Here is a 144,179-nt window from a genome sequence, read left to right on the forward strand (position 1 = left end):
TGGAAGGGAATTTGTGGCTCCTCTCAGATTCCAGAACTTTCTGTCACCGAAATGTGAGGAAAACTTGTTTTTTTAGCCACTTTTTGAGGTTTGCAAAGGATTCTGGGTAACAGAACCTGGTCCGAGCCCTGCGAGTCACCCCTCCTTGGATTCCCCTAGGTCTCTAGTTTTCAGGAATGCACAGGTTTGGTAGGTTTCCCTAGGTGCCGGCTGAGCTAGAGGCCAAAATCTACAGGTAGGCACTTCTCAAAAAACACCTCTGTTTTCTTCCAAAAATGTGGATGTGTCCACGTTGCGCTTTGGGGCGTTTCCTGTCGCGGGCGCTAGGCCTACCCACACAAGTGAGGTATCATTTTTATCGGGAGACTTGGGGGAACGCCGGGTGGAAGGAAATTTGTGGCTCCTCTCAGATTCCAGAACTTTCTGTCACCGAAATGTGAGGAAAACTTGTTTTTTTAGCCACTTTTTGAGGTTTGCAAAGGATTCTGGGTAACAGAACCTGGTCCGAGCCCCGCGAGTCACCCCTCCTTGGATTCCCCTAGGTCTCTAGTTTTCAGAAATGCACAGGTTTGGTAGGTTTCCCTAGGTGCCGGCTGAGCTAGAGGCCAAAATCTACAGGTAGGCACTTCTCAAAAAACACCTCTGTTTTCTTCCAAAAATGTGGATGTGTCCACGTTGCGCTTTGGGGCGTTTCCTGTCGCGGGCGCTAGGCCTACCCACACAAGTGAGGTATCATTTTTATCGGGAGACTTGGGGGAACGCCGGGTGGAAGGAAATTTGTGGCTCCTCTCAGATTCCAGAACTTTCTGTCACCGAAATGTGAGGAAAACTTGTTTTTTTAGCCACTTTTTGAGGTTTGCAAAGGATTCTGGGTAACAGAACCTAGTCCGAGCCCCGCGAGTCACCCCTCCTTAGATTCCCCTAGGTCTCTAGTTTTCAGAAATGCACAGGTTTGGTAGGTTTCCCTAGGTGCCGGCTGAGCTAGAGGCCAAAATCTACAGGTAGGCACTTTGGAAAAAACAGCTGTGTTTTCTATAAAAAAAATAGGATGTGTCCATGTTGTGTTTTGGGGCATTTCCTGTCGCGGGCACTAGGCCTACCCACACAAGTGAGGTATCATTTTTATCGGGAGACTTGGGGGAACACAGAATAGCAAAACAAGTGTTATTGCCCCTTATCTTTCTCTACATTTTTTCCTTCCAAATATAAGAGTGTGTGTAAAAAAGACGTCTATTTGAGAAATGCCCTGCAATTCACATGCTAGTATGGGCACCTCGGAATTCAGCGATGTGCAAATAACCACTGCTCCTCAAAACCTTATCTTGATCCCATTTTGGAAATGCAAAGGTTTTCTTGATACCTCTTTTTCACTCTTCATATTTCAGCAAATGAATTGCTGTATACCCAGTATAGAATGAAAACCAACTGCAGGGTGCAGCTCATTTATTGGCTCTGGGTACCTAGGGTTCTTTATGAACCTACAAGCCCTTTATATCCCCGCAACCAGAAGAGTCCAGCAGACAAAATGGTATATTGCTTTCAGAAATCTGACATCGCAGGAAAAAGTTACAGAGTAAAACATAAAGAAAAATGGCTGTTGTTTTCAGCTCAATTTCAATATTTTTTTATTTCAGCTGTTATTTTCTGTAGGAAAACCTTGTAGGATCTACACAAATGACCCCTTGCTGAATTCAGAATTTTGTCTAGTTTTCAGAAATGTTTAGCTTTCCGGGATCCAGCATTGGTTTCACACCCATTCCTGTCACTAACTGGAAGGAGGCTGAAAGCACCAAAAATAGTAAAAATGGGGTATGTCCCAGTAAAATGCAAAATTTATGTTGAAAAAAGTGGTTTTCTGATTCAAGTCTGCCCGTTCCTGAAAGGTGGGAAGATGGTGATTTCATAACCAGAAACCCTTTGTTGATGGCATTTTCAGGGGAAAAAACACAAGCCTTCTTCGGCAGCCTTTTTTTCCAATTTTTTTGGAAAAAACAAAATTTTCACTGTATTTTGGCTATTTTCCTGGTCTCCTCCAGGGGAAACCACCAACTCTGGGTACCATTAGAATCCCTAGGATGTTGGAAAAAAAGGACGCAAATTTGGCGCGGTTAGCTTATGTGGACAAAAAGTTATGAAGCCCTAAGCGCGAACTACCCCAAATAGCCAAAAAAGGGCTCAGCACTGGGGGGAAAAGGCCCAGCAGCTAAGGGGTTAAGAATAAAAGAACATGTGGACTCACTAAGTTTTGAACCTGTGACAAAGAGGTCGAATACAAATCCCTGCAGTGGATGAATTAATCCCCTGAGCTACCAAACTCAGCTATAGATTCAGTCTATGCATCTTGATGTTTTAGCAGCCATTTTTTCATTTACCATTCCAATACCAAAGTTGCCAGTAGAACAAAGAAAATTAAGCTTCTAGGCCTTCAAGAAAAGAAAGGTAAATTGAAAGAAATGAAACTAGGAGGGAGAGTATCCACTGTGTGGTGGTGAGCAACATGGAGCTGTGGAGGAGCTAAGGGGGTTAAGAAAAAAAAACAAATGTGACAGGGAGGTGAGAGAGAAGCAATAGACGAGCTGGGAGGTGAGAGAGCTCAAGATAATTAAACAAAGGGTGCGGGCAGGATTGTGAGAGTGAAAGTGTCAGAAAAATGAGAGATCAAAAAAACACACGCACTTAAATGGAGCTCTGGGGGGGGTTTGAGGAATACAAAGTGGCATTAGGGGAAAGAGAAGAGGTTTCACTTTCTCTCAATGTCTCTTTGTAATGCACTCCTGCTGTACGATAGCAAGTGAAACCACAAACATGCAGCAGGAATGCGCACACTAGCACCAGGGACTTTTTTTGTGAGTAAGGAAACGACCCTTTGAGAAGGGTCATTTCCTATAATGGGGGCATATTTTTGGCCACTTTCTGCCCCCCCTGGGGACAGACCGTCAGTATTTGGAGGCACATCAACCCCCAGGGGAGCAGAAAAGCCACTAGAACCAGGGAAAAATATAGGTTTATGTTTGGGGGCAGCCCCTTGGGAAAGGGTCACCCCAATTGGGGGCATTTGTTCTATACTGTATGTACTTTTGGCCATTTTCTGTTCCCCTGCCCTGGGGGCAGATAGGCCATAGTTGGAGGTCCATCTGCCCCCAGGGGGCATAAGGGAAAATATAGGTTTATGTTTGGGGGTGACCGCTTAAGCAAGGTTTGCCCAATTGGGGACATTATTTTATATGTATTTTGGTTTTTTTTCTGCCCCCGGGGGCAGACCAGTCATAGTTGGGCGGCCCATCTGCCCCCAGGGTGGGCACAAAATCAATAGACACCAGGGAAAGTTTTTGTGTATGTGAACTGGATTTCGATTGGCAGTGGGTGGACTGGAGTTTGCGTGGTGGTGTTTGATAATGTTAACTTTTATTTCTTGTCATTATTGCATTTGTAATTGTAATGGTTCATTTCTCTTTTTTATTCTAGTGCAAAGCTTTTGATTTTCCGTTGTGATTTCTGCTTGTGGTTTCGGCACAGGTAGATCTGCAGTTTGTGTAGTTGCACGTGTTTGGTAAGAAAACATTTTGTCATACTGTTTACTCCAAAAGAGTATCATTCCCCTGCATGAATGTTTTTATGTTTTTATGTAAATGGTGTATGTTGGAAATGGCCCTTCTGCAGGGTTATCCCCAGACTTTTTGCCTTCCTCCTTCTCTTTTTCTGACCTAATTTTTGCTGGCTTTTAGACTCTGCGCACTTTATCACTGCTAACCAGTGTTAAAGTGCATATGCTCTCTCCCTTCAAACACGATAAACTTGGATCATACCTGATTGAGCTATTTAATTTATTTATAAGTCCCTAGTAATGTGCACTATATGTTACTAGGGCCTGTAGATTAAATGCTACTAGTGGGCCTGCAGCACTGGTTGTGCCACCCCCTTAAGTAGCCCCTTTACCTTGTCTCAGGCCTGCCATGGCAAGGCCTGTGTGTGCAGTTTCACTGTCACCTCGACTTGGCATTTAAAAGTACTTGCCAAGCCTAAACCTCCCCTTTCTCCACATATAAGTCACCTCTAATGTGTGCCCTAGCTAACCCCTAGAGCAGGGTGCTGTGTGGGTGAAAGGTAGGATATGTACCTATGTAGTTTACATGTCCTGGTAGTGTAAAACTCCTAAATTCGTTTTTGCACTACTGTGAGGCCTGCTCCCTTCATAGGCTAACATTGGGGCTGCCCTCATACAGTATTGAAGTGGTAGCTGCTGATCTGAAAGGAGTAGGAAGGTCATATTTAGTATGGCCAGAATGGTAATACCAAATCCTGCTGACTGGTGAAGTTGGATTTAATATTACTATTCTAGAAATGCCACTTTTAGAAAGTGAGCATTCCTTTGCACTTAAATCTTTCTGTGCCTTACAATCCACGTCTGGCTGGGCTTAGTTGACAGCTCCTTGTGCATTCACTCAGACACACCTCAAACACAGGGTACTCAGCCTCACTTGCATACATCTGCATTTTGAATGGGTCTTCCTGGGCTGGGATGGTGGAGGGCCTGCTCTCACACAAAGGACTGCCACACCCCCTACTGGGACCCTGGCAGACGGGATTGAACTGAAAGGGGACCTGGTGCACTTCTTAGCCACTCTTTGAAGTCTCCCCCACTTCAAAGGCACACTTGGGTATAAAACAGGGCATCTGCCCTACCTCATCAGACACTTGCTGGAGAAGAAACCTGAACCAGAACCTGCATCCTGCCAAGAAGAACTGCCTGGCTGCCTAAAGGACTCACCTGACTGCTTTCTACAAAGGACTGCTGCCCTGATGTTGCCCTGCTGCCTTGCTGAACTCTTTCCTTGCTGCTGAAGTGCTCTCCAAGGGCTTGGATAGAGCTTGCCTCCTGTTCCCTGAAGTCTCAGGACCAAAAAGACTTCTCTTTTTCATTTGGACGCCTTGTGCGCCGAAAGATTTGACGCACAGCTTGCTCTGTGGTGAAAAATTCACCGTGCGCCGATCCGGAAAGACGCCGCTCGACGTGACGCCTGTGGTGCGACCAGAACTTCGACGCACGGCCTCGCCTGGACAAACGCCACCCGACTCCAGAAAGGAAATCGACGCAACACCTGCCGTGAGGGAGAAGATTCCACACACAGCCCACCGGAACGACACACAGCCGGAAAACAAGCCTAGGATTCCGCGCACAGACCCCCGGACATCTGGTAATCCCGCGAATCACAGAAAGAGACTGTCCGCGCGCCGGAAAACGACGCCCGACTTCCCCGCGTGAAAAATAACGACGCAATTCCGTGCATGCAGGGGAGAAATTGACGCACACACCATTTTTCCACGTATCTCTTCTTCTGCGGCCCTTTGCGGAGATTTTCCACTTTAAACCAGGTACTTTGTGCTTGAAAGAGACTTTGTTTGCTTTTTAAAGACTTAAGACACTTTATATCACTTTTCAGTGATATCTCTACAATTTCACATTGCATCTTTATTCGTTTTGACCTGCAGTTATCCAGATAAATATTATATATTTTTCTAAACACTGTGTGGTGTATTTTTGTGGTGCTATATTGTGTTATTGTATGATTTATTGCACAAATACTTTACACATTGCCTTCTAAGTTAAGCCTGACTGCTCGTGCCGAGCTACAAGAGGGTGGGCACAGGATAATTTTGGATTGTGTGTGACTTACCCTGACTAGAGTGAGGGTTCTTGCTTGGACAGGGGGTAACCTGACTGCCAACCAAAAACCCCATTTCTAACAGTGTATTAGCACCGTAATTTAGCTTCTTCCTTGGATTTGTGCACAATATGTATTGTGTTGTCTTGTGAGTAATTTTCTTTTGTTGATCCTTTCTAGTGGGATATCTTTGGTGCTTGCTGTGTCTGTGCAGAATAGGTGTTGGTGAGCCCAGCTGTCTTTGGCAAGTGAGTGGCATTGTTTTTTTAGTATATAGGTCTTTGTGATAAAGCCACACTTTGTTTAATATTTATTTTACACAGTGTTGGTTGTTGTTGACTTATTTGTCAAGTTACTTTAGTAAGGATTATAGCTATCTGTAAGATGACCTCTCAGCAGGTGTTGTGATGCTTTTTGAATCTTCCACTGACCATGATTATGAGACTGACTCTACCTGTAGGCAGAGGAGGAAGTGAAATATTCTGGCAGTGAAATTTCTGTCCGAGAGGAATCATCTGATGATGAAGCCACTCTCAGTGTGGAGGAAGTGCCTGATTTAGAGGGGGACACTGATGTGTTGAAAGGGCAGCAAGAGGTACTGAATTGCAGCCTGGGGCTGAAAGGCTTCCCATTGGAAGAGCTGAACTCTGAGTTGCCACTAACATTGCTTGTCTTCACTGGTGTCACAGGGTGTAGAGTAAATACTGAAAACATTTTGCCTCTAAATTTCTTTCAGTTGTTTATAGGCGCTGTATTTTCAGATGAGAATGTTGAACAGATTGATTTTTATGCTGAACAGGATTTGAGGGACAACAGTGCCAGACTAAGGCCCCACTCTAGAACTACCCGGTGGAGTCCCACAAACCTGGATGAGCTGAAATGTTTTTGGGGTTTTACTTTTTTGGATGGGCTTCATAAGGATGCCACCACTGTCTTCTTATTGGCCTACTAGTCCCTTGATGGCAATGGCTATATTTCCTGCAACCATGACTTGTGATCGGTGTTTGCTTCTGCTTTGGATGGTTTATCTTGTTATTAATGTTTTAGTGTTGCCACAAATTCACCCTGGTTGTGACTATCTTTTTAAGATTCGTCCTGTCCTGGATCAATTTGTAAATTGTTTTTCAGAGATCTATGTTCCAGGGAAATAAATAGCTGTAGATGAGTCTTTGGTTCTAATTAAGGGCCGTTTGGTTTTCAGGCAGTGCATTCCTAGCAAGAGGGCACCTTATGGAATTAAGATGTATATGCTGTCTGAGAGTAGGACTGGATATGTCTATAATTTCAGGGTGTACACTGGTAGGGATTCCAGTATTGACCACCATGGTTGTCTGTCCACTTTTGAAGTGAGTGAGAAGATTGTGTGGGAACTTGGTAGAGGACTTCCTAACACAGGTCACTATTTATATGTAGAATACTTCTACACTGGTGTGTAATTGTTCCGGGAATTAGTCAAAGTGGGCACTGTTGCTTGTGGCACAATCCGCTCTATCTGTAAAGGTTACCGAAGAGAGCTTGTTCATAAAATAAAACGTAAGAGGGGACAGTGCAGTTCTTTGTGTAGTGATGAAATTCTAGCTGTGAAATTTGTAGACAGAGGAGATGTGAACATGCTGACTATCATCCATGATGAAAGTACGTCATCTCTGACTATTTGAGGTCAGGTTGCTGAAGCGCGCAAACCTGTGTGCATTCTAGACTATAATAGGCACATGGGTGGTGTTGCTAGAGTAGATCAGGGGTTGGAACCTTACACTGCTGTTCGTGAGACTTATATTTGGTATAAGAACTTGGTTACCCATTTTTTCCACTTAGCAACCTTTAATGTTTTTGTTGTATTCAAGGATTGTTCTCCAGAGTCAAAGATGACATTTGTTCAGTTTCAGCAGTCTTTCATAGGTGGCCTTGATGTAGTGGAACAGGCAAGTATTCCTAGAGTTGGATTGGTGAAGGATGTAGCTAGATTGAAAGATTGCCAATTTGCTGATCACATTCCTCCCACGCCCAATAAAGACTTTCCTAGTAGGAGATGTAGAGTCTGTATGAGAAGAGGTGTGCAGAAGGAGAGACGTATGTACTGCCCTGACTGTCCTTCTTAGCCTGGGATGTGTGTGCCTGCCTGTTTCAAGATGTACCACACATGAGTGTTAAAGTGAACTGCCTGTTCTGATTGTTTTATATTTTATTCAGCTTCACGGTTGGCATTAGTTGCATCTATCTAGTTAGAGCTTTTGTATTTGTAATTTTGTGTTTACTTCTAATTAGTTTGTGTTTTCTTTTTTGGTAAAATAATGTTTTGGTGGTGTGCATGGACTTGCGCTTGGCTGGTGGTGTGCATGGACTGGTGCTTGGCTGGTGGTGTGTGTGCACTGGCGCCTAACTGGTGGTGTGTGTGGACTGGTGCTTGGCTGGCAGTGTATGTGGACTGCCACTTGACTGGCTGTGTGCGTGGACTGGCGCTCGGCTGGCGGTGTGCGTGGACTGGCGCTTGGCTGGAGGTATGTGAGAACCTGAGCTTGGCTGGCAGTGTGTGTGAGCTGGTGCATGGCTGGCAGTGTGTGAGTAGTGACTTGCTGCTGGTCACTACACAACTGCTAGCCAAACCCCAGTCCACAAACATCATCCAGTGTGATTGCTGTGTCAGGCATGTGGGTGTATGAAAGTGATTGACCCTTGAATGGTGCTGTCTGTTGATGTGAGCATTGTAATGTGCTGGGCCCGTGAATGGTCTTGTGTATGTCACGTATGAAAGGTGTGTGAATGGATTGTAAAGTGGTTGGTGCCTTGAGGTGGCTTTACAGCTCACCAGCTGTGAGTCAGTGGTTCACTTTTTTGACCTATCAATTATTAACAGTGCATTTCATTTTTGTGAAATCTCTTGTTATTAGAATTTTATATATTGGACCATCACTCACCCTCCTGCCAAATCCAACCAGTACATATGGATAGCAGTGAAGAGAGTGAGAAGAGAAAGCTCGCTCACCTTCCCAAATTACTATCAACAACCACAAAAAGCGAGCACGCTAACAAGTCTTTTACTTTTGTAATGTCCCAAACACTCAAATTATGAAAATCACTGCTTTTAACCTTTGCCCAAAGTTACCGTGATTAAAAACATGCCATTTTTGTGGGTAACCACAAGACAATTCGATTACACTTCTCCTCTCAGGTAGAAATTCAACTCAAGAAACAAAAACGCTCTGTTGTGATCAGGCGTTGAAGCACACCCCTGACATGCTAGTGTCTTGGGTTGGACCCCAATGATGAAGCATACCACTAATTAGGTTTTGGTGGGTGAGGGATCTTTTTTACAAAACCTAAGGGTGTTTTTTTTCACAATTTGAGTATTTGGGACATCACAGAAGATAGAGTGCTGGCTTCTTGTGTAGGGATAATCTGCCAACTCTAGATATGTTTAAAAACTAGACACACAGGGGAGTACAGGGTGGTGTTCCTCTCATGGATCCCAACACGGTTTCGTACCCACAATGCCCTGTAAAGCTCAAACTGTGACTAAAACCACATATTTCCCTGCATTTCTGTGCCATATTCTTCCAGAAACAGAAATAAACCAGAAATGTCCTACCATCCAGCGTTGCCCTGGGTCTCCCGATAAAATTATACACCTGACTTATGTGGGTGGGCCAAGTGGCTGCACAGGGAAGTGCCAAAAACTTGTAGAGATTGAGGGGGCACCAAAGTTCATCAGTGCAGTTTTTTTCATACATTTTTAGGCCGATTCTGCTTTGGGCACCCACACAAGTAAGGTATAATTTTTATTGGGAGACTGAGAGAAATGCTGGGTGGTAGGAAAAGTGTGCTGGTGCGGTGATCCCACACGGAAATGTGAGGAAAATATGATATTTTAGCAATATTAAAGGTTTGCAGGGGATTCTGGGTAAGAAAACATTGGGGAATCCATCCAAGCCACACCTCCCTGAACTGACCCGGGTGTCTAGTTTTCAGAAATGTCTGGGTTTGGTAGGTTTCCCTAAATGGCCACTGAGCCAGTGACCAAAAATGCAGGTCCCCCACTTGCAAAAACAGGTTGCTTTGTGATAGATAATTTTGATGTGTATACATTGTGTTTGGGCCCTTCACGGTCAGGGACACTTGGCCCACCCACACAAGTGAGGTAGCATTTATATCAGGAGACCTGGGGGAAAGCAGGATGGTGAGAAATTTGTAGTTCTCCTCAGGTCCAGAACTTTGCATCACAGACGTTTGAGGAAACTGTGTTTTTTTAGACGAATTTTGAGGTTTTTAAAGGATTCTGAGTAACATGACCTGGTGAGAGCCCCACAAGTCATCCCATCCTGGTTTCCCCTAAGTGTCTAGTTTTCCAAATGTACCGGTTTGCTAGGTTTTTTAGGTGCCGGCTGACGTAAAGCCCAAAATCCACAGCTAGGCTGGGACGTTTCCTGTCACGGGCACTAAGCCTACCCACAAAAGAATAGCAGAACAAGTGTTATTACCAATTACCTGTCTCTGAATTCGCACCTTCCAAATGTAAGGCTGCAAGTTAAAAAGAAGTCATTTTGAGAAATGCTCTCTTATTCACATTCTAGTATAGGTACTCACAGATTCAGAAATGTGCAAATAACCATTGCTTCTAAACTCTATATCTTGTGCCCATTTACGAAATACATAGGTTTAATTGATACTGATTTTTCACTTCTTATATTTTACAAAATGAATTGCTGTATATTCAGTGCACAAAGAAAACCCATTGCAAGGTGTAGCTCAGTTATTGGCTCTGGGTAGCTTGGTTTCCTGGAGAACCTACAAACCCAAATACCTCTAACCAGAAGGGTCCAGCAGATGTAACGCTGTGTTGCTTTTGAAAATCTACCATAGTTAGAAGAAGTTACAGATGAAAACATAGGCAGAAAGGGCTGTTTTTTCAACTCAATTTCAATATTTTTTAATTTCAACTGTTACTTTCTATAGGAAAATCTTGAAGGATCTAAACAAATGACCCCTTTCTGAATTGAGACATTTGTCTTCTTTTCAGAAATAAACAGCTTTCCAGGATCCACTATTGTTTTTACACACATTTATGTCACTAACTGGAAGGCGGTTGAAAGCAGAATAAAATAAAAAAATGGGTTATGTCCCAGTAAAATGCCAAAACTGTGTTGAAAATGTGTTTTTCTGATTCTAGTCTACCTGTTCCTCAAAGCTGGGAAGATAGTGCTTTTAGTGCCACAAACCCTTCATTGATGCCATTTGCAGGGGAAAAACAGATGCTTTCTTGTGCAGCACTTTTTCCTGTTTTTCCCAAAAGCCCCAAACTTTTAGCTGCATTTTAGCTAATTTCTTGGTCCTCACCTGGGAAATCCAGAAACTCTGGGTACCTTTAGAATACCCAGGATGTTGGAAAAAAGGACACAAAGGTGGCATGGAAGCTTATGTGGTCAAAAAATTATAGGGGCCTAAGCGTGAACTACGCCAAAGAGCCAAAGATAGGCTTAGCATGGGGGGGAAGGGAGAAAGGCTTAGCAGCGAAGGGGTTAAAGATTTTTTTTTTTTAAATAGTTCCCTGAACATAAGCAAGCAATGGAAGATCACTAATCAATCACAAGAATGGTAAGGAAGCTTCAGGTGAGGGACAAACACAAGAAAAAGAAGAAAAGCAATTGAACAAGAAGCCAGTCAATGAGATTAACAGTAAAGTCACCGATTATAAGATATGGGCTGACCCAAAGCACCACAGTATTAGTGCATGCATTGAACACTAGGGCCCATATTTATACTCTGTTTGCACCAGATTTGCGTCATTTTTGTTACACAAATTCGGCGCAAAGCTAACACAATTTTTCTACTTTGACGCTAGACCCGTCTAACGTCAAAATATCCCAGTGTGCGTCATTTTCTGGATGTGTGAAACCGCCTTACATCAACGAGATGCAAGGTAGGCATTCCCGTCTAAAAAATGACTTAAACACTGTGCGCCATATTTATCCAACCGCGCAAAAATGGCACACAGCTGGGAGGCGGAGCCGGAAAATTACTCAAATCCCTATTTGCGCCAAAATTGAACGCCTGGGTCAGGGCAGGCGTTAAAATGGGGCAAACACACCAGTACTTAAGGAAAACGCACAGAAGCAACATCAGAGCACAAAAAGGAAGACATGGAGGTGCTATTCATCCAGCATGCACAAAGACGGAGAGCACAGGAGCAACAGCAGCAGTTTCCACCACACCAACAGGGACCCCAAAGGCAACGCAGAAGGCAGGAGAGGATATTCAGGACCAGGACACCCCTTCAGGGCCTCAGGGAACATGACATCATCCAAAGGTACAGACTAAACTGGCAAGCCATACATCAGCTGCTGCGCCACATTGAGCCACAGTTGGCACCCCGCTTGCAGCCACCCCACATCATTCCACCAGAGACCATACTGTTAGCTGTCCTGCACATGTTGGGAAGTGGCTTTTCTCAAACCACTGGTGCCCTGGTTGCCGGGATCTCATAGCCCTCATTCCCTGCCTTCCTTCCCAAGGTACTTGATGCCATCATCTCCCTCACACCCCGCCACATCAGCTTCCCCAACACACAGCAGAAGCAACAGGAGACCAAACAGGGGTTCTATCAAATCAATGGCTTCCCGCACATGCTTGGTGACATTGACTGCACACATGTACGGATTGTGCCACGTGCTGCAACCAAGCATCTATACCGCAACAGGAAGGACACACAGTCCATCAATGTGCAGGCCATTGTGGATCAGCATGGATTGATCACCAACATCGTGGCAAAGTATCCTGGGAGTGTACATGATTCATTCATCTTCCGCCACTGCACCATCAATCAGCACTTACACGATGGACGATATGGCAATGGCCTACTTGTCGGTAAGTATAGAAACCTAGGAATTTACACACAGCACAGCAACTCTGTAGGACACACAACACATACACCACTACATTGACACGTGGCCAGGAAGACACTGAGGTTGTGACACTGGTAGTCATGTTTGATATCCTGACCCAATGGGATACACATCTATGGACAAATGACAGATGCAAATAACAAGAGATGCCACTCCAGAGCCACACAGGACCAATTTAAAACCACACAGTGACAATGAAATGGCCTTAACTGGCAGTACAACTTGGAAGATGAATCTTCCAATATCACATCAATAACACTCAATCACACACCCTTCCAAGCAATACGTACTGTGTAAGGGGTGTGTAATGTGTTTTGCTGCAGGTCAAACACCATGAGACACATTGCATGATGATGCTGACTCTAATGAAGGTGACATGGAATCATCGAGGCAGTACCAACATCTCCCATCACTCCTGGGGTGACATTGCCCGCTAGCAATAAGGAAGTGGACCGTGCTATGAAAACATGTGGATGTGACACTAATGCAAAGTGCATACTACAATACATATGGATTGAGACAATTCCTCATATACATAACAGATGGACAGGCACATGGACCTTCTAACACTAAAACCTTCACCCCCACAACCAAGTTAGCCAGCTTACCTGGAGCAAGTTCAATAGTGTAGGTACATGTTTGCACATGAGTCAACTCGGTGAGGGCACAAAAATAGGTTTGCCTAGAACTTGTCACACACGGGATAATTGTGAATTGCCAATTGTGAACACTTCAGTGCTGTCAACTTATGGAGATGTGTTGTACATTGTCACCTAGCCAAATCATAGAGCTGGACTGTTGCATTTCACATTCAATTACATATGTCTAATTGGATGGGATGTTCAGCCCATATAGTGCAACCGTGTTACCACCACAGTGGAATCGATTGTGTGTGTGGAAGTATCATGTCACCTCCAGTGAAGGCACACGGACACCTCTTTCACATTACATAATGCATGGGAGATACACACTGAACATCAAGTTTCAAAATACACCACTGATATAAGGTCAATCATCCAAACACCAGTTTTGATAGTTAAACAACCCAATGCAGAAAGAACATCACAGAAGCCTAGGATCCCACACAATACCACAAACACTGAAGAGTTACAGACGACACAAGATAACAACTGCCATGCAAAGTGATAATCAAGGTGCAACCAACAGCCAAATACTTACCCTCATTTTCTCTTTCAGCTGATCAGGGTTACAGGATCCAGCCATGGATCATGACCCCATTTGCCTACCCAAGCACAGCAGCAGAGCATGCCTATAATGAGGCACATCGTAGGACACGCACCATAGTTGAGAGGACTTTTGGCATCCTGAAGTCCAGATTCAGGTGCCTGGACATCACCGGAGGCATCCTCCTATATTCACCTGAAATGATCTGCAAGATCATTTTGACCTGTGCCATCCTGCACAACATTTGTGTGAGGAGGAACATTCCCCTCTATAAACCAGATCCACAAATGCCTGAAGAGGAGGAAGAGGAGGACGCTGTCTGTGAAAATGAGGGGGAACATCCAAACACTGCTGCAGGATTGCGTCGCAGACAACACATCATACTAAACTTCTTCTAACTATAGTCACCATCACCACTTTGTTATCAAATGTCATTAAACACCTAACTTCATCACTCAATCATGCTCTGGGTAATTTTTAATGCATCACATGATCCCTAGGAATCATAATCACAGTTTAGCCTCATGGCGCATTGCAGAAATACAGATTAGGATACTGAAAAAGCCACATCACATTTGATGGGTATGAATGTATAGCCAACATCACACACAATGTAAATGACATATATCCTGTCTATTTCACATGTGAAGGGCAATATCAGAGGACCACAGCTATGAGACACATCCATGTTGCCAACATGGTCCATAGCAGCAAATGACACACAACTAAGACACGATCAGTCATAAGAAAAAAAAGTGTCTCATACATGAGGCAGTGGATGTGCTATTGCATTGGTAACAAGAATGTATGACCAGACCCTTGACAGCAGTAAGTGTGACAGCAGCTATCTCTGCAAGGAGCATGTGTGACAAGAAGTCCATCTAAGCTGAAAATGGATAGCACGAGTGCCCCAGGTATGATAAGCATTGCTCACAAGACATGCCCTGCGCAGTCCATCCCAGGTAATAAGTACTGCCACTGCAATATTTTAAGTCTCTCCCCACCCTTCTGTAGTGGGGCCTGTAAATGGACTATCTGTACCCTGAGAATCTTCATCTACACACACCCAGACTCCCATTCTGACTCCTGTGTGCTTCCCACTTCAGTATGGCATGCCATAGTCACAGTTCATCAGTCTGCATGGACTTCAGGTCAAATAATGCACTGCCTGGTAGTCGGTAAGACCTGTAATCAGCTGTCCATTGCTTCCCATGTGAAAGGTCCACTTGGCCCTTCGAACTTGATTCTCTACTCTAGGACTTGTGAGAGACTAGAGCTGCACACACCTGTGAGCACTACCATGCAGAGCAGCCATTTGAACCTGCCCTGCCCTTGCTGCTGCCTGGAACTGCTTAGAAATTGCCATTTTCAGAATTTCCTTGTTGTGCATTGGCGTACAAATCACTTGTGTACCAGAGCCCTTGGGGGATTGTGTAACGTTTCAGACCACAGCACAAACTGTTTTTAGTTCCCAAAGTGTTGTACCAGTTTTTCCCAGTCAGAGTCTGCTCACTGTGTATTTGCCTGGTTCATGTTTTTTCCTGAGAGAGCCTGCATCCTGTTTGCCAGACTGGTTCCTGTCTTTGCGTGAACCATAGGAGTTCCCTGTGGCTACATTTGTCTCATAGTTACTTTCCATGCCCTCTCTTTCCTCATGGGGTATTGTGTTTGGTAGGTCTACAATGAATCCTCAAATAGATAGTATGGTTTAATAATTTTACTCATCGTAATCAATTCTGGGACATGTATACAAATGGCCTAATCCAGCCCCCATCCCTTGCCTGGTTTTGCCTGTATTCATTATTGCCAAACAGTGATAGTGTGCTATGGCTGAATGCATGGATTTGGTATGGTGCCTCCAGCACAACAAACAAGGCTTAAAAATGTGTATGTGAGGACAAAACATGTTTGTACCCTGACGGTCCAGACACAGATTCACTTCTGCTGACACCTTTTAATGGTGCTTGCGTGGTGACTAGCTGTGAGATTAATTAGCACAGAGGCACAGATGTTCCCTGTTGCAGTGAGAATTTTAAAGACCATCCTGTGTACACATGTGGTGATAAAAGCTGCCTGTTACCTATTACTCATCCATAATGTTTTTGAGCAAACCAAGGTTGCCCTGTAGTCAGCCTTATCAAAGTTCCGCAGAGCCATAGCTGGACTATCACCATGTGTGTCGTCTGTTGATCTTTGGCTTTATGTAAAATCTGCTTTGAAGGATACTCTGTCAATTGAGGGAATGGCTCCACAGACTCATGACTAGACCTGTACGACTATGACAACATGGAGGCCAATACTGACACAGGGTATACATGGCCACACACTTGAACTGGACACCTTTGTGCAATGAACCACTGGAAATATGTGAACACATGCAGCGTGGTCTGCTGGTCCTCCACAGCCACAGGAGAAACATAGGTCATGTACCTGACTCAAACTGTGGTGTACCAAAAAAATTTGGATTGGATTTGAGACTCTGTGTCACGAACACTGTACCTACCTAGCATGTTCAAATGCCTGACTCATGAGTAATATACACACAAGTGACCATGAAGTAGTATCCAACATTTCATTAAATGTGATGTGTTACATTTCTGACATTGCCATTATCAACCGTCCTCTATCTATCCTGTGTATAGTTTGTCATGGGAGATGTTTTGTCCCCAAAGTCAGGGAAGTTCACACAGCATAAGATGCAACAGATATAACAAACACATCTCATGACTGATGTACCTCAATGACAGGCATCTGATGGTAGTACACAATTACAACACATTCATACATGCACATTATGCAAAACACTTCTTGTGACGTTCACACAGAGGCACAACAACAATTGAAATAGCCAATTTTACAGACATAAACACACAGGCCATGAGTCTATTTGTTTAGTTGCGTAGCCTTGCTATCCTCTATTGATGCAACACCTGCTCCAACTAGGAAATACCAATGTTATTCCAAAAGTTTGTGTTGCTGTTGCGTCAGTTAAGAAAGCTAATCCGGCACAACAACATGAGTATTATGGTCCGCAGTAGTGTGGTCTGCCACATGTGCCCAAACACTAGAACACACACAGCAGGTCATAACATCCTATCTTTGTATAGTTATAGCCTTCATGTATGTTAAAAAAAGAACAATGACACAAACACAGTTATAGACAGATTTGTTGATGCAAAAAGGTAAAAAAAGACGCATATGCATTAAAAAATGACGCTCACATCCATAATACATCGATTGGTCCCTAGTGTTAATTCCAACACTGCTTCCCATGAAATCGGTTATCCATTAAAAATGTATTGATCCTTGAATGCGGGGGAATTTTTAAGCATATGTGTCAAAAAATATTGACGCAAAGCCCCCAAGCATCATAAAATTTCACGCATTATATTTAACAAAACGCACTGCATTTGAGACAGGAAGTGATGTAATAGGATATCCTGTTTACAGAAATTTAACAGTGGGTGTACTTTCACTTTCACTTTGCAGTCTGTGATTCTTCTAGACTGTGTGGCTGTGTATAGAGTTGTGTCTGTGAATATTGTGCTTTTGTCTCCTGTGTGCTATCGCCATTGTCATCTGTGGTTTTTGTAATTGTCTGTGTAAATCAGTGTAAGTGTGTTTTTGTAATTTTTTTAGATTAGATTTGTCTTTGTACTGTTGAGAGTGTGTTAGTGGGTATTGTTAATTGGGGTATTGTTGGGCTGTTTGTGGGTTCTTTAAGTTTCCTTTGCATACCTCCTTTCCCTGTTTTTCCCTCTTTACCCTTTCCTAACCTATTTTTTTGGAGATGTTGGGTAGGCAATATCTGGGGAGAATGGGTGAGGAGGAGCTGGGGGCCTTTGTTTGGCTGGTGTTCCACTTCCTCCCCCTGATGCTGGAGGCTGGTGGCAGGGTGAAACAGGGGTATCACATGGAGGTTAGGAGGCTCAGGTGGGCAAAGAAGCTGTTCCACCTAAAATGACTGTTCAACAGCCAGCGCAACGACCACCAACTGAAACATCGCTGGGCTGACCTGGTGGCCCGAGAGCAGGACCTGCTGGACCACCTGGGTGTGGTGATTGGTGGCCCTGTTGGTGAGTACAAATTAGACTAATGTGTACAGTTAAATGCTCAGTAGTGACAGTAGCAGAATTTGTGACATGCTGCATGCAATGGTTGTGGACATGTGGAATGCAAGTTGAACAAACAGTGGCCCTGATTTATATTATTTGTGCTATGCATTACTGTCATTTGTTGACACAAAATCTTCACAAACTTACAAAAGACAACTTTATCTTGTAACTTAGTGCTGCTGATGGTAATGCGCCACAAACAACAGGATTATTCAGGGCCTGTGAGTGTACCAGGAATGAGATGTATTTCACATGCTAATGCAAGTAACCAATGTAGTCCCCACATTTTTTAATACATGTCTGCACAGTATTCATGGCCATACGTACAAAGATCTACCTAACCTCTGGTAATATCTTAGGCTGATATTTTGACTTGGTTTGTGCAGCATTTAAATAAATTATAGATGCCAATGTAATGAACACTTGATAATATGTCAATATTTGTGGCTACTTTCCATAGTTGTAGCTTAAACCAATGAAGCAAATGCTACACATAAAAAAAAGAACGTCTGGCCCTAAGTTCATTGTTTCTCTGTTTTTACGTCTGGACAGATAATCTTTCACATGGCCAAACGTAATTGTGCCCGGATTCTACCAGATTGCAGTAGCAGTAAACAGGTTAATCTTGTGGCTTTTTGGAGTAGGCGTAGAAATCCTATCATTGAGCAGCATGGCCCAACAACATTTGTGCCTTGGGCACAATTGCTGGTACAGAGCTGGTGCATTTGCAAACTGTCACTTTATAGCCAAACAATTTTATAAAGTTAATGGGTCATCATGGGATCCCTGAACTTTGTGAATGCATGGTCACAAATTATTTATTTGCATGGTGTTGTGCAAGGGACCACTGACTGCTTCCATCATATATTTAAAGTGACAAAATAGTTTGCTAGTTTACATTTGGTACACCCCTGCTGATCTAGTGTAGCATGTATACGATTGTTAACTTCTCAGTATGAACGTCATCACAGACATGGTGGTATGCTAAGATCAGCAGGCCAGCATTCCTGTGAGTGCCGCCATTCCCAAGGTGCTTACAAATAGAGACCTACCTCATCAAGATTGCAGAAGTAGGACATTTGCTAAACCATGTTTCAATTAGCGGACAGTGTCATTTCGGTTGTATAACCACAGATCACCCAACTTTGCAAATGTAAGCGAATGAATGTGGCAAACTGTGATCTACAATACCTGATATAGGTACACAGGGCCCAGAGGAACACATTTCAGATGCAATGACTACACCTGTGCCCATGCATTCTGTCACGGATGATCAAATTAGACACTGTCAGCATATATTTTGTTGTTGTTTTGATTTAGATAAATTGCCAATCCATGTTTAGCTTAACATTCTTATCAAGTAACACACAGGATCCCTGCCATCATGGTGTCATCGGGGCAACATACGGCTCTGGGTACACTGCCAATGTGGGATATGTAACCTACATACAACACAGGCACACATATAATGGACCATTGAAAGCACAATAATTCCTGAACAAAACTCAACCCACATGTGCATCACACAGTAACTCATTGTCTATTGATGCACAAGCCACAATACCTGAGTCACTGGTATTACAGTGCACCAGGAATGTGGCTTTGCATGTCTCTCATAATAACAAATGATGAAATGGAGTACCCTCTAGAAATAATTCAGCACAAAATTGAGTAATCATGTTTGGCCCCACATGATTGTTAGGGTCAGTGCATGTATGCATATGTGTGTCTATCACTCACTGGAGTGACAGTGTCAATGCATGTTTGTATGACTATGGCTGTTGGCGTGTCTACATGCCTGATGTGCTGCTCTATCATATAAAATGTCACACACAGTAATTTGTAGATCCACGTTTTGAACAGGGAGCAGACATTGAGCACATTTCACCCTTCCATGTTTTACAGGTGGACCCGCCCCATATACAATTGGTGAAGTGGCTCGATTTGCAGACGTATCCAGTAAGTGTTGATATGTTTGTCCTGTGTTGTGTTTGCAGCTGTTGTGTGATTGACTCCTGTGTGTTGGACTCATTGCAATGTATGATGTGCTGGCACATGATCTGATATGTGACTTGACTGGAGGTGGACATTTTGTTCCATGTTTGAGTTGGACATTCTGTGGCAGAGAGTCATATATTGGGAGTCAAGTGCTGCGCTATAGGCATGGGCAGGTGAACATGGTGATTTTTTGCTACATGTATGCCAATGATTAATTTGGAGGTGGCCAGTTTCATGATTTAGTCAGCAAGTCATACCCTGATTCACACAGACCAGTGATGCTGAAGTCTTACCCACAGACTTGAGCATCCCTGTTAACTAATGAACATGTAGGACTGTATGTTTGACTTCCTAGCAGCATCTAGCTCCACATGTTGTGCTCCATTTGTGTGGCAGTTGAATGAAATGTCATAGGCGTGCATGCAGGCCAAGGCCAAATGGGTGCTTGCATCAATGTGCTTGTTCTTGGAAAGGTATCAGTGAGATCGAATGATGTTGACAATTGTCTGCAATTAGAAAAATAAATGTGGATGTGATTGTCCAATGTTTGAGTCAATCCTAGTTGGCAGTTCTCCTTCCTGTGGTGGACTGCCTAAACCCATGGACGGCTGTCCTTGATGTTTGAAAGTATGTGTTACATGTCGATCCCCCTGAGGCACAGGGTTAGGAAATATGTGTACCTAGATGTGAGGATCCCAGTGTAGAAGACAGACATGTAAATCAAACATTAATTTGTTCCAACCTACGATGCTCCCTCATGATTAGCAACTGCATACCGTCCAGGCAGTTCCATTTACAAATCACAGGTCTTGTGGGCCTTGATTGTCATCCAGAAGATAGTCATAAGTTGGCCTGAAACATGTGGAGTACTTGCAGCATTTGTTATGTGATTAATAGCAGTACAATGATGCACAGATCATTTATTTAGGTATACACCTTGTTGTGCATTGCTGTGCTGTTAGATAGTAGATGTGGAGGCTGCGTTGGCGTGTCATTCCTCAGGGACATTCTATAATCTGTACTGTGATTTGGACTGTATGTGCTATTTTTGAGGAAGTGTTAGAATATCGTCTGTAGGTGTGTCACACAATGATGTCACTAATGTTTGGCTTTCTCTATTTTGACAGCTGCCAGCATGAATGCCCATGAGATCAGGGAATTCCAGAGGCAGGCAATGCGTTACCGCCACATACTAGATGTGGAGGCTGGGTTCCACAATATGGCACGCCGTTATGCCATGAGAGAGCCACAGGGGTCTGGATGGCATTTGCCCAAGGGGGCCAGCCTTGCCCACAACAGCCACCACCACTACAGCTAAGACCACAGTCGCCAAAAGGATGACAGCCACTGTAGCAGGTCTCTCAACCTCATCTGCTCCAGGCCCACAAGCAGCACCTCTTGCACCTCCCCCTCCACCCACGGCACCGGCACCAGCAGTGGCATCAACAAGTGGAACACAAACAACCCCAGCTGCTGTGATAGACAATGTGGAATTTCAGACACTGAGACGTGACATGCAACGGATGTTGTGCAGGATGGACAGGCTGCAGCAGGAGGTGTCCTGCAATAGCAGGAGACTGCGTGGTATTAAGAAGATCCTGCGGAGGGCCAATATGTGACTTTTGGATCCTCACCCATGATTCCCTCCCCTCCTTTCCTGGTTCTTATCTTTAGTGGGTTTAGGGGGCTTAGTGTCAGGTTAGATTAGGCTGTCAGTTTAGTTAGTAAGTGGGTTGGGGGGTGGAGGGGCTATATTATTACATGTTTTTGTTTGTGGGTGGGTGGGTGGGGGATGATGTTGGGGTTTATGTGTATATAAAAAAAAATACAAAAACATTAAAACAATTATAAAATAAAATACCAACAAAATATATATTTGGTTAGTATAAGTTAGTGTGTGTTTAGGTTAGTATATGATGTCCTACATGATAAGCTGAGTGATGTTATAATCTTATATGTCTTGAAGGGAATGTTGGCTACATTGAGTTCCAGCTCATACATACCTTGAAGCTGACTTTTTCTGTCCTACACAGCATTATGCTGTTTGTTTTCATTTCACTTCATAAATAAGCCTAAGGAAGCACAGATGATGATAAAATCCAGACCCCAGTGCATAGTTATCAGCCCACATTCTTTCTACACTGTTGTATTGACATTCTTTGGCCATTGACATGTGACACACATCACTAATCTCCTACACAGTTGACATCACACAGAGAAAAAGTGGTTGTGTAAGTGCTATTTATTTTAAAGTGCTGTAATGCACTATTTACATAGTCCAGGATTGTGAGTCCATTAGTGTGATGCCTTCTATTGTGATGCAACACAAGTGCAATGGGACATGTCATTGGACATGCTGGGGTGAAGTGTCATGCAGTGCAGAGGAACATGAATTTCCAATGAGGTAGTGAGAGACAATTACAGAGCATAGTGTCAAGGTAAACAGTGTGCTGGAGAACAGTGCATGTGACCAACTGTAGCAAGACTGGCATGTTAACAAGCACAGGACCTAGGATATCAGTGCCCATGTGGCATGGACTGGTGCTACTGGGTACTCCTACGGCTGAAGGTGATCTGCTCAATGTCTTCATCTTCTGATGTGTGTGTCATCTCCTCTGCCCTTGGTGGTGGTGGGTTTGAAGAGGCAACACATACTTCAGTGTTTGAAGACGTGGAGTCAGAATTCCCGGTAGCTGCCAACTGTGGGGCTATTAAGGGCATTACTGCAGCAAGGAGGAGCTGCTGGTTCTTGAGTATAGCAGCTACATCACTGTGGTAGGCAGCCAGGTCAGCCCTGAAGGGGTCATGATTGCATTTGTGCACGCAGTGAAAGGTTTGGGATGCCAGGTGTTGTGGCACCTCCCTAACTGCTGTGGTGAATTCCCTTACACATTGTTGTAGTCCTTGCAGGAGGGATGGTAGCACTTGCATGGCTGCTGCCTGTTCTGCAGATTACATCATGCACGTGCGCATCCCCTCAAGGATGGCTGCCATATTTTGCATCCCCACCGCATCTCCTTGGCCGACTCCTGCTGTACTCCCACTACTGTCCTTTCAAAGGTGGTGCCAGTGTCCTCAGAGTCCTCAGCTGGGTTGGAGCTGGCAGGTTGTACTATTGGGGTGGTGGGTGGGTCCGCTGTGATGGCTTCTGTATCTGTACTCCTCCTTGTAACTGAAGGTGGGGTCTAGAGGGTTCCAAGGACATCTTGGAGGGTCTGCTGGCTAATGTTTGTCAGCTTGTCATCCATGTCATCCGGGATGTCCAGGACAGGCTTATCCCCAGGAAAGCCATCGTTCTCTGCGATGAGATATTGTACAATTAGTGTGTCTGTGTTGTGGCAGTTGCAATGTGGCGTTATTGACTTCCTATTAGTGGAACATTGTAATCTTGGTTTCTGTTCATTGTTCCTGTCATTAATATTAGCATTCTCCCAGGCCTATGCCCCACCTGCATGTCACATGTAGTGTGGGCAAGTTTGGGGAATTGTCTGTGTCAAATCCTCTAGGTGTAGGCTCTGTCCAAATTGTATGTTGCCACCTTCTTGTCCTACTCAACCCTCCGTCTACTTCCATTAGCATGGTGAGGCCTTGCAATAGCTGTGGGTGTTCTGATGCCACTTGCACAACACTTAACAATATGGAACTGACCCAGTCTCGAATATTTCACATACACCTATATGTTGCTGAGACCTAGCATATACTATGTATAGCATTGGCATGGCACGATACAGGTGAAAGCATTGGTAGTGTGTAATGTTGATGTTGGGGAATGTGTGCTACATTGAATTGCACTGATGGTCCTGGCAGTGTTCCGTTTGCTCTAATGACGGTGCAGGTGTGTTTAACTAGCTAGACACACATGTCCTCCCCCTCAATGCTGTTGTCTTAGCAGTATGACAGTTGGGATGTTGCAAGGTGGCATTGCAGCTATTGTAACACAGGCACGGGGTAGACCCTAAAATGTGCAGCATGGGTATGACATTACTGCTGTATACTTCATAATGTAAGTAACAATACCTGATGTTTATAGCGCCTATAGACATGAGCATTTGACAGGATTTGCACTTTGTTAGGAATTACAGGGGATTGATAACGTCGTCATCCTGAACCCTCTATTTTGGGTGTGTTTGATCAATGGGCACGTAACTGCCATTAGCTGCTTGACCTGCACACAAAGCACAGGTGGTACGGACAACTGTTGTCAATGGTAAATACCACTTGCGGATATGGTCTGAGACTGGAAATTGAGCCTTAGTTCATGTAGCGACAATACCAGCTGTCGTATGACAGCAGGCCAGTTTTATGTTGTACCATACCCTCCTGGACTGGGTTTGCCTTTCCAACATCCTTGGCATGTCAGAGTACCCCCATGCAAAGGTTGTTGGTGTAGTGTTGGGCTGTGCCCCTGGTTTCCCCTGCATAGCCCATGCATCTGTGCCGTGACCCTTTGACCTTTCCACTACCTGATTTTCATGGCTCACATGCATTGTGTAGTAGGTATGTCCCCCCGTTTACAGTTAACATTTAGGCAGTTTTGTCCCCCATGCAACTTACCCTGCATCTGTGTGGTTTCCCTGGTAGTCTGCTCTGTCCTGTCCTTGAATCCCTGTGACGATCTCCTCTGGGATGACGTCTGCCACCATCTCCTCCAGGTGGTCCAGGGCCTCCTTCGGTGCTGGACTCCCACTTCCAGTCTGCAGTGCTGCCTTCCTGTTCCTTGCCATCTTTTCCTTGGTCCTGCGCTTGCAATCATGCCAGCGTTTCTTGCACTCAGTGACTGTTCTCCGTACTTCTGCCACACTGTTTATCTTGTCCACAATTTGTTGCCAAATTGCCTCTCTCCTCCCAGTTGCAATTCTGAGGTGACAAACAGTTGATGCTGGTGTTCCGTCACCTCCTTCACCAGTATTTCCTGCTCCTCTGCACTGAACCGACACTTCCTTTTCTTCTTCTCCCTCTCCTGGGTCTTGTCTGGGTCCTCCTGGCTGGTTCCTGGTCGGCTGGAGTCTTCCTGGGGTCTCTCATGGCTTCTGGGATCCATTTTGGGGCTCGTTTTCACATTTTGCTGTGTTTGCGCCGCTTTTTGAAGCTATTGCGGGGAAAAATGACATGTATCCGGTTTGCAACGTCATTAACCGGATTAAAGTCATTTTCACTGCGTTAACGTCGTTTTTCTTTACAACGTGGCACAATGGTTTGAGTAAAAAAAATGACTCAAACACGTGGTTTGCGCCACGGAGCATCAAAGTATAAATTTGACGTCCGGGTGGCGCAAAGAAATGGCGTTAGCCGGAGTTAAACTTTTTGACGCAAAACTGCATCGGCTCAGTTTTGTGTCAAAAAGTATAAATATGAACCTATAAGTTTTGCAGCAAGAGCTAAAGCTGTCTCTAGCTGAGAGCTAAAATTGACTGTGCTGCTGAACCTCACAAATCCAGTGCTTCACTTTTCAAGGTAATAGGTATTTTGAGTTTGATAATAGGGCATTCAAAATATGAATACAATTAAATAATGGGATGGCTGATTTTAGAATTTTTAATGCAGAGAGAAAGAGAAGAAATACTAGTAAATCCAACTAAATCAGATGCATATGCATAATTATTAATGTAATATTAACTTTAACTTATAACTGTAAAATGCTTGTCAACATGGCAGGGGCTACAAACACTAGTGTGGATTGTTATTGTTTTTAAATTGGAATTTGCTTTTAGTCTTATATTCTTCATCAAAGAAACTTGATTTTAAAGTAAATTGCTTGAGAAATGTGAATTTAGGTACCTGGATAATCTCTTTAAACACATCTATCTTTGGTAGCTCAAAGTGATTATTTTTGTTTGCATTTATTTTGTTGTTATTTTGGCTACCAAGTTTTAAAATTCTGAATGAGTGAAGGAATGTTTGTCTGACAACAATCTATGTACAATGGTAATGCTATTTTTGTTGTATTTTCTATGGATAGTATATATATGGGTGAGTAGACTGGGACCTGATTTCAAATGCTCCATTCCTCAGCCAACTATTACTTCTTTCAAGCATAACTAGGCCCTCTTGTGTATCTTTGTTGTTCAAAAGTACAAATAATTCTTTAAAGGATGCTAGGTTAAGATTTTGTGAGAAATTGGCTTGTTGGTTAATTGGGGTATGTGCTCTTGTTAGGTAACAGCCACAATCTCCTGTACAGGGTGACCCACAAAAAGTCACTAAATTAATCTGTGCTTACACCTGGGTAGCTTGGTACAAAAAACAGTCAGGCTTAACATAAAGGCAATGTGTAAAGTATTTTCTTGTTAAAGTATTTATGCAACACACCCCAAGAAACATCCCCCAGAAATTTAGACAAATAAAGTTAATTTTAATAATTGATTTGACACCACAATGACAAAAATTGAATCAATAGAACTGGAGTTATGAACTTTACATTTTTTTTGTAAAAACTAGGGCCAAAAAGATCAAAGTGCCATCTGCAGACATCCAGCTGCAAGTGATCCAGGGCAAAGTAAAAAACATATGTCCCAGTGCGATGGAGCACGGTTCGCATACAAAAATGGATTGGGGCAGGTCATCGCTTACCATTGGACATAGAAATATTTCGTAGAAATAAGATAAAGTTCATGTGCTGCAGGTGGTGTCCGAGGAGGGAGTGTCATCTTCGGGAGCATTGGGGTGAAGCCACAGTGAAGATTTCTACATTTGAACTTTTTTGGAAGTCAAAAATCTCCAGCAGGATGAGGAAAAGGGCTGTAGACATTTCCTTGAGGCCAAATACCATTTGGCAAAGGACCACTGTAAAGGATTTGGTGCTGCAGAGAAGAATATAGCAGTATAAGCTGGGAAGTTAATCTGACTGCTGATGCACCTCTGGGGATAGGCCGGCATGTTAGAACCAATCTCCTTCGGGCTCACAGGGAAGTTTCTGCCCAAAAACTTTCCAAGTCCTCAATTTTGGGTTTTTCCCATCCGGGTTCCTTTAGCACCCAAGCCAAGGGTCCAGTACTGCTGGGACACCACGTAGGGGTTCAGGGCTCTCCCAGGCTGGGTACATATGTGGGTTGTAGATGGTAGGAGCTTTTGGGGTCCCTGTGGCTCTGAACAGGAAGTCAGCAAACTAGCTCTTAGAGTCACTCTGGTAGTCCTGGGTTCAGGTGAAGATGCAGGGCTCAACAGCAAGGCTGGCCTTTGAGAGTTGAAGACAAGCTCCAGGGAGCAAAGCAGTCATTCCAGGTACAGCAAAGCAGTTTTGAAGAATGCATAGCAGGTCACAACAACAAGCAGTCCTCTGAGAGTCCTTCCGCAGGTACAGGAGAGAACTGAAGACTGGATCGGTCCTATTATTTTTCCACCCTGGAGCCCTTCCTCTGGAAGGTGGGAGAAGTTTCTAGAAAAGTTCTTTGAAGTTCATGGAATTTACTGATTCCCTATCCCTGGCTCCAAGCTGGCTGCAGATACAATTTGGAGGTGGCAAGCCTTCTGTATAAAGGCAGAGCACAGCCTATTCAGTTGCAAGTTTGACTGTGTCCAGCTCCACCTCAACCCCCTAACCAACAACCCTGCCAGCAGATGGTCCATTCAGGAACACCTAATGCCTCTATCATGTGACTCTCTCTCTAGGCGGAATTCACAAAGTATAACAGTAGTCACATCCAGTCATGTTACCCAGGGGAGGCGTCGGGAACAAAATGGCTAAGGGCAGGAACATGCCAACAAAAAGCGGCATTTTCTAAATTATTTAAAATCCGACTTTATCATTAAAAAGCATTTTTAATTACAATTTGATAGGTACTAAACATGAAAAAGAATGCCACAGTGATCAGACTAAATGAATGGAGTTGACACCCTCACTCAGACAATATTGCAGGTAGAGAGGTTCGGATATAGAAAATGGTTTGCTTCACAGGGCGATTCACTTCTCTGCAGCTGTAAATTGAGAATGGTTAAATCTTTCAGAAACTTGAAGACTGCACCTTCCAGAGTCTCCAAAAATAAATTAAGGTCAACTAGCTATCCCAAATTCTATGTTTCTAATGCCAAAGTGGTCATCTCATGTACCAGGAGGAAAATGCTTGAAAAAGGTGCACTGGACAGGTGGTAAATAAGGATAAGGTTATTATGACACCCTTATAAACATGGACTAGCTAGTGCATCAGAAAAACTAATAATTGGGCGTAGGGGGTCAAAACCATTAATGATTTGTGATGGCTCAAAACAATTCACACCCAACAGTGAGATAACTACCTTTCTACTGTTTTGAAACCTAGTACTAGTTCATTGATGAAAGGAGAACTATCTTCGGTTTTCATAAGAATCAAGAGATCTAACTTAAATTGAGCAAAAAGGTCACAAATCTGATGTTGATGTTTTTAGGTATCTCTAACAATACATAGCATGACCCTGAGATACTTGCTGTTGTGTAGAAGTGGGGGATGACTCTAAACAAAAGAACAGAATAATGGAGACTTTCTGCTTTTGGAGTATGTATATTCTCAGGCAGTATAGTAATCTATGTGGGAAAGACTGGTAGATAAGACCTATAGGGGGTGATTCTAACATTGGCGGGCGGCGGAGGCCGCCCGCCAATGTTCCCCCTCCAAAATACCGCTCCGCGGTCAAAAGACCGCTGAGGGTATTTTGGGATTTGCCCTGGGCTGGCGGGCGGCCGCCAAATGGCCGCCCGCCAGCCCAGGGCAAATCGACCTTCCCACGAGGACGCCGGCTCCGAATGGAGCCGGCGTAGTGGGAAGGTGCGACGGGTGCAGTTGCACCCGTCGCGTATTTCAGTGTCTGCTTTGCAGACACTGAAATACTTTGCGGGGCCCTCTTACGGGGGCCCCTGCAGTGCCCATGCCATCGGCATGAGCACTGCAGGGGCCCCCAGGGGCCCCGCGGCACCCCCTACCGCCATCCTGTTCCTGGCGGGAGACCCGCCAGGAACAGGATGGCGTTAGGGGGTGTCAGAATCCCCATGGCTGCGGAGCGCGCTCCGCAGCCATGGAGGATTCTGTAGGGCAGTGGTAAACCGGCGGGAGACCGCCGGTTTACCCTTTCTGGCCGCGGCTGAACCGCCGCGGTCAGAATGCCCTTGGGAGCACCGCCAGCCTGTTGGCGGTGCTCCCGTGGTCGGTGACCCTGGCGGTCACCGGCCGCCAGGGTCAGAATGACCCCCATATTTCATGTAACCGGTTTTAGTTGTGCACAGAGGGTGAATGGGCAGTGACCAGCGGCTGGCAGAGTCTGAGTGCAGATCGATGGAGATTGGCTTGTCTTTGTGGCTGTGGTGTAAATAGATTTATATTGCATCAGGCTGCCCTGTCCCCTAAAACAGTTCACTTGCAGATGCTGATAACACAAGCACTAAAGAAAGCAGCGAGTAGCATCAAGAACAGCAATGGATGGTGGAAATTGGAAGTGCCATGAATGGGAAAAAACCTGGCACCCTGAGGTATGCATTTGTCTGCAAAATTGAACAATGTTTACTTACTAGGCATAGCAACTCCACTACCAAGAGACCTTTGGAGCCAGGACCTTCATTACACAGGGGTACCTGTTGCAAATACTAAATATTGGTATTTTCTTAAGAAATACAACAAATTAACATTCTAGGTACAGTTAATCAGCTGCATTGAATGTTCAATGTCTATACCAATTTTTGTGAAAGAATAATGTTCACATTTTCCATGAGCTTCCATTGTTAGCATCACAGTGAGTGTAGTATTCCCATCACTTTTAAAATCCCACCCATATATTAATTGCTCTACTTTCCTTGCACATCAATTCTCTTGCTTGCTTAGTATGAATCTGATAGCCTGAGAAGGATATAACGACCAGTGAAAAGGACCATCGTCAGCCTATAAACTTGTTTTAATGCTGGCTTTTTACAAGTCTAATTTTTGTTTTTGTGCAATGAATATGTAAGCTATGTCATGCAAAGGATGTGGACACTGTGAGGCATTTTATGACCTGGGTGGAGTCAGAGGCCCAAGGTGAAGCCAACCCCCCTACTCCACCCTGCTTATTAACTACCTGGGAATGCACTTCCTCATAAAATGTGGGTGAAATTGTTTGTTAGATGGTGTTTTTTATAGTATTATTTGGGTGAAGGGTACATCAAGCATGAGTGTTGGCTTTGATGTTTTGGTGCCAGTGCTCTGCCGTTTTTGGCCTAAAGCATTGCAGTGAATGCTTGGGATTCAGGGTCATAAACGAAGTATAAAGAAGAAACTGTGATAACATATTTTAGTCACAGCATACATCTAAATGTAGGCACTGTGGTTAGTTCTAAGGTGATTTCACAATGTTAAATTTCCAGATTCTATGATGTGATATTTAGGAGAAAATTATTTTCTCTCTCATGATTTTCTCATGAATGTTATGGCATGTCTCCAGCCACTAAAATGTGGACACCATTACTATAGCTTCACAAATATGGTCATCACCAAGGTAAGAAAAAAGTCTGATGTGCTGAGCATAGCATGTGCTTCCAGCAGCAGTCTGTGAGTTGATTTTCTAGTGTACTATTGTAGCTTCACCACAGAGCTCTAATGAAAAACTAGTGTGCTAATATTCAATATTGTTAGCAAAATTGATCCCATGTTACTGGAATAGGAGCTGCTGAATTTAGAGCTTTAGCTATAGAGGAGCCAAAATTAAATGAGCATTCAGGAGTTGATACAGATATGAAACTTGCTGAGAGAAAGTAAGGGCTATTTGTAAGTATACATATATATATGTATTTTTATGTATGTATGTGTTTTTGTATACATGAAAGTAGTAAATAAGAGTGATCCCAACCGTCCAGCATCATTTTTCTGCATCTGTTTCCCCATTCTATCCATCCTTTCTGCTGCTTAATACCGCCTTAGTTTTGGATAGTAACATTTTGGTAGATACAGAATGGAATATATTATTAGATTGCTGGAAGCTATTTGCAGATAGTTCTCTTAAGAGTGATAACTTTGTGCTCTTCTGGATAGTGAGGCCCTTTGAATAAATTGATGCTTCAACATATCATTTTTCTTTTCACTTCTCCCACTTTCTTTTACTAAGTGTTTATTATCTTTGGAGGTAGATCATAGGGTAAGAATGTGTAGTGATCTGTAGGTTAATGGATCAATGAGCCATATCTCAGGTACTTGCTTTGAATCTTCTGGGTAGATATAAACTAGCTAGAAGCTAATCAAAATACATCATTTGATAGTGTACAACTGTTTGATTTATAATTTGTTTACCACTTCTTGTAGGAATTTCAAGTGCAGGTAGTAGTAGTAGTAGTAGAAGTAGATGTTAAATTGAAAGATGATTTTTATGTCTATTACTAAACAATCTTTATGGTAAAAGTTTTATTTCAGGTGACATAATTTAGATGATGCTTTCCATATATTTCCTTCCAGACATCCTTGTTGATTTTGTGGTCCCTCTAAGGAAGGGTAAATTGATTATACTAATAACCTCTACAGAGGCCTCTCAGAAAAACCAAGGAGAATGTGTAAAGACAGAAGCATGGTCTCTTAACTAGCCAGACCTTAAAAAGAGAAACATGGCACACTGTAGGCTAAGCAATTGTTTCGACTCTCCTTGAAAGCCAGAATGAAACTCAACAAGTTCTGCTTAATATACATGGAGCAGACTAACAATGACCCCATCCCCCATCTAGTACAACAAAATCTTACCCAGGACAAAATGTGATACAACAGATACAATCCCCCCAACCTGTAACATGAAGGTCTGGAAAGTTACCTTTTCCACGACCTTCAAATCCAAGTGGAGAATGATCATGGGAAGCTTTTTTAAACACTGTATAGTTTCTATTTTAAGGATAAACACCATAACATTGCACGGAAATATCCTTCCTCCTAACAGTTCTCAACATAGAATACAACAGTAACAAATGCCAATGCATGAAACAGTGGTAAGTGCTGTTATATACTTCCACACTATCAGCTTATATCAGGCAAAGAAGAAATGCAGATGTGAGCATGTGACATCTCAAGCTGTGAGATGTGACATCTCAGACTTTATTACATGAGGATCCAAGAGCCTGGAATTCTCTCCCTCTGCCTGGTTAGGATCTTTTTCTCAACCGCCAAACACCACTCAACACATGTTGGCAAATACACACACAAAACACACACAAGGATCCTCACTATGCAATATCTCATAATCATACAAAGTATGCTGGTGTGGGTAAGGGGGAATCAAGAGGTCAAAATTATCTCTAGGGATTTTCACACAAACCTCAGTTTTTTTGTTTGCTTAGGAATACATTTGTTCCTGGGCTACTTTTGTAGGTTGGGTTCAGGAATTGATTTGGGTACCATGATGGGAAAATAGTCTGTAAATAAAGGCGTGGCTGGTGAGAAGGGAGCTGTACTTATTACAGACACATTAGGGGTAAACAAATAACTAAATCAGGAAAAAATGCCTGCACGTGAGTCATGAACTGGAAAGAATATGATTGGCGATGGCAGGTAATGTGGCATGTGGGATGGCAGAGAATGCCTTTCTTCATTTTTTGAACCTAAAACTTGATTTACTCTGTAGCTTCTTCTTAAGCTTGTATGGTAGCATCTAGAAGCTAGCCTAAGGAGGCTATAGATCATTAATTGTTTCATTCATCACATTCAAGAATAACAACACAGACCACTCTAGAAATACAGATCCAAAAGACATCCCTGTAACACATGTGGTCTCTATATGTGTGTCAAGAGTTTTTAAGGTATGTTCTTTCAATGATAAAATCTGAAAACTCAGCTCAACTATGTGTCTCAGATAAGCATTTAAAGATAAGATTTTAAAGAATAGCACAGAATGCCCCACAGTGCCTTAAAACTCGCAGGGTTACTGTGACATTTATCCAAGGAGAACATTGCAGATCTATCACATCATCCAAACTCTCAAATGTTTTTTGGCACAACCCAAAGAAAACAACCTTTAATTCTTTGTTGGGCAATGCTGCCATACTACAATTTTGATCAAAGGCAGCAGATTATTTTAGAATCATTGGTTAATAGTAGTATTTATTGGATATACATAATTTAATAACTGCCTTTCACTTCATTTTATGCCTATGAATTTATTTGTTTACTCGTGACTTATGTCTGTTGTTTAATTTAGGGTTCAAAAGTATGATGTGACATTTGGGGAAAAAAATACACACAAGTACGCCAGCACTTGAAGAGAGAATAGCAAAGATTTCCACGGCCACCATGTACTTCCCCTTTGTGCTAAGGTACGCTGGGAGGAAGGATACCCAGACACTGAGGAAGATCATCATGCTGAAAGTGATCCATTTGGTCTCATTGAATTGATCAGGCAGTTTCCTTGCCTTAAACGCCACAACAAAACTGAGACATGCCAGAAGGCTCAGGAATCCCAGCATGCAATAGAATGTGGTCTCAGAGTTCTCGTTACATTGCAACAATATCTTATCAACAGAGTCCTTCATATTAAATTCCAGGAAAGGGGGTGCGATCAGTAACCATGCTACACATAGTGTCACCTGTATGAATAAGCAAATGAAGATTACTGAAGAAGGAATTTTCACTGGCAGCCACCTCCTGTACCAACTGTTTGGCTCCCTGGCTTTGAAAGCAAGGACAACAATTGTAGTTTTGGCAAGAATGCAAGACACACAAAGTGAAAAAACAATGCCAAAAACCATTTGGCGAAGAATGCAATTCCTCCTTTCGGGTCTTCCAATGAAAAGAAATGAGCAGAGGAAACAGAGGATGAGGGAAACGAGAATGAGGTAGCTGAGGGTTCGATTGTTGGCTCGGACTATTGGAGTCTCTTTGTGCCTGAGAAATACACTGAGCACTGAGGCTGTGACCAGAGCTAAGACCATGGCAATGGCAGCTAATCCTGTACCTAGTGTCTCATCAAACCTGAGATATTCCAGATGTTTTTTAATGCATTCATCTTGCTGAGGATTGGACCAGCAATCTTCTGGGCACTTGAAACAGTTCTTTAAGCCTGCCAAATAATTGATAAAGCAATAATTCAAAAAACATAAATACAGTTAGTACAGTCAAACATTTTTATAAATGGTTTCTATCTAGTTGCTTGGCAATCTTGATAATCTTCAGGGAATCAACCTGTACAGTAATTAGTATTGATTAACAGTATAAATCATTTTACTGTCAAAGCCCTTGCTCCACTGCCTCATCAAGCACCTCACACTGCCATTCCCAAAACTCACACCAGAACTACACTATAAAAACACTCAGATAGCATCATCACAATGCATAGATCTAACTCATACACATCCTACTAACTACTACACACCATCTAACTACCAAACACACTCTCTGTCTCATGCTAATCAATGCATGATATGCAAAATCTCATGCTCCAGACATTGCAGACCTCACCATCTATCACAACCTTGATGCACTCTTCATCACTGAAACATGGCTCAACCCACATCCTTGTACACCAAAGACATCATTATCCCCATAGGCTACAGGTTCCAGCAGACAGACTGGGCTCGTAAGAAGGCAAGGGGCCTTGTTGCCACTTATAAATACTTCTGGTGCTGCACAAAAGGCAACCAAGCAGCACTCAACTCCATGGAACTTCTCACATACCACTTCCCACTCTCTCCAACTCAGTATGCCAACTCTTCAACCTGGTGTACAGGATTGTTAAACAAGCAAGGAATTCATAGATAAAATCACAGAACTCATGACAGTCTCATCCATTTAACATGCAGGCACCTACACCTTTGGGAACTTCAACCTCCAAGAAAACTCAAGCAAGAAAAAAGAGACACCATCCTCCACCTCAATTATGCACTTGATATGGTACAGAATTTCACCCAATCAACACACTCCAAAGGCCATTTCCTGTAACTCATTTCTCAACATCCTCAACTTTCTAATGGAAGGCTGCATCAACTCAAAAGAGAAAAACAAACCTTCATATTCTTCAAAGTCGTTTCCATATACAACCTAAAGCCTTAACTCATCTCTCACCCTTTCACCCCTGTGGCTGATGCCAATGCCTTTCTAAATAACTTCAAAACATTTTTGGAAACGTTAACCACTATGCTCCAATCAAAATATGAACCATTCACAGGAACCAAAGTTTGAGTAAAAGAGAAAATAACAATGCCAGATAAGGCAGAATGATGAAGAGAAAAGCAAAAAGAAAAAGGAAATAGGAGAACAACAACATTAAAATCAACAACAAATGAACATAAATTATATCAATAAACAATAGGACATATTACATTTGAGGCACTTGATAGTTAACCATGTACCAAATAATGAGTGAAAGGATAAATGTTATATTTTTAAAACAAATGATTTTTAATACCAGGTAAGTGAGCTGATAAAAAGATTGTATTCTTGTGTATGTTTTATGGAGCCTCATTTTACATAGCAGACTCTTCAAAAAATCTATTTACCGTCGATAAACAACCATTAATTCGTGCCCTACACCATTTTTTACTCTGTTAACCCATTGTACAAGGTCATAGTAATCAATAGTTTAACCCAAATATGTCATGTTTTGAGATAATTCAAATAAAACTTCCATGTACATACTGTCCATTTACAAACATTATTATCACATCATAACTTAAAATAGCAGGGTGGGAAAAGTGCCCCTTTAAGTTATTTGGAGAAATAATTTTTCCTTATTTCAGGGTATGTATTTCATGCTTACCTGATGGATAACAAAAGTCCATGATTCAGGAATCAATAGTATCCTGCATTCAATTTATTAATTACAGTTTTGTCTGTGGTGCCTATTTGCTTCTTTTAATCTACAGAAAGTGAACTTCAATGAATTATGTGTGTTACTTTCTAAAGAATGAATGATAACCATTCTAGGGCTGAGCAAAGATTCTCAAACTGTGCTCACAAATAAGAGTGGTAACCTCAGAGAACCCATTCCATATTTCGTTCTTCAATTAGATCTATAAACAGTGATGAGCAGGAGAAATTTGTTTTACTTACCTATTTGTGAAAAGGTTTCTGAACTCTACTTGGACACAACAGATTTAAATTCTGAATGTTGACCTCACCAATTTTGTGATCGGCATGCATGATGCAGTTATTGAGCAGCAAACATGCTTTGTTTAAAGTGTTCATTTTTATACTTGACACCTTTTTGGATGCACCACAAGCATGTTTAAATGCATGGCAGGAGAATCTGTAACACACACCAAGGCTGTGATTACGACCCTGGAGGTCATCAGACCGCCAGGGCTGAGGTCAGACCGCCGCCAAAGCAGCGGTCCGGCCTCCACATTATGACCCTGGCAGAGCCGCCATGATCCAACCGCCAGCACTGCCAAGTTGCCCCCAGTCGACAGCCTGACGGTGCCGACTGCCTTAATCCACCAGGGCAGCACTGCAATTACTACTCCCCTCTCCGCCGGCTTTTGCATGGTGGTTCCACTGTCATGCAAATGCTGGCGGTCGCAAATTGCCGGGGGCCCCATAGGGGCCCCTGCACTGCCCATGCACTTGTCATGGGCAGTGCAGGGGCTCCCATGGACAGCGCTGTCCGGCTTTTCACTGCCTGAAAAGCGTGACTGGTGCTGTTGCACCTGACGCACTGCAACATTGCCGCCGGCTCGATGACGAGCCAGCATCAATGTTGTGGTGTATTTCACGCTGGCCCAGCTGGAAACTCTTAATAGGGCCAGCGGGCAGAAGACCGGACTGGCGGTCTTCTGTCCTAAAGAGTTTGCTGGGCGACCTCCAATGCCCGCCAAACTCAAAATGAGGCCTCAACCAAATGTCTATAGTGAAAGCTAACTAGTGCTGACTGAGAGTGATCCTCTGTAGCACTGGAATCTAAGCACATCTAGGCACTATGATAGAATCCAACTGTAAATACGTTTAAGTACCCTAATAAGACAGAGACTGATCAAATCAAATCAAATCAAATCATTAACATTTATAAAGCGCGCTACTCACCCGTGCGGGTCTCAAGGCGCTAGGGGAAAGAGGGGGTTACTGCTGCTCGAAAAGCCAGGTTTTTAGGAGTCTCCGGAAAGCGGAGTGGTCCTGGGTGGTCCTGAGGCTGGTGGGGAGGGAGTTCCAGGTCTTGGCCGCCAGGAAGGAGAAAGATCTCCCACCCGCCGTGGAGCGGCGGATGCGAGGGACGGCAGCGAGAGCGAGGCCAGAGGAACGGAGGAGGCGGGTGGGGACGTAGAAGCTGAGGCGTCGGTTGAGGTATTCCGGTCCCTTGTTGTGGAGGTCTTTGTGTGCGTGGGTGAGAAGTCGAAAGGTGATCCTTTTGCTGACTGGGAGCCAATGCAGGTGTCTCAGGTGTGCGGAGATGTGGCTGTTGCGGGGTACGTCGAGGATGAGGTGGGCCGAGGCATTTTGAATGCGTTGCAGGCGATTTTGGAGTTTGGCTGTGGTCCCAGCGTAGAGGGTGTTGCCGTAGTCCAGGCGGCTCGTGACGAGGGCGTGGGTCACGGTTTTTCTAGTGTCGGCGGGGATCCAGCAGAAGATCTTGTGGAGCATGCGGAGGATGAGGAAGCAGGCGGAGGACACGGTGTTGACTTGCTTGGTCATGGTGAGAAGAGGGTCCAAGATGAAGCCGAGGTTGCGGGCGTGGTCTGTGGGGGTCGGTGCGGTGCCGAGGACCGTGGGCCACCAGGAGTCGTCCCAGGCGGACGGGGTGTTGCCGAGGATGAGGACTTCAGTTTTTTCAGAGTTCAGCTTTAGGCGGCTGAGCCTCATCCAATCTGCGACGTCCTTCATACCCTCTTGTAGGTTGGTCTTGGCGCTGGCGGAGTCCTTGGTGAGGGAGAGTATAAGTTGGGTGTCGTCGGCGTAGGAGGTGATGGTGATGTCCTGCTTGCGTACGATGTTGGCGAGGGGGCTCATGTAGACATTGAAGAGTGTCGGGCTGAGTGATGAGCCTTGAGGTACGCCGCAGATGATCTCGGTGGGTTCTGAGCGAAACGGAGGGAGGTAAACTCTTTGGGAACGGTTTGAGAGGAAGGAGGCGATCCAGTCCAGGGCCTGGCCTTGGATCCCGGTGGAGCGGAGGCGGGTGATTAGGGTGTGGTGACAGACGGTGTCGAAGGCAGCCGAGAGGTCGAGGAGAATGAGGGCGACTGTTTCACCGTTGTCCATCAGGGATCTGATGTCGTCTGTGACTGAGATGAGGGCGGTTTCCGTGCTGTGGTTGGTTCGGAATCCGGTTTGTGATGGGTCGAGCAGGTTGTTGTTTTCCAGGAAGGTGGTCAGCTGTTTGTTGACGGTCTTCTCTATTACCTTGGCTGGGAAAGGCAGGAGAGAGATGGGGCGGAAGTTTTTCAGGTCGCTCGGGTCAGCCGTAGGTTTCTTTAGTAGGGTGTTGACTTCGGCGTGTTTCCAGCATTTGGGGAAGGTAGCAGAAGAAAAAGAAGAGTTGATGACGGCCTGGAGGTGCGGGCGATGATGTCGTCGGCCTTGTTAAAGATGAAGTGAGGGCAGGGGTCCGAAGGGGCTCCGGAGTGGATAGAGTTCATGGTGGATTTGGTTTCTTCAGTGTTGATGTGGGTCCAGTTGTTGAGGGTGAAGGCCGGGGGTGCGAGTTCGGTGGTGTTAGGTTGGGTCTGGTGTCCGAAGCTGTCGTGGAGGTCGCTGATCTTGCGATGGAAGAAGGTGGTGAGGGATTCGCACAAATCCTGTGAGGGCGTGACGGCGTTGGCGTTGGGGTTGGAGAACTCCTTGACGATGCTGAAGAGTTCTCTGCTGTTGTGGCTGTTTTTGTCCAGTCTGTCGGTGAAAAAGTTCCTTTTAGCTGCGCGGATCAGGTGGTGGTGTTCGCGGGTAGCGTTCTTGAGGGCGGTCATGTTGTCAGCGGTGTGGTCCTTGCGCCAGGCCTTCTCGAGGGCGCGACAGGTTTTCTTTGATTCTTTGAGGGTGTCAGAGAACCAGAGAGGTTTTTTTGGTGTTGGTCTGTCGATGCGTGCGTTTGAGGGGAGCAAGGTTGTCTGCGCAGTTGGAGATCCAGTTTGTGAGGCTGAGGGCTGCGTCGTTGGGGTCGGTGGTGAGGGTGGGTTGGTTGGCGGCGAGTGCGGAGAAGAGTTGCTCTTCAGGGATCTTGTTCCACTGTCGACAAGGGATGGGTTGAGTGCGGAGGTGGCGGGTCTCGCGTCGGAATGTGAAGTGGAAACAGCTGTGGTCGGTCCAGTGTAGAGCGGAGGTGTGGCTGAAGAAGATGTGTTTGCTGGCGGAGTAGATAGGGTCGAGCGTGTGTCCGGCGATGTGTGTGGCGGTGTTCACCAGTTGTTTGAGGCCGAGGTTGGCGAGGTTGTCGAGCAGGGTGGTGGTGTTGGGGTTGTTGTTTTGTTCCAGATGAAAGTTGAGGTCGCCTAGGAGGATGTAGTCCGGTGAGGCGAGGGCGTGCGGGGAGATGAAGTCGGCGATGGTGTCGCTGAAAGGGGCGCGCGGTCCGGGAGGACGGTAGATGAGGGATCCTCGACTGATGAATTTTTTTTAAAGGTAATCCCTATATTTGTTTTATTTATTTATTGGCATTTTCAGTTTTGGAACTTCATACATCAGCAAAATAGCAGGAGACATTGATTAATAATAGATATTCTTGGCAAAAAGAAATGAAACACATATATAAAATTAATGATCAAAGTGTAGTTAATATTTTCATGGTGACTATGGATTTAAACCTTAAAGGTACAGTTGGTGTGCCACAACATATCCCTTACACCAAATGTCTCCTCTAAAATGGTATGTGATTTATAATAGATACCATGCATGTGGAATTGGGCTATCCCAAACTACATTTTTGAGTTTGAATACAGTTTATGATAAGTGCAATCCAGCACAATGAAACCAAATTAGGATCATTAATTTATTTAAAAAATCAAATATCTTGAATTGTAAAGAAGTTATTGTCATGATGATTCAAATATAAAATCTCAAATATTTGTGACCAAGCTATGGTGCACAGCCCGATACCGCAAAATTGTAAAGGAACTACAATGCTATCGTAACAGATTTGTAAATTAATTATATGATTTTTCAAAAGATATATAATTTATCATTGAGATTGAATCCATGTAAGTAGATTTAAGTTTACAATGCCAAAACTCTGTTTTTCTTAGATGTTGTTCCCTATTCCCACTATGCCTGTCTTTTGTGACTATGAATCTTAGATTGCAAATTTTGTTCCTACAGTTTGTGTCCTGAATGTGCAAAGATGTGGGATATCAATTATTCATTTTTTAAATCTCTCAAAGGCTACTTTCATCTCTTTTTAACATCCCTGTTAGTTGACCCAGCATAAATCTTTTAACAAGCACATGTGGTGACATACAGAATAAGTAGTATTGTATTTCAAGAATCCAAATATGGGCTTTTTATGCTACCTTTTTGCATCCCAGAAAGTTCACTGTTTGTCCATTGTGTGTGGGCAACATATACAATTGTCACATTTGAAGAATCCATTAGAACAGTGTTCTTTAAATCAATTTTGGAATATCCTAAGGTATCTCTAGGACATAGGATATGTTTCATATTGGTTCTGCATTTGAAAATCATGGCTGGTTTCTGCATTAAATGATTTGTGAAAGATGTAAGAGATGTTTTAAAGTATATTATTTATATTTGTCTATTTTCTTAAGAGACGTAAGTTGTTAATCTTACTTTATCAGATTTCCACACCTTATTTTTAACATTGAGACCATACATTAAAAGACTTCTTGATTTGATATTGATAGCATCTTTTCCATAATCTGTGACAGAGTTGCCTAATCTATGAGCCCACAGAAACTCTCCATATGAGATGTTACTTATTTGGTGCCTTGAGTGAGCTGATGCTGAATGCAAAGTGGTTTCAATAAAATCTGCTTTTGATTTTATTATTCCCTATTACAATCTCACAATCCAAAAGATGACAATAGAACAACTGATTTCTAGATTAAGTTCACATTATTTTGATTAACTCTCTTGTGAAATTTAAGTGTTGCAATCTTTTTTTTATATTATAGAAACAGTCATTAATAAAAGCGAACCAGAGTAGAAGGTTAACTTCAAAATCTTGTAAGTCAGGCAACAGATTTGTTCCCTTTTAAAACACTACCTAATAAGCAAAGCATACGAAGGAGCACATCTGGAACCCATCACAGTTCCCCTGACTTGCTCCAACAAAACATTTTCATACACAAAATATCTATCATTAAAACTAATTGTGGCAGTTCAATATGAATTTCGCTATGGAATAGTAAATTAGCTTGTATCATGTTTAAAAACTTTCATACAATCAAAACCTAATTATGTCCTATAAACGAATATAATGATTTCACATCCATGTTTTCTCATAACATATTATTTTACCACTGGATGTCATAGCTGGATCTGGAAATGTCTGTGGTATCATTAGTGTATGCCATTAGTGTATGAGGGCAGACATTTGACGAAAAGTTCTATAAAATATCACTCAACTCAAATGCTCTTTCTGTGATTAAATCATTCCCATAAACCATAGGTCATGCTGGTGGGTGACCAAAAGTTTAGTGAATTCCTGTAGGAAATAAATCACAGGAAGTTTGGCATATAATACTTTAACATGGCAATATTCATTCTCACCCAAGACCCTCAAATCTTGCTATTTAATAAGAATCTCTCCAAGTTTCCTTTCACAAGATTAGAAGTCAAATGCTTATCTATAACAAGTGGGATACTGGGCCTCATTCCGACCCTGGCGGTCCTTGACCGCCAGGGCCGGGGTCGGCGGGAGCACCGCCAACAGGCTGGCGGTGCTCCTAAGGGCATTCTGACCGCGGCGGTTTGGCCGCGGTCAGACACGGAAAACCGGCGGTCTCCCGCCGGTTTTCCGCTGCCCTGAGGAATCCCCCATGGCGGGGCAGCTTGCTGCTCCGCCATGGGGGATTCCGACCCCCTCACCGCCATCCTGTTCCTGGTGGTTTTGACCGCCAGGAACAGGATGGCAGTGAGGGGTGTCGTGGGGCCCCTGGGGGCCCCTGCAGTGCCCATGCCAAAGGCATGGGCACTGCAGGGGCCCCCGTAAGAGGGCCCCACTGAGAATTTCAGTGTCTGCATAACAGACACTGAAATTCGCGACGGGTGCTACTGCACCCGTTGCACACTTCCCACTCCGCCGGCTCCATTCGGGGGCCGGCTTCCTTGTGGGAAGGGGTTTCCCGCTGGGCTGGCGGGCGGCCTTCTGGCGGTCGCCCGCCAGCCCAGCGGGAAACACAGAATAACCACGGCAGTCTTCTGACCGCGCAGCGGTATTCTGGCGGCTCCCGCCGGCACCGCGGTTACTGTGGCCGACGGGAGTCGGAATGACCCCCAATATGTTAATTCCATGGATCTAACCTGTAATTGTAATATTTTAAAATTACAACTGCACCACCTTTATCTGCAACCCAGGGTGACAATGTTAAGATATTCATTGACAGTTTTAGTCACATTGCATGCTCTTTGGTGACATTTAAGTAACTATTGTCAAAACATAAAGAATCTAAGGGGGTCATTCCGACTCCCGCCGGCCGCGGTAACCGCGGTGCCGGCGGGAGCCGCCAGAATACCGCTGCGCGGTCAGAAGACTGCCGCGGTTATTCTGTGTTTCCCGCTGGGCTGGCGGGCGACCGCCAGAAGGCCGCCCGCCAGCCCAGAGGGAAACCCCTTCCCACGAGGAAGCCGGCTCCGAATGGAGCCGGCAGAGTGGGAAGTGTGCGACGGGTGCAGTAGCACCCGTCGCGAATTTCAGTGTCTGCTATGCAGACACTGAAATTCTCAGTGGGGCCCTCTTACGGGGACCCCTGCAGTGCCCATGCCATTGGCATGGGCACTGCAGGGGCCCCCAGGGGCCCCACAACACCCCTCACCGCCATCCTGTTCCTGGCGGTCAAAACCGTCAGGAACAGGATGGCGGTGAGGGGGTCGGAATCCCCCATGGCGGCGCAGCAAGCTGCGCCGCCATGGGGGATTCCTCAGGGCAGCGGAAAACCGGCGGGAGACCGCCGGTTTTCCGTGTCTGATCGCGGCCAAACCGCCGCGGTCAGATTGCCCTTAGGAGCACCGCCAGTGTGTTGGCGGTGCTCCCGCCGACCCCGGCCCTGGCGGTCAAGGACCGCCAGGGTCGTAATGAGGCCCTAAATCTTTTAGAATACAACTCTGAAAAATGTCAATAGCATTTTCATTGGGCAATTTTGAAAAGAACCTAAATCTAGGCTTTAAACCTCTCTCAGCTCCATGAGCAAATTCAATATTTAACCTGCTAGCAATAACCTCAAATGTCATTTTCTCAGTGTCTTCTAATGAGGAAGTGACTTGGGCTTCAACTACAAACAAACACAAATGATGGACAGTATACGGAACCAACCAAACATTCACCCCCAGTCACAGATCTGGGTTTAATCCATCAATTCTTTTGTTCATCATGCCACCCCAGTTTGGACCCAGCCATATGCAAATCAGTCTTGACCCTGTTCCCCATGGGCATCAACTAGAGCTTGAATGGTTACTGTGAATGTCTCCAAAGGTAAAGGGTCATATAATTTTGATGTAGGAGTAATCTAAAAAACCCAATTTTGAGTACATAACAAACTGCATATGATAATCATACGCTAAAAAAGTTAATATGATCAGACGATACAAAATGCAGACCTTTATTTAGAAGATCAACTTTCATGTTAGTCATGATTCTGCTTCAAGGGTTATAAAGTATAGTTAATTATTTTTCTGATCTTCTTGATTCTGAGATCTTGTCTTCATTCTTCCTCCGTTGCTCTTACTTTCTCGCTTGTTTTTTTCTGATATCTTCTCTGCTTTCTCTGGTTGTATTTTTCTATTGGTCTTAAGTTTGATATAAGTTTCCTTCTAGTTTTCAAATTCTTCTGAAAATGAAAGCTTGCTAATACAGGGAGAGAAGCTTGTTGATGGTGCATTTTCACTTGCTACATTACTTAATGAGGTGCGCTTGGTGATTACATGATCTGTAGTTTTAATGGAAGGACTTTGATTTGCTCCTTATTTCTCATATTGTTTTTAGTATATATGTATATTCATCCAGATTAATAGTCTCTGGCATCCTTTAGATCTCTTTTGGAAATTGATTTAAAATGTTATCAAACCTGTCTAAACTTTTCTTGGTTAACACGTCACAATCCAGATCATCAATTTGCTTCTTTATCTGATTAATTTCACCCTGAAAATTTTAAATAATAGATTCTGCAGAAATCTAATTAAAAAAAGGAGGCCTCTTGAAATCTATTGAAACATTTTCTCCCAGTATTCAAAGGGAAATAAATTAATTCTTAAACCAGCAGGGCCATTTTCTTTTCAAGGTACTGGTTTTGAACTTTCTTATATCTGTAGTCTTTCAATTTTAATAAGTTTAATGAAAAGTTGTTTAAAACTTTTTTAATTATGATTGCTATTGGGATTGACTTCCAGCATATTTATTCTCGAAAAGAATAAATCTTCCAATAATTCATGTTTACTGAGATTTTTTTACACTTTTCATATAAGACAGAAACAAGATCACTGTGTCAAAAGCTTTTATTATTTAATCTATTTGGAGGAAAAACCCAGATAAGGACCTGCTAAAGAGTCTCATGAATATAGAGCCCCTTCCAGCTTCTACCAATCAAAACATTTAAAGACAGATTGGAGGTTTCCGACCAATTCCATAGTAAAGATAACATTTCTTTATTATTTTATCAATTCATAAAATAGTTGGTCCAGGGATAAATCACAATCACAAGCCTTCACAGTCTCCCCTCCTATGTAGCCAACTAACACCATTTTGTTCAAGTGGACACCTTAAGGCCTTTTTTCTGCCCCAGGTATTCAGTGCATCAAACACTTCTTACACCTTATCCATACATGAAGATGAAATACCAACTTAATGCTTAATACAAACAGAGTTGCTGCTGTTTACAAAGAACAATGAGCAACAACTAGTAGAAATCTGGCTCACCTCACTCCCATCATGATGGAACTCTTGTGCAATATTTGTGCAATTTCCTTTCATGTAATTAGTCTAAATGATCAGGAAATGACGTGAAACTATGCATAATTATGAGGAATGCAGGTCTATCGCCTCACCCGTTATCTTGAGCAGGCTGAGCAGCATGCATCCTCCCGTCAGTGATAGCTATATACTTGCTATCCATGCCCTACCTTCTGGACGTATTGACCACTAACGATGTCTGCCAACAAAGAGCCAAAAAACAGCAATCACTCCTTTCTGTCCCTATAATGTCTTTTCTTATCTGAGTAGAAAACGAGATGTCTGCTACCTCTCCCAATCAACCCAATGCCTTGCCTAAAACAGGGTTTTCTAAAGGGCCTTCTTAATGCTAGTGTTGGGTGGCCCACTGCAAACAGGGAAGACATGATGCAAAAATTAAGTTTCTTCTGATTCCTATTTCTGAAGAATGCTGGTGAAGCAGACACAGGATTCTCATACTGAATCAGAGGCACCTATGCTAAAAAAAACAAAGTGTGAGTGGAAAATCCAAGACAGAGATCACTATGATGGAGTAACAACTATAAACACAGTGTTCATTTATACATTAAAGTAAGCACAATGAAGCCCTCAAGTCTCAGGATTCCAGATAAGATCAATCCATTAGAAACAGTGTGACATAGATTGTGGTGGAAAAACCCAGTACACACTATCGATCCTTGAGCTACTATTGTATGTTAATCCCTGCACTATGATTTTCCTTCTTGCCTGAGTAGAATGCAGAAGGGGTGCCCTGGGCAAATTTGTTATTTTTTTATAACCTCTTCTACAGAAACAAGTGGCGTAGCTTTAACCACATCCACCCCACCACGTGTGAGATCTGTTGATGGTGGAAATTAACAGTACAACAGATTGCACAACATGAGGAAAGAGGGATGTGTGTTTCATAAATGGATGGGTAGGGGAAATTAGGGAAAGGTGAGAAATAGGCAAGCACAACATTTATCAAGTACATGATTAGCATGTGATGTCACATCTATCATGGAAGTAGGATGACAGTTCAATTACCAAATTCAAACTGTTTTTTTTAGCAGCCTCCATACTCCCAAGTTAACTATTTGTTACCTAGGCTGGAAAAATGCAAAATAGGGAGGATTCACCCCACTCAAAATATTCTCTACAAAAGAAAAATGATACTTCATACAAGCGTAGTTGCATTCTTCTGAAATTGCCCATCTTGGGTGCTGGTCGGACTAAATACCGAAGCAGGAGCACCATAAAGGTTCCTTGGATAAGAGGAGGCCTGTGGAATGCAAGAAGAAAATAACAATGTCACTGTCAGAGGAAGGCACATAAACTGGTGTAGTGGTGGACCATTAATTAAGAGCCAATCTTATATCGATCCCAGAGTCCAGACAAACAACTATGTGCATGTACCCAGCTAATTAGTGATTACCCAAACATTGAAAACATTTTTCTGTGTTCATAGTGTGTCAAACAAGAGTTTGACACTTGAGCCACTAGTCTACACTTTCGTAATCGACACACCTTTCTCCAGCACAGAGGGGTAGGCCTCGTTGTGTTTCCCATAGCAGTAGATAGGCATTGGTCCTTTTCCTGGCTGTTGTTAATAGTACTTTAAAATGTAATTAAAAAAGAAATCACTGATTGAACAAGAAATTAAAAGAAATTGAGTATTAGTCTAAGAAAACTGATTAGTCTAAAAATAACTGAGAGAGGATGGATTTCAGTTAATGAAAGAACAATCAAGGATTGCTTGACTCATTGTACTCTCCTCCTTTCTGACTTCATATATCATAGTCTCAAGAGGGACCAGTATTGGGATCAGGCACTCCACCAGCCCCACTTGTCCACCTTCTTCATCATGGCTATGGCAGTTGCACCCCCCATCTGCTCTGAATTACATAAGCATTGGTAGACATACACTGCTTAAACAGACTTTGCAGAATGTAGTAAGTTGAGCTCCAAAATGTTGTTAACTCCTGTATGAGGGCTTTTACAGGTACTTTATTAGTGCACTGAATGATTCTCATCTACTTCCTGGCTTTAAGCAAGTGAATAAAATGAGTGTGAATTCTTTGACAGGTGACCACTATGTTGCTGACGTCTTCTTTTTTGAGGAAGTCCTTCACAATTTGGCTTAAGCAATGCCCTAAACACATGACTTTGAAGTACCCTCCATTAGACATGGCTTTGACCATAGTATTGCCACTGTCAGAGGCAACAAATTCAATACTGGGACATCTGGGTTGAAGCCTTTGTGGAATTCAGTAATAAATATGTCCAAGATGTTGGCAGCTGTATTTGATTTCTCCATGACGAACAACGCAAATGCAAATGCTGCCGAGTGCCCTAAAAGCATTATCAGTAGTGAGACTAGCAATTAGCCATAGCTTTGCTCCTTTGAACGAGGTACAATGTGCAGGGATGCACATGTAATCTACTACTTGACAACTGGTCCAACTGTCTGTCATGAGGTTGAGGGACTGAAGAGCGCTCTCCTTCATAGACTCATCGTCCAATTGCAGCACATAATGGTGTAGCGGTAGCACAGAAATAGAGGTAACCCTCCCTTGTGAGCAGAGGGTCTCAACAGAAACTCCTCTCCTTCCATGAAAGAAAAAGGGGGAGGTCAAGTGCTAACGTTTTCGCCAGCTTTCCACTGAAGAAACTTCTTGTGGATTCTGTGGTATGATGATGCCTTGTTGAACATAACCTTGATAGTTGGTTGTTTTGACTGTTTTCATTGTGATACCTCCATTACTAATGGCTTACGGGGAGCATGTAGGGTACCTGGGTGCTTTGGACTGCCTGTATCCTTCTGTCCCTTGTGCTTGTCGGAGGTTGCACACTACTTGAAGCAGTTGCAGGGCTGTTTCATGAGAGGCTGCCATCTTCTTCTTCCACACCAGCAACTCCTTCTATCAGTTAAACTTCTCTGTCACCACCAGCAGTTATGTTTTTGAGGTGCTTTGTCCACACAATTGCATGATGAGCCTTCAGATGGGACAGTTGGCCCACGGTGCACGGTGCAGAATTGCCTGATGAGCTTTCAGATTGGTCAAATTGCCCAATTGCACTAATGTCCACCTGACTTACCACAAGAAACTTTTTTTGCAAATAGAGCCATCTGTGATGTGCTCTGGATGTGACTGAGCCTAAAGAAGTCTGAAACTGTGAAGAAAAGATTTATTTTGCTACAAAAACCTGCAGAATTTGTTGAGATGGAGCAAGGCATTTATGTTGACCTTTCTGTATAGCAGGCTGTGACCACAGTCGTTTATGGGGGTCTGGAAAAGATAGAAGCAGACAGTGTTGGTGGAACTACATAGCTAAGAGCAGGTTGAATTGGGGTTGAGTTGTCATTCTTCTAGGTCACACTCCACACTAGCAATCATGGGGTCAATATCACCTTCCTCACTCCAAGGCTTTTGAGACCCTTCCTTCCCCTCATCTCTCCTGGCGGTCTATCTTGGGTTCCAATCCATTGCCAGATAACAGGACAAGGGGCCTGGAGAAGATGGAAGGAGTGCCCTTCATTTTGTGAAGCTGATGTGCCCGGTGGAAAGGCAGTCACAATAACATCTTTCTCAGCAATAAGCTCCACTTCCTGCTGTGTCCTGTTGTTGCCTTTTCTTGTGGTGATTCGGCTTGCTGCTGGTTCATTTTGATTTCAGACTCACTGTTCTCCATGACTGCAGTGCTGAGAGACATGAGCTTTGGTGTTGGTGGTGGTGCTGTAGATCTAGTGGTGATCCTCCCTAGCCTTTTTCTGCCCAGAGGAGCGTGCAACAGGTAAGTGTAAGTTCTGAAAAATTGAGAGGGCTTGATGCCAGAGGTGGCACTGGCAAGATACTTCTTCTTCTGACAGACAACTTTCTTGGCAGAAACTTTCTTCTTTGGGGCCATCTTCTTTACTTAGCACAAGCATTAGCACCTTAACATGGGACACGGATGTCACTGCCAGCTAATTTGCATCCTTCACTCCATCTCAGTATTGTGAGTGACGTGGTGTCATGTCTTGTGCACCAACAGGCAATAGAAATGAAGCAGGAAGGCAGTGAGGCTTGGGTAATCTAGCCAATGTAATACAAGTTATCATCCACATCATCGTCGCAGAAGCTTAACAGTAGTGTACCCATGCATAAACTAACTACTTTGTCTAGATCACACAAGAAAAGCTCACTAGGTGCCCCTCCTGGGCCCAAGGGAATGAGGGCCAAAAGGGAGGCTATGGAAGGTAAATACATGAATTACATAATTGCTGGTGTTAACCACACCAAATGCCAATGGGGACCCCATAGAAAGCATGTTGGCAAGCAAAACAGTTAAATAATGCCTTGTATCCCTCCAGGACCCATGGGGACCATGTGGGAGTCATGGGCCAGGCACAAATTGGATAAATGAATTAAAGAGTTGTTGGCATCCCCAAAGAGCCCATAGGGACCATATGGGAGAGCAGGTGTGGGCAGTCAAAAATTGAATACATGAATCAGAAATAAATGTGTACTATCCACAGCCATAAGCACAAATAAATATATCAGGAACAAAAGCATAAACAAAATTTTCACTGGCTTCTTCTATACTTTTTCCTTGAAAATGGCTTAAATAAAGTAGAAAGTAGAATAAAGTGTTTGAAAGAAACACTGACTGCACAAAACCGTGGTAGCTAGCTAATCCACCACTTGGCCAGTGAAGAAAGAAACACTCTCACACACATACAGGCACATTGGCTCCAGAGAATGGCTACCATAGCATAACTAGCAAAGAAGGAGGCATGGCAAACAAAGAAGAAATGGCAGCCTAAGACAAAACAAACATGCTGGCTACGCAAAATGGCCAATCCTTTACTTGTAAAATTTCAGGGAAAGCACTGTATAGATATATTACTTACCTAAAATGTGTCTGGCCCAACACCACACATGCAATAGCCCTTAACCTCCCACCGGGGAATCATCAAGTTAGAAAAGAATATTAAATAATCCATAAAAAATCCCCAACAAGAAACAGGCCAATGCAGCAGCAATTACCCCTCTAGATTAGTTTGAACTGTTGGAGAAAACATTAAAACACAATATCAATAATGTCACACGTGCAAACTCACTAAAGATGGTAGGCAAGTACAAGAGGAAGAAGGTAGTGGATAACAAAGCAACATGTCGGGATACATGTGCCTGGACTCCAGTAGCCACCCAATCTCAGCCATCAACAGGCACATGCAGGCAAAAAGTAACCTACCTTTTGCTTTTATTATAAGGCCATCACAAGCCCCTAAAGTGATAAGAAAAATACATAGCAAAGAAGAAAAGAGTGAAACATCTGTGCAAAATTAACAAAAAGCACAAGGAAATGGAGAAACATTATTTATAAATGTTGGCCTTCACCTTTCCAAAAATGTGCAAATGGTATCCCTTAATTCTAGAAGGGCCCATACTCCTAATGTCATGCCATTTTGCAACAAATAAACAACCAGCCACCCACCCACCTAAAAAAAAACAAAATAAGAACAATGGTGCCTGCTGTCCCTAAAGCAACAAACTGTTTACAAATTGAATTGAACTTCCCTGGTTTTGCACAAAACGTAAAACTTCCAAGGGTGTGGATGCAGCATAGATTGCAGACAAAAAGAGAATTATGTTTTCCTTCCAAAATCCAAATGCAGAATGACCAAGGGCTGAACAAAGCAGAGGGAGGAGTTTTCAGGACAGGGAAAAAAAACTTGCTATTGTATGCACAGTAGCCTCCCATCTCTAGAGCAATTTTTTCCTGTTAAAAAAAGAAAGAAAATGTGTTTATGTCCAAACCATTACCCGGTCAGTTAATTTGGGTAAAAAGTCTGTTGAAAATGTAATTTGGAGTTGATTTTCCGGTCGTTCATATTACTGTCACTTGAGTCTGAATTGTAGTTTCATGCACAAAAATTAAGAAAATGGTCAGTTTGGGTAAGAAAAATGAATCTGAAACGTTTGTTGACCATCCGAGAACTGTAGCTCACCCTAGGGAGAAGCCTCTCCTGTTCATGCCAATAGTGTTGTCTTCATGCATCTTGCAATAAGATATTTTCCTAAAAGAATTTTTGCTACAAGAAGTGGTGTAATGGCATAATCTCAGTAATTACGCCTAAATTTCATTACTCAAAATTACCAAAATTACCAAAATATGGCAATTACCATTGGGTAATTAAAAGTTTATCCAGGCCTGTTCAAACCAAGCTGCATCATCTACAAAACCATCATGATCAGCATCCTTGGTACCCTCGCCTGCTTTGCTGACAAGCTCAAGATTGCCTATAGCTTCTCAGCAGACCATCAGCCAGGAGACCATCAGATTAGTGACATGGAACAGCAAAAAAGAAAAAAAGTAAAGCAACAGGCCTTTCTTATCTAAGTACTCAGGATCTGAAATAATATCCCTGCATGTTTCAGGACTGCCCCAACCCTTTTACAAATTAGTCAGGAGCTAGAGAAATACATCTGAAAACAACACTATCGGGGTCATTATGACCCTGGCGGAAGGCGGAGAAGCGGCGGTAAGACCACCAAGAGGCTGGCAGTCTTTCCTCAGTGTATTATGACCATGGCGGTTACCGCCAGGGTCATCCGCCGCTTCTCCGTTCCGCCCGCCAGGGCGGAGACGACCGCTGGGCCGGAGACCAGGGTCTCCAGCCCGGCGGTCGTCACTATACCACTGGCGTATTTTGACCCGGCTTACCGCCGTGGATTTCCTGCGGTTGGAACCGCCATGAAATCCATGGCGGGAAGCACTATCAGTGCCAGGGAATTCCTTCCCTGGCACTGATAGGGGTCTCCCCCACCCCCACCCGACTCCCTCCCCTACACCCCCCACCACCCATGCCACCCCCCAAAGGTGGCAGGGCCCCCCTCCCCACCCCGACCCCCAACATCACAGAACTCACACACACCCGACACGCAGGCAGGCACCACCAACACACACATCAACATACATGCCTACATCCACACACACAGTCAGACACGCACACCCACATACAAACATACACGTACACATCCATAAGGACATACCCACAGACATACACGCACTTGTTCCCAATACACGCAACACCCCCGCAAGCATACACGCACTCACACACACCCTCTACATACACACACGCACACCCCCATGCAAGCACACCCCCATGCACGCACACAACACACAACAACCCCCTCCCTTAACGGACGATCGACTTACCTGTTTCGTCGATCCTCCGGGAGGGGATGGGAGCCATGGGGGCTGCTCCGCCGACACCACACAGCCAACAGAACACCGCCACGCCGAATCACAGGACTTGATTCGGTGGGCGGTGCTCTGTTGGCGTGGCAGTGAAGGTGGAGCAACCTCCACTTCCCCGCCGCCCGCCAGTATGGCTGTTGGCGGCTCTCCGTCGGAAAAAGGACGGAGAGCAGCCAACAGTCATAATACGCCGAGCGGCAAACCGTCACTACTGGCGGTCTTCCGCACGGCGGTCCCTCGGCGATCTTGTGAAAAGACCGCTAAGGTTGTAATGACCCCCTATTTCATGACTGTTAGAAATGGGTCTTTGGTTGGCAGTCAGGTTACCCCCCCCCTCCAAGCAAGGACCCTCACCCTTGTCAGGGCAAAGAAGAAACACACCTGGTTAACCCCTGCTCTCCCCCTTGGTAGCTTGGCACGAGGAGAAAGGTTTAACAGAAGCAGAGTGTAAAGTACTTGTACCAACACATCAGGTAATACAGTGAAAACACTACAAAAAACTGTTTAGAAAAATAGGTAATATTTATCTAAATCCAACAAGACCAATATGACAAAAATCCAACATACACAAGTGAAGATATGAATTTTCAAAAGATTAAGGGGGTCATTCCAACCCTGGTAGTCGGTGTTAAAGCGGCGGCTAACCCGCCAACAGGCTGGCGGTGTAAAAAATGGAATTCTGACCCTGGCAGAAACCGCCAACAGAGACCGCCACTTTAACACTCCGACCGCCACGGCGGGACAAACAAACAGCGCGGCGGTCACCGCCAACAGGCAGGCGGGAGACAATGTACCGCCCACCCTATCACAACCCACCAATCCGCCACCTTTTCCGGGGCGGTAGCCCCGCCGATAAAAACACGGCGGAAACAGACATTTCAAACGGAAAACGCTCACCTCCATACACCCCACGATGAATCTGGACAGCATGGAACCCGAACTACACATCCTACCAGCCATTGTCTTCCTGCTCCTCTACCAGGAGCACGAACGCCGGCGCAGAAGACTACAGTGAGTACTGCACCTACGACACAGGGGAGGGGGGAGGAGAAAATATTACGGCCACACATACGCTACACACCCACCACCACCCTCACCCACTACAACACACACATCAATGCATAGCAATACATCACTGTTACAACCCCCAAACCCCCCGGAAGAATGCAAAGACAAAATTAAATGATCATAAACAGTCGAATATATTGTATTATCGGCATATTTAAATATCACACATTTAAAACTAATATATACATAAATATTAAAAGTCCGATAATTTTGGCTGTCATTGTCCGTGGACCACTGGGCCCAAATCACATGGGCAAGGCCCACACAGGATACCTGACACCAACGGAGAGAACACTGCAGGGGCATCAGATAGAAAAACTACAGGCACCTCAGGGGGAAGGGAAGGGGGTGCACCTCAGCCACATGAGTACACAACGCCAGATCCACGAGGGGCCTCCATGGCCACTGTCCCATCCTGGGGAGTGCAAAGCCACAGTCTCTCAAGTCCATACAGTGGGTGGCTTGCCCACTGTACCATCCTGGGGAGTGCAAAGCCACAGTCTCTCAAGTCCATACAGTGGGTGGCTTGCCCACTGTACCATCCTGGGGAGTGCAAAGCCACAGTCTTTCAAGTCTCTACAGTGGGTGGTTTGCCCACTGTACCATCCTGGGGAGTGCAAAGCCACAGTCTCTCAAGTCCATACAGTGGGTGGTTTGCCCACTGTACCATCCTGGGGAGTGCAAAGCCACAGTCTCTCAAGTCCATACAGTGGGTGGCTTGCCCACTGTACCATCCTGGGGAGTGCAAAGCCACAGTCTCTCAAGTGGATGACAGTGTCCACTGGTTCTGGAGGGGGACTGGTGCCCAGAGTGCTTCGTGCAGCCCTGCCCGACACAGATGCGGCACTGCCCCTTCCGCCAATGGGCCAGAGGTGCTTGAGATGAAGGGCCCAGTGCAGCGGTGCTTGAGATGAAGGGCCCAGCGCAGCGGTGCTTGAGATGAAGGGCCCAGTGCAGCGGTGCTTGAGACGGCGGTGCCCAGCAGAGCGGTGCTTGAGATAAAGGGCCCAGCGGAGTGGTGCTTGAGAGGAAGGGCCCAGTGCAGCGGTGCTTGAGATGAAGGGCCCAGCGCAGCGGGGCTTGAGATGAAGGGCCCAGTGCAGCAGTGCTTGAGACGGCGGTGCCCAGCGGAGCGGTGCTTGAGAGGACGGTGCCCAGCGGAGCGGTGCTTGAGACGGCGGTGCCCAGCGGAGCGGTGCTTGAGATGAAGGGCCCAGCGGAGCGGTGCTTGAGATGAAGGGCCCAGCGGAGCGGTGCTTGAGATGAAGGGCCCAGTGCAGCGGTGCTTGAGATGAAGGGCCCAGTGCAGCGGTGCTTGAGACGGGGGTGCCCAGCGGAGCGGTGCTTGAGAGGGTGGTGCCCAGCGGAGCGGTGCTTGAGACGGCGGTGCCCAGCGGAGCGGTGCTTGAGATGAAGGGCCCAGCGGAGCGGTGCTTGAGATGAAGGGCCCAGTGCAGCGGTGCTTGAGATGAAGGGCCCAGCGCAGCGGTGCTTGAGATGAAGGGCCCAGTGCAGCGGTGCTTGAGACGGCGGTGCCCAGCGGAGCGGTGCTTGAGATGAAGGGCCCAGTGGAGCGGTGCTTGAGATGAAGGGCCCAGTGCAGCGGTGCCTGAGACGGCGGTGCCCAGCGGAGCGGTGCTTGAGATGAAGGGCCCAGTTCAGCGATGCTTGAGATGAAGGGCCCAGCGGAGCGGTGCTTGAGATGAAGGGCCCAGTGCAGCGGTGCCTGAGACGGCGGTGCCCAGCGGAGCGGTGCTTGAGATGAAGGGCCCAGTTCAGCGATGCTTGAGATGAAGGGCCCAGCGGAGCGGTGCTTGAGATGAAGGGCCCAGTTCAGCGGTGCTTGAGATGAAGGGCCCAGCGCAGCGGTGCTTGAGATGAAGGGCCTAGTTCAGCAGTGCTTGCCTTGGCGGTCCTTGCCCTGTTCAGCGGTCCTTGCCCTGTTCAGCGGTGCTTGCCTTGGCGGTGCTTGCCCAGTTCAGCGGTGCTTGCCTTGGCGGTCCTTGCCCTGTTCAGCGGTCCTTGCCCTGTTCAGCGGTGCTTGCCTTGGCGGTCCTTGCCCTGTTCAGCGGTGCTTGAGTTGGCGGTCCTTGCCCTGTTCAGCGGTCCTTGCCCTGTTCAGCGGTGCTTGCCTTGGCGGTGCTTGCCCAGTTCAGCGGTGCTTGCCTTGGCGGTCCTTGCCCTGTTCAGCGGTGCTTGCCTTGGCGGTGCTTGCCCAGTTCAGCGGTGCTTGCCTTGGCGGTCCTTGTCCTGTTCAGCGGTCCTTGCCCTGTTCAGCGGTGCTTGCCTTGGCGGTCCTTGCCCAGTTCAGCGGTGCTTGCCTTGGCGGTCCTTGCCCTGTTCAGCGGTCCTTGCCCTGTTCAGCGGTGCTTGCCTTGGCGGTCCTTGCCCTGTTCAGCGGTGCTTGAGTTGGCGGTCCTTGCCCTGTTCAGCGGTGCTTGCCTTGGCGGTCATTGCCCTGTTCAGCGGTCCTTGCCCTGTTCAGCGGTGCTAGAGTTGGCGCTCCTTCATTGCCCAGCTGGGCTGTGGCTGGCGCTCCTTCATTGCCCAGCTGGGCTGTGGCTGGCGCTCCTTCATTGCCCAGCTGGGCTGTGGCTGGCGGGGCCCTCCTGGGCAGCTGGGCTGTGGCTGGCGGGGCCCTTCTGGGCAGCTGGGATGGGGCTGGTGGGGCCCTCCTGGGCAGCTGGACTGCTGCCGGACTTGTCGGGCGTGCTGCCCTTCCCACCCTTCCCTGGTCGTCTGTGGCCCTTTCCCACCTTTGGCGGTGTGCCAGGTGGCACCCCAATTCCAGGCGGAGCCAGGGTAGGGATTTTGGTCCCTGGTGTCCTTGGCTTCTCGCGCCGGGCACTGGTGATCTTTGGGTGTTTTTCCGGGGGTGGGCTGGCCGTGCCTTGGCTCCTACCAGAACTAGTTGCCCTTGAGGGTGGGGGACTCCACAGTCCTTGAACAACAGTCCTGATAGGTCCTGGTTTGGTGGTGGCTGAGGTGCTGATTGCAGTCTTATTCGATGGACGGGGTGGGGGAGTTGTTGGAAAGAGGTCAAGTTTGGAAAGGAAAATCAATTTGGAAAGAGAGGGACGGCTAGGTGTAGTGGGTATGGGAGTGGAGGAAGAGGATGTGGTTGTAGGAGTGTGAAGTCTGGTGTCTTTGGGTGCCGGTGCTTGGGCTGGAGGCTGTCGTGAGGTGGATGGCTGTTGGGTGGGTGGCTGCCTGCGTTTGTGTGGTTTGGAAGAGGGGGTGACAAACACACTGGGAGAGGACACAGGGGACGTGTAAATGGTAGTGGGGGTGGTGACTGCACGTGTGCGGAGTGTTTTGGTGGGTGTGCTGGTGATGGATATAGTGGCTGAAGATGTTGTGCATGCAAGTGTGAGTGGAGACGTCACAGGGAGGGAGGAGCCAACTCAGTGGAGGCAGTGGGTGTTGGTGTGTCTGCATGTGGATGTTGCTTGTGTGAATGCTTGTGTGAAGTGCGGTGCTTATGTCTGGATGAGCTTCCCTTGGGTGTTGAGGTGTGTGCAGGCTGGTCTGTAGGTGTGTCTGGGATAGGCAGAGGTACAGGGGATTGGGTCTGGGTGGAGGAAGTTGGAGGGGGTAGGCTAGAGACAGGGACAATTGCTGCCGTCAGTGCTGAGGCCAGAGCGTTGAACGATCGCTGATGGGCAGCCTGACCCGAATGAATGCCCTCCAGGTATGCATTACTCCGGTGCACCTCCCTTTCTACATCCTGGATGGCATTCAAAAGGGTAGACTGCCCAACAATGATGGTCCTCAGGAGGTCAATGACCTCCTCACTGAGGGCAGCAGGGGTGACAGGGGCAGGGCCTGAGGTGCCTGTGGCGAAGGAGATGCCCCCCTTCCTGGTTGAGCGGGTACGGGGCAAACGCTGAGGGGCTGCTGGGAGGGCGGTGCTGGTGCGCTGGGTGCTCCCTTCAGAGGACGAGTCACTGCCACTGACATCAGCACGAGTCCCCGCTGTGGAGCTCCCCTCGCCCTCCGTCTCACTGGTGAACTCCGAGTCAGTTGCATGGCCCACCATGGCCATGTGAGATGCAGCTCCCTCGTGCTCCGATGCCACTTCTCCTCTGCCTGATGATGCTAATGCACACATGAACAGGAAGACCACAAAAAAGGGGGGGGGAGAACTAAAGACATGTTGAGTGCATCGATTACCGCTACCGTTGGCGGAGAGGACAGACACAGAAGCCCCCTGCACTACGCTGCGCACTTGGGGTCCACTACGCAATTCGAGGGACATGGCCTACAAGCCTATGGACGACGACTGCACACATAGATGACACAGGGCCATGAATAGCTGTACTTGGCACCCTACAGAGGTGGGGGGCGGGGGCACAGGGCCATGCCTTACGGAGGGGCCTAGCCTACAGAAATCGCCCTGGCCTAGAGATATCCACAGCCCACCTCCCCCAACCAGAAACCTCCACTGCGCGCAAAGTCACCAGAATGAGAGTGTACTCACCCCCTTGTGTCTGCTGTGATGTCCTCACGCGCCCATCCAAATCGGGGTAGGCCACCGCCAGGATCCGGGACATCAGGGGGGTCAATTGACGACTGGCACCCCGCCTACGTTGGGAGGCCATCCCCAGGAGAGCCTCCGCCGTCTTCCTGCTCCCTGCGTCGGATGTCTTCCCACCTCTTCCGGCAGTGGGTGCCCCGTCTGTTGTGGACCCCCAGGGTCCGGACGTCCTTGGCGATGGCACGCCAAATAGCGATTTTCTGGTGGGCGCTGACCTATGTGACATGTACAGGGGGAGAAAAAAAATCATCACCTTCTGCATGCTTGATGTGAGTGGCCCCCCATCCCCACCCTTGCTATGTGGCACATGCTCTCATCTGTCGTCTGATGCATGCCTCAATCGCTCCCCTCCCCACCATCTTTCATCCACCCGACTCAACCCAGGCATTGCCCACAAAGCATGCTCCCAGTGTACTTACCGGTTGGTCTGGAGGACCGTAGAGTAGCGCATACTGGGGGAGGACCCCATCCACGAGTTGCTCCAATTCTTCAGAAGTGAAGGCAGGGGCCCTTTCCCCAGTCGCAGCAGCCATTGTCTCTTCCAGACCGAGGTCACAGCAGCACTTGCAGTGTAGGTCCTCTCCTGTGGAAGATCAGGTATCTAGTGATTAAGTAGATAGAAAATGGCGGTCACACCCGCGGCGGTGCGTACCGCAGCGGTGCGTACCGCGACCGCCGGCGCACATCGTCATTGGCTCGTGTAACCCATAGGATTCTATGTTAACCAATGCGGCTTTGCGCCGCGGTCTTCGACCGCCTACCGCCACGGTGTGCCACGCCAGCGCATTGACCTCACATCCCATTGTCACACTTCACAGGTCAGGCAGCCGCCATTTCAAGGGCCCACATGGCTTAATTTCTACTGCGTCACACATACCTAGGCCTTTCCTCAACACTCATACAAACCATTCAATGCATACTGAATCGTGTTGTGTGCAGGCTGTGGGAACGTACCTGTTGGTTGATTGACTCTGTGCTCGCTGTTGTCCTTCCTAGGCACCGTCCGCTGGGCAATGCGAGGAGATGGAGGAATCTTCCCGTGTACAGACCGCTGGTGGACCTGTCGACAATGGAGGAAAGACATGTCATACTGACATACAGGCTTGACCGAACCACTATACATGAACTGTGTGCCCAGATGGAGGCAGACCTGATGTCACCCATCCGCCAACCCACAGGGATCCCCCCTCTAGTGCAGGTGCTGTCAGTGATCCATTTCTTAGCAAGTGGGTCATTTCAAACAACAGTGGCCATATCATCAGGGATGTCTCAACCTATGTTTTCCAAGGTGTTGTCCAGAGTGTTGTCTGCCCTGCTGAAACACATGAGGAGCTACATCATTTTCCCTGAGGTGGGGGATTTGCCTACAGTGAAGGGTGATTTCTATGCCCTTGGATATATCCCCAACATCATAGGTGCCATTGATGGGATACATATGGCTTTGGTACCCCCCAGCAGGAGTGAACAGGTGTACAGGAACAGGAAAAGTTATCATTCGATGAATGTACAGATGGTTTGTTTGGCTGACTAGTACATCTCCCATGTTAATGCCAAGTTCCCTGGGTCAGTGCATGACGCCTACATCCTGCGGAATAGCAGCATCCCGTTTGTGATGGGTCAACTCCAGAGGCACCGGGTGTGGCTATTAGGGGACTCTGGTTACCCCAACCTGTCCTGGCTACTGACCCCAGTGAGGAATCCCAGGACCAGGGCAGAGGAACGCTACAATGAGGCCCATGGGCGGACTAGGAGGGTGATCGAGCGAACCTTTGGCCTCCTGAAGGCCAGGTTCAGGTGCCTCCATATGACAGGTGGATCCCTAATGTACTCACCAAAGAAGGTGTGCCAGATCATTGTGGCCTGCTGTATGCTTCACAACCTGGCTTTGCGCCGCCAGGTGCCTTTTCTGCAGGAGGATGGTCCAGATGGTGGTGTTGTAGCAGCTGTGGAGCCTGTGGAGAGTGAAGAAGAGGAAGCCGGAGAGGATGACATAGACAACAGGAACACAGTAATAGAGCAATATTTTCAGTGACACACAGGTAAGAGTACACACCGGCATATTACATTTACTTAAAGACTCCTACCTCTCTTCTGTCTGACTTTTTCCCCCAGTGTATGGTAACTGTGTTGTGACTTTCCCTTCCGTTTTCAGAGCTGTGGGCCCCACTGCGTGACATCTGCTTTGTTACCCCATGGACTACAGCTGAGTGACAGCGGTTTGTTGGCATCACAATGTGAATAACAATTTTGGCACTGTCATGTCTAATACATTTGTTAAAATCACAGACAGACTCCAGATTGTTTATGTGCAATAAGTGTGTTTATTCAAGTGCTCTAATTTGGATGGGTGGTTGCAAATTGGTGGGGGGTGATGGTGGAGGATTGTCCATGGCAGAGTCCAGACTATTAAGGTTCACAGGTGCATTGTCCAAATGCCTGTGGGAAGTGGAGCAGGAGCAGTTTAAGGTTGGACAGGGTGACAATGTGGGACAGTGGGATGACAATCAGGGCGGTATCCTTTGCTGGCGGGGGTCTTGACATGTTACTCTGGCTTCTTCCTGGATCTCAGGGCCCGCTTGCGGGGTGGTTCTCCTTCTGCAGGGGGTGGGGTTCTGGTGGCCTGTTGGTCTTCTGTCGGGGCCTCCTGTCCACTAGCGCCGGCAGAGGTGGTAGCCTGTTCTTGGTCCATGCTAGTGTCAGGGGCCCTTTGAGGTGCCACAGTGGTCCGCAATGTTGAGATTAACTCATTCAGGGCCACTACGATGGTACCCATGGCGGTACTGATGTTTCTCAGTTCCTCCCTGAATCCCATATACTGGTGTTCCTGCAGAAGCTGGATTTCCTGAAACCTAGCCAGGACCGTCGCCATCGTCTCCTGGGAGCGGTGGTATGCTCCCATGATGGAGGAGAGGGCCTCGTGGAGAGTGGGTTCCCTTGGCCTGTCCCCCCCCGTCGCACAGCTGCCCTCCCAGTTCCCCTGTTTCCTTGGGCCTCCGTCCCCTGGACCGTGTGCCCACTACCACTGCCCCCAGGTCCCTGTTGTTGTTGGGGTGGTGGGTTACCCTGGGTTCCCTGTAGTGGTGGACACACCGCTGATTGACGTGTCCTGGGGACAGAGGTATGGGCCCGCTGGGTGGGTGCTGTGCTGGTGTTCCCAGAGTGGGGAAGGTCTGCTGTGGCCTGTGCCTGTCTGAGGGGAACCTACTGTCCCGAGGTCCCCGATGGACCGGGCTGGTCATCTAGATCCAGGGAGACAGAGCTGCTGTCATCACTGTGGGCCTCTTCTGGGGGTGGAGGGGACATTTGTGGACCCTCCTGCGCGGTGACCTGGCGTTCGGGTCCTGCAGGGGTATAAAAGTATGGTTATTGCTTCTATGTGTGCCAATGGCGTGCAATGGGTGGGTGCCCGTGTACCCCAGTGCTGGCATTCCTTTGTGGGGGATGTTGTGACGGTATTTGGGGGGGGGTGATGGGTATGTGCATTGGGCATGCCTTGGTGATGGGTGTCCATGCTTTGGGGCCACATGCAGGGCTAAGTGTTGGGATGGGTGGGTTGTGATGGTGAGACATTTGCAAGGGGTAGTTGTGATGGGGGTAAGGGTGAGGGTGGGGGGTATGAGTTGGCATGCAGGTGGGGTGGGGGGGATGAAGTAGTGAAGATGAGACTTACCAGAGTCCATTCCTCCACCGACTCCTGCGAGGCCCTCAGGATGCAGGATGTTCAAGACTTGCTCCTCCCATGTTGTAAACTCTGGGGGAGGAGGTGGGGGTCCGCCGCCAGTCCGCTGTACCGCGATGTTGTGCCTTGATACCATGGAACGCACCTTCCCCCGTAGGTCGTTCCACCGCTTCCTGATGTCGTCCCTATTTCTCGGGTGCTGTCCCACAGCGTTGACCCTGTCCACTATTCTGCTCCATAGCTCCATCTTCCTGGCAATGGTGGTGTGCTGCACCTGTGTCCCGAACAGCTGGGGCTCTACTCGTAGGATTTCCTCCACCATGACCCTGAGTTCAGCATCTGAGAACCTGGGGTGTCTTTGAGGTGCCATGGGGTGGTGTGGATGATGTGTGGGGTGGAGTGTGTAGTGATAGGTGGGGTGCTATTTAGTGGTGTGTTGTGTGAGGTGCGTGGAAGTTCTGCGGGTATTGGTATTGTGTGCCTGTGGATGCTTGGTAGTTGACTGTGGTGTCTCTCTCTCTCGCCTTCTCTCAGAATTTCTGGTCGTAGGAGTTTGTGGGTGATGTGGGTGTGTGTTTTATATTGTATTGGGTGTGTGGGAGTGCTGTGTGTATGTGTATCAGGTGTGTGTATTTCGAATAGTCCAATGTGGTTGTGTTTTGTACGAGTATGTGTATTTCGACCGCGGCGGTGTGTACCGCCAATAGAAACCGGGGTTGAAAGACCGCCGCGTGGATTCGTGGGTCGTAATGGCATGGGCGTATTTCTGTTGGCGTGACGGTGGAGGTTTGGTCATCGCCAGTTTATCGCTGACCTTTGGTGTGGCGGACTTTTGTGGATGTCGGAAGTCTTACTCCATAGAAAATAATGGAAATGTTGTGGTTACACAAAGTACCTGGTTTGCGTCAAAAATAAGTCGCATGTGCGAGCGTGCGTCGAAAAAGTCAGCAATGCATCGATTCCTTCCTCGAAAGTGAGGCCGTGTGTTGTTTCTTCTCTGGTCGGGTAGACAATGCGTTGTTTTTCTCCCTTGCAAGAGAGCGATGAATCGATTTCCAGACAGGGCATCTCTATTCCATGCAGGTTCACAATGACTTTGACGCCCAGTGACGATGCATGTGAAATCTGGATGCATGTGTTGAAAAACCACGCTGCATGGGGCTTTCATCATTATCAGCAGCCGCAAATGGGTGTTGCATCGTTTCTCCAGCTGCGATGCGTTAATCTCCCAGCTGCGATGCAGGTGGAGCGTTGATTATAATTGCAAAGCGGGTGGCCCTTAGTTTATCAGCCGTGTTGCAGGTGGTGCAGCAAAAATTACCACGCACAGTGTTCTGTGCGTGGATTTCAGTCTTGGTTCCAGGGTCTGGATGGGGCACCGCTTGGCAGGGCAGGAGTCTCAGCAGAGAGTCCAGGTGCTGGCAGAGGAAGTCTTTCATGGCCCTGATACTTCAAAACAGGAGGCAAGCTCAATCCAAGCCCTTGGAGATTCTTCACAAGCAGGAATATACCACAAAGTCCAGTTTTTGTACCCTTTCACAGGCAGAAGCAGCAACTGCAGGGTAACCCAACAAAGCACAATCAAAGGCAGGGGAAGCACTTCTCCTCAGCTCTTCATCTCTTCTCCTTGGAAGAGGTTCCTCTTGAATCCAAAAGTGATCTTGAAGAAATCTAAAGTCTGGTTTTTTTTCCACTACTTATACCCCTTTCTGCCTTTGAAGTAGGGAAACATTAAAGGAAAGTCTCTGTTGTTTACAGGATCCTGCCTTGGCCAGGCCGGGCCCCAGTCACCCACCAGGGGGTTGGAGACTGCATTGTGTGAGGGCAGCACAGCTCATTCCGGTGTAAGTGATCACTCCTCCATTCACTCTAGCCCAGATGGCTCATCAGGATATGCAGGCTACACCCCAGCTCCCTTTGTGTCACTGTCTAGATGAAATTCACAAACAGCCCAACTGTCAGTCTGACCCGGACAGGGAATCCACAAACAGGCAGAGTCACAGAATGGTTTAAGCAAGTAAATGCCCACTTTCTAAAAGTGGCATTCTCAAACTAACAATCTAAAAAACAACTTCACTAAAAGATGTATTTTTAAATTGTGAGTTCAGAGACCCCAAACTGCACATTTCTATCAACTTTCAAAGGGAAACTGCACTTTACGTATATTTAAAGGCAGCCTCCATGTTAAGCTGTGAGAGAGATAGGCCTTGCAACAGTGAAAAGCAAATTTGGCAGTATTTCACTGTTAGGACATGTAGAACACATCAGTACATGTCCCACCGTTAACATACACTGCACCCTGCCCATGGGGCTACCTAGGGCCTACCTTAGGGGTGCCTTACATATATGAAAAGGGAAGGTGTAGGCCTGGAAAGTGGGTACACTTGCCATGTCTTATTGGCAGTTTAACACTGTACACACAGACAATATAGTGGCAGGTCTGAGCCATGTTGTCAGGGTTACTAATGTGGGTGGCACAATCAGTGCTGCAGGCCCACTAGTAGCATTTGATTTACAGGCCCTGGGCACATGTAGTGCACTTTACTAGGGAGTTACCAGTAAATCAAATATGCCAATCATGGATAAGCCAATTTACACATATGTTTTACAGAGGAGCACTTGCACTTTAGCACTGGTTAACAGCGGTAACGTGTCCAGAGTATCAAAAACAGCAAAAACAGAGTCCAGCACACATCAACAACCAGGAAAGCAGAGGCAAAAAGTTAGGGGAGACCACACCAAGGATGCCAGGTCCAACACATGTCCCCTCCAGCTGAAAGTGGATAGAACTACCCAATCTCATGGGAGTTCTCTTCATTAAGGTGGAAGAATCTGGACAGACCCTCAGCATTGGTGTGTTCTGTTCCAGGGCAGTGTTCTACTGTAAAGTCCATTCCCTGTGGGGAAATGGACCACCTCAACAGTTTTGGATTCTCACCGCTCCTCTGCATTAACCATCTGAGGGTCCCGTGGTTGGTCTGAACCCGGAAGTGAGTCCCAAACAAGTAGGGTCCTAGCTTCCTCAGCACCCAGACTTCTGCAAAAGTTTCACGGGCAATTGCACTCCATCTAGCTTCCCTGGGAAGTAAGCTCCTACTAATGAAGTCTACAGGCTGGTCTAGGCCCTTTTCATTTAGCTGTGACAACACTGCTCCCACACCTTGCTCTGAAGCATCAGTCTGCACGACAAATTCTTTAGAGAAGTCAGGTGCCTTCAACATGGTTGCGGTGCACATGACGGCCTTCAGGGCATCAAAAGCTGTCTGGCAAGCCTCTGTCCAGATCACTTTCTTTGGCTACTTCTTGGAAGTTAACTTAGTCAAGGGAGCAACGATAGTGCCAAACCCCTTGGCAAACCTCCTATAGTAGCCTGTGAGGCCTAAAAAGGCTCTTGCCTCAGTCTGGGTCTTGGGGGTTTCCGAAGCCAGAATGGCATCAATCTTTGGTTGTAGGGGGGCCACCTGGCCACTTCCCTCCTGGTGTCCCAAATACACCAGAGAACCCTGCCCTATTTGGCACTTGTTTGCCCTAATAGTGAGGCCTGTCTTCTGCAGGGCCTCCAACACTTTGCAGAGATGCTGCAAGTGTTCCTCCCAAGTGGAGCTGAACACAACAATATCGTCCAGGTAGGCTGCACTGAAATCATCCAGTCCACCTAACACCTGGTTAACCAGCCTCTGAAAGGTGGCAGGGGCATTTTACATCCCAAAGGACATCACCCTAAATTGGTAGTACCCATCTGGGGTGGAAAATGCAGACTTCTCCTTAACCCACTCAGTCTGAGCAATCTGCCAATATCCAGAAGTCAGATCAAATGTACTTAGATATTTGGCAGCTCCTAACCAGTCAATGAGCTCATCAGCTCAGGGGATGGGGTGCGTGTCAGTCTTAGTGACCGCACTGAGTCCTCGGTTATCCACATAGAACCTGAGTTCTGGATTGGCACCAGGAGGAGCAGCTTTTGGGTCCAAGACCACAGGGTTGGCCTAAGGGTCACTTGAAATCTCAGTAACCCTTCAAGCTAACATCTTGGACACCTCATCCTTGATGTTAGCCCTAACCTTGTCAGTCACTCTGTAAACCTCATGTTTAACAGGAGGACTGTCCTCAGTGTCCACATCATGTGTACACAAATGGGTGACTCCTCGGATCAAGGAAAATAGAAAGGCAAACTATCCCATCACTTCCCGACAGTCCCTCTGTTGCTCTGGGGTCTGTGAGGGTAGAGAGGTTCACACCTTCCACAGACCCATCTTTCTCTTTGGCAGACAGGAGGTCAGGAAGAGACTCACGCTCTTCCTCCACCCCATCATCTGTTGCTAGGGACATTGTCATCTCTGTCCTCTCAAAATGAGGCTTGAGGTGGTTCACATGTAGGACCCTCAAAGGGCTCCTGGGAGTCCGCAAGTTCACCAGATAGGTGGCATCACTCTTGCGCTCCACTACCTCAAATGGCCCAGTGCACTTATCCTGGAGAGCCCCAGGCTCCATTGGAACCATTACCCACACTTTCTGACCAGGCTGAAACTCAACCACAGTATCATTCTGGTCATATCAGCACTTCATATCTTCCTGGGTTGCTTCCAGGTTCTCTTGGGTGAGCTTCCTGAAGCGGGCTTCCTGGTTTCCAAAAGCCAGCATGTAACTGACTACATCCTTGGGGGGGGCTTACTGGAGGCTTTCTCCAAGCCTTCCCTAACCAGACTCAAAGGTCCCCTGACAGGGTGGCCATATAGTAACACAAAGGGCCTAATTCCAAAAGCCTTTTGAGGCACCTCCCTGTAGGTGACCGGCAGGCATGGCAAGAGCATGTCCCACTTACACCTCTAAGGCTCGGACAGGCCCATAATCATGCCCTTAAAGGTATGGTTAAATCTCTCAACCAGACCGTTACTTTGGGAGTGGTAAGGAGTGGTGGACTTATATGTCACCACACACTCCTTCCACACAGACTTCATATATGTTGATATGAAGTTGGTACCCCTATCAGATATCACCTCCTTGGGGAGCCTCATGCGGGTAAAACTCCCCATCAATTCACGTCCCACCACAGGGGAGGTGAATGACCTCAAAGGAATAGCTTGTGGGTAGGGGGAGGCATAGTCCACCAAACCCAGGATAAACCTGTTGCCCATGTCTGTCTTGGGATCCTGAGGCCCCACAATGTCAATACCAACCCTTTCCAAGGGGGTGCTGACCTCACAAAAAGGTTAGAGGGGAGCCTTACATTACCTCCAACTCTTGCCACTTGCCTGACAAGACCTACAGTGTGCATCTGAGTTCCTGCACATTTGTAGATAGTAAACGTGGGTGACAAAGCCTTTCAAAGGTCTTATCCTGCCCTATGTCTAGCTAAAGGCACATCATGAGCCAGACCCAGTAGGAAGGTTCTGAAGCACAGGGGTACCACCAAAACACGGGCTGACCTAGGCTCTGCAACCTTAGGCTCACTATATAGGAGGCCATCCTCCCAATAATTCAGATGTGACCTAGACTCCCTGCTAGACGCTTGGTCTGCAGCCTGCTGCCACAAACCTTCCAGAGTAAGGCATGTTTTCTCTGCCTCTCAGAATGCTTCCCTGGTGGGTCCCACTTCCTGCTGCCACTGAGTCAGCTCAGGGACCTCACCCAGTTCAGTCACCTGTTCCCCTGTATGCTCCAGAGTGTCCCCCACAGGTTCAGCCTCTTCCTGGACCTTGGGAACTTTTGGGGCCAGTTTCCCACACACCTTGTCCTTCGCCCTTCTGGCAGACACCTAGGCCTCTATTTCAGGCTCCAGGGTCTACTGATCACCCTGACAGCCTGCCATCGACAGGGTGGACACACCCACACACCCAGGCAGACCCAACATCTCCAAGTGAGACATGCGTTCCACCTCCTTCCAAGGGGAATCCTCCAGGTCACTGCCAGGCAGACAATCAACAGGCATGGTTGGACTCACAGCTACTCTCAAGGCACCTCAGACACCCCCCCTCATTCAAAGGGAACTTGCGCCACTCTGCACAGGCGCTCTGAGTTGTCTACCACAACTACTTGGTGAAGTATGTGGAGATCTATCTGCTCTTCAGACACCAGGTGACTTCTCACAGTAGTCACACTGGCTCCTGTGTCTCTCAGAGCCTCCACCCTCTGTCCATTGATGGTCACCAATTGTTTGTACTTTTTAGTGTTCTCAGATACAATGGTCCTCTGGACCATCTCACTGTCCCCTAGTTAGACAAAGGTAATCTCCACTGGCTCCCACCCACTTGGAACCAACTCCTCCCCAATCGCTACACTGGCCAAACACTGTGACTGAGCACCAGTGGGTACCTGTGTCCACTTGGGACATTTGGGATCCCCCTCACGTGAACCCTCCGAGGCATAGCCACCGGTGATTGTGTAAATGTTTAATTTGACCCAGATAGCAATTGTTTTAACATATTTTAAACATATTTTAACTTTTAGTTAAGATGTACTGTTTTAATCTGCCACCCTCGGTCGGTGTTCAGATGCTGGCGGTGGTGGGTGGGGGGGTTTACTTACCTTTTCTACTCATTTTGGAGGGGCTTGAGACCACGTTCAGACTGATCAGGCCGGTCTGTTAGGCTCTGCTCAGCGATCTTCAGGGAAGGATTGGGCTTGTCGGTCTCGGTGTGCTGAGGCGGTGGCCATTTTCACACCCTTTCAGAGGCAAATTTTAAGACGCCATCTTGGGAGGTCAGCGGGCTAGCCTCTGAACCTCCTGAAATACTCAAACATATAAAACCTGTCATGCTGCGGCCGCGAGGTGGGCGAGTGCAGCAGGTGCGCCAAAGGCAAGTCAGTCTGTGCCCGTCCGGGCCCAACCGGTCCTGGGTGCCAGTAACTCTGGACTTTTTGATACTGGGAGAATAACTTATGAGGCTGAGTTCCTACGCTCCCTTAGACCTGAGATTAGCACTGAAAGTAATGGGCAAATGGATGCCCGGGACACTTCAGGACCGTTTTTGAGGGCCTTCAGACCCCCGCAGAATTCACGATTGTTAAACCAACCCTCAGGCAGTCTATTTCTCATGGCAAATTGTAGGTCATTAGCTGTGCATAAACTGGATATTCACCTCTTATTGAATGAATTGAAACCTATAGCCCTGTTCCTAATGGAAACATGGCTCCATGAGGGCTCAGAGCCAGACATCATTGTGGCCCTACCCAAAGAATATTCCATTTTAAGACAAGATAGAGTCTCCGGGAAAGGGGGGCGGGATTGCTATCATTGTCAGGGATCCAGTGCAGGTTACTACACGTCCCCTTAAACTAGCTGACTGTGAGAGCATGTACTTTTCTTTTTCTCTAAATCCCCAAAACAGTTTTTCAGGGGCCTTATTGTATCGCACTCCCTGGACAACACAACACTTTCTTCAATCACTATTGGAGCAGGTGGCCGTCTTAACTTGCAAAAAGCCTAATTTTACAATCCTTGGTGATTTTAACATTTATGCAGAGGATCAGGACAATGCCTCCACCAAGAGACTGATCTCTGATATGGAGGCCCTAGGCCTTACTCAATGAACCAAGGGCCCGACTCTTATGAAAGGTCATACCATTCACCTAGTTTTCAGTAACATAACAGAGCTAACGGTTTTGCCCCCTACCCCCTTGGACTGGTCTGACCATTTTTAAATCTTTTTCTCACTTCCTTTTCAAGGAATGGAAAAACCCTCCCAAACCACCACGCAAACCTATAGACGCTGGCAGATGCTTAAGGTCAAAGAAGGGATAGATATTTTAAGAAATTCCATTCCTACATTGGATGGAAACATGGCTTCATCTTTAAAATTAAAATTATTTAACAACTCGATTAGTAACAGTCTAGATATAATGATTCCATTTACGTCCAGGCCAAGGGGTCACGGAAAAAAAAGTGCCCCTTGGTTCTCCAATCGCCTGAGTACAAAAAAGAGGGAATGTAGGCAGCTTGAGCGAAAATGGAGGAAAACCTATGATAATTCCTCGAAAGAGGAATACTGGAAGGCGATTAGAAGGTTTCATGCCGAAATTAAAATAGCTCAAAGTACTTACTATGCAGAGAAAATTTAACAGAGCTTTAACCTTCCTAAGGAAATCTTTCTCATTTGAAAAGACTTTACTACCCCCCAGGCACACATCAAAGCCATAGAAGGCTCTCAAGAGCATAGTAATGATTTAGCCTTGCAGCCTCCGCCGCTCCCATGGCATAGACTAGTGGCTCAATGGCCCAGCAAGGTTTACTCAGATTCCCCCCCTCTCCTCTGAAACCGTGCTATCAGTAACGACCGCGCTCAAGTCTGGGTCCCTTTTAAACCTGGCTCCACTGTCAATTTTAGGACTAACGGTAGGCACGGTTCCTTCACAATGGAAACATGCAATTGTAAAACCATTGCTTAAAAAGCCCAGTCTCGACCCTGTCTCACTTAACAACTATAGACCCATCTTCATGCTTCCAGCCCTTGTTAATATACTGGAAAAACACGTCAACACTCATCTTTCAAGTTTCCTAGAGGACAACAACATCCTACATCCCTCTCAGATGGGCTTCAGACTGTTACATAGTACAGAATCTGCGTTGATTGCAGTCACCGAAGAAGCAAGGAAACGTATGGATCAGGGCATGGTATCAGCAATAGTGCTATTAGATCTTAGTGCCGCATTTGAAACGGTCGACCACCGGACTTTACTTCAAAGATTGAGGGAAAGCGGTGTTCCAGGAAATGCTTTACGCTGGTTCTCCTCATACTTAGATGCACGTTCATTTCAAGTGCTGGACCAATCCTTTTACTCCAGCTGTTTTAAGAGCAGCTGGAGAGTGCCCAAGGCTCCTCTTTGAGCCCTACGCTATTTAATATGTACATGAGTCCATTGGCTAAAGTAGTGGAACCCTTTGGTCTCTCTTTAGTGTCTTACGCCGATGACACTCAGGTTGTTGTTTCCTTTTCCACCGACCAGAACTCCCTCAATTCTCTACTTACTCCTTGCCTTCAGGCGACATCTAAGGGGATGTTAGATTCTAAACTGAAGCTGAACGGAGAGAAGTCAGAGGTTATTTTTTTGGATCCCCAGACCAATCCAAACCTTACCTCCCCTTCTCGACGGCTATTATGAGATCTACCCGCGCCCAATACAAACATCAAGGCCCGTATTTATACTTTTTGACGCTAAACTGCGCTAACGCAGTTTAGCGTCAAAAAGTTTAGCGCTGGCTAACGCCATTCTGAAGCGCCATGCGGGCGCCGTATTTATTGAATGGCGTTAGCCGGCGCTAGCAGACCGGCGCTGCCTGGTGTGCGTGGAAAATAAACCACGTACACCAGGCAGCGCCGGCGTTGGGGAAAATGGCGTTAGGGCGTCTTAAAAATGGTGCAAGTCAGGTTGACGCTAAAAAATCGCCTACACCCGATTTGCGCCATTTTTAACGACGCCCAGACGCCATTTACATGACTCCTGTCTTAGTAAAGACAGGAGTCATGCCCCCTTGCCCAATGGCCATGCCCAGGGGACTTATGTCCCCTGGGCATGGTCATTGGGCATTGAGGCATGTAGGGGGGCACAAATCAGGCCCCCCTATGCCAAAAAAAAATATTAAAAAAATAAATAATTATACTTACCTGAACTTACCTGAATGTCCCTGGGATGGGTCCCTCCATCCTTGGGTGTCCTCCTGGGGTGGGCAAGGGTGGCAGGGGGGGTCCCTGGGGGCATGGGAGGGCAGCTGTGGGCTCATTTTGAGCCCACAGGTCCCTTAACGCCTGCCCTGACCCAGGCGTTAAAAAGAGGCGCAAATGCGGGGTTTTTTGCCCCGCCTACTCCCGGGCGTGATTTTTGCCCGGGAGTATAAATACGACGCATTTGTGTTGCAGTCATTTTTGTGGACGGGAACGCCTACCTTGCATCTCATTAACGCAAGGATGGCGTTCACGCAAAAAAACGACGCTCTTTCCTCATACTTTGGCGCTAGACGCGTCTAACGCCAAAGTATAAATATGGCGTTAGTTTTGCGCCGAATTTGCGTAGAAAAAAACGACGCTAATTCGGCGCAAACGGAGTATAAATATGCCCCCAAGAGTCTAGGTGTATGGCTAGATCCGGGGCTGACCATGGAGCATCAGGCAAAAATTATATCCTCCTCGTGCTTTGGCATACTCAGACATCTCAGGAAAATTCTTAAAATACTCCCGTTCATCGCAAAAAGGATTACTATACAGGATGTAATAATATCGCAATTGGACTATGGGAACGCTTTGTTTCTTTGAGCACCGAAATATGTGGTGAAAAAATTGCAGGTGGTTTAGAATGCTGCCTCCCACCTCCTCTTTAAAATACCAAGCCATGAATCAGCCAGCTCAGCTCTGTTCTCTTTGCATTGGCTCCCCATGGAGCAAAGGATAACATTTAAATCTCTATGCTGCAGTCATAAAGCCCTACAAGGCAAAGGCCCGCCTTTTTTTAAAAACCTTAGCCTCTTTCCATGTCCCTACAAGACATCTTAGATCATCCTCTGCTGCCCTTGCATCCATTCCCCAAATCAAAAAAGCTAAATGGTGAGAAAAATCGTTTTCCTATCTTGGGGCCAAACTGTGGAACTCATTACCACTGAATCTATGCCAAACTAGTCAAGAACTTCCATTTCGGAAGCTTTTGAAAACTTGGCAGTTTTAGTTACCGGTCCGTAAGGTTGTGCCTTTGAGGATTTCTATGTAGCGCTGGGAGGCCTTTGGGTAGCTATGCGCTATATAAATGTTCATAAGATAACATGACCCACCTGGTAGATGCATAACACTTGCAGGGATACCCTTCTACAGGTTTCCCTTTAGATAAAAAAGGGCTTCTTTTCAACTGGGGGCTGGGAATCCTTACCCTGGGAATTTGGTTGGGGCATTTTAGAGATCTACCCCTGTTTACCCTTAGCCCCCCCGCTTTCTTCTGAGAGGGACCCTGCCCACCTTTTGTGTGGTCTTCCCCATACCTCCTTTGGACCCTGGTGCTCTCCCAACGGTCCACTTTCTGCGCACTCTTCCAGGGGTCAGTCAGCTTGCTGTCAATCAGGTGCTGACTCAGCTCTGGAAATAGGACTATACAGGTGCTCCCAAGCAATCAAGTTGTAAAGCCCCTCATAAGTTGTTACCTTACTGCCATTCACTGAACCACCCAGTGACCTGCAAAAAGAGTCTACACACTCCAACCGAATTTGGGAATCCTTCTTCTTATTGGACCTAAACTTTTCCTGTACTGCTCAGGAGTGAGAGCATATCTTGTGAGTAGGGCTTCCTTCATAATAGAGTATGTGAGTCACTGAGAATCCCCTAAGGATGTCAGAGTGTCCCTCCCCTCTACATCAAGTGCTTCCACAGACCGGCCCCCAATGTGCTTCAGGGACAATGTTCATGTGGAGAGCTGACTTATACCCCTTAAACAACTGATAGATGTCATCCTCCCTCTTGTAATCCTTTACTAACTACTTTGGAATGTGTACCATCCTCTCTACTAGACTGGCTCCTCTAATCTAGTTCCCTCAAACTAAGCTCATGAGCCAGAAGCATTTTCTTCTCTTCAATGGCCAGCCTCCTCTCCTCCATTTTCATTTTGAGCTTCTCTAATTCCAACTGTTGAACCCTCTCTGCCTGTCTGTCCTGCAACTCTTCAGGAGTCAGAACCTTGGATGACACACTGCTGGCTGCCCTGGAGGCCCTCCCCCAGGCAGAACAGGTCCATCCACTACCACATTATGAATACTATGCACCTCCTCACCATCATCCTCCTCCTCTGTGTGACCTCCAGCCTCCTTGACTCCCACCCAGGTCCTCAATGCTTTTTGAAGCTCCTGATCCGGCAGGCAAGATCCTTACAAAACTGCTTCAGTTGACTAAATGTATAATGCTCCAGCTTCTCCAATTCAAAAACAGCTCCAGCTGGTGCATCCCCAGATTGAGACATGTTGGTAAGATTCACTCAAAAATGCAAAGTTCCAAAAAGAACAGAGATTTCCCAAGAGAGGTTCAAAAATCACAAAACTATGGAAACAGAAGAAGTCCAAAAAGAGAAGAAGGAAAAACAAGTAGTATGTCCTCACGTAATGATTTGCACTAAAAAGAGTAGTGTACACTTAATCACTGTATGTCAAGTACAAATACAAGTCCAGTCCTCACCGCTGTTCACCAATGTTAGAAATGGGGTCTTTAGTTGGCAGTCAGGTTACCCCCTGCCCAAGCAAGGACCCTCACTCTAGTCGGGGCAAAGGAGAAACACACCAGGTTAACCCCCGCTCACCCTCTTGATAGCTTGGCACGAGCAGAAAGGCTTAACTCAGAAGCAATGTGTAAGGTATTTGTGCCAACACACAGAGTAATACAGTGAAAACACTACAAATGGACATCACACCAGTTTAGAAAAATAGGTAATATTTATCTAAATAAAAAAAAAAAAAAAAAAAATGTCAAAAATCCAACATACACAAGTCAAGATGTGAATTTTCAAATGAATAAGGCCCTCATTACAACCCTGGCTGTTGTTGTAAAAGTGGCGGTAATACCGCCAACAGGCTGGTGGTAATTACTGCCAAATTATGATCATGGCAGTGAGAACTCCCATAGACAGCCACTTTACCACACCGACCGCCAGGGCAGAAACAACAGCCACCACTGCAGTAGCCGCCTACAGCCAGGCGTAAGTCAATGTCCCGCCCACCATATTACAACAACACAACCTGCCACCTTTTCCGGGGCGGTACCAACGACATCAAAAGGCTGGTGGAAACACTGCACAGAAGGGAAAAGACTCCCTATTGGAGACACAGGGAACAACCACGCCTCCATGGAGCCCGAGCTGCATGTCTTCCCCATTCTCTTCTACGTGCTGCTCCACCACGAACACCAACAATGGCGAAGACGACGACGGTGAGTACAGCCACCTAGCACACAAGGGAGGGGGGAGGAAAAAGAGAGTGACACACACATGCAACGCACACCCCGAACCCCCAACACCATACTCACAATCAGCTGCAGTAATAAAATATATTTACCCCGTACCTCGGATGAATAATGCAAGGACAACAGGAATTTACTAGAGTGAGAGTAATAAGATCAACACAATATAAATTAAAAATATGCAATGTAACAGATATATACAATTGTACAGTTCAAGGGACACTGCCCAGTCCTCAGTGTGCGTGGGCCACAGGGCCACAGGCCAAGGCCTCACTTGTCATCTGCATCAACACGGAGAGAACACTGCAGGGGCTTCAGTTGGAAAATAGGCAGGCACCTCAGGGGATGGGGACCGGGGACACCTCAGCCGGGATATGAAAGAAGACCACTGGTTCTGGAGGGGGCAACATGCCCTGTGCTTGGTCCTGGGGAGTGCAAGGCCACAGTCTCTCAAGTGGGTGACTTGCCCACATGCTCTGGAGGGCATGCCCTGTGCTTGGTCCTGGGGAGTGCAAGGCCACAGTCTCTCAAGTGGATGACTTGCCCACATGCTCTGGAGGGGGCAACATGCCCATTGCCCTGTCGTGGGGAGTGCAAGGCCACAGTCTCTCAAGTGGGTGACTTGCCCACTGGTTCTGGAGAGGGCATCGTGCCCTGTGCTCTTGATCCTGGGGAGGCCGGGGTTGGTGGGTGTCTTACCCACTGGTTCTGGAGGGGGCATCGTTCCCTCTACTCTTGATCCTGGGGAGGTTGGGATTGGTGGGTGTCTTACCCACTGGTTCTGGAGGGGACATCATGCCCTGTACTCTTGATCCTGGGGAGTGCAAGGTCACAGTCTCTCAGGTGGGTGTCATAACCACTGGATTTGCAGGGGGCAGCCCGCACAGCAGCCTATGGAGGCAGGATTACATACCGTCCGCCAGCGGTGACAGCTGCTCAGTGGTGGTGCTGCTGCTGGTGGGGGGATGTTCCAGCCCATCCCCTGCAGCCTCGGATTGCTGCCCACTGGTGGTGGTGGTGCTGCTGCTGCTGGTGGGAGGAAGCTCCAGCCTATCCCCTGCAGCCTTGGATGGGTGCCCACTGGTGGTGGTGGTGGTGGTGCTGCTGCTGGTGGGGGGAAGCTCCAGCCCATCCATCTGAGTTCCTGACCTAGGCCCCTTGCCCTTCCTGCCTGCTGGTGCTGGCTCCTTGGTCTTCTTGGCAGCAGCTGGGACAGGCTCCTTGGGCTTATTGGCAGAAGCTGGGGCAGGCTCCTTGGGCTTCTTGGCAGCAGCTGGGGCAGGCTCCTTTGTCTTCTTGGCCGCAGCTGGGGCAGGCTCTTTGGTCTTCTTGGCAACAGCTGGGGCAGGCCCCTTGGGCTTCCTGGCAGCAGCTGGTTCAGGCTCCTTACCCTTGAGGCTGCCTGGTGGAGGCTCCTTCACCTTCAGGACATATGCCCAGGATCCTTTCCCACCACGAGTTGGGGTGGTGACTACTGGGCCCGTGGACTGGGTGGCTGAGGTACTTGGCTGGGTTTTTGCCACCCTGGCCAGACGTCCTGGATGGGGGTTGGGAGGGGTAGGGCAGAGGTCAATGGTGAATAGCAAAAGCTTTTTAGAGACATTGGGGTGGGAAGAGGGGGAAGGAGTGGGGGAAGAGGGAGTGGTTGTAGGAGGTGTCTGTCTACTGAGTTTGGGTGCAGGTGCATGGGCAGGATGCTGTTGTGAGGTGGATGGCTGTTGGGTGTCTGAGTGCTTGCGTTTGTGTCCTCTGGGGGGGGCGACAGACATAGTGGGAGAGGGCACAGGGGACGTGTGCATGGCTGTTGTGGAGGTGTCTGCCAGTGTGGTGTGTCTTCTGCTGGATGTGGTGGTGGCGCTGGTAGTGGATGATGGTGTAGTGCATGCAGGTGTAGACGGAACTGGGAGGGGAGTTGGAGGAGGAGGAGAAGGGGAACACAGTGGAAATTGTGGATGTTGGTATGTTGCATCTGGATGGTGTTGTGTGAGTGCCTGTGGGATGATGTGTGGTGTTTGTGTTTGCCTGTGCCACTCTTGTGTGTTGTCTTGCACGCATGCTCCTCTGCCTATGTGGTTGGGGTTGCGGGGAATGGGATTGGGAAGAGGAGGTTGGAGGGGAGAGGGCGGAAACAGGGACAATGGCTGCCATTAGAGAGGAGGCCAGAGCCTCGATTGATCTCTGTTGGGCCACCAAGCAAGTGTGAATGCCCTCCAGGAATGCATTAGTCTGTTGCATCTGGGCTGCCAGCCCCTGGATGGCATTCACAATGGTTGACTGCCCTACAGAGATGGATCTCAGGAGGTCAATAGCCTCCTCAGTCAGGGCAGCAGGCCTCACTGGGGCAGGGCCTGAGGTGCCTGGGGCGAAGGAGATACCCACCCTCCTGGGTGAGCGGGCACGGGCCACTCGCTGAGGGGCTGCTGGGAGGGCGGTGCTGGTATGGGGTGGCGGCAGTACCTGTAGCTGGGGTGGTCACAGAGGTGTCGGCCACCACCACAGCTTCCATCGGAGGAAGTATCTGTGTCCGAAACTGTCCTCTCCAGTCTCCACCGTGGTGCTCCTCTCGCCCTCCGTCCCACTGGTGCCCTCACCATCGGTGGACTCTGCCTCCTGGGTCCTGTGGGATGCAGCTCACTCCGTCGCCAGTGCCTCTGCTCTTCCACCATATGATGCTAATGCACATAAGGACGGGGTGACAAAACAAAAAGGGGGGAAGAGACAAAAAATACACTTGGTCAATGGCTGCACCAACACCACCGTTGGCATACACAGCACACTCACACACAGGGTACAGGTCTACGCACTATGCATTGCACTACCAGTGATATTGCTAGCCACCAAGGCATGGAGAAGGCACACACTGGCTAATCCAGCACACCTAGAACCCACGCAACCTTGACCAACAGAGGATTCCTACGAACTAGGTAGCAGGATTATCCCTTCTGGACCCTTGCCACCAGGGGACCTATGCTGCAATGTCAGGCCTGGCCTAGGGGAACCCACTGACACACATTCCCCACCCGGATACCACCTTACCATGCGTAGGTTGTAATGATGGGCACTGTACTCACCCCCTTGTGGCTGAGGATGAGGAGGCAGAGGATGAGGATGAGGACAACAGAACAGCAGTGATACAACATATTTCCAATGAAACACAGGTAAGATAGTGTTACTTCACATTTCATGGTCATTATTTTGAAATTCTTTGGCACTGGCATGCTGTTATTTCCTACTTCTATGCCCACTTACTGTACCCTTTGGAAATTCATTTTACAGATGTTGGTGCCCCACTATAGCTCCTGGTGTGATCACTGCAGCCAACTACAGGTCTTTCTTATGTGCTTATTTACTGTACAGTTGAATTGCAATGTCTGTACCTGGTTAAACGAATATGTACTTAAAAGATTTTACATACTCCATACTTGTATTTTTTCAAAGGGTGTTTATTGAAGTGGTGAGAAAAAGAGGGTCAAGTGCAATGGGATGGGGTGATGATGGAGGAAAGTCCAGGGTATTGTTCCAGTCTATTTGTAGCACAGATGCATTGTCCAAGGTGACATAGGAAGGGGGGCAGTGGCAGTTCAAGGTGGACAGGGTGACAGAGTGGGACACAAGGGTGACAATCAGGAGAGTCTCATTTCCTGGCGGGGGTCTTGGCAATAGTCTCCGGCTTCTGCCTGGATCATAGGGAACATTTGCGGGGTGGTTCTCCTTCTACAGGGGGAGGGGTGCTAGTGGCCTGTGAGTCCTGTGGCGGGGCCCCCTATCCACTAGTGGCAGAGGAGGTTGAAGGCAGTTCAGATGTCTGTCTAGTGGCAGGGGCCCGCTGTTGTGAGACTGCCTCCCTCATAATGTTGGCCATGTCTACCAGCACCCCTGCTAAGGAGACCAGGGTGGTGTTGATGACCTGCAAGTCCTCCATGATCCCCTGGTACTGTCCCTCCTGCAGCCGCCTGTTCTCCTGCACATTGTCTAGGATCTGGCCCATCGTGTCCTAGGAATGTTGGTAGACTCCCATGATCTCTGCTAGTGCCTCCTGGAGAGTCAGTTCCCTGGGCCTGTCCTCCCTCTGGTGCACAGCAGTCCTCCCAGTTTCCATGTTGTCCTGTGCCTCTGTCCCCTGAACCGTGTGCCCACTGCCACTGACCCCAGGTCCCTGATTGTCTTGGGTATGAGGTGTGCCCTGGGGTCCCTGTAGAGGTGGACACACTGCTGATTGACGTGTCCTGGGGACAGAGGTATGGGTACGCTGGATGGGTGCTGTGGTGGTGTTTCCAGATGGTGAGGCTCTGTGGTGGTATGTGACTGGACTTGGGTAACCAACTGTCCAGTGGTCCCTGATGGGCTAGGTTGGTCATCCAGATCCAGGCAACCAGAGTTGCTGTCATTACTGTGGGCCTCTTCAGTTGGGGGACTGGATATTGCTGGCACCCCCTCTTCGGTGACAGTGGATGGGATACCTGTGGGGATGTTAATGATGTGTTATTGTTTCTGTCTGTGACATATTGTGCATCAGTGGGTTGCCCTCTTTGCTTGTATTTGCCCTGGCAGCTTTAACTTGTGTAAGTTGGTATGTAGTGGGCTAGCTGATTCTCTCTAGTGTGCATGCTTTGGTGATAGGTGCCCATGCAGGGCTGTGAGTGATGTCCATGCATTAGTAGAGCATGCAGGGCTTGGCATTGGAATGAGTGAGATGTGATGGTGGGGTGTGTGGGAGTTGGTGGAGTGATGGGAGTGAGGGTGAGGGTGGGGTATGTGATGGCATGCAGGTAGGGGGTTGATAGTATCATAGAGTTGACTTACCAGAATCCAGCCCTCCTCCTACTCTGGCCAGGCCCTCAGGATGCATGATTGCCAAGACTTGCTCCTCCCATGCTGTTAGTTGTGGGGTAGGAGGTGGGGGTCCACTGCCAGTCCTCTGTACAGCGAGTTGGTGTCTTGTCTTGCTGCAATGGAACACACCCTCCCCCATAGGTCGTTCCACCTCTTCCTGATGTCGTCCCTTGTTCTTGGGTGCTGTCCCACGGCGTTGACCCTTCCACGATCCTCCACCATAGCTCCATCTTCCTAGCTATAGATATCTGCTGCACCTGTGCTCCAAATAGCTGAGGCTCTACCCTGATGATTTCCTCCACCATGACCCTTAGCTCCTCCTCTGAGAATCGGGGGTGTCTTTGTGGTGCTATGGGTGTTGAGTGAGGTGTGTAGGTGAGGGTGTGTAGGGTAATGTGTTGGGGTGGGGTGCGCGAGTGGTGTATAGGTGTGACTAGTGTGTGGCTCTGGTTGTGTCTGTGGTCTTGCTGTCTCTCTCTGGTGGCAATTGTTTGTAATGGTAAAGGGTTGTGGGTAATGTGTCTTATAGTGGTGTGAGTGGGTGAGTGTGGTGTGTGTATGGGTGTCAGGTGTGTGTTGTTTGAATTGTCCAATGTGGTGTTGTTTTGTTTGTGTGTGTGTATTTTGAGCGTGGCGGTATGTACCGCCAATGGTTTACCGCCATTGAATGTGTGCCGTGGTGATTCATGGGTCATAATGTGGTGGGCGTTGTTCTGTTGGCGAAACGGTGTGGGTTTGGATACCGCCAGTATCACACCCAGTATTAGGGGAGGCAATACAGAGAGAAAAATGAGGATCTTGGAATCAAAACTGATTATTAAACTCAGCACCCTAAGCCCTGGGGGTTTAAATTCAAGTGAGGAGATAAATGTGCATTTAGGTGAATTGAAGCTGCTGGACATGTGTATATAAATTTTTGTCATTCTAATTATATTTTATTTAATTTTGTGGTGTTTTTATATAATAAGTTTTCGAGATAGATGTGACAGTGTGGAAGGTGTTTTGATTAGTGGTAGGTCGTAAGAGACACATATTTGTACACATGTATAGGAATTGTTTTGAATATTAATATAGGGCTGTCAAGGTATATATGAATTATCTTTTGATATTTACAGCATTTAAAATATTTAAATATTTAATATTTAATATGGTGTCAGTTAAATGATTACAATCAATTAGGTCATGAAGAGTAACTATTGTGGATATTTTAGCAATAGAATGGTATTCAGTGCATATTATGTTTTCAAAAAATTGTTTTGGACTATTTTGGATATTAATAATATTTAATATTTAATATTTAGGGGGTCATTACGACCTTGGCGGAAGGCTACTGCCGCCCGCCAGGCGGTAACCGCCGTGCAGCCGCATCGCGCGGCCACCATTATGACATTCCCGCTGGGCTGGCGGGCGCAAACCAAGTTTGCGCCCGCCAGCCCAGCGGGGATGAGGCCGCAACATAGGAGCCGGCTCCTAATGGAGCCGGCGGTGTTGCGGCCGTGCGACGGTGTCCTGCTATTTGATGGAGTTTTGTTTTGACCAATGACTTTGTGTTTCACCACTGCGCATATTAGTTGCTCAATGTTCACCAGTAGCACATGGTATGTTTTGTTCAGTTGAGCCGCCTATTGGCTTTGACATGGCATTAGCCATTACTTTCTGTATTCAGTTTAGCCGTCTATGGGCTTTGACATTGCATTAGTCATTACATTCTGTATTGTGCCTATTGGCTTTGACATGGCATTAGCCATTGCTTTCTGTATTCAGTTTAGCCGCCTATGGGCTTTGACATTGCATTAGTCATTACATTCTGTATTCTGCCTATTGGCTTTGACATGCTGTATCCAGTCTAGCCGCCTATTGGCTTTGACATTGCATGCCTATTGACTTTGACATGATGTATTCAATTTAGCTGCCTATTGACTTTGACATGCTATTAGATATTCTGCCTATTGGCTTTGACATGATATCATATATTACATTTTGTATTCAGCTTAACTGCCTATTGGCTTTGACATGATATTATACATTACACTTTGTATTCAGCTCCGCTGCCTTTTGGCTTTGACATGATATTATACATTGCATTTTGTATTCAGCTCAGCTGCCTATGGGCTTTGACATGATATAAGACATTGTATTTTGTATTCAGCTTAGATGCCTATTGGCTTTGACATGACACTAGACATTGCATTTGATATTTAGGTTAGCTGCCTATTGCCTTTAACATGACATTGCATTTGATATTTAGGTTAGCTGCCCATTGCCTTTAACGTGGAGTTAGACATTGCAGTTGAGAATAGTTCTGTATTTTTCCAAGCTGTGTTTTTGCACCAGAGAACCAAGATGTTTTGCTCTCACAGTAGACTAGACCTGATAAGAGAGAGTACATGGGCGTTGTTTCTCTTCCCTTGAGCTTGGGAACAGGAGTAGTCTTGGAGACCTGGCCAGTCTCCAAAAGGCTTGCTCAGTTTCCCAGGTCTGAGAGGAGGGGGCACACCTTTGTAACGAATGTAACAGGCTGCAGAGAGTCAGATTCGAATCTGCCGGACCTCGTGCTGGAGCTTGGCGCCAGTTGCCAGCATCCCGTGTGGGTAGATGACACTCTTTCTCGCGGCTGACAGGGGTCCCCAGCTTGCAGACCTTAGAAAGATGTAGCTGTAAATAGTTCCTACACGGTGAAGTATTTGTTTTGCTTTGCATTCAATATCTTATAAATATAACCTGCTGTGTATATTGCAAACTGATATATTTTGTTTGATTAACGCGGACTTGAAAGCTACTAATTCGTCATTCATTCATAAACATTGTGGTTGGGGAAGAATAAAATAACAATAAAAGTCTTCTTTGACCTCAGAAGTGCATTTCTGTTGTGTTATGTTAGTGCTTAGAAACTAAATAAGAGGAAAGCACTACAATTGGTACCTGGAGTCGTGGGGTCGGTCATTAAGAGGTGATTAAAGGGGTTTGACGAGTTAGTAGATTTCTAAGTGCACACTTTAAAAGTGTAATTGTTTTTTGTTGTTTGGAGAATTACAGAAATTGTTTTCTGTTTGGAGAATCACAGTAGCACGGCAGACCATGTCTGAGAATACATGTGTTGATGAACTGCCTGATGGTGCTAAGAAAAACTGTGAATTGTTTTCTGTTTGGGGAATTACAGAAGAAAATGCATGTGTAGCTAAAAGGCCTGATAATGTTTTGAGAAATAATTCCCGTTGTATATATGTAGAAAACGTGTGTTTTGGAAGTAATGATGACAGAAAGGTCTGGATACCTTTATCTGCTTACAGAGAAATGCAGGAGAAATGTAGGAAGTTGGAACATGAAAATAGGAATTTACGTGAGCAAATTAGCCAGGATACAATAATTCAAAATAAGACGGAAAGTTATAAAAGGGCTGTTTTTGAAGAATCTTTCTTGTCCCATTCCAGTAATGAGGGGGTTAAGACAGCTCCGAGCTGCATTGAGTTTCCATGTGAGCCAGGGTTTTTGGCAGCCAAAGTGCATTCCTTAACTGATAACAGGGACGAGAGACCAGAATGTGATTTACGAGTATTTTAGAGCAAGACACCCCGAGTTTCATTAGCTTGTTTGATTTTTGGAAAAAGAATAGCCCTCATTTGAGAGAAATCCTAACACTTTTGTACATGGTCACTGTGAAAAATAATATGCAGCTGCGCGCTTGTGATTTGGCAAATGAAATAATGCAGACTTTAGGTTTCTGCGCAGTGCAAGAAGGAAATACTTATGTACATTTAAATCATGAACAAGGAAAGAAAATAGTGCCCCTAGCTAGAATCATACAATGGATCTGGTACTTGCAAGACAGGGCTAGAGTACCACAGATAAAAGAATTACCAATGAAATTGTGTGCACCATTTGAATTCGTGTCCACTGAAGATAAAAAGCATGTTTGTTTTACTAATGATTCATTGACTGAAATGTTATTTTCTGGCACAGTAGAAGGAACAGCGTTGTATAATGTGTGTCAGATTTTAAAGCAAGAGCTACGTGAGATGTGTCATTTTTATGCTGATTTTTGGTTCTTTGATAATGTTTTAGCCACATGGCTTGTACCTAACTGGTTCAATTACCTTGCTGATGTTAATGAGAAAAATGCAGAGAGAGAAGTGTTCACCCAGAATTCTGCCTTAGTGGGGATGGCTATGTGGGTGCCCCAGAAATGTGAAAAGGCCACTTACAGGTGGGCAGAGATGAGAGAGATGCCCATTCCCCTAGATTTGATAAAAACTGTGCAGCATGCACAAAAGCAATCTGTCATGCAAGCAGTCACAGAGCAGTTGGGGAGAGGAAAGTTACCAGGACAGAAATGGCAAAGTGATCAGGTTTTAGGGAGAGTGATTGCTGCAAATTACCAAGGAAAAATCGAAATTATGCTGATACCTAGAAAAGAATCTGATTTATTCATACAAATTGGAGACAGAATGGCCCAAATTGACAAAAGTGCAGTGAATGGAGGTTTGGTAAAGAATGAGTCTGCCCCAGCCCTTCTGACAGTGCAAGAAAAAGGAAGCTGTGGCGCAGCAGATAAAAACCTCAGTACTGATGTGTGGGCTGACGCCCCAAGTGACCCTCCAGAACCTGCAGAGAATATAACAAAGGGCCCCAAAAACGTCCTGCTGATTATAAAACAGGGAAAGAAAGAGGAAGGGTGCAGTTTAAATGAAAAATGTTATTTGCAAGAAAAGTCATACTTGTTTCTTTTGCAGATCCGACCACGTTTCGCCACTGTCCCTGAGTGTGCTGTGTGGTCCCCCTTCCGGTGTGTGCGTGTGGGGTCGGGGAAGGGACCGAATCCCCAACCTGAACCTGGCTGAGTAAAGTGCCAGCACCATGGATCCATTTTGCGCAAACTGCGCCTTCAGTTCAAGTTCAACTTGTTTGCTGTGTTTTTTTTTTTTGCCTCTCGTTTGGAACTCTGACTTTTGCTTACCTTCCAGAAAACCTTTCAGGTGGACCGTGCACCTTTACATGAGCAGAACTCATGCCACATCAAATTGCTAACACTGTTGAATTAGAGACTCATTCAGAGAAAAAAAAAAAATAATAAATAAAATTGCCCAGTCTTTTCTATGTAGATGTATCTGATGTGAAAGGTTATGAAATCAATGTGTTAATTCACTTCTATTGCTTTACAGGGATTGCTTTGATCATTGAAATTTGATTTGCTGATAATGTTTTTTTTGTGCTGATGTTTTTTTTGTTTTTTTGAAATATGAGATATGTGAAACAGAAATTCATTGGTCAAAGGGCGGAATGTCCTGCTATTTGATGGAGTTTTGTTTTGACCAATGACTTTGTGTTTCACCACTGCGCATATTAGTTGCTCAATGTTCACCAGTAGCACATGGTATGTTTTGTTCAGTTGAGCCGCCTATTGGCTTTGACATGGCATTAGCCATTACTTTCTGTATTCAGTTTAGCCGTCTATGGGCTTTGACATTGCATTAGTCATTACATTCTGTATTGTGCCTATTGGCTTTGACATGGCATTAGCCATTGCTTTCTGTATTCAGTTTAGCCGCCTATGGGCTTTGACATTGCATTAGTCATTACATTCTGTATTCTGCCTATTGGCTTTGACATGCTGTATCCAGTCTAGCCGCCTATTGGCTTTGACATTGCATGCCTATTGACTTTGACATGATGTATTCAATTTAGCTGCCTATTGACTTTGACATGCTATTAGATATTCTGCCTATTGGCTTTGACATGATATCATATATTACATTTTGTATTCAGCTTAACTGCCTATTGGCTTTGACATGATATTATACATTACACTTTGTATTCAGCTCCGCTGCCTTTTGGCTTTGACATGATATTATACATTGCATTTTGTATTCAGCTCAGCTGCCTATGGGCTTTGACATGATATAAGACATTGTATTTTGTATTCAGCTTAGATGCCTATTGGCTTTGACATGACACTAGACATTGCATTTGATATTTAGGTTAGCTGCCTATTGCCTTTAACATGACATTGCATTTGATATTTAGGTTAGCTGCCCATTGCCTTTAACGTGGAGTTAGACATTGCAGTTGAGAATAGTTCTGTATTTTTCCAAGCTGTGTTTTTGCACCAGAGAACCAAGATGTTTTGCTCTCACAGTAGACTAGACCTGATAAGAGAGAGTACATGGGCGTTGTTTCTCTTCCCTTGAGCTTGGGAACAGGAGTAGTCTTGGAGACCTGGCCAGTCTCCAAAAGGCTTGCTCAGTTTCCCAGGTCTGAGAGGAGGGGGCACACCTTTGTAACGAATGTAACAGGCTGCAGAGAGTCAGATTCGAATCTGCCGGACCTCGTGCTGGAGCTTGGCGCCAGTTGCCAGCATCCCGTGTGGGTAGATGACACTCTTTCTCGCGGCTGACAGGGGTCCCCAGCTTGCAGACCTTAGAAAGATGTAGCTGTAAATAGTTCCTACACGGTGAAGTATTTGTTTTGCTTTGCATTCAATATCTTATAAATATAACCTGCTGTGTATATTGCAAACTGATATATTTTGTTTGATTAACGCGGACTTGAAAGCTACTAATTCGTCATTCATTCATAAACATTGTGGTTGGGGAAGAATAAAATAACAATAAAAGTCTTCTTTGACCTCAGAAGTGCATTTCTGTTGTGTTATGTTAGTGCTTAGAAACTAAATAAGAGGAAAGCACTACAGACGGGTGCAGTTGCACCCGTCGCGCTTTTCACTGTCTGCTAAGCAGACAGTGAAAAGCTGTCCGGGGCCCTGTTAGGGGGCCCCTGCACTGCCCATGGGGCCCCAGGACACCCCTTACCGCCAGCCTCTTCCTGGCGGTGCAAACCGCCAGAAACAGCCTGGCGGTAGGGATGTCATAATCCCCAGGGCAGCGCTGCCCTGGCAGATTATCACTGCCGGGGCAAAAATGGCGGGAAACCGCCGGCCCCGGCGGTGCGACCGCGGCGCTACCGCCGCGGTCTTAATGAGGGCCTCCGTACCGCCAGCCTGTTGGTGGTACGGACGCTACATTACCCCTGGCGGTCTCCGACCGCCAGGGTCGTAATGACCACCTAAATATTTAATACTGTATATGCAAGAAATGTAGAAAACTGCTCTGGACCATTTGGGTGATTAACAATATTTAATGTGTTATATTTAATATTTTATATGCAATATATAAGTTATTTGAATTATTTTATAGAGATCTAATGAATTTATGTCTAAAGAGAGCAAATAATGTGGATAATTTTGTAATTGTAAGATCAACTTTGATGTAGCCTACGGGCTATTCCAGACATTCCAAGATGGTGCTGATATTTGCACACTGTGGGCTAGTGGGGTGTCCTGATAGTCCGTCTTTTATTTTTTGTCCTTATGTGTATGCTGGGTGTGGTATATAGTTGGTTTGTGAGACACTCTCAATTGTTACGTGATCAAGGCTACGGCTGAAACGCGTTTTCCTGGGAGGAAGCATTGGTGAATAAAAGTTTTTGGGACCTCCATTTGGTGTCCAGGAACTCTCTGCATGTAACAGGAGGATTATTGGCAATAATATGTGGATGGCTAGGTCCATGCCTGGACCGCTACTGAATTAGCAGCCTCGGATGTCTGGCAACATTGGTGTTTTAATATATATATATGCAAAGGAAGGAAGAAGCAGAAAACTCTGGGTAGTTTCCAAGTTTAGGTGCAAAGCAGATGCTGTATCGAGCACCCTATAACACCAGTGACACTCTGAATCTGCTAAGCTCATATGTCTGTTTTTCTAGCAAAATGTTTAAGCATAGGATTAGCATAGTGCTAGAAAGGGACAGAGCCTTTTGCCATTTCTCCAGACATTTGAGGTTAGCAGATTCAACATATATATATATATATATATATATATATATATATATATATATATATATATATATATATATATATATGTTAGTTGAACATATATATATATGGCTAGTTGAAGACTCTGGCTGAAATATGTCACCATGATAGCACTCCACACTTTGTGATTCATTAAATAAATGATTTTACATCCAATGACTTGGCAGTGCTGCCTGCTCTCTCTGCTGACTCAAGCTGCTTGCTTATCATTGGATGAGAATGTGTGGATGGCTTGTCATCCTATATATATATATTTTACCTAATGGTGGTCGCCACTAGGTAGTTATAGTTAGGACCTAGGGCCTGACTATGAGAGTCTGGTGGTAGGAAAACCCAACCACCAGACTTGCGGTGAGGAGACCGCCACGGTACTGGCGACCTCCCCACCTGGCCCATTACAAACTTTCCACTGGGCTGCCCGCTGGTCAGCCCACTGGAAACTGTGTGGCGGCATAGGACTCTGCTCCACATGGAGCCGAGTCTAATGCCGTCACAGAGGGAGGAAATCCAGCACCCTCAGAATGTGCACTGCCTGCAAAGCTCCCAGCACAACCTTACCACCAGCCTTTCCATGGCAGGGTCCCCACCATCGAAAGACTGGCAGTAAGGTGAGCTGTAATCATCCAGGCAGCGCTGAGTTCATTGCCGCTCTGGCTGAGTACAACTCAGACCGCCATCACCACCTCAGGAACAATGTTCCCAGCGAGAACGGCGGTCTCCTGGCGAGACTGCCCACCAGGGTCGTAATGTCAAGGTCGGTCCGCCACAGCTGTGGCCGTTTGACTGCCATTGCGATGATGCCCCTAGTTTCTATAGAAAACAATTTTTTTTACTTGTCTATATCTTTTGCACCCGTCGATGAATCTTCACGAAATTTTCCAAAAACATTAGACACTCACTTCAGCTGCTGTCTGGAAAGTTTTGAGATGATACATCAAGCAGGGGCCGGGAAAAAGGGGGATCCAAAAATGTGTTGTCCCCAATTAATTCTCATAATGTTTTTGAACACAGCTACAGTCCGAATCGTTTGAACTGGGCACCAGGTAACTACAACTCACGCCCTCACCATGTACCGCTAAGTTCTACAAATATTACAGCCTTCATGATAACTTCTACAACACCAGTAAAAATATCAATGAAACATTAGCAGTCAAATTATTAAAGAAAAAACTGTGAGGGGCGTGTGTTATTGTTACCTTAAAGCATGAGTTAGATTTACTTGAAATAAATCTAACTGTAACTGCTGAATTTCCAGGGTTTTGTATGAGTAAATTCAGAACCTTCCTATAACCTTTGTTTTCTTTAAGCTCCCACTGTGCACTGGCAAAGGCCATGTGTGCCTTGGGTTTGGCTGCATGTGGGCAGTTGGTTGCAGGGCCAGGCCTGCGGCCGTGCACAACATGAGGGTTGGGTGCATGCGGGCAGTTAACTGCAGGGCCTGATCACAATCTAAGCTTACGGCCATCCCACTGATGTGCACGGCTGAAGGCCGTGTGCACAGTGGTTTGATTAGCGTATGGTAATCAAATATTACTGTACACAAAATGTTTAAAAAATCATAGAAATTCATTAAATATAACAAAGGTCACAGTGACGTTATAGTTAGGAAGACATTTTAGACACACAAAATCATAGAAATTCAGCAGTTATAGTTATACTTATCTGAAGAAACTATAACTCATGCTGTAAAATAACTTTAGGCCACAAGTTATGGTTTTTTAACATAGATATAGCTAGGACCTAGTTTCCATAGAAAAAGCGTTTTCTGTTTTGCTAATAACTTTGGCACCGTTTGACGACTCCTCACAAAATGATCAAAATTAGTTTGTCACTCCAGCTGCTGTCTGGAAAGTTTTGCGATGATTTGTGAAGCTGGGGCCAAGAAATAGGTGGGGGTTTGAAATCGCCATTTCCCCATCCAATTTCCTATAGGGATTTTAGTCACAGTTACAGCCCCAACCGCTGAACGGGATTACACCAAATTTGGCAGAAAGATAGACCTTGTTCCAGAAAGAGTGCTTTTTGTAATTTGGTGTAAATCTGTTCAATAATTTTGGAGTTAGTAAAGAAGAAAGATAGAGATGCAGATCCACAGTGGCAGACCCGCAGATTCAGATGACAACAGCAATGCCGTAATTGGCTAGCCACAACTTGAGAGAAAAGTTACAGCTGACATTTTGGCAATCGAAGCACGGTTCCTGGGGAGGGGGAAAATAAAGTGTAAATACGGTATAAGGGGTCAGGATACAGGTATTGTGACCCCATGGGACTGATGCAGGGGTCTGTGAGGGACCACCTATGGGAAGAAATCGTGGCAAAACATTTTCTGGCACGTGCGAAGATCTGAAGATCCACCTCAGTGCTCAGCGCAACAGCCCTGTGAGAATCTGCAATTCCAGACTCCAATTGAAAAACATATACACCCACTCACAGACCTCTATAGCCATTCACACACCCACTCACACACCCACTCACAAGCATACCCACTCACAGACCCACACAGCCACTAACACACCCATTCACACATTCAAACACCCACGCATAGACTCACAAAACTACTACCACACCCACTCACAAACCCACTTACACACTTGCACAACCACTCACACACTCATACAGCCACTCACACACCCACATTGCAGTTAAGCTGATATTTAAAACAAACAGTTACACATATACTAAAATAATAAAGGCTACAGGGATGTTATAGTTCGGAAATAGCATTAAGAAACATAGAAACTCACTGAAAAAGCAAAGGTATCAGGTATATTGTAGTTGAGAAATAGAATTTTAAAAAGCTCGAAATTCACTGAACAAAACAAAGGTTACAGAGATGTTATATTTAGGTTCAGATTTTACACACACAGAACCATAGAAACTCACTAGTTATAGTTATTGTTCCTAGTTGAAGTGCTGGCAGCCAATCAGATATCGGCACGGGGACAGTTGGGTATGCGGAGGATCTGTGTGTTCCTGGATATCTATATTTGGTAAACTCGATACCTCCAAAACTACTGAAGGGAATTACACCAAATCACAAAAAGCATGCTTTCTGCATCAAGAGCTAGCTTTCTGCCAAATTTGGCGCAATTCCATTTAGCGGTTCGGGCTGTAGTCGTGTTAAAAAATTTGAAAAATCCCATTGACAGATCACCTCCAAACTTTCAAGGCAGCAGCTGAAGTGACCAAAGTCTAAGTTCTGAAAATGTCATGAACATTCATCAAACGGTGTAGGAAGGTAGCCTCTTTCTAGCCTTGTTACCCCCACTTTTGGCCTGTTTGTGAGTATATGTCAGGGTGTTTTCACTGTCTCACTGGGATCCTGCTAGCCAGGGCCCCAGCGCTCATAGTGGAAACCCTATGTTGTCAGTGTGTTTGATATGTGTCACTGGGATCCTGCTAGCCAGAACCCCAGTGCTCATAAGTTTGTGGCATATATGTGTTCCCTGTGTGGTGCCTAACTGTATCACTGAGGCTCTGCTAACCAGAACCTCAGTGTTTATGCTCTCTCTGCTTTTAAAATTGTCACTACAGGCTAGTGACTAATTGTACCAATTCTGATTGCCACACTGGAACACCCTTATAATTCCCTAGTATATGGTACCTAGGTACCCAGGGTATTGGGGGTCCAGGAGATCCCTATGGGCTGCAGCATTTCGTTTGCCACCCATAGGGAGCTTAGACAATTCTTACACAGGACTGCCACTGCAGCCTGAGTGAAATAACGTCCACGTTATTTCACAGCCATTTTACACTGTACTTAAGTAACTTATTAGTCACCTACTTGTCTAACCCTCACTTACTGAAGGTTAGGTGCAAAGTTACTAAGTGTGAGGGCACCCTGGCACTAGCCAAGGTGCCCCCACATTGTTCAGGGCAATTTCCCTGGACTTTGTGAGTGCGGGGAAACCATTACACGCGTGAACTACATATAGGTCAATACCTATGTGTATCTTCACAGTGGTAACTCCGAACATGGCCATATAACATGTCTAGGATCATGGAATTGTCACCCCAATACCATTCTGGTATTGGGGGTACAATCCCATGCATCTCCGGGGCTCCAGCATGGACCCCGGGTACTGCCAAACTAGCTCTCTGGGGTTTTCTCTGCAGCTACCGCTGCTGCCAACCCTCAGACAGGTTTCTGCCCCCCTGGGGCCTGGGCAGCCCAGTCCCAGGAAGACAGAACAAAGGATTTCCTCTGAGAGAGGGTGTTACACCCTCTCCCTTTGGAAATAGGTGTTAAGGGCCTGAGAGGAGTAGCCTCTCCTGGCCTCTGAAAATGCTTTGAAGGGCACAGATGGTGCCTTCCTTGCATAAACGAGTCTACACCGGTTTAGGGATCCCCCAGCCCCTGCTCTGGCGCAAAACTGGACAAAGGAAAGGGGAGTGAACACTCCCCTGTCCATCACCACCCCAGGGGTAGTGCCCAGAGCTCCTCCAGTGTGTCCCAGACCTCTGCCATCTTGAATGCAGAGGTGTGAGGGCACAATGGAGACCTCTGAGTGGCCAGTGCCAGCAGGTGACGTCAGAGACCCCTCCTGAGAGGCACTTACCTGGTTAGGTAGCCAATCCTCCTCTGAGGGCTATTTAGGGTCTCTCCTGTGGGTTTCTCACAAGATAACGAATGCATGAGCTCACCAGAGTTCCTCTGCCCTTCCCTATTCGACTTCTGCCAAGGATCGACCTCTGACTGCTCCAGGACGCCTGCCAAACCGCAACAAAGTAGCAAGAAGACTGCCAGCAACATTGTAGCGCCTCATCCTGCCGCCTTTCTCGACTGTTTCCTGGTGGTGCATGCTCTGTGGGCTGTCTGCCTTCACCCTGCACTGGAAGCCAAGAATAAATCTCCCGTGGGTTGATGGAATCTTCCCCCTGCCAACGCAGGCACCAAACTTCTGCATCACCGGTCCTCTCTAATCTTGACGAGCGTGGCCCCTGGAACACAGGAGCTGGATCCAAGTGACCCCGACAGTCCAGTGGTCCTTCTGTCCAAATTAGGTGGAGGTAAGTCCTTGCCTCCCCACGCCAGATAGTAATCCTGTGTACTGCATGAACTGCAGCTGCTAGGGCTTCTGTGCATTTTTGCAAGACTTCCTTCATGCACAGCGCAGCCCAGGTCCCCAGCACTCCGTCCTGCATTGCCCAACTCGCTGAGTTGGACTACGACTTCATGGGACCCTCTTTTGTTGTGCTGAGACGACCGCCGTGTTCAGATCTTCTGAATGCCTGTTCAGGTGCTTCTGTGGGTGCTGCCTGCTTTTTCATTGGCTCTCTTTTGCTGAGTGCCCCCTCTGTCTCCTCTTCCAAGGGGCGACCTCCTGGTCCTTCCTGGGCGCTGGCAGCACCCAAAACCTTCAACTACGACTCTTGCAGCTATCAAGGCTTGTTTGCAGTCTTTCTGCATGGAAACAACTCTACATCCTCCAGCACACCGTGGGACATCTTCTGACCAAAGGAGAAGTTCCTGGCACCTTCTGTTGTTGCAGAATCTTTGGCTTCTTCCACCCTGAGATAGCCCTTTTGCACCTTCATCCGGGGTTTAGTGGGCTTCTGCCCCCCCTGGACACTTGTGTGACTCTTGGACTTGGTCCCCTTCCTTTGCAGGTCCTCAGGTCCATGAATCCATCTTCAGTGTTTTGCTTTGCTTTGCAGTCAGTTGTTGTCTTTGCAGAATCCCCTATCTCGACTTTACTGTCTTTCTGTGGTAGTAGGGTAACTTTACTCCTACTTTTCAGGGTCTTGGGGTGGGGTATCTTGGACACCCTTAGTGTTTTCTTACACTCCCAGCGACCCTCTACACACTACACTAGGCCTGGGGTCCATTCGTGGTTCGCATTCCACTTTTGGAGTATATGGTTTGTGTTGCCCCTAGGCCTATTGTCTCCTAATGCATTCTATTGTGTTCTACAGTGTTTGCACTACTTTTCTAAGTGATTTACTTACCTGATTTTGGTCTGTGTGTATATTTTGTGTATTTTACTTACCTCCTAAGGGAGTATATCCTCTGAGATACTTTTGGCATACTGCCACTAAAATAAAGTACCTTTATTTTTAGTAACTCTGAGTATTGTGTTTCTTATGATATAGTGCTATATGATATGAGTGGTCTAGTAGGAGCTTTGCATGTCTCCTAGTTCAGCCTAAGCTGCTCTGCTATAGCTACCTCTATCAGCCTAAGTTGCTACAACACTACTAATCTACTAATAAAGGATAATTGGACCTGGCACAAGGTGTAAGTACCACTAGGTACCTACTATAGGCCAGCCTCCTACAAACGGCGAGAAAGTTATTGGCAAAACCAAAAACACTTTGTCTAAGGAAAAAATGGTCCTAACTATAACTACCTTGTGGGCATTGCCACTGGGTCATATATATATGTATGTTATAACTATACCTACCTAGTGGCGACTGCCACTTTTATATATATATAGTATATAGTCGCCACTAGGTAGGTATAGTTATAGTTAGGACCTAGTTTTTTTAGGAAAAGCTGTTTTTTTGCTTGTCTATTTCTTTGGTGCCACATGGTGAATCTTCACAAAATTTTCCCCAAACATTTGACAGTCACATGAGCTGCTGTATGGAATGTTTCAGGGAGATATATCAAGCTGGGGCTGAGATAAGGGGGTAAAATTTAGAGCGTTTTCAATGTTAATTCCCATAGGAAAAATTGAACAGCTGTAGTGCAAAAGACACTGGATGGAACCAAATTTGGCAGAAAGGTAGCTCTTGGCATAGAAAGAGCCCTCTCTGTTATTATGTGTAAATCTGATCAGTAGTTTTTGAGAAATTTAAGGAAATCCAAATTTGTATATTCAGGGACGTGAAGGATTTGCAACCCCTCCTGATATTGTGCTGAGATCTGATTGGCTGCCAACACTTCAACAAGGAAGCTGAAGCCGAGTCCCAGAAAAAAAGAATAAAAAATACAAAAGGGGCCAAGGTATGAATACCCTGACCCCGAGGTGAAGCAGCTGGCTTCCTTGTTGGCGCCTCTGTTGGAGGGTTTCTTGAGTGGGGCGAGAGTGTTGGTGCAGTCGTCGATTCAGCGCCTGAGGTTGCAGGCTGCGAGGTCGGGGTCGGTGGGTTCGGCGGGTGGGGTTCGGGAGAGGCCGGTGTTTAGCTGGTCTTCGGTGACTTTGCTCCAGCTGCGGCAAGGGATCTGTTGGGTGAGGTGGTGCGTTGTGGGTTTCCGGGAGGTGAAGTGGATGCAGTGATGATCGATCCAGGGGAGTTCGGTGGTGTGGCTGAAGGTGACGTGGGAGCTTGCGGAGAAAACGGGGTCCAGCGTGTGGCCGGCAGAGTGGGTTGGTGTTGTGACAAGCTGTCTGAGTCTGAGGTTGGCAAGGTTGTCGATCAGGGTGGTGGAGTTGGTGTCGTTGTTGTTCTCGAGGTGAATGTTCAGGTCTTCAAGGAGGATGCAGTCTGCGGAGGCCAGGGTGTGCCTGCTGACGAAGTCGGCGATGGAGTCGTTGAACTGAGGCCGTGGGGTCTGTAGATGAGAGTTCCTCTGAGGGTGATGTTGGGGGTCAGTGTGGATCTGGAAGTGCAGGTACTCTGGGGTGCTGAGGGTGTCCTCGGTGCAGGTTGTGACCCTGATGGTGTTCTTATGGACAATGGCGATTCAGCCTCCGACTCCGTTGGTGCAGTCCCTGCAGGTAATCTTGTAGCCGTCTGGAATGGCTATGGCGATGTCCAGGGCTGAGGAGGCATTCATCCAGGTCTCCGTCAGGAAGGCGATGTCCGGGGAGGAGGTGTCGAGCAGGTCCCAGAGTTTGATGGTGTGTTTGCGTGCGGAGCGAGTGTTCAGTAGGATGCATCGGAGGTGGTTGTGATCTTTCTCTGCGGGTGGTTTGGCGGTTCCGAGGCTGGTGAAGGTGCAGTCCCAGCAGGTGAAGGGTCCTTGGGTGTGCTTCGGGGCGACCAGAAAACAGGTGTGTGATCGTCTGGTGTTGACTGCGAAGAGGGTACCGTTGTCGTAGTGGTGTTGGTCGTCGTGGCGGTCGCGGGGACCAGGGGTCCTGGAGCTGGGCATGGTCCAGCTGTGGACGGACGCAGGCGGGCTTGCCTTAGGTGCGCCTTTGGCGCGCCAGCAGCGTGGCCATACAGCGTCCGTCGTATAAGGGGAGGTGGGAGGGAAGGGCAGCTGGGAGGTGGGAGCGGGGTGGCAAATGGGCGAGCAGGAGGGCGGGGCTGCAGGGACACAGCAGCGGGAAAAACAGGTGAGGAAGGCGGAGGAAACAGAAGGCAAAACTGGGCACAGAAAATAGTCAGGAGTGGAAAAAAGGAATATACAGCAATAGCAAATGAGAAGAAAACAGCCAGAACCATACAATACAGATGCAACGTAAGGCCTGCCACTGGCCACCAGGGATGAGGTGCAGGTGGCAGCCTGCGGGTGGAGGAAGGCCTCAAACTTGCGTCAGGCAGCAGTAGCGAGCTGGGGGGCAGTCACAACAGGTGGTGCTGTTGTGGCGGAGAGGGGAGCGACCTGCCTGAGAGCAGGGTCAAGGGTCACTCCGTTCACCGCGAAGCAGCAGCCATATAAGGGGAGTTGGGAGGGAGGGGCAGCTGGGAGGAGGCAGCAAATGGGCGAACAGAGGGGTGGGGCTGCAGGGATGCAGCGGCGGGAAAAACAGATGAGGGAGGTGGATTGAACAGAAGGCAAAACAGGGCACAGAAAAAAATCAGGAGGGGAAAAAAGGAATATACAGCAATAGCAAATGAGAAGAAAACAGCCAAAACAATATGATACAGATGCAACCTAAGGCCTACCACTGGCCACCAGGGATGACGCGTAGGTGGCAGCCTGTGGGTGGAGGAGGGCCTCGAACTCACGTCAGGCAGCAGCAGCGAGCTGGGGGGGCGGTTACAACAGGTGGTGCTGTAGCCGCGGCGTGGGGAGCGACCTACCTAAGAGCAGGGTCAAGGGCTGCTCCTTTCACCGCTCAGCGGGTGCCATATAAAGGGAGGTGGGAGGAAGGGGCAGCTGGGAGGCGGGAGCGGGAGGCAAATGGGCGAGCAGAGGGGCGGGGCCGCAGGGACGCAGAGGCGGGAAAAAACAGGTGAGGAAGGCGGAGGGAACAGAAGGCAAAACAGGGCACAGAAAATAATCAGGAGGGGAAAAAAGGAATATACAGAAATAGCAAATGAGAAGAAAACAGCCAAAACAATACAATCCAGATGCAACCTAAGGCCTACCACTGGCCACCAGGGATGAGGTGCAGGTGGCAGCCTGCGGGTGGAGGAGAGCCTCGAACTTGCGTCAGGCAGCAGGAGCGAGCTGGGGGGGCGGTCACAACAGGTGGTGCTTTTGCGGTGGCATGGGAAGCGACCTGCCTGAGATCTGAAGAAGAAATGGAACAGCGAACAGACACCGGACAGCCATGCAGCCCACAAGAACGCCATCTGCAAACACCATCACCTCATCAGATCTGCCAAGAGGACCTCCTTCAAAGACCGCCTCGACAACAACGCATACAACAGCAAGGAGCTCTTCCACCATCGACTACAACCCCCTGCTCGCCTGGGCCAAAGTGAACATCGACAACACCATCAAAACCATGAGCACTATCCACTCCGGCTCTCCGTCAGACCCATGCCCGCACCACATCTTCAACAAAGCCAGCGCCACCATCGCACCCCACCTCCGCAAAGTCATCAATATCTCCTTCAAGACCGCGACCTTCCCTGAGAGCTGGAAGCACGCAGAGGTCAACGCTCTACTCAAGAAACCCAAGGCGGACCCGACAGACCTCAAGAATTTCAAGCCCATCTCCCTGCTCCTGTTCCCGGCTAAGGTCATCGAGAAGATCGTCAACAGACAACTGACCCACTACCTCAAAGAGAACAACATCCCGGACCCATCCCAGTCAGGGTTCCACAGCAACCACAGTACTGAAACTGCCCTCATCGCTGCCACTGATGACATCAGGGCCCTGCTTGAAAACTGTGAAACCACAGCCCTCATACTCCTGGACCTCTCTGCGGCCTTCAACACCGTCTGTCACCGCACCCTAAGAGCACGCCTCTACAATGCAGGGATCCGGGACAAAGCTCTGGAATGGACCACCTCCTTCCTGTCCGGCAGAACCCAGAGCGTCTGCCTCCCCCCATTCCATTCCGAAGCCTCCAAGATCATCTGTGGCGTACCCCAAGGATCGTCCCTCAGCCCGACACTATTCAAAGTCTACATGGCTCCGCTCACCCACGTTGCCCGGCTGCACGACCTCAACATCATCTCCTACGCCGACGACACCCAACTGATCCTCTCCCTCACCAAGGACCCCCTCACCGCCAAATCCAACCTCCATGAAGGAATGAAGGCCGTCGCCGAATGGATGAAGAACAGCAGATTGAAACTGAACTCAGAAAAGACGGAGGTCCTCATACTCGGCACGAACCACTCAGCCTGGGACGACTCCTGGTGGCTGACCGCACTGGGAGCAGCCCCGACACCCACTGACCACGCACGCAACCTGGGAGTCATCCTCGACTCAACACTCTCCATGACCAAGGAAGTCAAAGCCGTCTCCTCCTCCTGCTTCAACACCCTCCACATGCTCCGCAAGTTCTACAGGTGGATCCCCACAGAAAAAAGAACAGTCACTTACGCCCTCGTCAGCAGCAGGACTTGACTACGGAAACGCCCTCTACGCTGGAGCCCCTGCAAAACTCCTCAAACGACTGCAACGTATACAAAATGCCTCTGCTCGCCTGATCCTCGACGTACCCTGCCACAGCCACATCAATCCCTACCTGAGAGACCTACACTGGCTCCCCGTCAACAAAACATTGCCTTCAAGCTCCACACCCACGCACACAAGGCATTCCACAAAACCAGTCCAGCCTACCTCAGCAGATGACTCATCTTCTACTCCCCAAACCACCAACTCTGCTCAGCCGACCTCACCCTCGCCACTCTCCCTTGCATCTGAAGAGTGACCACTGGTGGCAGATCCTTCTCCCACCTCGCTGCCAAGACCTGGAACACCCTCCCCTTGCTCCTACGACAGACCCAAGACCTGCTGACCTTCAGGAGGCTACTCAAGACCTGGCTGTTCGAGCAGTAGCAGCACCCCCCCCCACTCCCCTCAGCACCTGGAGACCCTCACGGGTGAGTAGCGCGCATTACAAGTGTACTGGTTCTGGTGCTGAGTTACCAAAGGGAACCCCAAGGCTAAAAAGCATTTTTTTCTTTAATTTTTACCACAAATTTGCAACAGGGTCATGAATCTGGGGTAAAATACAAAAAAAAGGGTATGCACCCATGCCTGTTTTCAAATAAGCCCACGGGTGGGCCAGGTCCAGGGGCACTCTTTTCTTTCCCACAGTCCTGAGGACAACCACCTCCATGGGGCAAATAAGAAAATACCTGTGCCAAAGGGGACCACCACCCCCAAGGCAACAATGCTTTTAATATGTGGGGGAGGCCAGATAGCCCTCTCCACAGCCCTGGGGACCAACCACCTCAGCAGGGCTATGAAGAAATATAAGCGGGGGCCATGACCCCCCCACAACCCCAGGGATCACCAGCTCACCAAGGCTGATGCTGAATAATGTAATGGTGTACCGTTTCAGACCTCCATCAGCCCCTGCGACCACAACCTCCCCGGTGGTGTGCCTATGCTGGAGGGGGCCACACGGTCCCCTTCACGGAGCCACTAGTGGCCCTGGCGACCACTGCACCCCAGGGCCGGCTCCTCCTATGTCCTGGGATGCCCACCCCTGGGACATAGATGTTTGCTATGGCTTGGCTGTAGCTTTGACAGCTGCAGACAAGTCACAGCAAACACTCCAGTTTTCACAGTAGAAACCTGTGAAGCAGGTCCACTGTCAGAAAATGGAGCTTTCATCTCTGTTCCCTGCACACACATATGCGTGCAGGTAACATAGAATATAGTGAAAGATTTGCTTCAGCAACCATGGAGCAGCTCCTTAAAGCAGCAGCTTCCTTGTTGCTGAATCAATGGGACCATTGGGGGAGGCCTTGAGGCTTCTTCTGCTGTCCCATATAGCATGTAATGGGCTTCTTTTACTATTTAAAAAAAATGTAAATGTAGGGACGACATGGGAGCCCTGGAGGGCTCCCCCGTGGTCCCAGATAGCCCATAAACGGCAAAAAAACTGAAAGACAAAATAAATGAATAGCGCTTTGTGGAGGTCACAGACCTTCACACTGAGCATTGAGGGTTCAAATCCAGCTGTACTTGTTACCTCTTTTTTTAACTACAATGTTTAAGGCTCATACTGAAAGATGATCTTACTCTTTTCAAATGACAACTACATTTTTCTTTTCAATTGCTCCAGAAATATCTCATTCTAAGTATATCAAATATCAAACCTAAAAAACCCTCTAGCTCTATCTCTCTCCCTCTAACTCTCTTCCTCTCTCTCTTTCAATCTTTCTTCCACTCATAAACCCACTCAAACATTTACGCATCCACTCACAGATCCACTCAGACACTCATGCACACACCCACAGACCCATTCAGTCCCTCGTGCACTCAATGATGGCCCCAGTCAGACCCTCGTCACCTACTCACAGACCCACTCTGATAGTTATGCGCCAATTCACAGACCCACTCAGACTCTCACACGTCTACTCATAGGCTGACTGACCACCTCATGCACCCACTCATAGACCCGCACACACACACTGATGCCCCCAATAAAACATTGATGTACACACTCTCACACCCAAACAGACACTCTCACAGCCACTCTCACCCCCAGATACACCCTCACACACCTATTCTCACACGCAGAGAGGCTGCGGCCATCTCCCGGTCAAAGGGCCGTGGACAGCATGGGGTTGGATAGTTAGGGGGGGTTGGCCGCAGGGTCTGGATACAATCCAGCTCTTGCAGGCAACCTTTTCTGTGCATGGGTGAAGGCTGTGCACAGTGCAAGGTTGGGTGTTTATAGGGGGTTGGACATCCGCTGCTGCGCACGGCCTCGGTGGTGATTGGATTAACGTATAGTAATGAAAATTACCATACGTTAAAAAAACCATAGAAATTCACTGAAACAATGACATTATAGTTAGGAAATAAAACTTTTTAAAAAACAAAGACATTCACTTAAGAAACAAAAGGTTTTCAGAAAGCAAAGTCCAATCCTTTCCCTCTTACAACAGAAGCAGCAGCAGCAGGCCAGCACAACAAAGCAACAGGCAGAGCGGCAGGTCCTCCTCAAGCATCAAGCTCTTCTCCTTGGCAGAGGTTTCTCTTCATCCAGAAGTAATAAAAACATTGGGGGTGTTTGGATTCACTACTTATACTCAGTCTGCAAACTTCAAAGTAAAGTCTTTGCAGTGCGCAAGATCCTGCCTCTTCCTTGCCCTGCCCCAGACACACACTAGGGGGTTGGAGACTGTTTTGTGAGAGGATATGCACAGCCCTTTCAAGTGCATGTGACAGCTCCCCCCGGGCACTCTAGCCCAAGAAGACTCATCATGAAATGCAGAACACACCTCAGCTCCCTTTGTGTCTACAGTGACTTCACAAACAGACCAACTGTTAGTCTGACCAAGACGTGTATTCATCAGCCAAGCACAGGTACAGAATGGTTAAGCAAAAAAAGCCCACTTTCTAAAAGTGGGATTTTCAAAAGTACAATCTAAAAGCCAACTTTACTAAAAGCTGTATTTAAAAATTGTGAGTTCAGAGACCCCAAATTCAACATCTCTATCTGCTCCCTATGGAAAATTACACTGAAAATATATTTACAGGCAATCCCCATGTTAACCTATGGGAGAGATAGGCCTTGCAATAGTGAAAACCAAATTTGGTAGGATTTCACTATCAGGATATGTAAAGCACACCTGTACATATCCTACCTTTTAAATACACTGCACCCTGCTCATGTGGCTACCTAGGGACTACCTTAGGGCTGACTTACATGTAGAAAAATGGAAGGTTTGGGGCCTGGCAAGTGGATACGCTTGCTAGGTCGAATTGGCAGTGCAAAACTGCACACACAGGCAGTGCAGTGTGAGGCCTGAGACATGTTTACAGGGCTACTCATGTGGGTGGTAAAATCAGTGCTGCAGCCCCACTAGTAGCATTTGATTTACAGGCCCTGGGCACACCTGGCACACTAAACTAGGGACATAACAGTAAATCAAATGTTCCAGTCATGGAAACCCAATTACCAATATCCCTTAGACAGAGAGAACTTGCACTTTAGCACTGGTTAGCCGTGGTAAAGTGCCCAGAGTATGAAAACCAGCTAAAACAAATTACAGCACAGGAATCAAAAACAGGAGGCCAGAAGCAAAAAAGTATGGGGAAACCACGCCAAGAGCTGCCAGGTCTAACAGTGATGGAGTACCCTTTCTGCCAAATAGAACCACATTTAGAGTCGGACGGACTTTCAGAGTATAGATGCAGCCGATCACAGCCTAGATAAACTTCAGACGGCTCAACAGAGTAAGGGCCATTGAAGGTTTGACTATGTGTCCACCCACTGTATTTAGAATGGGCACATATCCAGTTTTCATTGCCTGTCACTGCCATGAGAAGCGTGGCTGAAAGGGACAGTGAAGACCCCAATGCAATGCCAGAAAGCTCCCATGTCGAGGGGGGTCATTGTTCTTTTTATTTTCAGAAAGGAATTCCTGCTTTGCGATTTTGTTTTTGAAAATAATTAGGTTTGATGTATGGCTCCATCATTTTGTCAGAGCTGTCTGTAAAACTTAAAGTACCTTTCCGGGAACCGTTGTGATGGCGGTTCCTAGAAAAGTTAGAGATGTTGGGAGGGGCAGCGGACATCTTTAATCATGACAGACAGAGAACACTGGGCATGATGGGAGTGAAGTACTCCACCATGGCATTGGTTATTTCTCCATCTGCCAACTATTAAATCACCCCTATAATCTTTTCATTCAGTTTATCAATCCAACATCGTGGTAGTGTAATTTCTGTGAGTCTTTCAACTCCTGGGAGTTGTAGTTTATACAGCCATCTGACGTCAGTGCTCAGTTTTCTTCTGCAAATCATGAAGTGAAACCAGTTTGTATGAAATGGGAAGCAAACTGTGTTGATATTTTCATACCCCCTTCTCATTTCGAATTCCAGGATTCCTAGTTTGGTGAGAAAATGTACAACTGAGAGTTATAATTAAATTATTTTTTAATATTAGGCTTTGTTCATGCTAACCTCTGAATTATTTAAATGGAGTTTTTCCTAATTCAATGACACCAGTTTGAGGAATTACCTCCACGTTCCCAGCTCCTTTTATTTTGTCTTGCCTCACTGTTGCCAGGTGAATACATCTTTCAAATTCTCTTGAAATTAACTAACTACTTTATGGTTTATTCATCTTTCAATCTTTGATCCATTCACTATCGGAGAATGTATGAAATCTGTCCATCACCCTATTTCCTCATGTGTCATATAATAATGGGTGATTTCTGGCTTCAACTGAATCTGTCGAAGTAGACCATGCTACACTTATCAGTAAATGCTTCATAGGTTTTATTTTATTTCCAGTATACTTGACAGATTCTTAAATTATAAAATATGTCATTTTTATTTAAAAACATCTGAACCACTCAAAATCATACATTCACCTTCAGCAGTGGCCCTCTTCACCGGTCACCCTCTAAAACATCTCAGAAAATCATCCATGCCTTTTACAGACCAACTAAATAGTATAATTGGCTTCAAAAGAAATTCCACCAGAATTGTTTTAATGATCTTCATTATGCTGCATTATGGGTGAAAATCAGTCCATTGTATGTGTATGGGGGGGTCGCTCATATGGTGTAATTGCATATGGCGGACTTTAGATCTAGAGTAATTTTCAGACAGTGATGACTCATGAAAGCTGTATGGCACACACATGTTGGTTTATGTTTTCTGGGAAAACTGAGGGACCTCATGATTAATCTAATGGCAGACTTAAGTGTTTTCAAGATAACTCAAGACATTGATTACAGACTGGAATTAGATTTTAAGATTGCTTTGCTATAGTTCTAAAGAACCTCTTTACAAAACCTGCTACGCTCTTTTCACTGACTACCTTCAGTTCTCACCTGTTGTGTTTGCAATTTCTCCTTCAGAACAAAGAATACAATCAAAGCAGCAGACCGGCTTTCCCTCCTGTGCAGCTTCTCTCTGTCCTAGTGGACAATTGACACTGCACACAGAATGGGGCACCTGGGGATTGAAATGGAGAGACTTACATTTGTTGCAGATTGTGTAGCTTACATCTACCACAAAAACCCACAATGTTTGCAACCATCCTAGGATACAGCTCAAATGACATCTTGACATTCTGAAGACGGCTTGGCTTTTTAAAGTTTTACGACTTCAATACTATTAGATTGTCTGTGTTAGCAATGGTTAATTAGACCCAGAGGCAAAATGATATATTATTTATGACTTAAACCATTATTTTTCTGTTTATAGTATTCACTATTAGGTCGATCTGCAGCTACCAGGACTGAACTGGAGGACGATATCTACCTGGGAAGGATAAGAACATGCAAGTGGATGCTTGTGCTTTGCATCAGTATGTTTTTGTTTAGTGACATAATGCACTACATTGGAGGCCAAGGGACTAATAGTTGTGAGCTGCTCATTATAACAATGGTTCATGATAGATATTGAGATTCCTCTATAGTTATTGCGTATGCATGTCCAAGGACACAGTTGCCTCTGCAACACAATGTTCTCCCAATGGTAGCCCAAGAAATGACCTATGCAACCATTGCCCACTTGCTCTTTTTGGATTCTACAGAAAGTTTTCACTACTCTTCTCCTGAATAATATAAAATACTGGCTTAACCCCAGAAACCTTTTTCTAATGGATAGGCACAAGTTCTGAATCCAAGCATCCATACTGTGCTTGAGTTTGCAGGTTACACTGCAGCATGAAATTGTAAGAACTCTGCCTGCAGCAAAGATACTGTATATTTTCCACTAGTACGTCATGCTACTTTTTTCTCCCTGAACGGGGTGCTTCTCTCTTTTCTTTAGCTTATTGTGAACTCAAGAGGGTCTCAGTATTAGCAACTGCCTCCAATCCAGTCTGGTAGCCCTTTACCTTCATCCAGTATTCACCAGTCACTGGACTCAACATCTTGATTTCAGCTTGGCAGTGGCCACACTGGTTCAGCAATGATAAGTACCATCCTTGGGGGAATGTTAGGCAATCTCCATATATGACCTGCCTCTTTCCACAAGGTGCACAAATTAGCTCCTTTTTTTGCTGGCCACTGTTTAGAAAATGCACGTGGTGGGAGATTTTCAATATTGTAACTTGAAATCAACTTTACCATTAAAGAGGGTTTTAAATCACAATTGCTTAGACACCATACTAAACATTCTACCTGCTCCCAATTGAATGTATCACATTAAATGTAATAAGTTTATCCAATTTTATCCTATGGATCACTACCAGGACATGTGAAAGTTAAAAGCGAGAGGTAAATGTACAACTTTTTAAAGACACTGCACCCTGCCCAAATGGCTGTTTAAGGCCTTCTCTAGGGGTGACAAATGTATTAAAAAAGGAATGTTAAAGTCTGGCAAAAGCTTTACTTTGGCAAGTTGAAATGGCAGTTTATATGTGCATACAGGCTATAGTGGAAGGCCTGAGAGATGCATAAAAGGCTACCAAAGTGGGTGTCACAATGAGTGTTGCAGGCCCACTAGTAACATTTAATTTCCAGGCCTGGGTACATGTAGTAAATTAAATGTGCCAATTGGATGTAAGCCAATTTTACTATGTTCGCAGGAGACAGCACAATCACTTCAGCACTTGTTAGCAGTGGTAAAGTGTTTAGAGTACTAAAAGCCAACAAAAACGGGTTTAGAAAACAGGCGGGTGAAGGCAAAAAATGTGAGGATGACCCTGCAGAAAGGTTCAAGTCCAACATGTTTCAGGTTGGCTTGCTTGTGCTTGAAGGTTACATTTGAAAGTAGTTTCTACTAGTTAGGGTATTCAATGTGGAATTTAAAGCCTACTTCACTATAAACCTTCCCGTGTTGTGAGGTTTTGTCTCCATATTAATACATGCCACCTCCATTTGGGCACTGTTAGATCTAAGAGGGCCATCATTTATTCTATGACTCTACTAATGACACAATGGGTCCTAGAAGGTGCTACCTCTAGCCAGTTGCTTGCCCTTGGCCTTCTTTCGTTTGTTGCTGTCCAAGCTTACTTTTTTAATGCCCTTTTCCATCCCTCAGGTATCTGAATAGATGCAGTTGTTGCAACCTCCCCATTGGTCATGACCAGGACACACATAGCATGTGCCACGTTACGATTATAAAAATAAAAATGTGTTTCTTAATGTATTTATTTACATTAAATTGTGAACCCCGCCGAGCTCGCATGCCTTGTACCACTGTGCACAAATATTTGAAGTAATGAATTAAGCAGATGAAAACACTAAACTGGATACAAATGAATAAAGGGTCTGAACCCAGGACTGGAACAGGGTTAAAGACAGAAGAGATTGCTTGTATTTCGTGTAGAGAGTGTTTCACTCGTGGGTTATATTAACCTGTAGCTGTGGGATACCATTTGAACAAATAATTGACGATGATGCATTTATACAGGCTATACATCCGAATTCCTCACCTCTGAATATCCTGCACCCCACCCTACAAGCTCGTCGTGAATAATAAGTTTTTGATCCTGGGGAAGCCGATCGTCATAGACGCCTACGTAGGCATATCTGTTAGTTCCATCTGGTGCCAGCTGCCAATTCGCAACGGAAACAACATGAGGCGAATCGCCATGGTCATCAAAGTACAGCTCATCGCCCACTGGGTTCAGAAAGTGGCTAGTTTTCACGAAGTGCAGTAGCTAAACAAAATCAAAACAAACAATAGGAGTGTTAACAGATACTCACTACAAGTTGATAAAACGAAAAGGAACTCGTCGTTTTGCCTAGAAAATGCTGCCTTGGTTGGTCTTGTAGTTATTTAGGGTTATCCATCAAAGTATGTGTCATGAATGTGGTGGGATGATATCTCATTGTGTTTCAGCTAATCAATGATGACCTCAACAGACTCAGAAAAAAAAATCATGATGAACCAAGAAAGTGCCCTGTTTTGCAAATACATGTGGTGCTTAACAGGTAGAGATCGAGGGGCATATTTATGTGCTGGTTTGCGTTGTGTATGCACCACACAACGAGCTACATGTGTGATGTAACCTTACATGCTATTTATGAACCCATGCAAATCCACATTGTGTGGTCCGGCATGGCTCCATAAATCTGGAGTAAGGCAATGCAGCACAAATCGCTGTGTTACATTAATCTGCCCTGAGATGGTGTTCCACCAGCATTGCATGAATGTTCCCATGCAATTCCCATGGATTCTGATTGTAGGAAAGTACCATCTTGCCTGGCATGTTACCCCCATATTTCACTGTATATATGTTGTTTTAGTGTATGTGTCACTGGGACCCTGCCAGCCAGGGCCCCAGTGCTCATAAGTGTGCCCTGTATGTGTTCCCTGTGTGATGACTAACTGTCTCACTGAGGCTCTGCTAACCAGAACCTCAGTGGTTATGCTCTCTCTGCTTTCCAAATTGTCACTAACAGGCTAGTGACCAACTTCACCAATTCACATTGGCATACTGGAACACTCTTATAATTCCCTAGTATATGGTACTGAGGTACCCAGGGTATTGGGGTTCCAGGAGATCCCTATGGGCTGCAGCATTTCTTTTGCCACCCATAGGGAGCTCTGACAATTCTTACACAGGCCTGCCACTGCAGCCTGAGTGAAATAACTTCCATGTTATTTCACAGCCATTTACCACTGCACTTAAGTAACTTATAAGTCACCTATATGTCTAACCTTTACCTGGTAAAGGTTGGGTGCTAAGTTACTTAGTGTGTGGGCACCCTGGCACTAGCCAGTCCCCAGACTTTGTGAGTGCGGGGACACCATTACACGCGTGCACTGTACATAGGTCACTACCCATGTACAGTGTCACAATGGTAACTCCGAACATGGCCATGTAACATGTCTAAGATCATGGAATTGTCACCCCAATGCCATCCTGGCATTGGGGAGACAATTCCATGATCCCCCGAGTCTCTAGCACAGACCCGGGTACTGCCAAACTGCCTTTCCTGGGGTTTCACTGCAGCTGCTGCCAGCCCCTCAGACAGGTTTCTGCCCTTCTGGGGTCCAGCCAGGCTTGGCCCAGGAAGGCAGAACAAAGGACTTCCTCAGAGAAAGGGTGTTACACCCTCTCCCTTTGGAAAAAGGTGTCAGGGCTGGGGAGGAGTAGCCTCCCCAAGCCTCTGGAAATGCTTTGATGGGCACAGAGGGTGCCCATCTCTGCATAAGCCAGTCTACACCAGTTCAGGGATCCCCCAGCCCTGCTCTGGCGCGAAACTGGACAAAGGAAAGGGGAGTGACCACTCCCCTGACCTGCACCTCCCAGGGGAGGTGCCCAGAGCTCCTCCAGTGGGCCCCAGACCTCTGCCATCTTGGAAACAGAGGTGTTGCTGGCACACTAGACTGCTATGAGTGGCCAGTGCTATCAGGTGACGTCAGAGACTTCTTCTGATAGGCTCTTACCTGTGTTGCTAGCCTATCCTCCTTCCTAGGTAGCCAAACCTCCTTTTCTGGCTATTTAGGGTCTCTGCTTTGGGGAATTCTTTAGATAACGAATGCAAGAGCTCATCAGAGTTCCTCTGCATCTCTCTCTTCACCTTCTGCCAAGGAATCGACCGCTGACTGCTCAGGACTCCTGCAAAACCGCAACAAAGTAGCAAAGACGACTACTGCAACCTTGTATCGCTGATCCTGCCGCCTTCTCGACTGTTTTCCTGGTGGTGCATGCTGTGGGGGGTAGCCTGCCTTCTCTCTGCATTAGAAGCTCCGAAGAAATCTCCCGTGGGTCGACGGAATCTTCCCCCTGCAACCGCAGGCAACAAGAGACTGCATAACTGGTCCTCTGGGTCTCCTCTCAGCACGACAAGCGTGGTCCCTGGAACTCAACAACTCTGTCCAAGTGACTCCCACAGTCCAGTGACTCTTCAGTCTAAGTTTGGTGGAGGTAAGTCCTTGCCTCCCCCACGCTAGACTGCATTGCTGGGTACTGCGTGATTTGCAGCTGCTCCGGCTCTTGTGCACTCTTCCAGGATTTCCTTTGTGCACAGCCAAGCCTGGGTCCCCGACACTCTAACCTGCAGTGCACAACCTCCTGAGTTGTCCTCCGGCATTGTGGGATCTCCTTTTGTGACTTCGGGTGAGCTCTGGTTCACTCTTCTTTGTAGTGCCTGTTCTGGCACTTCTGTGGGTGCTGCCTGCTTCTGAGAGGGCTCCCTGTCTTGCTGGACGCCCCCTCTGTCTCCTCAAGCAAGTGGCGACATCCTGGTCCCTCCTGGACCACAGCAGCATCCAAAAATCCTAACCGCAACCCTTGCAGCTAGCAAGGCTTGTTTGCGTTCTTTCTGTATGGGAACACCTCTGCAAACTTCTTCACGACGTGGGACATCCATCTTCCAAAGGGGAAGTTTCTAGCCCTCTTCGTTCTTGCAGAATCCACAGCTTCTACCATCCAGTGGCAGCTTCTTTGCACCCTCAGCTGGCATTTCCTGGGCATCTGCCCAATCTCGACTTTGTCGCACCTCTTGGACTTGGTCCCCTTGTTCCACAGGTACTCTCGTCTGGAAATCCACTTTGGTTGCATTGCTGGTGTTGTTCTTTCTTGCAGAATTCCCCTATCACGACTTCTGTGCTCTCTGGGGAATATAGGTGCACTATACACCTACTTTTCAGGGTCTTGGGGTGGGCTATTTTTCCAACCCTTACTGTTTTCTTACAGTCCCAGCGACCCTCTACAAGCTCACATAGGTTTGGGGTCCATACGTTATTCGCATTCCACTTTTGGAGTATATGGTTTGTGTTGCCCCTATACCTATGTGCTCCTATTGCAATACATTGTAACTTTACACTGCTTGCATTACTTCCTTTTGCTATTACTGCATATTTTGGGTATTGTGTACATATATCTTGTGTATATTTGGCATCCTCATACTGAGGGTACTCACTGAGATACTTTTGGCATATTGTCATAAAAATAAAGTACCTTTATTTTTATAATATCTGTGTATTGTGTTTTCTTATGATATTGTGCATATGACACCAGTGGTATAGTAGGAACTTTGCATGTCTCCTAGTTCAGCCTAAGCTGCTCTGCTATAGCTACCTTCTATCAGCCTAAGCTGCTAGAAACACCTCTTCTACACTAATAAGGGATAACTGGACCTGGTACAGAGTGTAAGTACCCCTTTGTACCCACTACAAGCCAGGCCAGCCTCCTACGTTGGTGGTGCAGTGGTGGAATAAGTACTTGTAACTGCTTACCACTTTGTCATTTTGTACTTTTCATAAGAGAAAAATATACAAAACAAGTTCAGTGTATGTACACGTAACCAAAAAGTTTTGCTTTTCTTCTCTTACTCTATTGCTAAGTGCTGAAAAGTACCTCTAAACTTTCTAAAAGTTTCTAAAAAGTTGAAAAAGTTTTTTTTTTTTTCTGTTTCCTTAAAAAGTCCTTAAACTTTTTCTTTCTTTTTCTGTCCCTTAAACCTTTTCTATCATGTCTGGTACAGGTCCTACTCTTGATCTGGCCAGCTCTGCTTATGACCACCTTAACTGGAAAGGTGTAAGGAGTCTCTGCATTGATAGAGGTTTAGGGGTAGGGAAGAATCCCTCTAGAGAATTGTTGATTAACATGCTCATTGAAAATGATAAGACCTTAGCTGGCACATCTGTTGAGAAGTTAGGAGAATGTTCACACTCTGATTCTGGGGCAGCCCCAGCAAGAATGTTAGATGGTATTCTTTCCAACCTGCCCCTTAGCAGACCTCCTAGCATAACTGGTACTAATGCAAGCTCTCATCACAGTAGGGATGTCATTCCTTTAGGCCAGGTTGTTAGGGTGCCAACTGTTAGGGACAGGTCTCCTTCTGTTATTTCACATCATTCTTCTGTGTCAAAGCATGCCCAACCCACCCACCCTGATAACAGAATGTTAGAAAGGAAACTCAATAGATTGAGAGTGGAAGAGACCAGGCTGAAGCTTAAACAGCAACAGCTGGCTCTAGGCAGGGAATCTTTAGACTTAGAAAAAGAAAGGCAGAAGTTGGGGTTTGGACCCCATGGTGGCAGCAGCAGTATTACAGATAGTAATCCTGTGAAAGAGCATGATTCTAGGAATCTGCATAAGATAGTTCCCCCTTACAAGGAGGGGGATGACATTAACAAGTGGTTTGCTGCACTTGAGAGGGCCTGTGTTGTACAGGGGGTCCCTCAAAGGCAGTGGGCTGCTATCCTATTGCTATCTTTCAGTGGAAAGGGTAGGGATAGGCTCCTTACCATCAAGAAAAGTGATGCCAATAATTTTACAGTTTTGAAGAATGCACTCTTGGATGGATTTGGCTTAACCACTGAACAATACAGGATTAAGTTCAGAGAAACCAGAAAAGAGTCCTCACAAGACTGGGTAGACTTTGTTGACTATTCAGTGAAGGCCTTGGAGGGGTGGTTAAATGGCAGTAAAGTTTCTGACTATGAAAGCCTGTATAATCTGATCCTGAGAGAGCATATTCTGAATAAATGTGTGTCTGATTTGTTACACCAATATCTAGTGGACTCAGATCAGACCTCTCCCCAAGAATTGGGAAAGAAGGCAGACAAATGGGTCATAACAAGAGTGAACAGAAAAGTTCATACAGGGGGTGACAAGGATGGCAAGAAGAAGGATGGTAAGTCTTCAGACAAGGGTGGGGACAAATCTAAAAATGAGTCTTCATCAGGCCCACAAAAACACTCTGGTGGGGGTGGTGGGTCCAAATCCTCTTCTAATCAAATAAAGAAACCATGGTGCTATTTATGTAAAGTAAAAGGCCATTGGACAACTGATGCCAGTTGTCCAAAGAAAAGCACCAAGCCTCCCACTACCACAACTCCTACTGCTACACCTAGTGCCCCTAGTAATAGCAGTGGTGGTGGGAGCAAACCTACTAATAGCCAATCCAAGGGAGTAGCTGGGCTCACTTTTGGTAATTTAGTTGGGGTTGGTCTTGTTAGAGAGACCACTGAGGCTGTGCTAGTCTCTGAAGGTGCCATTGATTTGGCCACCTTAGTTGCTTGTCCCCTTAATATGGATAAGTACAAGCAACTTCCCCTAATAAATGGTGTTGAGGTTCAGGCCTACAGGGACACAGGTGCCAGGGTTACCATGGTAATAGAGAAACTGGTACACCCTGAACAACACCTACTTGGTCACCAGTACCAAGTGACAGACGCTCATAACAACACTCTTAGCCACCCCATGGCTGTTGTACATCTCAACTGGGGGGGGGGGTTACTGGTCCAAAGAAAGTTGTGGTTGCCTCAGATTTACCTGTAGACTGTCTACTAGGGAATGATTTAGAGACATCAGCTTGGGCAGAAGTGGAGTTGGAGGCTCATGCAGCAATGCTGGGCATTCCTGGGCATATGTTTGCTTTAACCAGGGCTCAGGCCAAAAAGCAAAAAGGACAGGGTGACTTGGATCCTGGAACAATGGACCAAGTGCTCCCTAAAGCTAGGGTTAGTAAAGGTAAATCCCTACCTACTATCCCTCCCTATACAGATGATTCAACTTCTGAGGAAGAAGAATTTCCCCCCTGTCCAGAACCTTCACCAGAGGAGCTGGAAGCAGACACTGCGGAGCTTTTGGGTGGAGGGGGGCCTGCCAGGGAGGAGCTGAGTGTGGCACAGCAAACCTGTCCCACATTAGAGGGTCTAAGACAGCAAGCTGTCAAACAGCAAAATGGGGATGTCAGTGACTCACATAGAGTTTACTGGGAGGACAACCTCTTGTATACAGAGGCAAGGGACCCTAAACTTGGAGCAGCCAGGAGATTGGTCATTCCCCTGCAATACAGAGAGTTCCTCCTAACTCTAGCCCACGACATTCCCTTGGCTGGACATTTAGGGCAAATTAAAACATGGGAAAGGCTTGTCCCCCTGTTTCACTGGCCTAGAATGTCAGAGGACATAAAAGATTTTTGTAAGTCCTGTGTCACCTGTCAAGCCAGTGGCAAGACTGGTGGCACCCCAAAAGCTCCCCTTATTCCACTGCCTGTGGTTGGGGTCCCCTTTGAAAGGGTAGGGGTTGACATAGTTGGCCCCTTGACCCTCCTACTGCTTCAGGCAATAGTTTTATCTTGGTGGTAGTGGACCATGCCACAAGATATCCTGAAGCAATTCCTCTAAGGACCACTACAGCTCCTGCAGTGGCAAAAGCCCTCCTGGGAATCTTTTCCAGGGTGGGTTTCCCAAAAGAGGTGGTATCAGACAGGGGTAGCAACTTTATGTCTGCATACTTGAAGGCCATGTGGAAGGAATGTGGTGTAACATACAAATTCACCACACCTTCTCATCCACAAACAAATGGACTGGTAGAGAGGTTTAATAAAACTCTCAAAGGAATGATAATGGGACTCCCTGAAAAACTCAGGAGGAGAAGGGATGTCCTGTTACCTTGCCTCCTTTTTGCTTACAGGGAGGTACCCCAGAAAGGAGTGGGCTTCAGCCCCTTTGAACTCCTATTTGGACACCCTGTAAGAGGTCCTCTAACACTTGTAAAGGAGGGTTGGGAACAACCTTTAAAAGCTCCTAAGCAAGACATAGTGGACTATGTACTCGGCCTAAGATCCAGAATGGGTGAGTACATGAAAAAGGCCAGTAAAAACCTTCAGGCCAGCCAAGAGCTCCAAAAGCAATGGCATGACCAGAAGGCTGATCTGATTCAGTACCAACCAGGACAGAAGGTGTGGGTCTTGGAGCCTGTGGCCTCAAGAGCACTTCAAGACAAATGGAGTGGACCCCACATCATTGTTGAAAAGAAGGAAGAAGTCACCTACTTGGTTGACTTGGGCACTGCCAGGAGTCCCCTTAGGGTGCTCCATGTCAATCGCCTAAAACCCTACTATGACAGGGCTGATCTCACCCTGCTCATGGCAACAGATGAAGGACAGGAAGAATAGAGTGACCCTCTCCCTGATCTCTTCTCTTCCACAGAACAAGATGCTCTAGTGGAAGGTGTAGTTTTAGCAGACTGTCTTACTGCTGAGCAGAAAGACCACTGCATAAATCTCCTGGGTCAGTTTTCTGAACTCTTTTCTACTGTGCCAGGCACCACTTCATGGTGTGAGCACACTATAGATACTGGAGACAGCATGCCTGTCAAAAGTAAGATCTATAGACAGCCTTACCATGTCAGAGACTGCATAAAACAAGAGGTTCAGAAAATGCTTGAACTGGGAGTGGTTGAGCACTCTGAAAGTCCATAGGCCTCTCCTGTGGTACTTGTACCAAAGCCTCATTCCAAAGATGGGAAAAGGGAAATTAGGTTTTGTGTAGATTACAGAGGTCTCAACCAGGTAACTAAAACTGATGCTCACCCTATACCCAGGGCAGATGAGCTTATAGATACACTGGCATCTGCCAAGTATATAAGCACCTTTGATTTGACTGCAGGGTATTGGCAGATCAAGTTATCAGAGGATGCTAAAGCAAAAACTGCATTTTCGACTATTGGAGGGCACTACCAATTCACAGTAATGCCCTTTAGTTTGAAAAATTCACCTGCCACTTTTCAGAGGTTGGTGAATACAGTCCTGCAAGGGTTGGAGGCTTTTACTGCAGCATATCTAGATGATATAGCTGTCTTTAGCTCCACCTGGGATGATCACCTGGTCCACCTATGAAAAGTTTTGGAGGCCCTGCAAAAGGCAGGTCTCACTATCAAGGCTTCAAAGTGCCAGATAGGGCAGGGGAAAGTGGTTTATCTGGGACACCTTGTAGGTGGAGAACAGATTGCACCATTTCAGGGGAAAATCCAAACTATCATGGATTGGGTTCCCCCTACAACTCAGACCCAGGTGAGAGCCTTCTTAGGCCTCACTGGGTATTACAGGAGGTTCATAAAGAACTATGGCTCCATAGCAGCCCCTCTTAATGACCTCACCTCTAAGAAAATGCTTAAAAAGGTATTGTGGACAGCTAGCTGTCAGAAAGATTTTGAGGAGCTGAAACAGGCCATGTGCACTGCACCTGTCCTAAAAAGCCCATGTTACTCCAAAAAATTTGTTGTTCAAACTGATGCATCTGAATTAGGGGTAGGGGCAGTCTTATCACAACTCAGTTCTAAGGGCCAGGATCAACCTGTTGCTTTTATCAGCAGGAGGTTGACCCCTAGAGAAAAGCGTTGGTCTGCCATAGAGAGGGAGGCCTTTGCTGTGGTCTGGGCACTGCAGAAGTTGAGGCCATACCTGTTTGGCACTCACTTCATTGTTCAGACAGACCACAAACCTCTACTTTGGCTAAAACAAATGAAAGGTGAAAACCCTAAATTGTTGAGGTGGTCGATATCTCTACAGGGAATGGACTGTACAGTGGAACATAGACCTGGGAGTACCCATTCCAATGCAGATGGACTCTCCAGATATTTCCACTTCGACAATGAAGACTCATCAGGTCATGGCTAGTCTTATTGTCCTTCATTTGGGGGGGGGGGTTGTGTAGGAAAGTACCATCTTGCCTGGCATGTTACCCCCATATTTCACTGTATATATGTTGTTTTAGTGTATGTGTCACTGGGACCCTGCCAGCCAGGGCCCCAGTGCTCATAAGTGTGCCCTGTATGTGTTCCCTGTGTGATGACTAACTGTCTCACTGAGGCTCTGCTAACCAGAACCTCAGTGGTTATGCTCTCTCTGCTTTCCAAATTGTCACTAACAGGCTAGTGACCAATTTCACCAATTCACATTGGCATACTGGAACACCCTTATAATTCCCTAGTATATGGTACTGAGGTACCCAGGGTATTGGGGTTCCAGGAGATCCCTATGGGCTGCAGCATTTCTTTTGCCACCCATAGGGAGCTCTGACAATTCTTACACTGGCCTGCCACTGCAGCCTGAGTGAAATGACGTCCATGTTATTTCGCAGCCATTTACCACTGAACTTAAGTAACTTATAAGTCACCAATATGTCTAACCTTTACCTGGTAAAGGTTGGGTGCTAAGTTACTTAGTGTGTGGGCACCCTGGCACTAGCCAAGGTGCCCCCACATCGTTCAGGGCAAATTCCCTGGACTTTGTGAGTGCGGGGACACCATTACACGCGTGCACTGTACATAGGTCACTACCCATGTACAGCGTCACAATGGTAACTCCGAACATGGCCATGTAACATGTCTAAGATCATGGAATTGTCACCCCAATGCCATCCTGGCATTGGGGAGACAATTCCATGATCCCCCGAGTCTCTAGCACAGACCCGGGTACTGCCAAACTGCCTTTCCTGGGGTTTCATTGCAGCTGATGCTGCTGCCAACCTCTCAGACAGGTTTCTGTTCTCCTGGGGTCCAGCCAGGCTTGGCCCAGGAAGGCAGAACAAAGGACTTCCTCAGAGAGAGGGTGTTACACCCTCTACCTTTGGAAAAAGGTGTCAGGGCTGGGGAGGAGTAGCCTCCCCTAGCCTCTGGAAATGCTTTGATGGGCAGATATGGTGCCCATCTCTGCATAAGCCAGTCTACACCAGTTCAGGGATCCCCCAGCCCTGCTCTGGCGCGAAACTGGACAAAGGAAAGGGGAGTGACCACTCCTCTGACCTGCACCTCCCAGGGGAGGTGCCCAGAGCTCCTCCAGTGTGCCCCAGACCTCTGCCATCTTGGAAACAGGGGTGTTGCTGGCCCACTGGACTGCTCTGAGTGGCCAGTGCTATCAGGTGACGTCAGAGACTTCTTCTGATAGGCTCTTACCTGTGTTGCTAGCCTATCCTCCTTCCTAGACAGCCAAACCTCCTTTTCTGGCTATTTAGGGTCTCTGCTTTGGGGAATTCTTTAGATAACGAATGCAAGAGCTCATCAGAGTTCCTCTGCATCTCTCTCTTCACCTTCTGCCAAGGAATCGACCGCTGACTGCTCAGGACTCCTGCAAAACCACAACAAAGTAGCAAAGACGACTACTGCAACCTTGTATCGCTGATCCTGCCGCCTTCTCGACTGTTTTCCTGGTGGTGCATGCTGTGGGGGTAGCCTGCCTCCTCTCTGCACTATAAACTCCGAAGAAATCTCCCGTGGGTCGACGGAATCTTCCCCCTGCAACCGCAGGCAACAAAAGACTGCATCACTGGTCCTCTGGGTCCCCTCTCAGCATGACGAGCGTGGTCCCTGGAACTCAGCAACTCTGTCCAAGTGACTCCCACAGTCCAGTGACTCTTCAGTCCAAGTTTGGTGGAGGTAAGTCCTTGCCTCCCCCACGCTAGACTGCATTGCTGGGTACCGCGTGATTTGCAGCTGCTCCAGCTCCTGTGCACTCTTCCAGGATTTCCTTTGTGCACAGCCAAGCCTGGGTCCCCGATACTCTAACCTGCAGTGCATAACCTCCTGAGTTGTCCTCCGGCGTCGTGGGATCTCCTTTTGTGACTTCGGTTGAGCTCTGGTTCACTCTTCTTTGTAGTGCCTGTTCTGGCACTTCTGCGGGTGCTGCCTGCTTCTGAGAGGGCTCCCTGTCTTGCTGGATGCCCCCTCTGTCTCCTCACATAAGTGGCGACATCCTGGTCCCTCCTGGGCCACAGCAGCATCCAAAAACCCTACCAGCGATCCTTGCAGCTAGCAAGGCTTGTTTGAGGTCTTTCTGCGTGGGAACACCTCTGCAAGCTTCTTCACGACGTGGGACATTCATCCTCCAAAGGGGAAGTTTCTAGCCCTCTTCGTTCTTGCAGAATCCACAGCTTCTACCATCCAGTGGCAGCTTCTTTGCACCCTCAGCTGGCATTTCCTGGGCATCTGCCCAATCTCGACTTTGTCGCGCCTCTTGGACTTGGTCCCCTTGTTCCACAGGTACTCTCATCCGGAAATCCACTTTGGTTGCATTGCTGGTGTTGTTCTTTCTTGCAGAATTCCCCTATCATGACTTCTGTGCTCTCTGGGGAATATAGGTGCACTTTACACCTACTTTTCAGGGTCTTGGGGTGGGCTTTTTTTCTAACCCTCACTGTTTTCTTACAGTCCCAGCGACCCTCTACAAGCTCACATAGGTTTGGGGTCCATACGTTATTCGCATTCCACTTTTGGAGTATATGGTTTGTGTCGCCCCTACACCTATGTGCTCCTATTGCAATACATTGTAACTTTACACTGCTTCCATTACTTCCTTTTGCTATTACTGCATATTTTTGGTATTGTGTACATATATCTTGTGTATATTTGGCATCCTCATACTGAGGGTACTCACTGAGATACTTTTGGCATATTGTCATAAAAATAAAGTACCTTTATTTTTAGTATATCTGTGTATTGTGTTTTCTTATGATATTGTGCATATGACACCAGTGGTATAGTAGGAACTTTGCATGTCTCCTAGTTCAGCCTAAGCTGCTAGAAACACCTCTTCTACACTAATAAGGGAGAACTGGACCTGGTACAGAGTGTAAGTACCCCTTTGTACCCACTACAAGCCAGGCCAGCCTCCCACACTGATGCATTCCCAGATTTAAGAACTGGTAAACCCGGGAATGTGCCAATTTGCTTCGTCTTCCCAGGGGAGGTGTAACGAGGAGAATTATCTTTATTTCTCCTCAGTACTTCCCCTTTCTATGTGTGCTGCAGAATAGCACACACCGATAGAGAAAGATGCCTCAGGGTATTATTTTTGTGCACGAAGGCACCTCTTCCAGCACAAAAACAATCCTGCATGGAATGCAAGAACCCTTGCACTTTGGTGGAAGGGTGCCCACATTGGCACCAGGCTGACAAAAGGGCACCAGCGCAGGGGAAAGGCAAGAATGTGCTGTATTACCTTAAATATGGCACATTCTTGCCTTTTTGCCTCTGAACCAGTGCAGCACAGCAACGTGACTTCCTGTGCTGCGCTGCGTCACATTCTCATAGATAAGCACCCAGTTTACAGGTCCGAGTACAATATAAATAGGGCCGCTAGCACACGGAGCAATGGAAGATCAGGAAAGAGACCGAGATGACTGGCAAGAAGATGCGAATTAGGCGGTATAGTGTGACACATTCTGTGTCAATATTATTGTGTTATTTTAGCACACATTAATACAGCCCCGACACATGTTGCACCTCATTATTACCAAGTTAACACCTGCTTACAGCATACAGCAATCAGCGAGGGAAAGGTGACCAGCGAACCTATGGGAAGGGTCTACTATTAGTAACGTTTGATCCGTATGACCGAGAGAAAACTTTTTTTTGGTGCAAACTGAGCATTATAAGGCATATGGTTGATTATGTGACAAGAGTGGGAATCGACAACTATGTGGAAAGCGCTGCAGTCACAGAATCACATATTGGCTATTGGCCCTGAGTACACTGCATTGTCCAATTTCTGTAAATATGTGGCTTCACTGGAAAGAGGAGGGAAGAAGAGAGCATGTACCTGTGCTGTGGGTTCAATAAAAGTTAGCCAGGTGCATATAGTCCTCAAAAGAGCCTGGGCCTTACTTGAGGGGTCTTGGTGGAAAAACAATTGCTGTCTTTTAGAGTCCAAGAAACCAGGGCAGGATTTACTAAACTGAAAACTCATTTTTGTTCTATCAAAGAAGGTTATAAAAACTCTGCTCATAGACGGAAGGAAAAACAAATGGAAATTTAAAAGAAATTATGATTCATGTGTTATCAAAAAATGAAAAAAACGACCCCGACAATGAGAGCAAAACAACTCTGATATGAAGCACCGGGTCCATGACAAGCGGTAATCTGGAAGACCTCCAACATCTAGTATTAGAGAAACAATCCCCTGGGACACTCCCAAGGAAGCACACCCTTGAACTATCAGCACGCACTTATCTGTGGACTTTGCATTTTCATCAAGACTAACTCTGAAGATATCACACGCCTCTAAAAATCTCGGGGTCGGGATGCAGGGGACAAAGGTCCTGGGAAGGTGCCACCCACTCGCTTTTGGCCACAACGTCCTTCAGCTTGACAAGCGAAGTCCTTTCTTTAAGTCCACCGGTTGCGCCATCATTGATTTTTGTTTGTAAACTTTATTATTTAAACAAATACACACCCTACTAATTCAACTACTAATGTGACTCACCTTCCAAGGTTGCAGATCCTGAGCACCAGAACATTCACCTCTTTTAGGGTCACAGGACAGCAGCTTATGGACGGCGTGGGCAAACACGTACACTGCATTATATGCGGTATAGCTGAATCTGAGATTGGCTCCATCATACACTGAGCTCTGCAGCGTCTGCAGCTGTTCCTCTCCTGTGCAGCCAGGCACCCCACCGATACTTTCATTGTGTGCGGCATTTACGTGTGTCAGACTGTTTGCCCACCTGCACCTGAAAACATGCTCCCAGAAGGGCCTCACAAAGATGTCCCCAGAAGATGCTGAAGGTCGATTCCGGTACTGAAAGTCCTTGAAGAGAGGAATGTCTCTGGCGTGTATTACAGGACCCATTGTTCCATTCAGCAAGTTCCACAGACTCTGTCTGAAGAACAAGGGAGAGCCCATCAGACTAGGGCTGGCGATCCAGACCTTTCCTGTGATCTCCTGAGCGACCAGCTCTTCCATTATGGAGATAAGCTCTGGGGCGAAGGCGTAGACAATGATAACTGCTGCCGTTGACTCCGTGATGGACCGGACAGTCCTCTGGATCTTGGCTCTGGGGCTATCAGGACTGAGAGTTTCTAGGAAAGACACACAAACACCACTTACAGAAAATTCTTTCTTCAATTCTTGGATTCCATGCAGCCCATAGTCGGTATAGGAGCCCAAGATTCCAACCCAAGTCCAACCAAAGTGTATCACCAGCTGTGACAGTACATAGGGCATTTTTTCAGTGCTTGGATTGGTGCGGACAAATGATGGAAATTGAATCTTATCTTTCAGAAGTGGAAGTCCAGAGCCATAGCTGATCTAGAAATAAAAAGATTAATAGGTACTTCAATATAAATACATTACTTGTTTCAATGTTTCTAAAACATCTTGCTAAACTCTTTCTCCTTAAAAACAGGCCTAAAGAGGATTTATTTCACTGTCCAGAGTAGATGGTAAAGTGGGCTGAAGGTTTTTCTGGTGACTGGCATTAAGTGCGAGGTAGTAGAGCTCTATGTGTGCTTCTGTTTAGATGTTGAGTATGTGATCTTAGATTGGACGAAGCTAAGCAGCTTTCATGGGTCACCTATATGTATTCGACAGGGCAGTACATTAGCATGACAAGCATTTAGGATTACCAAGACTAGCTCATAACTACATAAACCAGAAACCATCTGCATGCAATCCATTGACTTACTGATACTGAAAGAAACCTGCAATAGTACTATAATAAAAAACATCTTGAAATTAAATTGAACAGAGCTGGAGTGGAGTGGCAAAAATACCTGAGCCTTGCCCCACATATGAGAGCACAATACACTGAACTGTGGTTGTGTTTATTTCCACTTGCTGCTATGACTGAAGATCAGAAAGGACCTGAGCTGTTATAACCTAAGAAAACATGCCAAAAGAGGAGAGAAAACCCCCTCAGACAGTTTTTACTCCTTATTCATCTGTAGAAACACAGTTATAATTTCAACTTCTTTAAAATGTTTTTACTGTTGTACATAGAAACAGAACATCGATCACATTACAATCACAATCTGTTTACCCATCAGCATTGATAGACATGCTTTCCAATAACATGTTAAGCGCTCTACTTCCCAACTATCCTCCGGTATTCCTGTGGTTTACCCCCAGCCGCACCCTGGCTGTTGAACCACTTTCAGACAGGGCTCTTTCTGACAAGTGTTGGTAAATCTTTTGTCCTCTTTCTTTAATTCCACAGTCCTCCTGACTCCTCTCTGTCACGCAATGTCATTTATATCGCTTCATCTATTTTCAAGTATCCCTTTCAGTTCGACGTCCCTGGTCCAACAGGAGTCTCGCAAATCGTGAATTGTGTCATTGCCCATCCCTGCATGTAATGCAAACCTTTTCATGGGGGCTTGGAGTCCTCTGGGTTCTGACAGTTTCTGGATCATGTCGGTCCAGTTCTCCATGTCTTAAGCTAATTTGTCACCCCGTCGTGTGTTCTTCATAGGACTGTTTTCAGCAATGGCCCACTCAGTCAGATTCTAAACCCATTTGTGGCTCCCGAGGGTTCAGACAATGGACTACCGTTTGTATCTTAGCTAGGACAATCCCCAATACTACGAACTGTCCTGCCATTTTCTGTTTCATTCAAGTAGTCCCCCCGTAACTCATCACAGTTTATCACAGTCTATGGGTCACTGACGACTAAAACTGTTATCACAACTCCATGTCATGTGTACGAAGCAGGCTCTTGGCATGCAGCATCTTGGCTATGAGGTGGACCTGTCTTGAGTAGGTAAGTTCTATTTTTTGCAGGGTCAAGTAAGTTTTGTGAAGATAACTGAGTTACTTTAAATCTTACGCTGCTAGATGTTTTCGCACCTGCATGGGCTTTTTTCCCATTCTTTGTCCGTCATGGGGTCTACACTGTCAATTTTTCTCTGCCCAGAGAAACATTCCCTTGCTGGTCTCGTTTAAGGGCATTGTATGTATTGGCCTCTGGCCTACTCCGTCCTGTCATGTTTGGAAGTGTCTCTGATGCAAGTGGGCTCAAATGCATCTGAAAATTTCCTCTAGGATTGTCTAGCCTTGCATGCAAGTCATGTGTGCTGCAGTAAGTGGCCTTGTCCTAACCCAAACCATTCATGTACCTCACGAAAAGTAACACATTTACTATTTTGGGAGAACAGATCTCCCACTGTTTTGCACCCCTTACCTTCTGAGAGAGGTGAAATATTTATTTGATTAGGTAACTAAACCCATTCCAAATCTGCAATTATACAATCATTACATAAGCAGTTGAATAAAACACATGCTAGAATTAATCAGTACAATCAATGCAAAACGCTAGTGCTCTCTAAGCCTTTAGATTCTGGAGCTATAGTGGTAGTACCAATCTATATCCCAAATAAACAGTGTTACCTACACGGATGCAGGCGCAATGTCATCAGTGCAAAAGACACTCAAAGGTACTCCTCAATAGGTACTTAAGACTATGGAGCAATTGGTGCATTTCAAATCCCAGTCAAGAAGTAATGTTTACTTTTGACTTTATATCTCACTCATTTATCCTTTAAATGAATTGGTATTCTAAATGACATTTTTTTCAATCTGGTAAATATAATAGCCTGTGCACATTTATTATATAATGACTGCCCTGATGTTTGGAGAATGCATCTAAAACTTGGTTCATAAATGTAACAGATCTAGCCATTAGCCTAAGTGAGTGCCATGAAAACAATGTGATATGGCACGCTGGCAACAACTTATGCTTAAATCACAAAATAAAGTCTTGTGTAATTTTCTTCTTTCACAAACGAAGATTTGACAGACGCAAAAAAGTGTGCCAATGTTTTCTTGTGGAAAGTACAAAAGTGGTAAGCGTTGCTGGCTCTGTCTATTTCTAACTTTGTGTATTTTCGCCAAAATCAAATTGGCCTAGAAGCAGTTTCAGTTCCTAAGAAATGGGTATCATTAAATGTCCTTTGGTTCCAATTTCACGTAGGTTGCCGTGGTAAACTGATTGTGGTGTTTCGCCTGCAAACTCTGTAGATCGGTTTCTTTTGACTTTGCTTTTATGGTTTTACTGGCAAGATTTTTTAAATTATCATCATTGCTAATAATTAACTAAGAGTAGACCAAACGGATCTGGATCAAGAGGCAGACTTCAAATGGTTGAGTTTCTTGGCCGATTTCGTATTTATAAATGCCCTTATTTGTTTTGCATAAGTTAAACCAAAATTTCAATAATTATGCCTTTTGGGTTAGTATCTGCTCCATGAGGCCAAACTCTAATTGAACCTGGACTTCTTTCGTGGGATTTGGGATTCTAAAAATTGGTATATACAGGCTGGATTGTGCCTGGTTAGGCCACCATGAAGAAAGAAAGGAGAGAAAGAAAAAAGAAAGCAGAGGAGGAAAGGAAGATAGAAAAGGTGAAAAGTGATAGAGGGACGGTGATCAATGAAGAGTGGGGAAAGTAGAGGAATATTGACAAGAAGAAAAGCTATTAGTAAGAAAGATGGAAAAAAGAAAGTGGGAACAAAGGAGAGTAGCAGGAAATGAAGGAACTGAAGATATGTAGGTGAGAAAGAAGGATACAAACATGAAAATGAGAGGTAACAAAGAGGCAGAAAGGAGAATGAGAAAGGAGGAGAGACAAAAAGAACGATATTAGAGAGAAAGACAGTAAGAAGGCGACACTGAAAGGAGAGAAAGTAGAAGACAAAAGTGGATAACAAAGTAAACAAAGGAGGAGATAAACGAAAAATAAAGAAATGAGAAAGAGGAGAAAGAAAAAATGAAAGGATGAATGGGAAAAACAAAGGAGAAGGGAAAGGAAGAGAAAAAAGGAGCAAAGCAAGAGTCAAAAAAAGGAGTAGAGTAAGGAAGAAATAGGCGAGAGGGTGGAAGATGAAAGAAAGTGGTGAAAAAATAGAAAGAGTAAAAGAGAAGAGAAAGGAAAGGAAAACAGGAAAAAAGAATGTTAGAATAGAACAAGAAAGTAAAGAAACTTAAATGTAGTGCAGCACTGAAAAATGCACCTGTTGATGTGATCTAATTATCCAAATGTTTTATATTGAGATTATTGAACTAGAACTTCATAATATGTGTGCTTTTATCCGCGACGTTTATTTATGGCCAGCTTTCTTCCCAGGCAGCAGCATGGCGTTGTTTATTTGAGAAGAGGAGTATGCATGCTGCTCCTGTCACCTTTCCCTTCCTCACAAGACCAGTGCACTGTTTTAAAACGCAGCATCGGCAGGGAGATGACAGTATACTCTCAAACACAAGGGACAGGCAACTACTCCAAGACAGGTGGCGATCTACCGGTAGCTCGCGTCTGTGGTGTTGGAGATTCCTGCTCTAAGCAACTGTAATAGCGGAGATTCTATACATAAACTATGCCTTTTACTTTGATTGAAATTGATCTCAGATGACCCTCGTGATGGCCAGTCGCTTGGAATTCGACTCCTAGGTACTGTAAGAGCGTTGGTAATGCGTGAGATCCTATTCTCCATGTTAGTTCTTGGATAGATTGCTTTCTCGTAAAAGTACTGACTTTCATGTCTCTTGTTAATATCCAAACTATTACTTCTGCAGTAGATGCCAGGTCTGGTTAAGGAATGTTGGAGCCTTATCATTGAATGATCGAGCAAGACTGTATCATCAGAGGATTGCACAACACGGAGCTATCGACCATTTTGTTTTGGTGGTCAACCCTCCGAATAAAGATTGATGGCTCCATGTCAGCATGTCAGCGACCAACAAGTTAAATAAAATGAGTACTAGCACGCACCCATGTTAAAACCTTTGTTTAGATACACCTTTTGTGCCGGGAGTCATCACTTCCTAGTTTACTTGAGTACATTTATTGGAATACAAAGATATTATGGCATTTAACGTGTAAGAGCAGACCCCATTTTCTCAACTTTTGCCGTGGCAAAGTCCTGTTCATGCTGTTTAAACCGTTCCTGAAGTCTAAAAATTATGTATTTAGAAGTCTTTTGATGTATATAGCATTGTGGGCGAGCAGAGCCAGTTACTCAATGTTATAAGTGGTTCTAGTGTCTTTCCGGATCCAGTTTGGAACCGTTCTATCAGACTACTTTTAGGATTAATGAAGTATAATATTTAGCCACCGGGCCCTGAGGGATATCAGCCGGTAATCAGAAGGATCTTTGTTATTTCCATTTTCATGAATTTGATATGTGTAGGAACCCAGCCAGGATGAAGGGATTGAACAGATCTAGTAAGACGGCTCAAAAACGTATTCGTGTTTATCCAGAATGTAGGATTCATTTTGAAGATGTTAGTTGCTATCCCACTGGGCTCTGGAGCATCATCATTCTGTATCTGCAAGATTTTCTCTAAAGGTCTTTGAACAAATCCATCCTGCATTTATTCCTGCTGTCTTGCCCCACTGGTTATTTTCTAGTGAATCTCCTACTGGTAGAACTTTATTCACTGAGTGTGCCAAGGGTCCCCGTGAGGCACCGTTAGTCCTAGAGAGGGAGTATTCTTACCACACTGCGCTTCCCACCTTCTGCCAGCATCTCATTGACATTTCCTGTGTATCCATTTTAAAAGGGAGAGTTCTTGACAATGGCATGCTTACGGCAACTGGTGGCCCTCTTAGTACCAATATAGCAATTGTGCTCCACACCTTTCCCACTTGTTTCATAATGGACAGGCATGTATCCCATCAGTAGGATGCCCTGCAGTGGCTCCCCTGGATAACCTCTCCATAAGAAAGTTTTCTCCAAGTTAGCTCCCATCTTTAATCAGCTTACATAGTTCAATGTGGGTAATTTGAGTCCTCCACGACCCCAAGGCAGTATCATTTTTGATTGTGCAATCCAGCCCATCACTGAGAGGATACCATGTTCCAAAAATCTACTGATTCCTATCATGTGATACTTATATGCCCAGATAGCGAAAACGCAGTTGTTTCCACCATATTCCCATACATATATGTCTTGAATATAGTCTGTACAATGGAAATAGTCTAGAGCTGTGCCAGTTAACTATGCCGGTGATCTTGTGGAAGAAATCCAACTCTGTCAGCAGTCTATTCATGAACTTTTCTGGGTCCGTCAAGTGCAAGAGGGAATCATCAGCATACAGGAATATCATGTGTGTCACATCTCCCACAGTGATACACACTCACACATGACAGCCCTCAACCTACACCATAGTGGTTCCACCGCCAGGGTCAGGGCACCACAGTCTGGTACCTCTTTCCAGTTTCCAGCTTGCTGGTACCACTCAACCACTCCTAATTCCACCACTTGGTTCTATAAAAAGCAGTCAGACCCATCCCATGAAATATAGACCAAATCCCATCTCAACACCATTCACAAGTTACTCCCACACGACCATGTCAAACGTGCTCAACATTAAGGCCCTCATTACAACCCTGGCGGTCTTGGACCGCCAGGGTTGTTGTGGCGGATTAAATCCCTAGTATTACGACCGCTGCGAAAGCGCAGCGGTCGCACAGCCGGGACCGGCCGTTTACCACCACGTTGGTCCCGGCGGTTTCAATCCCCCAGGGCAGCGCTGCAAGCAGCGCTGCCCAGGGGATTACGAGTCCGCCAGGGTTGTTGTGGCGGATTAAATCCCTAGTATTACGACCGCTGCGAAGCCGGGACCGGCCGTTTACCACCACGTTGGTCCCGGCGGTTTCAATCCCCCAGGGCAAGCAGCGCTGCCCAGGGGATTACGAGTCCCCCTACCGTTTAAACCGCCAGGAAAATTCTGGCGGTAAGGAGAGTCATGGGGCCACTGGGGGCCCCTGCACTGCCCATGCCACTGGCATGGGCAGTGCAGGGGCCCCCTGTCACGGGCCCGTGAAGCTTTTCACTGTCTGCTTTGCAGACAGTGAAAAGCGCGACGGGTGCAACTGCACCCTTCGCACGGCCGCAACACCGCCGGCTCCATTTGGAGCCGGCTCCTGTGTTGCGGCCGAGATCCCCGCTGGGCCGGCGGCCTAAGTGCTGCGAACTAGCAGTTACCATGTGTTTCTGAGAGCATGTCCATCACTTGCGCGATGTTGGTCCCGGCAGTTTCAATCCCCCAGGGCAGCGCTGCAGGCAGCGCTGCCCATGGGATTACGAGTCCCCCTAACGCCAGCCTTTTCCTGGCAGTTTGAACTGCCAGGAAAAGGCTGGCGGTACAGGGAGTCGCAGGGCCCCTGCACTGCCCATGCCACTGGCATGGGCAGTGCAGGGGCCCCCTGACAGGGGCCCATGCAACTTTGCGCAACATGTGCAACTGCACCTGTCGCACGGCCGCAACACCGCCGGCTCCATTTGGAGCCGGCTCCTGCGTTGCGGCGGAGATCCCCGCTGGGCCGGCGGGCGGAAACCATGTTTCTCCTGATGGCTGCGGCGTGAGTGCGGCCGCATTGGCGGCCGCCTGCCAAGGTCGTAATGAGGTCCTAAGTGCTGCGAACGAGCAGTTACCATGTGTTGCTGAGAGCATGTCCATCACTTGCATCAGGTGCACCAGGTTAAAACAAGTATAAACCTAGATTTTTCACCTCCAACTATTCTTCCAATGATCCTAATGAGTCTGTTCGTCAATATTTTACTCAGAATTTATGAATCATTGTTAATTATTGGAAAAAGCTTGTAGCCCTTACCAGCATCAATATCTCTATCTGGTTAGGGGATCAGTGGGACTAAGGCATCGATGGATGCAAATGACCTACCTCCCTTGTTTCCAAAAACACTTCCAGTAATTTCTCAGGAAGTATTCTAGTGCAAATTTGAAAAAAGTCTGCGGTGAGGCCATCACCTCCAGGCGTTTTCCCTTTTTGAAAGCACCTGAGTTCCTTCCTCAGCTACTCTATTGCAATTGTCACTTTGTTCTATTTCTAGCATCAGTAACTACAGTCTTTCCCCAAATGGTGCAACCAGAGATACATAGATGCATCATTTTGGTTATGAACCTGTTTGAAGTGTATGTGGCATTTATCTTTTGTCCCCCTGCTGACTGACCACCTGCTCTCTTCTTCTTCCCTTAAGTTGAAGGATAAGTGTCTCAGGTCTCTCCCTATTCGGTAGCCATGCCAAAAGTCGACCTGTTTCCCTGTGTGAGTGCTGTCTGTCGGACGTGTTGTGAATGTATCTACCACAATCTACGTGTAGTCGAATTGGTTTTTGGTCTACGCTTTTTGCAGTGTTTAACCTTGATTTGTTATTACAATTGCCTACCTTTCTAGCTCTTCTTGAGTGTTCTCCCGCTCTGGCAGCGTGTGTTCTAGGTGCGGTTGAGTACGTTTTAGTCATGCACTCGCCCAGCATCAGTACCTTGAATGTTTCCCACTCACTGGCTCTCCTCACCTTCGTGTTACAGTTTAGGTCTAAATATTGTTGGATTACTTCTCTGACTTCCTCAACAAAAGTCAGGCTCATCAGGTCCTCTGATCAGAGTCTCCATGTGTGCAGGGTGCGTCTGTAGCATATGCCAGTGTACTACAACAGTATGGAAAGTGATGTGAGATTCCTCTCTAGCTAAACCTTCCCTTTGAACACAACCCTCCATTCTCATCAGTATGTCATCACCTACTGTACGTGTGGTGAGTGTGTGAATAACAGGAGTATATCCTGTCCATTGGGTGCTGTCCGGACCCCTCCATATGTCCATCAGCTCTGTTTCACTCATCACCCTCCCGAGGTGGTCTATCATGCCTGGTTTGGTGCCGTCTTTATGTGGGTGTCTGTCTATCTTACGACCAATTACACACTTGAATTCTCCCATACCTGTCTTCATTACCCGTAGATAGGGTGTCAGAGCTTGGAGCACATCCTAAAAGAAGCGCTTGTCATATGAGTTTGGCATATATCTTTTCTAAGCGTACTTTAACTCATCCAGCAATCTGTAGCCCACTACTTATCTACTGCCCTGATCTGCTGTCATCTTGCATATCAGGAGTGGGACTTCAGTTGTCACACATGTCATAGCTCCACATGCGAAACTCAAGTAGGTAGTCACGTAAAGATCTCTGTGCAATTTTTATGCACTTTTTTTTAGCCCCATCCTGAGTCAAGCGTGTGTCTTGAAGAATTGCCAAAGCAACTTCATGGCTTTTTAATTATAAGTGCATTCTATACCTTTTGGAGTAGAGGAGAGGCCTCTAAGCATTCCACGGTAGTATTTTCTTTCTTTCTCCCATCTCAATATCTTCAGCTAGTGACCCTTCCCCACCCACTGTGGTAACCATATATCAAGCTTCCTTAAATGTTCACCCCTGCGGCCGTCACACTTTCCAAGTAATCATTTATAAGCATCAGCTGCATCAGTAACTGAAAAACAGCAACAAAGATCACCTTTGACATTGATGGAACTTCTCCTCCCACCTCCCCAATACAGATGGTATAAACAATGACTCTCAACATTTTAAACAGGCCATCAACCCACAAACGGTGTGAACAATAATAAGGTCTTTGTTGTGTCCCACCCAATACAGGCCTCGATCTCCCTTTTGGATCACCAGATCAACAGCAACCAGCAGTGCTTAATTTGTGTCTGTGTTATCCGGTGGTCGGCACCAACACTTATTTCTAAACACTGGCACCTATTATGAGATTATGCCACTTGTTGGTGGAGTATGTTAATTCTACTGCTGAATTTATCAGTGCAGTATTTACTTAAAGATGGTAAATCTAGCGCATACATAATGCTAGCACTGGCATCTGGCAGCAATGACAGCACTGTTGGTGGTGCCAGCTGGAATGGACTCCTATGAAATGCCTTGTGTTTCGGCACTTAGGGGGTTATTACAATTTTGGAGGAGGTGTTAATCCGTCCCAAATGTGATGGATATACCACCAGCCGTATTACGAGTTCCATAGGATATAATGGACTCGTAATACGGCTGGTGGTATATCCGTCACTTTACCGTCACTTTTGGGACGGATTAACACCTCCTCCAAAGTTGTAATAACCCCCTTAATGTTTTTCCAAATTAAGTACTGGCAACCAGCCATAAAAGCAAATTGTCTCCTACCTTCGAAGTGCCCCACACTGTCCTTCCTGTTGCTAGTTTCCCTGACTCTATGAAACCCTATTAAATTTGCATGAGGTTGTTCATGATTCAGTCACTGCCATTCTTGGAGTGGACACTCTGGGGGTCATTCCAAGCTTGGCGGGAACCGCCAGAAGACCGTACCGCGGTCAAAAGACCGCGGCGGTCATTCTGGGTTTCCTGCTGGGCTGGCGGGCGACCGCCAAAAGGCCGCCCGCCAGCCCAGCGGGAAACACCCTTCCACGAGGAAGCCGGCTCCGAATGGAGCCGGCGGAGTGGAAGGGGTGCGACGGGTGCAGTAGCACCCGTCGCGAATTTCAGTGTCTGCTAAGCAGACACTGAAATTCAAAGTGGGGCTCTATAGCGGGGGCCCCTGCAGTGCCCATGCCATTGGCATTGGCATGCCATTGGCATGGGCACTGCAGGGGCCCCAGGGGCCCCACAACACCCCATACCGCCATCCTGTTCCTGGTGGCCGAAACCGCCAGGAACAGGATGGCGGTATGGGGGTCAGAATCCCCATGGCGGCGCAGCAAGCTGCGCCGCCATGGAGGATTCCCCTGGGCAGCGGAAAGTCGGCGGTACACCGCCGACTTTCCGTTTCTGGCCACGGCTGTACCGCCGCGGTCAGAATGCCCAAAGGAGCACCGCCAGCCTGTTGGCTGTGCTCCTGCCGACCCCGGCCCTGGCGGTTTTTACCGCCAGGGTCGGAATCACCCCCTCTATGCCATAACACTGATTACCCAGCTATCTCTAATATCACAGGTAGTCTCATGCCACCATGTCAACAGCCTTCTATTTCAATCTTTCCCTTCAATGTGGTGAATTTAAGAGTTAAGAACACAGTGAATCAGCTCACAAGCCTGATCTGTATTTTATCCACTCCCCTCTCACTTTTGCTAAGCAAATGTTCCTCTTGGCACTACGGTCAGGTTTCATTGATGGGTTTATGTCACTAGGGCTGTCTTCAGCGCTGGTGGTGCCTGGGGCAACAGTCTTTTTTGGCGCCCCCAATCTCCTTCTCCACTGATTCTTGCACTATCACTCTCCAACAGTGCCCTTCACCTCTCCATAACCCCTCTCTGATACACATTTAATTTTTTTTAAGCGCTACTCATAGTTCTCTCACACACACAATTTGTTGATCTGCAATTATTGGAAGGTGGGTCATTAGTTGTGTGGCCTGTACAAGCAATGGGTCCATTCACAACCACCACTAGGAACCAAACACCCTATTATAGCGCTTGACTCTCATAGGTTAGCGTTGCAGAGCAGCCCAATGCTTACTTCAAAGGAGGTGGTGTGGGCTAGTAATCACTATTCATGAGCGCACAAGAATAACCCTAAATAAGTGATTGCTCAGTCTGTGCTTTTGCGTTTGATAAAATAAAAGTACATTTATTACACACACTACTCAATACTATGCAACAATTTGCAAATACACACAAGTTGATGGAATTACTTTTAGATGACATTGTGTAATCACTCTTGTCTCCCTCAAGGGGAAATATAAACCAACAACCCACATGGCAAAACATTTACTTACATCCCAATGCAACATTAGACTGTAACTTGGAGTGAGAACACCTAATTCCGGCAATAAAGTACATCTACTTTCATCAGTGGTGGCTGTCAGTCTCATTATTCAAATAAGCATGAACAAGAACATGTATAGGCTTGTTGGAATGATTTGTGCAGTCATGATTGCTCACAGATTACTTTCAGATTATTCTCAAATTACTCTAGATAAACATTGGCGTAATATCATCCTGCACCCCTAGAAGGTGCCTTGTCCTATGACCTTTCACAAGTCATAGCGTTGGCCTGAATACTGGGACCACACATTTTCAGAATACATTAAAAATAACATGCTATCATTTCAACCATTGCTGTATAAAAACTTGCAATTACAACCATTACTCCCTAGACAGTGCAGCTCCAGATCAAAAGTTCCAGCTGGAACTTTGCTGAAAACAGGTTGGAACCCTTGGGGGGTTATCTTTGCCCAGTCCCACTCAACACAGGGTAGGGGCACAACACTGTCTTTTGGGGGGAGGCTGCACTGCTCCTGCAGCTCCGCCTGCACCTTTTCTTCTATTTGGTGGTGACCCTTGTCCTCCTGGGGGTCACCACCAGCTGGATGTGGGCAGGCCCCCGCGGGGCATTAAGGGGAGCTCCCTCTGCACATGCATATTTAAGTAGCGGCTCCCCCGCTGTGCCGGGGAGAGCCACTTCACTTTGCTTTTTCCTTTTTATTTCATCAAGCGGCCTCGCGCCACGCTCTTCTTGCTCCTAGGGTGTCCGGTCCCACCCCCTGCATTGCTGGCTCATTGGAGGGTAGCTCGGGGAGCCCACCCCCGGCTGCCCTCGCCAGCTCCCCAGGCTGCAGTGGGAGCCAGCAGCCTTTCTGGAGCCCACCGCCGGCTGCCCTCGCCAGCTCCCCAGGCTGCAGTGGGAGCCAGCAGCCTTTCCCCAGTCTGCCCGCTCCTGCAGGCAAATGTGCACTGTGGCTCCACCCTCCCACCAATGTCAAGCACTGGGAGCGGGTATGGTGGGCCACCCAGGGGAGTTCGGCGGCACTCCCCATCCTTCCTGCTGCTCAGTGGCCCAGGCAAGGGTCCTGGTTCCCCTTCTGTGCCGGAACTTCACTTTCTTTACTTCTGCATGGGACCCGTGATGGGGTCTGGGACCCCCCTTGGCCATCTTCAGGGGCGTGACACAGTTCCAGTCTTTGGTGTGGGGCCCCAGGATGGGGCCTAGGGCCCCACTTTTTTAACTTCATGGGGACCGTGATGGTGCTCCCCAGCTTTACTTCGGCAACCAGCCCCGCCCACAGCTGTTGGCCATCTTTAAAGGGTGCATGACAGTGTCTTCCGGCTTCTCTTCTTTGCGGGGTCCAGCGCCCCTCCTCACATTCACGGGGAGCACCATTGTGCTCCCCGGCTTTGCTTCGGGCAATAGCCCTGTCCCGATTTTCATGGGGAGCACAACAGTGCTTTCCGACTTGGGGATGGGGTCCGGGGCCCCCTCCATGGCAAAGGGGGGGAGTGTGATGGCACTCCCCTGCAATCATCTTCTTTTTAGGGGCAGCCCCTAGGGCCTGGCCCACCCCAGGGGGACAGTCTGGAGCAGAGGCGGAACTCCACGCACTTCGCTGCATGCTGCAAAAAGGTCAAAGGCCACAGTCTTTCTCCTCTTGATATCTTGGGCTCTTGAGGGCCAATTTCGATAATCTTGGCATAATTTCACTCCTCCTGGCCTAAAAGGTTCAAAAGTTGGTAGGGAGCCAGTCCCACTAACTCCATGCACAAGCCTTTCATCTGGGTGCCTTCCTTTCTTCTGGACAGCGCTCTCTCCTTGCACCAGCCCAGTCTTTCCCCCAACTAGTCCTCAGGGGATTAAATGGGCCAGCTTACCTGGCCCTGGCATGTGCCTCACTGCGTCTGAACTCACTCAGGGGCAGAGTGCCTGCCCCAGTGGGCAGTTGGGGGTTTCTTCTTTCTAGATGTCCATAAGGCCCGTCTTCAGTCCCAGTGTCCTGCAGGGAAGCACAGCCAAAAGAGAAAGCCCACCCCTGTGCAAGACCTTTTAAGTGGGGGCGGTAGTGACCAGCAGGCTTGCACCTCCGGCCTATCCAGATGTGCTGCATCACTTCCTTGCCCCTGTCCCCTCCATCCTGCACAGTCTTCTGGGATAGCTCAAAATGGCATCGTCCAAGAGTTAGTTGCCACATGTGCGCTGAAAGTCTCAGCCCCTCCTCCCTGACATTCCTTCCAGGGCCTCTCCAGCTAGTTTTTGGCATGTAATGACAGCTGGCTGATTGATGCAAGGCCCTGCTCGGGGCAGTTGGATAGAGCAACACTGGGCCCTTAGCTTGAGCTGAGTCAGTGAAAGGTGACATACCTGTATGACCCATAAGTTATACAACTATGGTTTTGTAACCTACAGAATTATTATTTTCATACAGTTAACAGTGTACATTGGTGTGACTCTGGAGTCTGTGGACCCCAGGGAACTGGAATTGTGCCCTAGGCCAGCATTTCCCATTGACATTTAATGGAGTGTCCCTACAATGAAAAGACACACTGACTATCTATCTCTTACATGTGTATACCCATCTTATGAGGCCTACTCCAGGTCACCACCCACTCTGCCTTGTCCCTTCTGTGCCAGTTCTTGGGTTGTGCACAACAGGAATCTTCCTTGCGCAGCCTCTCACACAGATGCACTCGTGTGCACAACGTGATAACATGTAACCAGCCCTGGGCTTCCTACCCTTGCTGCTTCACAGCAGCCTTTGCCTATTGATCCGGCACCGGTGGTAAACATGCGCGGTCCATTTTACCGTAAGTTTACTGTGGGTGAGTCCCAAACTATGAGGCTCCGTCACAGTAAAAGGTCAAAAACTAGGTGATCCAAAAGTGAAAAATCAGGGTGGACCAGATAGTCAGAACCATCCTCTCACAGCAATGGTACACGTTCTTTGCAGCAGGCACATTATCCCTCTGAGCTGCTTTATGATGAGTAATGACTGCCACTCAACAGAATTCTGACCAACAGTAACATTAATCACCAGAGTTAGCTTGACATTTTTATTGTTGCCTGAAACCTTCTGGACAAAAGAAGTTCACTGCTTTTAAACCCATAAATATTTTTAAACACAGCGCGAACACCCCCACCCCAACACCAAAGTCAGTGCCAGGTGCGGCTGCACCAGTCACACTGTCCTAAAGCAGGGCGTGTATGCCACCATTCTTATACTTCAGCACGTGCCCTGAAGCCATTTCTTTCTGCAAGTGCAGTATCTGTCATGCTGTCAGCGTTATCTCTACCCATCTCCTGCCTGCCTGTAGTCCCTGGCTCACTGCTCTGCTCAGGGGCCATCATCAATGTCCCATCAGTTCGGCCCACTATATTTCCCTTTTTCCATAAACGCTCTGTGCTTCCACCATACTTCTTGTTGGACTGTCTGGCCGTGTGTTCCTCCCAGTGTGTCTGAGGGACCTGTCTGGCACTTTCAGGGGTTGCGAAAACATGTAACTTTCTACACTGCATAACTATGAGTTGTGCCAGATACATTAGACAGTCTTGGTGTTCCAGTAGACTCAAATTCTGCTTTAGTGCTAAGAGCGGCTGTTACATATCTTGCACTGTATCCCTAGAATACTGCTATGGCTTGATTTTCAAAGCGAGACATCCCGTTTCATTTGGCATGCTGTGTGCTATAGAATGATGTCTCTATTTTGATACTTGAACCCTCAGGTGGTCAACGGCCTAAAAGGCAGAGGCAGTGGTTCCAGCGTCCGTGTGTTCTCTGTATAGCAAACAAGGCAGATAGGCCCTTTATTTTTAGAAGGTTCAATAACTCGCTGGTAATAAGCTAGCATATTGTTCCTCCTATGTTTTCGGGTACAGCAATAATTTGGAGATTGTCCCCCCTGGAATAACCCTGTGGGCCATCAGCCTTTTCCTCCAGCTTGTGAGCTTCCTCCAGGTCTAGCAGTGCAGTAACCATGTTCCTTGGTGTTTTCAACTCACTTTGCAGTGTTTTCACACTTTCCTCTTCTGATTTCACCCCGTCTGCTAATTTCCTAGTATTAGCACGCATCTGATTGACATCAGATGTGGCAGCTCCAATTTTAGTCTCCAGCACTACTCTGGAGCGGCGCCGTGATGTCCTTTGTTGTTGACTCTGTATCCGTGGAGCCCTGTGGCTCCCCTCCTCAGACGTGGCGTGTCTTGTCTCCTTTTTGCACCTCTGCATATTACAGGATCTTAGGTTTGCTTGTTTTACCTCCCTCCATGATCGTGCAAGGCCCCTCCACTACTATTCTGCCAAGGAAGACCAATGCTCTTTCTTCTCACTTCAGTTCGATTCTGTTCAAGTGCTTTAAGTGTCAATTACCCCAATACCTTGTTAGCGTGGTAAGTTATCACAGGCTCCTGTGCTGTGCTAGATTCGAATTTGGTTGTTCCCAGTCTTTCCACTAGGCATTGTACTGTGAATCCAGCACTCTCTCCTGTTGGGATCAGCAGGTTTTGTTTTTATGCTGTCCCCAGGTTATGCCGAACTACCCCAGACACGGCCTGCTGCCCTACCTATTGCGGCGTTTCCAATCCAGAGGTCATCACTCGGTGTGTTCAGTTTATTTAGCCTTGGCACCCAGCCCAGTGTCCTTCAACACAGTGCCTGTCCCTGTATGCATCCTCGGCATATCAGAGATTCATCTGTTTTTGTCTGCAACTGACAGGCAGAGTCTTTTCAGCTGGTTGATAAAAAACCGTCACATCAATTTTGTTTCAGTGAGTGTTTTGTGTAGTATGTTTGACCAATATTTATAGCATGTTGAAGGATAATTAGAGGTGTATTTTTCCAGCTCCACCTTCCCTAATCCCAATTCTGAGTAATTTTATAATTAATATTAGAGCGCTTCTGCTGTTATGTGACAACAACCGACTTCCTTTAATTAAATGTGCCATGGCTAATGCGTTTAGATGGCATGGTGACTTCACATGACATTTGATAACATCTGCAATTATCCTCATTGGTCTCTGATCTTTTAGTGCTTGGTCGGTGTCTAGCAGCTTTCTCTGTGTAGGATGAAGAACCTCTGTTGGAATATACGTCGGAGCAAGGCATGCTGGAACCACGCATGCCTAAACAACGCGGTCAGAACAACGACTGCGTTGTTACCACTAATGCCTTTACCATGAATGCCTTAACAACGATTTTTCATTGTAAAGGCATTCCTGGTAAAAGCACGCATGAAATGTCATGCATGGTTCCAGTATGCAACCCCCCTCATCCCCACCCCTGCCCCTAAGACTACCGTGACCCCCACCCCTAAAACCTAAAACTACCCGGCCCCCACCCCACCCATAAAAACAACCCCCACCCCCAACCCCACCCCTATAACTACCCTGACACCCCACCCCTGGCCCTAAAAACTAAAATTACCACAGCCCCCACCCCTAAAACTACCCGACCCCCCACCCCTTCCTCTAATAACTAAATTTACCCTGACCCTCCACCTCTGCCCCTAAAACTACAGTGACCACCCACTCCTGCCCATAAAACCTAAAACTACCCCAATCCCCCTACCTGGCCCCTAAAACATAAAAATACCCCAAAACCGCAAACCTGCCCAAAAAACCTAAAACTACCCGACCCCCCATCCATCCCTAAAAACAAAAATTTGCCCGACCCCCCACCCCTGAAACTACTGCAACACCCACCCCGCCCCTAAAGCCTAAACTACCCCAACCCCCCACCCTGTCCCCAAAACTACCTCAACTCCAACCCCATCCATAAAATCGAAAAGTATCCCAACCCCCCCATCCCACCCCATAAAACTAAAATTACCCTGACCGCCCCACCCCACCTTTAAAACCTAAAATTAACCTGACCCCCCACCACTGCCCTTAAAAACAAAAACCACCCCACCCCGCCCCTCAAACTACCCCCCAACCCAACCCTAGCCCCACTTACCTGACTGCATCCTCTCCGATTCTGAGTCTGTTTCCCTCTGCCTTAACCACGCATGTTCATTGTTCAGACATGCGTGGTTAAGGCAGAGAAAAACAGGGTCGTTGTTCACGAAAGCGTTGTTCCGCTTTTGTGGACAAGACCCGTCATTGTTCAGCCGTCTTTTTTCAGGCTGCTTCCCCCCCAGTTGTACATTATAAAGATATTACAAGTAATTGGGGAGGTCTGTGAGCATATTGAGGAACAAGGCTGAAGGCTGAGTTCCTTTATAGGGTCCTTTAACTCTCAGGATCCTTTTCTTTCAGTCCACAGTAATTACAACACAGCAATCAATAAAACTGAGTAAATTAACTGGACAAGTATCCATCATTGGCCGGTGGCTTGGCATTGTGATTGCTTTGGATCGGCACTTTGGCAGGCCACCTGAAGTTTTTCCAGAATACCTACTGCTCCGAGATGGTGCTGGGTATGAGGGAGGTGAAGTGAAAACTGTCATTATATCTAATTCATGTTACTTTTGGCACAGTTCCTGTCCTGCATCAAAGGCTTTGATGCTATTGCATAACGTCTATACGTGCAGACAGAAGTAGGAACATTTCAGACTACTCAGCCAGCCAATTAGGGCTTCCTCCTAACATCCAGCTCTCATGCTGTATTTCCTCAGATGTTGCCCTCTGAATTCGAGCTTGTTTATCTACTGTAAACCTGTGAGTTTATGGCAATTTACACACTCCTCTTTGACACGTTACCACCTTGGAAGTAGGTAGGAATTTACTCCAGCAAAAGGGCTGGACTAAATAGCCTTCCATAGTTGCAAAGGAGCGTAACACCCCCATCCCCACCAAAACATGTGGATGTGTGGGTGGGGAAAATGTTTTCCCGCTGGTAAAAACAACTAAAAAGGAACAATTGAGGGACTGGACAGTGGTCCGCCTTTTTTTAACGTGGATATGTAATATGTGTACAATTCTGCACTGGGGGAAAAGTATCAGAAGGCATTATTAGTGGTACAACAGGAAAGCTGCGAGTGTTGCAGCTTTCTAGATGTACTGCTGGAAGCGTTTGTGAATTTCCAAAAGTCGTACATTTAGACCTTTGGTAACTACTTATGCAGATTTTGAAGTAAACGTTTTTTTCATAAGTAGGTCGCCTCATTTTAACTATGACTAAACAATTCGAAATGTGCCAACCTTGAATGACTTGACGTTTTTTAAAGCTTGATGGCTAATGATTCTTTGATAATTACATTTGTCATTTGGGTATATGACAATTCTTGGGTAATGGCTGTACGAAGTTGCAAAGTCTAAAGGTACGTTTTTGTTTATCTTTATAACTCAAGTCACATATTTATTTCCAAAATGACGGAAATCCAACATGCACATGAATTTTTAAAGTGAAGAGTCTTAATCCAAAGAAATCAATGGATGCGTTGTTTTAGCGTAAAAAATAAATCCACACGGGTGAGTGTGAGTCGGAAAAGCAAGCAATGCATTGATTTCTTACTCCCAAGTGAGACTGTGGTGGTCATCCTAACCCTGGCGGTAAAAACCGCCAGGGCGAATGACCGCGGTAGCACCGCCAACAGGCTGGCGGTGCACCGCTGGGCATTCTGACCGCGGCGGTTCAGTCACGGCCAGAAACGGAAAGTCGGCGGTGTACCGCCGACTTTCCGCTGCCCTTGAGAATCCTCCATGGCGGCGGAGCGCGCTCCACCGCCATGGGGATTCTGACACCCCCTACCGCCATCCTGTTCCTGGCGGGTCTCCTGCCAGGAACAGGATGGCGGTAGGGGGTGTCGTGGGGCCCCTGGGGGCCCCTGCAGTGCCCATGCCAATGGCATGGGCACTGCAGGGGCCCCCGTAAGAGGGCCCCACCTTGTATTTCAGTGTCTGCTCTGCAGACACTGAAATACGCGACGGGTGCCACTGCACCCGTCGCACCTTCCCACTCCGCCGGCTCAATCCTGAGCCGGCGTCCTTGTGGGAAGGCTGTTTCCCACTGGGCTGGCGGGCGGCCTTTTGGCGGTCGCCCGCCAGCCCAGTGGGAAACCCAGAATGACCGCCGCGGTCTTTCGACCGCGGTACGGTCTTCTGGCGGTTCCCGCTTGGCGGGCGGCTCCCGCCGCCCGCCAACATCAGAATCACCACCTGTGTCTCAATTCTTTCCCCACTGTGCAAGTGATGCATTGATTCTTTCCCCGCAGGGAAAAGATGCGTCGATTTCCAGACAAGCAGCCTCAGGTCTGTGCGGTGATGTTGCAGGTTTTGACACCCAGGGACGATGCATAGAAAATCTGAATGCATGGCAGCGATGAATCCGTGCTGAGCTGGTGATGCGTTGATTTTACCAGTGATGTGTTAATTCTTCAGCTGTGGTGAGGCGCTGCATCAGTTTTTCTGCAGCTCTGCACCAGGGTGTGGGTTTTCACCTTGGGTTCACCAGCTTCTCCTTTCAAGGGCCCAGAGACTGGGTGTGGCACCACTTGGCAGGGTGGAGGTCTCAGCAAGAGATCCCAGGTGCTGTCAGTTGCAGTCTTTGATGCCCATGAGAACAGGGGGCGAACCCAGTCCAAACCCTTGGAGACTCTTCACAAGCAGGATGCACAGCAAAGTCACTGCAAGAGGTTCCACTTGATCGAGAAGTATTCTAAAAGTCTGGGGTCTGTGCTAGAGGGGACTTCACGTTTTTAATGGTGGGACTCTATGGGCCTAACCATGATGATCCCCAGTTTTACCAAGATCTGCCCGCAAAGTTAGCTGTTTTTAAACTACCCCACAAATATGGGTGGGGTTTCAATTGTGTATTGGACCCGTCTGTGGACCACTCCGGCGGTCCTTCATGCAACCCCTCTGTGGCAGCATAGGTGATAACTGATATTTCTGCTGATATTGGTCTGATTGATATTTGGAGACATAAATTCCCCAAGGTGAGAGGATACACTCATTACTTAGCAGCCCATAACTTGCATACATGCATCGATTATTGGTGGGGGGCCAGGAGTCTGGTGCCCAGAGCTCGGGTGCACGATCCCTGGCCTAGAACATATTTTGATCATGCACCGTGCTCCTCACTCTGGAACTATGGGGTCGTATTGCTCCGTTTACGTGGCGAGTCCCACCATATTACTTTTAGATACAGCTTTTAGACAAGACCTCACCCAAGTCATAGAAGAATTTTTCTGTACAAATGAAGGCTCAGTAAGTAAATTCAGTACAGTGTGGGAGATCTTTAAGGTGTACATACGTTGAGTGACCATCACAAAGCATGTGAGAGTGCTAAATTCTCTGTGGGGGAGTTTGGCACGATTAGAAAAAGAGGTAGGGCAACTGGAGGGGAGCATAAGACCACTGGGGATGCCAGGCTGCTTGGCCTTATTCACACAAAGTTAACAGAATTTAGAGATATAGCGCATACTGAAGTCCAGCATATCGAGAGGTATGCCATGGCCTGCACATATGGGGAAACGGCCCGCCTAGTGTGACACTAGCGTCACTTTTTCGTCCCAACAGAGAACCTGACATGATTTTTGAGATACATGATGAGGGTGGCAAAATGCTGCGAGATCTGGACGATATTGCCGGACGGTTTTGTGATTGTTATGCCACGTTGTATCATTCCAGAGCCACTTCTGATCTGCGTCCAACATCAGATTATTTAGAGCACATAGCTCTGCCCTGGTTGACCAACACGAAGAGAGAAAGTTTAATGGCGCCACTGCAGCCTGGGATGATACGTCAGGCCCTCAAAGGAATGGTATCGGGGAAGGCACCGGGCCCTGATGGACTTACTGTGTTCTTTTATAAGGCACATCAGGACCATTTGATTCTGCACCTCATAGCATTTTATGAGGAGATGGCTTAGGATGCAGAAATGCCACCCTCAATGAGAGAGGCATTAATAGTCACTCTACTTAAGCCAAGCAAGCCCCTGCAGAAATGCTCCTCTTATAGGCCACTTTCTTTGATCAATGTGGACACAAAGATTTACGCCATGATCCTAGCGGATAGAATGTTGCTGCTTTTACTGAAGCTTGAGTGAATGGAGAAGTCAGTTTTTCTGCAAGGCTGCAATCTTACACTGAATCTTAGGACACTGTTTGGCACCACACAGGATATAGACCCCAAGGCACAGGGGATAGCATTTTTTTTAGATGCCAAAAAGGGATTCGATTCTGTCTAGTGGGTTTTTCTGTTTGAGGTATTGTACCAAATGGGAGTAGGGGAGGTGTTCCTTCAGCTAGTACAGAGTTTGTAATCCTCCCCAGTAGCTTGAGTGAGAATTAATGGAGGAGTCTCTGACCTAATGACGATTTCGGGAGGCACGCAGCAGGGCTGCTCCTTTTTGCTCTTGTGGTAGGCACTGGTGGCAGCGCCACTGGCTTGCAGGCTGAGCGTGTTTCACAGTCACAGGGGCCTACGTTTTCCAGGTTACAGGTTGATATTATCCGCTTATGCTGATGATACTTTTCTTTACATTAGGGATCCGTCCCAAAACCTTACACCAGTGCTGCAAGAAATTGTGAGATTTGGTGGCCTCTCAGGATTAAAAATTAACTGGAACAAGTCTATTGTATTCCCCCAAACCCCAGCCATGGTGCAGGTGCCACTGGAGTGCCCCCTTATGTGGGAGTCTGATTCTGTGCGTTACTTGGGGATACACAGCACAGGTGCCACTGTTATACTGCAACACTCAAAACAGATGTATATAATCACCTGATTCCACTCAGAATTGCCCACGAAACCACTGGGGTACATTTCAAACTTACCTGATCGGAAAAGAAATGGGTGAGCCAGAGGGTTTTGGTTAATATAGTTGTGCATGGCACTTGGAAATAGACGATGTTCACAGGTCACAGATGCATCTAGTAGGATTTAGTACACATTTGCCTGTAGACGATTGTTGAGGAATACAAATTGTTAAGCAACATCCCATCTTTATGCACTGGTTCATTAGTTGTGATGTCAAACGACGGGTACCCTGGATCATGACATGTAGAAATATGCTAATTGTCTCATGTTATCATTGTTGTATACTATTGAAAAATGTAAATGAAACTTTAAAAAAAAAGTTAACTTGGATAGCACTTATGTGCTTTTGAATGACAATGGGCCATAGAAATCTTTAAAATAAAAATATAATTATATCAGACCTGTAGCTAACCTGTCAAGTTGTTTTCTGTTTAGATAGAACTTTACTTGCTTAAGGGACTGTAAACATTTTCCTATCATATATAAATGAACTGTGTTGATGCTTTATTCCATCAGCTCCCAGGTGCCCATCACCCTACTCAAGGATTGTTTTGATGTCATCAGTTTTCACCCATCAGGAACACTGCATGACTCACTACGTTTGAAGAGACTCCTACCTCTCCTTTGACCTCTGCCCTAATGTCTTGTGGCTGTTTTAACTCAGTATTACTTGATGTAAGGTTACTTGTAATGATCTTCTCGGGCAGATTTGCAGTTGATTTCTTTGAGGACTGGCTCACCTCTCTTTTACCTGCTCTATATTATTCCTCTGCATACTATCATTGAAAGTTTCTGCTCCATAAAAAACACTTCTATTTTTATTTCTGGGTCACCTCAGTTCACCCTGTAAAACATACATCCCTGACGCCTGAAAATCTCTGATGACCACCCCAAAAGATGAAGTGGGTTGCTGTCTTCCACTTCTATGAGAAAGGAGAGCAGACATGAAACGATGTTTCACTTTGAAATGAGACCTGCAACAAATGCACACTGCACAGGTTTGAATTTTCAGCCCTACTTTTCTGTGAGGTTAAAGAATAATTGTTCTCTTTTTAGAAGTCAAGACAATTCATGTGAATATCATAATGTTTTCCTAGCCCTAGACCCAGGGTTGGGTCCTTCCAATTTCACTATCGTTTTTATTTTTTCAGCTAGTGGCTCAGCTGAGCCAGCGTGTGAAGGGAGGGGTGGGGCTGGGCCAAGGAAGCGGGGAGGGGGAGTGGAATCTGTGCACTCTTGTGTTAACGTGTGTTTGGCCGCCCATCTTAGACTAGCCAAACACACATGCACACTTAGGTTTCTCCAACCCGGCTGTGTTACAGAGCCAGATTGGAGAAACTGCACAGGCTCTATTGCACTGTCTGAGCTGCAGACCAAGCCTGGTGCTGCTCTCATACTAGGTTTAGTATGAGAGCAGTGCCAGGATTGCATGGGGAGCCTGTCCTGGTATCCAAGGGACTTCTGGGACTCCAGACTGAAGAGGAGCAATGCAACAGGCATCGTCGTCGACTAGGTAATTATTTTTATTTATTATTTCCCCTCTCTGGTCACCCCCTGCCTGCCACCCCATTTGGATTTGCAGCAGCCGCCGCTACCTTGACCCCAAAGTCAGTTTAAAAGAGAAAGGTCTTGCAGATGACCCTACCTTACCCCCTCCTTCAAGAAGACTAGACTATATCTGACATTACCTGTGGTATGTTCAGGCGTCCTAGAGTTCGAGCCATTTCTAGTGATGCTGGAGAAAATACATCTCCGAGGATGGCAGCCATCTTGCTGGTGGACTTGCATCTGTAATTGGGGAGTGTGTCTTTCTGTCCTGACAGCAGCCACAAGGTTCCCTGAAGAGCTCCTGATTCTGTGTAGCAGGAGTCCACCACTTGGAAGCCCAGGGTAAGGTTGGGCAATATAATGGAGTTTTGGTTGATTTCTTCAGTAGCAAATGCCATAGCAAGGACACACTGATACATTTCTGGATATACTCTGCAAGAGAAGAGAAGAAAAAAAGAGAGCCATAGGAGGTAATTACAGTAATTCTGCAATACTGATTGAAAAGACAAGAATAAACCTGAACTTTTAGTTCTATAAAATGTTCATTCTATTTCTCACTCTTTACATGCTATGCATAGATTTGCATTACTGCCCAGATGTAGGATTTATTTTTTGGGACCAGTATGATATCACACCATTCATAACCAACAACATTTAGACACCGGGGGACAGTTGGGATCTAGGAAGTACAACACCTCACACGTACAGTCTCACAGTGAAATTCAGTATCGTTACTCTTCATATCTCTAAGACGTGCTTATGCCTCATCTGCCCCATTCAAAAAAATATTGAAGCTGTAGAGTATGTGAAGGAAGGTGTTTCTCAATGAAAA

The sequence above is a fragment of the Pleurodeles waltl genome, chromosome 4_1 (genome assembly GCF_031143425.1).
Source record: "Pleurodeles waltl isolate 20211129_DDA chromosome 4_1, aPleWal1.hap1.20221129, whole genome shotgun sequence".
Classification (NCBI taxonomy): Eukaryota; Metazoa; Chordata; class Amphibia; order Caudata; family Salamandridae; genus Pleurodeles; species Pleurodeles waltl.